At 46.0% G+C, this 137,119-nt stretch overlaps 1 protein-coding gene across 3 annotated transcripts; it reads left to right on the plus strand.

Annotated features, from left to right (window-relative positions):
* Positions 1-21,054: 21,054 nt before the first annotated feature.
* LOC118373364 (fatty acid synthase-like) lies at positions 21,055-87,192 on the plus strand. 3 transcript variants are annotated; one of them, XM_052471458.1, is made up of 43 exons: positions 21,055-21,220; positions 40,644-40,788; positions 41,958-42,110; positions 42,345-42,518; positions 44,586-44,786; positions 44,966-45,088; positions 45,914-46,029; positions 46,159-46,293; positions 46,409-46,895; positions 47,127-47,314; positions 47,525-47,714; positions 47,805-47,899; positions 48,069-48,203; positions 48,371-48,574; positions 52,515-52,630; positions 52,920-53,095; positions 53,196-53,387; positions 53,589-53,669; positions 53,858-54,043; positions 54,216-54,395; positions 56,610-56,813; positions 58,558-58,874; positions 59,492-59,893; positions 60,089-60,253; positions 60,327-60,442; positions 60,635-60,789; positions 61,000-61,203; positions 61,309-61,459; positions 61,891-62,069; positions 62,173-62,292; positions 66,033-66,155; positions 66,257-66,480; positions 66,729-66,933; positions 67,278-67,429; positions 67,544-67,635; positions 67,872-68,266; positions 68,415-68,603; positions 68,680-68,907; positions 69,653-69,711; positions 69,815-69,967; positions 82,850-82,948; positions 84,800-85,051; positions 85,161-87,192. In XM_052471458.1, exons 2-43 carry the CDS (start codon positions 40,662-40,664, stop codon positions 85,296-85,298), a joined length of 7,581 nt encoding a protein of 2,526 aa, XP_052327418.1. In that variant the 5' UTR covers positions 21,055-21,220; positions 40,644-40,661; the 3' UTR covers positions 85,299-87,192. The 3 variants fall into 3 exon arrangements, with proteins under 3 accessions (XP_052327418.1, XP_052327412.1, XP_052327419.1); XM_052471452.1 differs by lacking the exon at positions 21,055-21,220 and adding an exon at positions 27,186-27,502; XM_052471459.1 differs by lacking the exon at positions 21,055-21,220 and adding an exon at positions 39,357-39,511.
* The last annotated feature ends 49,927 nt before the right edge of the window (positions 87,193-137,119 follow it).

Genomic DNA, 137,119 nt, shown 5'->3' on the forward strand with positions numbered 1-137,119 from the left:
AGACTGTTGACATCTAGTGGAAGCCATAGGAATTGCAAGCATATTTCTATTAAAACGGGCTTGCCATAGAAACCTAATGGAAAACAGCTTGACCTCAAAAGAAAATTCCCTGGATGGATTGTGCTCGGGGTTTCGCCTGCCAAATAAGTTTTGTTATACTCACAGACATTATTCAAACGGTTTTAGAAACTTCAGAGTGTTTTCAATCAAAATCTACTAATAATATGCATATCCTAGCTTCCGGGCCTGAGTAGCAGGCAGTTTACTTTGGGCACGCTTTTCATCCGGACGTGAAAATACTGGCCCCTATCCCAGAGAGGTTTTAAAGCTGAGTCTTTCTGGGTTAGTCTCTAATAGCTTTGCAAACATGGATTGTACAATATTTGCCCATTATTCTTTAAAATGTTATTCAAGCTCTGTCGAGTTGGTTGTTGATCATCGCTAGACAGCCATTTTCAAGTCTTGCCAAAGATTATAAAGCCAATTTAAGTCAAACCTTTAACTACTCAGGAACATTCAATGTCGTCTTGGAAAGCCACTCCAGTGTAGATGTGTTCTAGGTTATTTTCCTGCTGAAATATTGTATTTTCAGCTGTTTGATGCTGGTGTACAAAACCGAAAGTAAAAGAGGCAAGAATGTCACTTAAGAACAGGAAGCATAGAAATTGCGCACATAGAACAGATATACAGCTTTAGACTTGCTTTCAACGCTAATGACAGATCTACAACTTACCCTTCTATATGAACTTGGTCGGGTCGGCCAAAAAGTGACATATTGCAGCTTTAAATGGTTGAGCATTTTGCCATGTGCTTTTGGTCTGTTTTGCCCTGTATTTGCTGACCGTTTGGAAGCTTTTTTTAATACCTCTGTACGTGTAGATGATATAAAACAGCAAATATTCATTAATATGCTGTAATGTGTAGACACTTAACCTATTAGCCTGCCTGCTTGCACCAATGGCTTGTAATTACAATAAAATCATGTGAAATACAAACCCCTCCCCTCAATTAATTTAATTAATCCATTCATCCATTACACTCATCCATTACATTCATTCATCCATTACATTCATTTATTCATCCATTACATTCGTCCATTCCATTCATCCATTATATGAATGCATTCATCCATTACATTCATCCATTATATTAATTAATTCATCCATTACATTCATCCATTACATTAATTAATTAATTCATCCATTACATTCAATCATTTACTTTTTTACAGTATCCCACAGTCAATTTTACGGTATTGTACTGTGTGTCATGACACAGTACTTGCTTTGATACCATATTTATATTACAGTAGGTGTACTGTAATATGAAAAACAGAATTTTACTTCCCACCGAGCTGCCTGTAAGTTACTGTCAAATTCATGGCAATCCCTTTGCAGTGTAACCTTAAACATCAACATTCTGAAACAGTATCTTACCGATTCCTACCGACGGTGTATATGGAGGGTCTGAAACTGGACACCCTATTGTCCTAGGGCCTAAGGTCAGGTGTCTATGGCTTCCTGAAAAGGTCGCTACCCCAAGTTGAATTTAGAACAGGCAAAAACTCAGTATCGGTTTTCACTCAGCCGGTCATATCGTTTGTCAAAGTGATGTACTTTGTTTGGGTGTTTTCTAAAGGGCACTTTCCCTTTTAGAAAGAATACTTACAACAATCAACGATAATATACAGCAGTGGTTCCCAAACGGGCACGCAAGGGACCGCCCCACCCAAAAATAATACTAAATAATAATTATATATATATATATATATTAGTACCAGTCAAAAGTTTGGACACACCTACACATTCAAGGGTTTTTCTTTATTTTGACTATTTTCTACATTATAGAATAATAGTGAAGACATCAAACTATGAAATAACACATATGGAATCATGCAGTAACCAAAAAAGTGTTTAAAAATCATATATATATTATATATTTCAGATTCTTCAAAAATGCAACCCTTTGCCTTGATGACAGCTTTGCACACTCTTGGAATTCTCTCAACCAGTTTCATGAGGAATGCTTTTCCACCAGTCTGTAATGCTCCGGGTGTCGTGGGTGTGGAGTCAGACGCAGGAGACAGAGAGTGCAAGGCTGTGCTCTTCAATGCACCAACGCACCACAGGGTGCTCACAATAATAATGGCCCCAAACACGGGGAATGTGAAAGGTACAACTGAAATTTCACGACCAGGAACAAACACGTTCCTCTACATTAGAGCAGAAGGTTACAATCATTAATCCAGCACAACAACCAGGCGGGCCGGCTGTCTAATAAAGACAAACTAATCATTCACCAACAGGTGCTACCAATAAACATACAAGGAGGGGGAGGAAAGACAATCAGTGGCAGCTAATAGGCCGGTGACGACGACCGCCGAGCGCCACCCGCCCGGGAAGGGAAACCACCCTCGGTCGGACTCGTGACACAGTCTTGAAGGAGTTCGCACATATATTACTGTGCACCCTGATCTCTCTTTTGATGAACATATCAAAAATATTTAAAGGACAGCTTTTTCTATCTTCGTAAACATTGCAAAAATCTGAAACTTTCTGTAAAAAAAATTATGCAGAAAGATTTATCCATGCTTTTGTCACTTCTAGATTAGACTACTACAATGTTCTACTTTCCGGCTACCCGGATAAAGCACCAAATAAATTTCACTTGACTAGAACCCCAAAATTGTATCGTATTACTCCAGTGCTAGCCTCTCTACACTGGCTTCATGTTAAGGCTAGGGCTGATTTCAAGGTTTTACCGCTAACCTACAAACCAGTACATGGGCTTGCTCCTAGCTATCTCTCTGATGTGGTCCTGCCGTACATACCAACACGTACGCTACAGTCACAAGACGCAGGCCTCCTTACTGTCCCTAGAATTTCTAAGCAAACAGCTGGAGGCAGGGCTTTCTCCTATAGAGCAAATGCCAAACGTCCTGCATAGTGTTGGGCTGTAAGCACAACCCCCACCTGTGGACGTCGGGCCCTCATACTACCACCCTCATGGAGTCTGTTTCTGACCGTTTGAGCAGACACATGCACATTTGTGGCTTGCTGGAGGTCATTTTGCAGGGCTCTAGCAGTGCCCCTCCTGCTCCTCCTTGCACAAAGGCGGAGGTAGCGGTCCTGCTGCTGGGTTGTTGCCCTCCTACGGCCTCCTCCACGTCTTCTGATGTACTGGCCTGTCTCCTGTTAGCGCCTCCATGCTCTGGACACTGACAGACACAGCAAACCTTCTTGCCACAGCTCGCATTGATGTTACATCCTGGATGAGCTGCACTACCTGAGCCACTTGTGTGGGTTGTAGACTCCGTCTCATGCTACCACTAGAGTGAAAGCACCGCCAGCATTCAAAAGTGACCAAAACATCAGCCAGGAAGCATAGGAACTGAGAAGTGGTCTGTGGTCACCACCTGCAGAACCACTCCTTTATTGGGGGTGTCTTGCTAATTGCCTATAATTTTCACCTGTTGTCAATTCCATTTGCACAACAGCAAAGTGGACAGTTTGATTTCACAGAAGTGTGATTGACTTGGAGTTACATTGTGTTGTTTAAGAGTTCCCTTAATTTTTTTGAGCAGTGTATAAAATATATTTGGATTTGTTTAACACTTTTTCGGTTACTACATGATTCCATATGTGTTATTTCATAGTTTGGAAGTCTTCCCTATTGGAAAATTGTGCAAATAAAGAAAAACCCTTGAATGACTAGGTGTGTCCAAACATTTGACTGGTACTGTATATACAGTGAATTTTGAAATTATTCAGACCCCTTCCCATTTTCCACATTTTGTTATGTTACAGCCTTATTGTAATAATAATATATATACGCGTCTGTGAGCAGTTTCAACCAATGACCACTTGATGGGGGTAAGGAACTGATTGTAGTCGATGAGTGATGGCTGCCATGTTTTTGATGAGTGATGGCTGGCAAACATTTTATATAAATATACATAGTCCAAAGTTTGGACACACCTTCTCATTCCAGGGTTTTTCTTTATTTTACTATTTTATACATTACAGAATAATAGTGAAGACATCAAAACTATAAAATAACACATATGGAATCATGTTTTAACCAAAAAAGTGTTAACAAATCAAAATATATTTTAGATTTGAGATTCCTCAAAGTAGCCATGCTTTTCCTTGATGACAGCTTTGCACACTCTTGGCATAAAGGACCTCTACCCTAACCTCCAGCACAGAGCTCAGCCAAGCCCACTGACAGCGCTGCACAGCCTTGCCCACTGACAGCGCTGCACACCTAAGCCCAATGACAGTGCTGCACAGCCTAGCCCACTGACAGTGCTGCACAGCCTAGCCCACTGACAGTGCTGCACAGCCTAGCTCACTGACAGTGCTGCACAGCCTAGCCCACTGACAGTGCTGCACAGCCTAGCCCACTGACAGTGCTGCACAGCCTAGCCCACTGACAGTGCTGCACAGCCTAGCCCACTGACAGTGCTGCACAGCCTAGCTCACTGACAGTGCTGCACAGCCTAGCCCACTGACAGCGCTGCACAGCCAAGTCCACTGACAGCGCTGCACAGCCAGGTATAAACACTGTTTACTCACAACCCCTCAAAGTTCCACACAGTCTTGGATCAACCCACACCTCAACACCAACCTGTTGACAGATCCCTAAAGCAACAGCCCAAAAAATGTCATCACCATGTCATCACCAGCATGTCTCACTGCTTACTCTGTGTTCGCTCACACCGACAACCCCAACAATCTCCTCCCCTCCTGCATCACAAACAAATCTACCATGCATGCTGTATCCCTAACCTCATCCATCACCAGGCCTCATTCCAATCACCTCCCACCACAAGAACCACGCGCACCCTACCAGAACCCTTAAAAAGCATCACTATCACATGCCTCCGCTACCACCCTATCATTCTGCTGATAGACCCTAACTAGCCTAAAGCCCAGGCCAACAGGTGTCAACACTAACCCTTCACACAGCTGAGTGCCGACCTGTAAGGAGGGTATTAATGTACACAGACAGACAGTTAAAATGTAATATGAGTATTTATGGTTACAGCTAGCTAGTAATGGACTGGCTGTGGAGGCATAACCCTCAACCTCTAGCATATAGAGAAGGGTAGTAATATAATGCCTGAGTAACCTGTGTGTGTGTGTGTGTGTGTGTGTGTGTGTGTTCTCTCTGTGTTTATCAGCAGCAGGTACGCCAGAGTACACCCAGGTTCTAGAAGAGGAGGTAGCAGGGCTGAAGGCCCGGTACTGGCGCATAGAGGACCACTAGAGGGCTCCACCAGACCACTCAACACTGCTTTCGTTATCCCGGCAACCACACTCACCCCCATCGACTCCACCAGACCACTCAACACTGCTTTCATTATCCCGGCAACCACACTCACCCCCATCGGCTCCACCAGACCACTCAACACTGCTTTCATTATCCCGGCAACCACACTCACCCCCATCGACTCCACCAGTCCACTCAACACTGCTTCCGTTATCCCGGCAACCACACTCACCCCCATCGACTCCACCAGACCACTTAACACTGCTTCCGTTATCCCGGCAACCACACTCACCCCCATCGGCTCCACCAGACCACTCAACACTGCTTCCGTTATCCCGGCAACCACACTCACCCCCATCGACTCCACCAGACCACTCAACACTGCTTTCGTTATCCCGGAAACCACACTCACCCCCATCGACTCCACCAGACCACTCAACACTGCTTTCTTTATCCCGGCAACCACACTCACCCCCATCGGCTCCACCAGACCACTCAACACTGCTTTCGTTATCCCGGCAACCACACTCACCCCCATCGACTCCACCAGACCACTCAACACTGCTTCCGTTATCCCGGCAACCACACTCACCCCCATCGACTCCACCAGACCACTCAACACTGCTTCCGTTATCCCGGCAACCACACTCACCCCCATCGACTCCACCAGACCACTCAACACTGCTTCCGTTATCCCGGCAACCACACTCACCCCCATCGGCTCCACCAGACCACTCAACACTGCTTCCGTTATCCCGGCAACCACACTCACCCCCATCGGCTCCACCAGACCACTCAACACTGCTTCCGTTATCCCGGCAACCACACTCACCCCCATCGGCTCCACCAGACCACTCAACACTGCTTCCGTTATCCCGGCAACCACACTCACCCCCATCGGCTCCACCAGACCACTCAACACTGCTTCCGTTATCCCGGCAACCACACTCACCCCCATCGGCTCCACCAGACCACTCAACACTGCTTCCGTTATCCCGGCAACCACACTCACCCCCATCGGCTCCACCAGACCACTCAACACTGCTTCCGTTATCCCGGCAACCACACTCACCCCCATCGGCACCACCAGACCACTCAACACTGCTTCCGTTATCCCGGCAACCACACTCACCCCCATCGGCACCACCAGACCACTCAACACTGCTTCCGTTATCCCGGCAACCACACTCACCCCCATCGACTCCACCAGACCACTCAACACTGCTTTCGTTATCCCGGCAACCACACTCACCCCCATCGACACCACCAGACCACTCAACATTGCTTTCTTTATCCCGGCAACCACACTCACCCCCATCAGCTCCACCAGACCACTCAACACTGCTTTCGTTATCCCGGCAACCACACTCACCCCCATCGACTCCACCAGACCACTCAACACTGCTTCCGTTATCCCGGCAACCACACTCACGCCCATCGACTCCATCAGACCACTCAACACTGCTTTCGTTATCCCGGCAACCACACTCACCCCCATCGGCTCCACCAGACCACTCAACACTGCTTCCGTTATCCCGTTAACCACACTCACCCCCATCGGCTCCACCAGACCACCCAACACTGCTTCCGTTATCCCGGCAACCACACTCACCCCCATCGGCTCCACCAGACCACCCAACACTGCTTCCGTTATCCCGGCAACCACACTCACCCCCATCGGCTCCACCAGACCACCCAACACTGCTTCCGTTATCCCGTTAACCACACTCACCCCCATCGGCTCTACCAGACCACTCAACACTGCTTCCGTTATCCCGGCAACCACACTCACCCCCATCGGCTCCACCAGACCACTCAACACTGCTTCCGTTATCCCGGCAACCACACTCACCCCCATCGGCTCCACCAGACCACTCAACACTGCTTCCGTTATCCCGGCAACCACACTCACCCCCATTGCCTCCACCAGACCACTCAACACTGCTTCCGTTATCCCGGCAACCACACTCACCCCCATCGACTCCACCAGACCACTCAACACTGCTTCCGTTATCCCGGCAACCACACTCACCCCCATCGACTCCACCAGACCACTCAACACTGCTTCCGTTATCCCGGCAACCACACTCACCCCCATCGGCTCCACCAGACCACTCAACACTGCTTCCGTTATCCCGGCAACCACACTCACCCCCATCGGCTCCACCAGACCACTCAACACTGCTTCCGTTATCCCGGCAACCACACTCACCCCCATCGACTCCACCAGACCACTCAACACTGCTTCCGTTATCCCGGCAACCACACTCACCCCCATCGGCTCCGTCAACGCATACCTCCAGAACCACATCCGCTCCCTCAATGAGACATTTCAATAGTATACTATATAGTGGTACTAGGACAGAGATAATGCTGTCACTTGGCACACTTTATCTAGTTCTGACGAGAGATCTGAAAATGGTGCTTACTTGTGTTTCAGTCTACTGCTATGCAAAATATGTGTTATTTCTATTCATCAATGATGATAGGAATTTGTCTTGATGTTGGAAGTATAAAAAACGACAACATAAAATTCATAGCCATTGTCTACATGATGTTTTCTGCAGGTGAGTGGAAAAGGTGGCCAACGCTATAGCTCGGGCTAGCTAATCTGGAGGCTGCCCTGGCCTCGCTCATGCAACATGTACTGATTCTCTCCAGTCAGGGTATCTCAGCTGGAGACGACCCTGGCTTCGCTCGAGCAACAGGTACTGCCTCTCTTCATCCCAAATCCAGCCCTTCTTTAAGATAAACTGCAGGCACTGGTATATGTTTAGCTATTATTGAAGGACTTCAAAACAGTATTAGTAGCCATTATCCACCCGCAAACCCTCTCTCCCCACAGTGCCACTCCAAGATGGAGGGGGAGGAGCTGCGTCTGGAGCTGGCCAATCAGAAGAGGAGCTGGCCATCTGAGGAGACAGGACTATGTTGGTGTCTGGTTGCTGTGGAGATGGAGCTGGAGGAAGTGAGGTAGGAGAAGGAGGAGTACCAGAAAGAAAGCATCCTGAACAACCTGGACTCTGTCGCCCTGGATAACCAGGTAAGGCTCAAGCATAAGACTTTAAATCAACCCTAAACAACCACATACATTTTAAACAAGAGACAATGCATGTAAATAGCAACAAAATGTTGTTGCCGTTTTAATCCTCTGCCAGAACACTTTAATAATGAGATTTGAGGTCAAGTTATTATCCGCTTGTAATAACTGACTTTACACTGCCATGACACAAACTGTTGTTGTGTACAGATGTCTGCACTGAAGATGGACATCGCCAACAGAAGGGATCCCATCATCTGTGAAGAGGTAAACCATCTCAGCCAGCAGAAGGGATCCCATCATCTGTGAAGAGGTAAACCATCTCAGCCAGCAGAAGGGATCCCATCGTCTGTGAAGAGGTAAACCATCTCAGCCAGCAGAAGGGATCCCATCATCTGTGAAGAGGTAAACCATCTCAGCCAGCAGAAGGGATCCCATCATCTGTGAAGAGGTAAACCATCTCAGCCAGCAGAAGGGATCCCATCATCTGTGAAGAGGTAAACCATCTCAGCCAGCAGAAGGGATCCCATCATCTGTGAAGAGGTAAACCATCTCAGCCAGCAGAAGGGATCCCATCATCTGTGAAGAGGTAAACCATCTCAGCCAGCAGAAGGGATCCCATCATCTGTGAAGAGGTAAACCATCTCAGCCAGCAGAAGGGATCCCATCATCTGTGAAGAGGTAAACCATCTCAGCCAGCAGAAGGGATCCCATCATCTGTGAAGAGGTAAACCATCTCAGCCAGCAGAAGGGATCCCATTGTTTGTGAAGCGGTGTTGGTGGAGAATATGTTCCATTGTGTTGCTGTGTCTGTTGCATCCACTGTCCATATTCATGTTGGTAACAATTATGTTGACCCATAATTACATTTGTTTATTTTTCAAGCTATAACAAACTATATGTTACATGAAGCAGGTTTTTAAAGGACTAAAAAGTTTGGATACAGGAGCTAGAGCCAAACTAATCAATATGAGGGATTTTCATGAGCTAAAGCTCAAACCATTCATCACGCAAAGGCTGTGGCTCTCAAAGCCAAGCAATTGAGACTTTTGTGTCCGCTAACTGTAAAGGGGAAAACAAGAAGCCACGCACTTATGTTTGTGATTGTACCAGAGGGGCATGATTCTCTTTTGGGGGACACAGCATGTGAGTTGTTGGGACTTGTTAAGTACGTGTTCCCCAATTAATGGCTGCACAGTGTTCAACGGTTGACAAGTGATCAAAATGGTGAGGAGATCAAAGATATTCAGATGTGTTCACAGGATTTGGAGCATTGTCTCTCATTCACTCTGTTGCTCTCACAGAGAATGCCAAGTCAGTGATTCATGCACCACCTAGAGTTCTGCTGCCACTACAAAAGGATCTAAAGGATGAGTGGGGAAGAATGGTGAAACTCAATGTGCTCGTGAAAACAGAGGAGCCAACAGACTGGGCCAATTCTATGGTGTGTTTGGAAAAGGAATTGAGTTCTGAGAGTCTGTATGGACCCCAAGGACCTTAATAAATGTATCAAAAGGGAGTATTTTCAGATTCCCAAGAGGGAGGAGATGGTGTGTGAAATGGCTGGTGCACACTATTTCTGCAAGTTGGATGCAGCACCAAGCTTTGTAGAGTCAATCTCCCCTTTGGAAGATATTCCTTTAAGAGGTTACCTTTTGGCATAAGTTCTGCCCCCGAGCTCTTTCCTAAGGTCATGGAAAGGGTCATTGAGGGGATAGAGTTAGTTTGAGTGTATGTGGAGAATTGTGTGGTCTGGGGGTCCACTATTCAGGAACACAATGAGCGGCTGGAAAAGACCCTGCAGAGGGTACAGAAGCATGGTTTGATGCTAAATCGGGCTAAATGTCAGTTTTGTGTGAAGGAAATCACATTTCTTGGGGATAAACTGTCCTCGGAGGGTTTGCAAGCCTGATCATGCCAACGTCAAAGCGGTGAGGGAGATTGCTAATCCCACAGATAGGAAATGCATTCAGCGGGGTTTGGGTATGGTCAATTATTTGGGGAAGTTTGTATCAAACCTGTCAGCTAAAACAGTGAACTTAAGGACACTCCTTCAGGACAAGACAGAGTTCTCAAGGAACAGAGAACATAAAAGAGAGTGGAACAATGTGAAGAACATTTTGGCTGAAGAGCCAGTGCTAACTCTTTTAGAACCTGACAGGCCTACTGTCCACGGACCCCTCCAACGATGGCATTGGAGCCGTGCTGTTTCAGGAGCATCAAGGTGTGTGGAAGCCTGTGGATTATGCAGCCCTCCCTTTGACTGATGCTGAGAAGCGTTATGCTCAAATAGAAAAGGAGTGTCTAGGGTTGGTCGTTGGTTGTGAGAAGTTTGACTGTTACATTTATGGCTTTCCAAAGGTGATTCTAGAAACAGACCATGAACCCCGTATTCCAATCTCTCTAACAAATCTCAATGACATTCCTCCTCGTCTCCAAAGGATGATGATGAGGTTGCAACGCTGTGATTTTGTTCTAACTTATGTGCCTGGGTCAATTTTAGTGGAAGCAGATGCCCTCTCAAGGGCTCCACCAGTGGTGTCACAAATCTGCCTCAGTCAGGAGTCTATGGAGGAGGTTGTCTTGCATGTGAATATGGTCAGGGAGTCACTCCCTGTTTCTGAGCAGCAGCTAAGGAGAATAGCTTAAGAGACCACAACAGATCCCATTCTTTGCAAAGTGATCCATAATCTGGAAAATGGTTGGCAAAAGGCTCTTGTAAGCAGTACTTCCCACTAAGGGCAGAGCTGTCAGTGGTCAATGGAGTGATGTTGAAGAACAATAGAAGGTTGATACCTACTTCAAAGCACCAGGAGATGCTACAGAGTGTGCATGAAGGACATCTGGGAGCTGATTGACCAAATATAAATTCTGACATTGAGAAAATGGTGAGAAATTGTGATGCATGTCTCAAATTTCATTATAGACAGCCCAAGGAGCCCATTGCTATTGGAGAGGTACCCACCACAGCCTGGAAGAAGGTTGGAGTCTTCTTGTTTCACTGCAACGGTAAGGACTATTTGTTGACTATCGACTACTTGTCAAATTACAATGAAATTGCACTCTTGTCCAGCACAACAGCAAAGACTGTCCTTTTGCACTTGAAATCATGTTTTGCTTGGCATGAGATTCCCCTAGTGGTGGTTTCTGATAATGCTCCTCAGTTTGCTTGGCATGAGATTCCCCTAGTGGTGGTTTCTGATAATGCTCCTCAGTTTGCTTGGCATGAGATTCCCCTAGTGGTGGTTTCTGATAATGCTCCTCAGTTTGCTTGGCATGAGATTCCCCTAGTGGTGGTTTCTGATAATGCTCCTCAGTTTGCTTGGCATGAGATTTCCCTAGTGGTGGTTTCTGATAATGCTCCTCAGTTTGCTTGGCATGAGATTCCCCTAGTGGTGGTTTCTGATAATGCTCCTCAGTTTGCTTGGCATGAGATTTCCCTAGTGGTGGTTTCTGATAATGCTCCTCAGTTTGCTTGGCATGAGATTCCCCTAGTGGTGGTTTCTGATAATGCTCCTCAGTTTGCTTGGCATGAGATTCCCCTAGTGGTGGTTTCTGATAATGCTCCTCAGTTTGCTTGGCATGAGATCCCCCTAGTAGTGGTTTCTGATAATGCTCCTCAGTTTGCTTGGCATGAGATTCCCCTAGTGGTGGTTTCTGATAATGCTCCTCAGTTTGCTTGGCATGAGATTCCCCTAGTAGTGGTTTCTGATAATGCTCCTCAGTTTGCTTGGCATGAGATTCCCCTAGTGGTGGTTTCTGATAATGCTCCTCAGTTTGCGTGGCATGAGATTCCCCTAGTAGTGGTTTCTGATAATGCTCCTCAGTTTGCTTGGCATGAGATTCCCCTAGTAGTGGTTTCTGATAATGCTCCTCAGTTTGCTTGGCATGAGATTCCCCTAGTAGTGGTTTCTGATAATGCTCCTCAGTTTGCTTGGCATGAGATTCCCCTAGTGGTGGTTTCTGATAATGCTCCTCAGTTTGCTTGGCATGAGATTTCCCTAGTGGTGGTTTCTGATAATGCTCCTCAGTTTGCGTGGCATGAGATTCCCCTAGTGGTGGTTTCTGATAATGCTCCTCAGTTTGCTTGGCATGAGATTCCCCTAGTGGTGGTTTCTGATAATGCTCCTCAGTTTGCTTGGCATGAGATTCCCCTAGTGGTGGTTTCTGATAATGCTCCTCAGTTTGCTTGGCATGAGATTCCCCTAGTAGTGGTTTCTGATAATGCTCCTCAGTTTGCTTGGCATGAGATTCCCCTAGTGGTGGTTTCTGATAATGCTCCTCAGTTTGCGTGGCATGAGATTCCCCTAGTAGTGGTTTCTGATAATGCTCCTCAGTTTGCTTGGCATGAGATTCCCCTAGTAGTGGTTTCTGATAATGCTCCTCAGTTTGCTTGGCATGAGATTCCCCTAGTGGTGGTTTCTGATAATGCTCCTCAGTTTGCTTGGCATGAGATTTCCCTAGTGGTGGTTTCTGATAATGCTCCTCAGTTTGCGTGGCATGAGATTCCCCTAGTGGTGGTTTCTGATAATGCTCCTCAGTTTGCTTGGCATGAGATTCCCCTAGTGGTGGTTTCTGATAATGCTCCTCAGTTTTTGCTTGGCATGAGATTCCCCTAGTGGTGGTTTCTGATAATGCTCCTCAGTTTGCTTGCAGTGAGTTTGAGACGTTTGCAGAGCGTTATGAGTTCAGACATATAACCTCTAGTCCTCTATATCCTAAATGTAACGCAAAGACTGAAAAAGGTGTGCAAATCGTGAAGAGACTCTTAAAAAAGGCAATTTCATGGCACATGGTTTATGAACTGGTACAAAAAACTACACTTCACTCAACAGAGTTTTTCAATTGAATTATTCTATAACATTCTTGCCCCCAACAGAATGATATATGGGCCATACAACAATCTCAGCTCTGTAGATTTAGTTGTGAAGAGACAGAATCACTAGATCATTTATTCTGGTATTGCCCCCATGTAGCTTGTTTCTGGTCACTGGTTCAGGAATCACAACAGGCACTTAAAATGAACCTTACAAATAGCAGTGTTGGGCGATTTGGAAAGCCATAGTCAGTCAATAAATAATACAATAATACTCATAGGAAAGGTTTTGAGGGTTGGTCTATGGTGATAGGTGGGATGGTCTGAGAGTGGCTGAGGGTTGGTCTATGGTGATAGGTGGGATGGTCTGAGAGTGGCTGAGGGTTGAGATTAAAGAGCTGAGATCTATGGTGATAGGTGGGATTGGTCTGAGAGTGGCTGAGGGTTGGTCTATGGTGATAGGTGGGATGGTCTGAGAGTGGCTGAGGGTTGAGATTAAAGAGCTGAGATCTATGGTGATAGGTGGGATTGGTCTGAGAGTGGCTGAGGGTTGGTCTATGGTGATAGGTGGGATGGTCTGAGAGTGGCTGAGGGTTGAGATTAAAGAGCTGAGATCTATGGTGATAGGTGGGATTGGTCTGAGAGTGGCTGAGGGTTGGTCTATGGTGATAGGTGGGATGGTCTGAGAGTGGCTGAGGGTTGAGATTAAAGAGCTGAGATCTATGGTGATAGGTGGGATTGGTCTGAGAGTGGCTGAGGGTTGGTCTATGGTGATAGGTTGGATGGTCTGAGAGTGGCTGAGGGTTGGTCTATGGTGATAGGTTGGATGGTCTGAGAGTGGCTGAGGGTTGGTCTATGGTGATAGGTGGGATGGTCTGAGAGTGGCTGAGGGTTGAGATTAAAGAGCTGAGGTCTATGGTGATAGGTGGGATTGGTCTGAGAGTGGCTGAGGGTTGGTCTATGGTGATAGGTGGGATGGTCTGAGAGTGGCTGAGGGTTGGTCTATGGTGATAGGTGGGATGGTCTGAGAGTGGCTGAGGGTTGAGATTAAAGAGCTGAGGTCTATGGTGATAGGTTGGATGGTCTGAGAGTGGCTGAGGGTTGGTCTATGGTGATAGGTTGGATGGTCTGAGAGTGGCTGAGGGTTGGTCTATGGTGATAGGTTGGGTGGTCTGAGAGTGGCTGAGGGTTGGTCTATGGTGATAGGTTGGAAGGTCTGAGAGTGGCTGAGGGTTGGTCTATGGTGATAGGTGGGATGGTCTGAGAGTGGCTGAGGGTTGGTCTATGGTGATAGGTTGGATGGTCTGAGAGTGGCTGAGGGTTGGTCTATGGTGATAGGTTGGAAGGTCTGAGAGTGGCTGAGGGTTGGTCTATGGTGATAGGTGGGATGGGCTGAGAGTGGCTGAGGGTTGGTCTATGGTGATAGGTTGGATGGTCTGAGAGTGGCTGAGGGTTGGTCTATGGTGATAGGTTGGATGGTCTGAGAGTGGCTGAGGGTTGGTCTATGGTGATAGGTTGGATGGTCTGAGAGTGGCTGAGGGTTGGTCTATGGTGATAGGTTGGATGGTCTGATAGTGGCTGAGGGTTGAGATTAAAGAGCTGGTGTTTGGTAATGTATTATTGTTATGAGACAGCTTTATATAAAAGTACCATATATGTAAAATGTATGTATATGTAGCAAAAAAGCTGTAAAAAATACTACGATATTTGTCCTCTGAAGAGTGTTAATAAACAGGTTAATAAAAAAGGCAACACACAGTGGGGCTTATCCACACTTGGCTTTATTGTCGTACAGAGCAGCGCCCTTGGAATGTGGCCGGTCACCTGCAGAAATCTTAATGGGACGCAAGTTACATTCCAGGTTGCCCAGTTTCTGCCTGAATCACTGCTCATTAGCTGTGAAGGACAGGGCCCTACTGCTGAAGGCAAGACAAAAACTCTATGACAAAACTGCTAGAGTGTTGTCACCTTTAGCAACTCAGGATGTGGTTTGAATTCGTGGTCTGGATTCATGGGATAGAAAGGCGAGTATGGGAGGAGGGTCCGCCTCGGTCATATACATTCAGGACAGAAGATGGGGCTGTGTATCAATGCTATAGGCAAAACGTTTTGAGAACACAGGAGACGTTTGAGGACGCTCAGGACAGAGGCGAGTATGGGAGGAGGGTCCGCCTCGGTCATATGCATTCAGGACAGAGGCATACCTCCACTGGACACACAGAAAAAAGAAACAAGAACAAGTTGTCATGTGGCAGAAGGTACTGGGAGTGGGACAGAGGCTTCGGACACAGTGCCTCAGACCCTGCGCAGGTCTGAGAGGGCCAGCAGGCCTCCAGAAAGATTGAATATTCACTGGTGATGTTTAATGGACCAAGGACTCAATCAGCTTTTGGGGTTTGTTTTGATATTTTCACTATTGACTATTTTGAAACAGGGATGAATTGGTATTTGTGAATTGACATTGCTTGTTGATGAAATGTGTATGTTTGTAAAATATATATATATATATACAGTTGAAGTCGGAAGTTTATGTACACTTAGGGTGGAGTCATTATAGCTCGTTTTTCAACCACTCTACGCATTTATTGTTAACAAACTATAGTTTTGGCAAGTCAGTTAGGACATCTACTTTGTGCATGACACAAGTCATTTTTCCAACAATTGTTTACAGACAGATTATTTCACTTATAATTCACTGTATCACAATTCCAGTGGGTAAGAAGTTTACTTACACTAAGTCGACTGTGCCTTTAAACAGCTTGGAAAATTCCAGAAAATGATGTCATGGCTTTAGAAGCTTCTGATAGGCTAATTAACATAATTTTAGTCAATTGAACCTGTGGATGTATTTCAAGGCCCACCTTCAAACTCAGTGCCTCTTTGCTTGACAACATGGGAAAATCAAAAGAAATCAGCCAAGACCTCAGAAAATGTTTTGTGGACCTCCAAAAGTCTGGTTCATCCTTGGGAGCAATTTCCAAATGCCTGAAGGTACCACGTTCATCTGTACAAACAATAGTACACAAGTTTAAACACCATGGGACCACGCATCCATCATACCGTTCAGGAAGGAGACGCGTTCTGTCTCCTAGAGATGAACGTACTTTAATGCAAAAAGTGCAAATCAATCCCAGAACAACAGCAAAGGACCTTGTGGAGATGCTGGAGGAAACAAGTACAAAAGTATCTATATTTCCAGTAAAAACAAGTCCTATATCGACATAATCTGAAAGGCCGCTCAGCAAGGAAGAAGCCACTGCTCCAAAACTGCCATAAAAATGCCAGACTACGGTTTGCAACTGCACATTGGGACAAAGATCGTACTTTTTTGAGAATTGTCCTCTGGTCCGTTGAAATAAAAATAGAACTGTTGGGCCATAATGACCATCATTATGTTTGGAGCAAAAAGGTGGAGGCTTGCAAGCCGAAGAACACCATCCCAACCGTGAAGCACGGGGTTGGCAGCATCATGTTGTGGGGGTGCTTTGCTGCAGGAGGGACTGGTGCACTTCACAAAATAGATGGCATCATGAGGAATTAAAATTATGTGGATATATTGAAGCAACATTTTAAGACATCAGTCAGGAAGTTGCTTGGTCGCAAATGGGTCTTCCAAATGGACAATGACCCCACGCATACCTCCAAAGTTGTGGAAAAATGGCTTAAGGACAAGAAAGTCAAGGTATTGGAGTGGCCATCACAAAGCCCTGACCTCAATCCTGTAGAAAATTTGTGGGCAGAACTAAAAAAGCGTGTGCGAGCAAGGAGGCCTACAAACCTGACTCCGTTACACCAGCTCTGTAATGGGCCAAAATTCACCCCACTTATTGTGGGAAGCTTGTGGAAGGCTACCCGAAACATTTGACCCAAGTTAAAAAATTTATAGGCAATGCTACCGAATACTAATTGAGTGTATGTAAACTTCTGACCCACTGGGAATGTGATAGAATGATTTATTTCAGCTTTCATTTATTTTATCTACTATTATTCTGACATTTCACATTCTTAAAATAAAGTGATGATCCTAACTGACCTGAAACAGGATTTTTTACTAGGATTAAATGTCAGGAATTGAGCTTAATGTCACGCCTTGGTCATTGTATTTTGTGTTTTCGTTATATATTTGGTCAGGCCAGGGTGTGACATGGGTTTATATGTTGTGGTTCGTATAGTTTTTTTTTGTAGTTATTGGGATTACGGCTGAGTAGGGGTGTTGCATAGGCTTGGCTGCCTGAGGTGGTTCTCAATCAGAGTCAGGTGATTCTCGTTGTCTCTGATTGGGAACCGTATTTAGGTAGCCTGGGTTTCGCTTTGTATTTCGTGGGTGATTTTTCCTGTCTCTGTGTAGTGTTCACCAGATAGGCTGTAATAGGTTTCACATTCCGTTTGTTGTTTTTGTATTTATTAGTTATTTCATGTATCGTTCCGTTTTTCTTCATTAAAGACATGAGTAACCACCACGCTGCATTTCGGTCCGACTCTCTTTCTACAAACGAAGAACGCCGTTACACTTAAATGTAGTTGGCTAATGTAACAGTATAACTTTAGACCGTCCCCTCGCCCATACCCGGGCGCGAACCAGGGACCTTCTGCACACATCAACAAGTCACCCACGAAGCATCGTTACCCATCGCTCCACAAAAGCCGCGGCCCTTGCAGAGCAAGGGGAACTACTACTTCAAGGTCTCAGAGCAAGTGACGTAACCGATTGAAACGCTATTTAGCGCGCACCGCTAACTAAGTTTCACATCCGTTACACTAAGGTGTATGTAAACTTCCAACTTCAACTGTATATTACAAACATACATATAACCTCTAGTCCGCTATATCTTAAAAGTAACGGAACAGCTGAAAAAGGTACGAAAATCGTGAAGAGGCAATTGTGGATTGACATTGCTTGTTAATGAAATGTGTGTTTGTAAAAAATAATATATATATATATATATATCACACATTTCACCAACAATCAATGTCAATTCACAAATACCAATTCATCCCTGTTTCAAAATAGTCAATCGTGAAAATATCAAAACAAACCCCAAAAGCTGAATGAGTCTTGGGTCCGTTAAACATCACCAGTGAATATTCAATCTTTCTGGAGGCCTGCTGGCCCTCTCAGACCTGCACAGGATCTGAGGCACTGTGTCCGAAGTTTCTTTCCCATTCCCAATATACACTACCGTTCAAAAGTTTGGGCTCACTTAGAAATGTCCTTTTTTTTTAAAGAAAATAAGAAACAAATTGTCCATTTAAAATATCATCAATTGATCAGAAATGCAATACAGACATTTTTAATGTTGTAGATGACTATTATAGCTGGAAACGGCAGATTTTTTATGGAATATCTACATAGGCATATAGAGGCCCATTTTTAGCAACTATCACTCCTGTGTTCCAATGGCACGTTGTGTTTGGTAATTTTAAAAAGATGTGTTGTGATTTGTCTGGTGGTGTGGTCCAGTTGTGATTGGTTGGGTGGTGTGGTCAAGCTGTGTTGGGATTGGTCGGGTGGGGTGGTCCAGCTGTGTTTTGATTGATGGGGTAGTGTGGTAGTGTTGACAGTTAGGACAGGAAGTATTCTCCCCTGTGTTGTTCTACCACCCCGCCGGGCACCCTGATCCCCCTGCTCTGCGGGATTATGGGGGATTCAGCAAAGATCACACGCAGCGCCAGGGGCCGGGGAAAAAATACAAACACCCTGGATGCCTCCTCTCACACATGCGCACACACCCCGACACACACACACCTCTCCATTCTATTTTCTCACACCTTATCTCTCTCTCTGTTCTCCAGTCTGCTCCCAAACCCTCCCTGGCCCCAGTGTCTATGGAGCCAGAGAGACACCCATCCAGAGACACCCAGCACCAGCAAGGTCGACTCTCTGCCCTGGAACAACTGCAGTACTAGCTCAACACACAAGTCTGACCTCTCACCTCTGACCCCTAATCGTTGACCTCTTACCCCTTGATGTCAACAAGACAGCAGTGAGAAAGTGACATTGTCATATCTCAGGTTAGGACTCATATGCACCCAGTGCTCTGTATGCCCATCAGAGGGATCGTTTCTCTCCACGAACTGCAGTAAGCCACTTTTCTCTCCAGGAACTGCAGTAAGCCACGTTTCTCTCCACGAACTGCAGTAAGCCACGTTTCTCTCCAGGAACTGCAGTAAGCCACATTTCTCTCCAGGAACTGCAGTAAGCCACGTTTCTCTCCAGGAACTGCAGTAAGCCACGTTTCTCTCCAGGAACTGCAGTAAGCCACGTTTCTCTCCAGGAACTGCAGTATGCCACGTTTCTCTCCAGGAACTGCAGTAAGCCACGTTTCTCTCCAGGAACTGCAGTAAGCCACGTTTCTCTCCAGGAACTGCAGTATGCCCACAAAAAGCAGAGAAAGAGAGGCCCTAAATTGGTGAGGCCTCTCTTCTCAGACAGCGACAGCGGAGACAGAGACCGGGTCACCAACCCCTGGGGCCAGCTGCACAAGGACAAAGACAGATGAGGTAACAACAGTAATATCTGTCTACACAGTCTGATACCACCTGACTTGAGGACCAATGATGCAAAAGCTAGGCCTCTCAACTCACTTGATAAATATACAGAGTTGATGTCTGGGCTATAAAGGATTATTAACTTTAGCAATAGAGGAAACATGGCTCTGAAATCATACTCCGCTTCAACATGCTGGGCAAAATGTTTTCACAACACTTTATCGTCACTTCTTTCTCTCCTCTCTTCCTCAGCATCCTAGCACTAAGGAGAACACCCATCCTCCTCCTCTCAGCCAATCACAGAGTTCCCTGCGGCTGGACCTCGGGTCATGACCCCCTTTCAGCCCATCGGGTCCTCTGCTGCTGTTGTCAGTGGCAATGGAGAGGTTACTGAGGGAGATGTGGCAGATACTGGACCGAGGCCTCAGCCCCTCCATACTCACACCCTGGGAGAGCTGCTCTGAGAGAGGTGAGATCTCTCTCACTTCCTTTCTTTCTTTCTTTCATGGATTGACATTAAAGTCTGAAAATAATTTGCCCATTGGGCAAGTCAGGAGTATTTTTTTGTTTCCCCAAAGATTATTATCACTTGCCCAAAAATCTTAATTAGCTATTTACAGGCAGAAGTGCCTGCACATAGGGGTGGAATCAGAAAGATCACTACTGGAATTCTTAGTATATTGGTTGTTATCAGTAAAATACATTCCCAGAGCAGGCTCAACTTGCCCGACAACCATGAATGCCATTAATTGTCTGTCTGTCACTTATACAATGGGGAGGAACCAGAAAGATCAGAACCAGAAAGATATGATTTAGGCTCCTGGAATTCTTGACTTTAGGGGCAATCTCACTTGGCCCAGGCAATAGAGTAAGTAACCCTTTATATCAATCCCTGCCCTCTCTCTCTTTCTTTCTTTCTTTCTTTCTTTCCATCTCTATCTCTCTCCTTTTCTCTCTCTGGGTGTACTCTGTGAGTCACACCATTATAAAACAACTTGTGTGTCTGCATTCTATTGGGCATTTAGCACATAGCAGATTATCTGGCACAGGAAGTCTAGTATTACTCTGTCACAACACACACACACACCCATACACACACCAATGTTAGTGACATCTGCCATGTACATCAGTATGTGTTAACTAGATCACAGACCGTAAGGCTCTTTGTATGAGATAATAATAGTGTTTAGAATTTCACATAGCTGAGGTTTCAGTAAAGACAGCGTGGCAGTCTGGCAACAGAGGAGGAGGCAGGTTGCCCAACTGGTGGCCTTGTATCTGTCCAAAATGGCACCCTTTTCCCTACATAGTGCACTACTTTTGACCAGAGACATATGGGCCCTGGACAAAATGAGTGCAATACATGGGGAATAGGGTGCCATGTGTAACAGAACTGTAGAAAAGGCCCATGGAGTTGGTGGAATAATCCTTTAATTCATTGCCATTTACTCAGCTGGGCCAGGGGCGCTTTAATTAGGTCAGGTGGAAATGTCCGACAGATCTCAACTCCATAAAAGGAGGAAATTGCCATCGCCTGATCTCGCTGCTTTCTCTTCCTTAACTCCATCTCATCCAGAAGTTCTGTGCGTCCATGAATCCACGTAAGTCCACCGACTCTGTTACCTTTCATCTGAACTATCTGTTGCGATCCGGAGATGGGCCATCAGTTATTGTTTATAGTTATCACCGCCGAGCGCGGCTTGGAGCGCAGCTTCACACATATTGTGTAATGTGAATTGTCAATGATCACGGCCCTACGGATCCTCATAGGCCAATTATACAATCGATATGGTTAATGTGTATTGAAATTAATTATATGTACACATGAAGACAATTGAAAGAGTGAAATGAGAAACGTCATTGTTTGCTAACTGATTGACTTTGACCATGGGGATTATAGATTGTATAGCCATTCACTGTTTGTATTCTTTCATAATTTATGATAAATAGTTACGAGCCTAAAAGACTCACGGATGATTACTATTGACTTCTTAATGAACTGGACTGTTGAACTCCCTAAATTATGTTAATAATGAATGATATGATTTGATCTTTGATTATGAATTTGATTGTATACATGTTATTTGTTTCCTTTGTGATGCAGCACAGACTACTCAGTAAATATACCACTTTATGGTTAAAGGAATTCCTGCCTCAGTCTCATCCATCCCTCTGTCACCTGACACATGACTACCTGTTCACCTTCACTGTCAGTCATCCTATCTGTCCAGCTACCCACACAGATTCCACTAATCTTTCAATAACCTTGTGTCTGGTGCCAGATCACAGAGGTGACAGGGTGAAGGCTCTGACCAGGGACTGTTCTGCACTTGGAAAAGTTTCTCAATCAGTGGACAGTGGAGCCACTCATGGTTTAGGTCTGGCTCTGTTGACACTGGTGTTGTTTGCAGAGCCCAGGGCACTGGCCAGGCCTGGCTGGCACACACAGCCACTGCCTGCTGGAAGAAGTGCCGACTGATAGCCTGGCTCTAATGCCTCAGCAACAGACACTGCAACAGTTCACAGACAGTAGTGAAGGTCATCCAACACAGTGTGTCTATCTTTCAGATTAGATTCAGATCAGAGACATTGCTTCACAGTTAGCTCAGCAGTAGACTGCCAAGAGTTTCCACATTATGCTGAGTAAACGTTGAAAAGAAGATACTCTGGGGCTGGGGAGGATTGAGCTAGGAGGGGATGTGGCTAGGAGGGGATGGGGCTAGACAGAATTGGGGTTGGGGGAGGCATGCAACACACAAGTATACCATCAGAGACTTCAACTAATCTTTAGAAGTGTTGTTATAGATTCATCAAATCAAACTTTGTCACATGCGCCGAATACAACAAGTGTAGACCTTACCGCGTAATGCTTACTTACAAGCCCTTAACTAACAGTGCAGTTCAAGAAGAGTTAAGAAAATATTTACCAAATAAACCAAAATAAAAAAAGAACAAGAAGTAACACAATATCATAACAATAACGAGCTATATACAGGGGGTACAGGTTAGAGGTAATTTGTACATGTAGTTAGGGGTGAAGTGACTATGCATAGATAAAAAAAAACAGCGAGTAGCAGCAGTGTACAAAACAAATGGGGGTCAATGTAATAGTCCGGTGGCCATTTGATCAATTGTTCAGCAGTCTTATGGCTTGGGGGTAGAAGCTGTTAAGGAGACTTTTGGTCCTAGACTTGGTGCTCTGGTACTGCTTGCCGTGCGGTAGCAGAGAAAACAGTCAATGACTTTGGTGACTGGAGTCTCTGACAATTTTATGGGCTTTCATTTGACACTGCCTATTATATAGGTCCTGGATTGCAGGAAGCTTGGCCCCAGTGATGTGCTGGGCCATACGCAGTACCATACCAGGTGGTGACGCAACCGGTCAAGATGCTCTCGATGGTGCAGCTGTAGAACTTTTTGAGGATCTTGGAACCCATGCCAAATCTTTTCAGTCTCCTGAGAGGGAAAATGTTTTGTTGTGCCCTCTTCACAACTCTCTTGGTGTGTTTGGACCATGATAGATCACTGGTGATGTGGACACCAATGAACTTGAAACTCTCGACTCACTCCACTACAGTCCCATTAATGGGGGCCTGTTCGGCCCGGCCTTTTCCTGTAGTCCACGATCAGCTCCTTTTTCTTGCTCACATTGAGGGAGAGGTTGTTGTCCTGCCACCACACTGCCAGTTCTCTGATCTCCTCCCTATAGGCTGTCTCATCGCTGTCAGTAATCAGGCCTACCATTGTTGTGTTATCTGCAAACTTAATGATGGCGTTGGAGTCGTGTTTGGCCACGCATTCATGGGTGAACAGGGAGTACAGGAGGGGACTAAGTACACACCCCTGAGGGGCCCCAGTGTTGAGGATCAGCATGGCAGGTGTGTTGTTGCCTACCTTTACCACCTGGGGGCATCCCAACAGGAAGTCCAGGATCCAGAGGGAGGTGTTTTGTCCCAGGGTTCTTAGCTTATTGATGAGCTTCATGGGCACTATGGCATTGAACGATGAGCTGTAGTCAATGAACAGCATTCTCACATAGGTGTTCCTTTTGTCCAGGTGGAAAAGGGCAGTGTGGATTGAGATTGCGTCATCTATGGATCTGTTGGGGCGGTATGCGAATTGGAATGGGTCTAGGGTATTCGGGAGGATGCTGTTGATGTGAGCCATGACCAGCCTTTCCAAGCACTTCATGGCTACCGACGTGAGTGCTACGGGCGGTAATCATTTAGGCAGGTTACCTTCTCTTCCTTGTGCACAGTCAGGGAGAGGTTGAACATGTCAGTGCAGACACTTGCCAGTTGGTCCACACATGCTTTGAGTACACATCTTGGTAATCCATCTGGCCTGTGACTTTGTGAATGTTGATCTGTTTAAAGGTCTTGCTCACATCGGCTACCGAGAGCGTTATCACACAGTCATCTATAAAAGCTGGTACTCTCGTGCATGCTTCAGTGTTGCTTGCCTCAAAGCGAGCATAAAAGGCATTTAGCTCTTCTGGTAGTCTCACAGTGAGTTTCCCAGAGTTTCCCAGCCACATCCAACGAACATCAGAGCCGGTGTAGTAGGATTCAATCTTAATCCTGTATTGACGCTTTGCTTGTTTGCTGGATCGTCAAAGCGTCAATATAGATAAGCAACGTTCATAAAGTTGAGAATTTAATGAGATTGTTACTAACACTTACTTACTAATGAATATGTGCCATATAGCAGACGCTTGTATCCAAAGCAACTTACAGTCATGCGTGCATACATTTTACGTATGGGTGGCCCTGGAAAGTATGTAGTACTCTGTCAGGAGGAGAGATTTCTAACAAAGGTGTTGTACAGTAGTATAAAGATAATTGAGACGGTGGTGTGATAAGCCTCTGCCTCTCTGTGCTGTTGAGAGACATTCAGACAGGCACAATGTCAGCGCTGTCTCTACCCAGCCATGTAGGCTCTCTGCACTGTGGCCATTGTCAGTGGCAGTCACTTAGGCCTCATCCCCACAGATGCTTTCAGTCCTGCCCGGTACAATATAAAAGACTGATGGATCCATTCTGGTAGGCTAACAGAATTCAACACAATCGGTAACTGTTGGTACCTGTTACCAAATTATGCCTAGTGGTGCTTGATTGAATGAATACCAAAGTACTTAGTTGGTAGAAATGACATGTAAATACCTAGTGATTTCTGTACTGTAAGAGAGTGCTAAAGTAATATCAGAGGCTGGTGCAGAAGGTAATGTCTTGGCAAGGCCACCAGGGGAGTGTTTCTGACAGCAGAACCAGTCTGTCACCCAGGTTAGGTACATACAGTTACTACCTGCTCACTGCTTAGACCAGGCGTCCACCTGGCCTACAACTCAGGAAGTAGAGGATTCATTGACGTTTATATTGTATTTCCTGTCCCAGATGCTCACATTGAAAAGTACTATTTTGTGTGCCTTTTTCATGTTATTCTCCCATTATGACAAATCTAGTGTTTTGTGGTCTTGTTGTACAGGTCCTGAACAGGCATTGATATCATAGCAAATCATGCAATAGTGATGTTTTTTTTCTCCCAATAAAACAATAACGTTTTGACATTTTCTGAAATGTTTCCTTTATTGAGAAGGTGTGACACAACCAGAATTGATACAAATTTGACCTAAAAAGGTACCTTATGAAATATGAATATGTTAACACATTAGGTGCGTTTTTCTACATGTTGTCTTCAGGTTATCTTGGTTAGTATTTAGGTCAATAAATACGTTTTAAAAAGACTAAAGTTTTCCTCGACATCATGCCATCCTTCACATGCCATTTTCACCATTGAACTCTAGTAACCCCACCAGTCAGGCAGCGTTTCTGATTACATCACCATCCTTGCTGCCCTGGCAACAAGCTCCTCCCCTCATTGTCATCACATCACCCTATCTCTTAGCAATACCCTCACACCCACACACCCCTGCTCTGTGATTGGTTCATTTTCACATCTATAAAATATCACAACTAGCTATGTGTGTATTCGTAATTTTTACTCTGGAGTGCAAGAGGGATTTCGTAAATTCAGAGCGTTCCGCTCTCGGAGAGTTCAGAGGGCACAGTGGCCGCTCTGGCTGAGGAGTAGGGTTGATCCGAGCTTTCTGACCTCACAACAGCAGTCAAGCACACAAGCTAACTGGCTAACGTTGGCAAGCTTGCAAGCTACTTCCAGACACAAATGAAAGAACACCTCACTCTGACCATTACTCGCCCTAGCAGAGCTGATTAGGCTGTTTTAATGTTATCCAGCGCGTTGGTGCCTGTAACTGTGCTGCTGGCAACAATTAAATTAAGCTTTTTATTGCCGACGTTTACTGACACCGGCCATATTCAACGGGTGTTGAGCGTTTCAGTTATTCTGCGATCTGGCACACCCAGACGAGAGTGTTTGGAAATCAGAGTACATAGCCAGAGTGAATTTACAAACATACCCTTATGATCACAGCTGTCAGGATTTGGGTGTGTACTGACTACCACGTTTGTCAGCGCTAACTGTATATTCACCACAATAACCCGTTTCAGGTGTGATGATGTGGTTGCTCCACAAGTTCAACCTAAAGAATGTCAGTGGCCTACTGACTTTGGTTAAAACTTCCAGTAACACTATAAGAAAACGTACATGAATAAGCATTAATAAACTATTTTATAACCTATAAAATAAATACGTATTCAGTTATTCATTACAATTTTTACTCATTTTATAAGCATTACAATTCATGAACATTTTAATTTGAATGTATAAAGCATTATAAGCAATTATAAACATTTTATAATGGATTATTCATGAACGCCATTATAAATAGTTAACAAACCTCTTGTTAAACAATACAAAAGCCTCTGGATACTTCGCTGCAATAAAAATAAATGATCTCTATACACGAGAAACAATGGGAATACAATGTTTCAATGATTAAAAAGTGAAATGTTATATATATATATATATATCTCCCTAAATTCGACCAGGTGATCAAACACATGCGTTGATATATACTTTCTTACTAATGATATTAGATTAATCTGCGCTAGTAGATTTCCAAATACATTACATATACTGTAAAAAAAACAAAAAAAACATTCGTTTATTCATTCATGATTAATAGTTTAGGGGAACAATATTTACCTGGTCTAGGCTAAATCCACCATTTTTTAATGGTATATCCATCTCCAATAAATTGCATTGCAAAAAAATCATACACATTCTGAATAAAAAGGGGGAAAAATCTAATTGATCAAGATAGTCAAATATGTGTTTCCCAAAGTCCATGGACTATTGCAACCGCATGTGTCCTCCTTTCTGCAAGATTTCGAAATGAATTATTGTTCAATCAGAGTGAAATCTGAACACAGCTCAGGTAAGTGACGGTTCTACGCTTTGAATTTGAGTGATACACTTGAACTTGGCTTTGGGTTTGACCAATATAAAAGGGCGGGGGAAACGGAGATAGGTTACTGGTGTACTCAGATGATCCATCCAGTGCTACCCGAATGAACTACAGTAACCTTGCCATCCTGTTTCTTCCGTTTTTTTTCTCCTCCCGAATCCACAGCCGCGTTCAGCGAATCACCCCATCACTGGCTGAGACTGGGAGTCCTGCCTCTTTTCTCATTGGACTGAACAGCCCAGAGAAGCTGTCAGCCCATGTGGCGTGGCCGGGGAGAGCATGTCAGACATTTAAATGAAATAGAGAAAGGGATTCATAGAAGCGAGAGAAATTAGAAGGGCTTGGCAGGGAACGGAAGCAGGGACACACACAGGCAAGCGCACTCTCACCGACGGAAGATAAGGGATTTTCCAGGAACATTTTGCTAACCGTTTCCTCACTAACATTTCGCAATCCCTTTGGTGTTTTCCACTGATATTAAAACACCTAACTACAGGTAAGTTGTTCTGATATTGCGAGAATATCAATGCTTTACCGATGTTAGCTTGCTCTAGCTTCTTCATCAAGTTAGCGGATGAGATGCCCATGATGACCGGTATAGTATAAACATCAACGAACTAGAACTGGATTTCCTCGATTTCACTTAGCTGGCTATTATCAGCTACACACTTCCTCGTTACGATGTTTATACATTTTAGAGTTATAATAATAGCTAGCTGACTAATTCCCAGAAATAGCGACATTTTAGCGAGGGTAACTATCAAGTTAAAGCCAATATGACTCCAAGTGATGCGACAACCTCTGCTAGGGCTAGGCTAGCAGTTGTCAGTCTTGCTCAATAATAAAATATGTAGTCATCACTTCCTGGATGCCAAGTTAGCACGTTGTAATCAATTACTATGCATTGATGCCCTTGTTCTTCTGCTTGCTAGAGGGTTGTTTGCGTGTCTGGCCCTTGTCTAAATTTGGTAGCAGCGTAAGATACAGTAACAGGCTGCGTAGTTTACACTACAGATCTTGTCTGAGTAGTTGTGGAGGCCCAGTGATTATCTAGGCCTACTGTACATAAAAGGGTAATTCATCATTCAAGAAAATGTATTTCGTTTTTTTCTCCAGCTGTGGTGCTGCCTGGGATGGTATTGAGTTGGATGCCTATTGCCTACCTTGTGAAAGCCTTTTTGCTGATGCTAGCCTTTCTGATCCAATTTTTTTTTTTTTTTTGCACGTTTGACATCTAAACTCGTGAGAGCTGAGGATGATAGTGTTCTCAATCTCTTACTGTAATCACACGATGAGTCATATTGTAAAACTCAGTGTGGCTATCCTTGTCTCTGAACACAATCACTTTCACTGTCAAGTTCCACCCCTGTCACCTCCTGAAGTCCCCAAGGGTCTAGTATGAATCTGAGTTTTGTGCCTAAGCCATTGAAAAGAGATGGCCTAATCTAACTGCAGACTAATATAGAGCAATACACGGACCAATATCATCAATTAATACCAATGTTTGTTGAGCCTACCTATCCCAGTACCCTAGCTCTCTATACACTCCCTGAGTGAAGGAGCTGGACTGGTGAGAGGCAAGAGAAGGCCCATTCTAAAGCCGAGGTGTGGAATTTACCATGTTGCAAGTGTGTGTCAAGCAACCTTTCCACATGTGACCTAGCTGGACAAATCACCAACAGAGCTCTTTCCTACCAGCCAATATGTTGGGTGTTTCTCAAGATGTTCATGTTCCATTACCTGGCATTTGCAGACCGATGACATGCAGTGCTCTTTAGCCCTCCCGTAGAGAGCGGTATTCTAGGCACGGGATGAAATGTCCTGGCTTTGAGAGATGTAGTCTATAACTAGTGGAATTAGTCATGTTGCTCTGTATTACTATCCAGGTGTTCTAATATATAACCTAAGTGACGAGTTTAGTCAAGTCGTGTACCTCTATTTTTATTTCACCTATTTAACTAGGGAAGTCAGTTAAGAACACATTCTTATTTATAATGATGGCCTACCAAAAGGTAAAAGACCTCCTGCGGGGACGGGGTCTGGGATTTAAAAAATGTAAATAACATATATAAATATAGGACAAAACACACATCACGACAAGGGACAACATTACATAAAGAGAGACCTAAGACAACAACATAGCAAGGCAGCAACACAACATCACGACAACAACATGGTAGCAACACAACATGGAAGAAACATTGGGCACAGACAACAGCACAAAGGGCAAGAAGGTAGAGACCACAATACATCATGCAAAGCAGCCTATTTGAGGCAGGTGAAACTATTACACAAGGAATATGGCCTAGATTGGAACACAATGATAGATTGTCATCCATACAGATTCATTGTCACCCGTACAAGAATACGGATATTATTTTCCTGTACAGATGTTGGTCTGTAGCATGTCACTCCCTCATCAATTGAGTTATTAAATTAAACAACATGGCTGTGGAGGACTGAGTGCGACTGTGGCAGACAGAAAACACGAGAGAGAGGGAAAAGAAGGGAGACCGAGACTGTGGGGGAGAAAGAGCCAGAAGCACCAAGGGATAGGGAGAGAGGGAAAAGAAGGGAGACAGAGACTGGGGGGAGAAAGAGCCAGAAGCACCAAGGGACAGGGAGAGAGGGAAAAGAAGGGAGACGGAGACTGGGGGGAGAAAGAGCCAGAAGCACCAAGGGACAGGGAGAGAGAGAGAAACACCCACAAGGGAAAGCTGTGTGCGGTGTTCTCTATGGCATGGTGCCACTGTAGTTGTCATTGTGTTGCCTCAGCTAGGCCTATATCCAACACATGTAATCAATCAAGGCCCTGCCTCAGTGATGTGATCCAGGTCAGGTAGATGATAATCCACCTTAATCTCTGTAAGATATTTACAAACCTGCTCCTACCCATCCCTCTGTTGGGAATGGTCATCAGGAGAAGGTGTTTATACTCTATTGTGACTGCTGTTTAGAGTGTAGCCTATTATTAGTGAGACGGTTGGTTCTCTGAACTAAATGAGAAAGACATGTTCAACAGGCCTCTCTTCTTCAAGCAACCGTTCACCTACAGCTTCTTGTTTAGCCTTCTCTCGTCCAATGGATCTTGATTGACCTATTTGTCTGTATCGATAGGTAATCTGCTAATACAGCAGTGGTCTTTACTGAGCTGTTCGCATGGAGCTAAGGGACACACACACACACACACACACACACAGAGAGCCTATACATCAGGGATCATCAACTAGATTCACTTGCAGGCCAACTTCTTTCTTGAGGGAATGGTTGGGGGGCTGGAACATAATTACAAATCATTTCGGCTTCTTACGGTCAATTTGCAGTTTACAAACAGATAATGTTTGACTAAAACAATCATTTCAAACCTTGCTTACATTTAGTATACGATTTGTGTCTCTCTGTTAGTGTAACGGATGTGAAACGGCTAGCTAGTCAGCGGTGGTGCGCGCTAAATAGTGTTTCAATCGGTGATGTCACTTGCTCTGAGACCTTGAAGTAGTGGTTCCCCTTGCTCTGCAAGGGCCGTGGCTTTTGTGGAGCGATGGGTAACGATGCTTCGTGGGTGACTGTTGTTGATGTGTGCAGAGGGTCCCTGGTTCGCGCCCGGGTATGGGCGAGGGGACGGTCTAAAGTTATACTCTTACATTATGCGTGGGAATAATTCCAAAATTAAAATCACCTGGAGCTGGCTTCCTGCTGTTTTTAGTCCTTTATGTCCAATAATAAAATGTATTTTTTTGGGGGAACCCTGCTATACATAGTAACAAAAGATTGGGAAAAACCATTCCATCTTTCACTCATCCTTTTCTAATTATCCCCTATTTTCTCTTGCTTGCTCGCCTCTCTGTCTCGTTCTCTCTGAGGTGTGAGAGTAAGGGGACCCAGTGCCTTGGCAAGAGTTGAATAGGTTCCCATGCAATGCAGATCTCAGACCTGTGTGTTGGAATGTGTGTCCATATTGACTGCTAACTATTTTCTAAAGAGACAAGCTTAGGCCTAGTTATTTTCATTTTAATCCTCCTAAACAAGTTATTTTTCAAATTTAATTTCACCTTTTAATTTTTACAGATAAATCAGTTAAGAACAAATTCTTATTTACATTGACGACCTGTCCAACATTAAACAACATATTGATAAACAACAATTACACTATACACAGAGTCTACACACAACTTTCTATGGCAGACGGACCAGATGATCCCTTATTGATGTCACTTAAATCCACATAGATGAGAGGTTGTTAACCCTTATTTTACCTTTATTTTACCAGGCAAGTCAGTTTAAGAACAAATTCTTGTTTTCAATGACTGCCTTGTTCAGGGGCAGAACGACAGATTTTTACCTTGTCAGCTCGGGGATTTGATCTTGCAACCATTCCAGTTACTAGTCCAACGCTCTAACCACGAGGCTACCTGCCTCCCCAAATGATCAGTTTTTAAGCCTTGAGACAATTGAGACATGGATTGTGTATGTGTGTCATTCAGAGGGTGACTGGGCAAGACAAAATATTAAAGTGCCTTTGAACGGGGTATGGTAGTAGGTACCAGGAGCACCGTTATTTGCCAAGAACTGCTTGGTTTTTCTCATGCTCAACAGTTTCCTGTGCCCTAGGCTTCTAGCAGAATGTAGGCCACACACATTTGAATGACAGGACCGCTTTGTACTGTCGGCCGTTTCCACGCCAGTTGGAGTGGAAAATACTTTTAGTCATGTAGTGTTTGAAAGGGTGTCCACATACTTTTGTGTGTGAGAAGAAATGTCCTCTCACTGTCAACTGCATTTATTTTCAGCAAACTTAACATGTGTAAATATTTGTATGAACATAACAAGGTTCAACAACTGAGACAAACTGAACAGGTTCCACAGACATGTATGTCCTGCAGGAAATCACGCACAGAACAAGCAGTATGGCTGGTGGCATTGTCATGCTGGAGGGTCATGTCAAGATGAGCCTGCAGGAAGGGTACCACATGAGGGAGGAGGATGTCTTCCCTGTAACGCACTGCATTGAGATTGCCTGCAATGACAACAAGCTCAGTCCGATGATGCTGTGACACACCGCCCCAGACCATGACGGAACCCCCACCTCCAAATCGATCCTGCTCCAGAGCACAGGCCTCGGTGTAACGCTCATTCCTTCAACGATAAACGCGAATCCGACCATCACCCCTGGTGAGACAAAACTGCGACTCGTCAGTGAAGAGCACTTTTTGCCAGTCCTGTCTGGTCCAGCGACGGTGGGTTTGTGCCCATAGGTGGCTTTGTTGTCGGTGATGTCCGGTGAGGACCTGCCTTACAACAGGCCTACAAGCCCTCAGTCCTGCCTCTCTCAGCCTATTGTGGACAGGCTGAGCACTGATAATATAATATATAATAATATATGCCATTTAGCAGACGCTTTTATCCAAAGCGACTTACAGTCATGTGTGCATACATTCTACGTATGGGTGGTCCCGGGAATCGAACCCACTACCCTGGCGTTACAAGCGCCATGCTCTACCAACTGTGCTACAGATGGAGGGATTGTGCGTTCCTGGGGTTACCCAGGCAGTTGTTGCCTTCCTGTACCTGTCCCGCAGGTGTGATGTACCAATCCTGTCCTTTTGTTGTTACACGTGGTCGGCCACTGCGAGGACGATCAGCTGTCCGTCTCGTCTCCCTGTAACACTGTCTTAGGCGTCTCACAGTACGGATATTGCAATTTATTGCCCTGGCCACATCTGCAGTCCTCATGCCTCCTTGCAGCATGCCAAAGGCATGTTCACGCAAATGAGCAGGGACCCTGGACATCTTTCTTTTGGTGTTTTTCAGAGTCAGTAGAAAGGTCTCTTTCGTGTCCGAAGTTTTCATAACCTTGACCTTAATTGCCTGCCGTCTGTAAGTGTCTTAACGACTGTTCCACAGGTGCATGTTCATTAATTGTTTGTGTCATTGAACAAGCATGGGAAACAGTGTTTAAACCCTTTACAATGAAGATCTGTGAAGTTATTTGGATTTGACTAATTATCTTTGAAAGACAGGTCCTGAGAAAGTGATGTTTCTTTTTTTTTGTTGCTGAGTTTATATAGTTCCTCTGTCCAGTGTCTGTTCTTTTGCCCATCTTAATCTTTTCTTTTTATTGGCCAGTCTGAGATGCAAAGAAAAATACAACTCTGCCTAGAAGGCCAGCATCCCGGAGTTGCCTCTTCACTGTTGATGTTGAGACTGTTTTTTTGCGGGTACTATCTAGTACTAGCTGCCAGTTGAGGACTTGAGGCATCTGTTTCTCAAACTAGACACTCTAATGTACTTGTCCTCTTGCTCGGTTGTGCACCGGGGCCTCCCAAATCCTCTTTCTATTTTGGTTAGAGCCAGTTTGCTCTGTTCTATGAAGGGAGTAGTACACGTCATTGTACAAGATCTTCAGTTTCTTGGCAATTTCTCGCATGGAATAGCCTTAATTTCTCAGAACAAGAATAGACTTACGAGTTTCAGAAGAAAGTTCTTTGCTTCTGGCCATTTTGAGCCTGTTATTGAACCCACAAATGCTGATGCTCAACTAGTCTAAAGGCCAGTTTTATTGCTTCTTTAAGCAGAACGACAGTTTTTGTCGTAATTGCAAACAGGTTTTCTAATGATCAGTTAGCCTTTTAAAATTAAAAACTTAGATTAGCTAACACAACGTGCCATTGGAACACAGGAGTGATGGTTGCTGTTAATGGGCCTTTGTTCGCCTATGTAGATATTCCATTAAAAATCTGCCGTTTCCAGCTACAATACACATTTAGAACATTAACAATGGCTACACAGTATTTCTGATAAATGTAATGTTATTTTAATGGACAAAATATGTATATAAAAAACAGCAAGCAATGCAGTTGTAGAAGCATGGTGGCTAGGAAAAACTCTTTAGATAGCCTGGTTCCTCTCTAGGATTTAGCCTATGAGGGGTGGCCAGTCCTCTTCTGGCTATGCCAGGTGGAGATTATAACAGAACATGGCCAAGATGTTCAAATGTTAATAAATGACCAGCATGGTCAAATAATAGTAATCACAGCGAACAGGTCAGGGTTCCATAGCTGCAGGCAGAACAGTTGAAACTGGAGCAGCAGCACGGCCAGGTGGACTGGGGACAAACGAGTCATCATGCCAGGTAGTCCTGAGGCATGGTCCTAGGGCTCAGGTTCTCCGAGAGAGAGAAAGAGAGAATTCGAGAGAGTATACTTAAATTCACACAGGACACCTGATAAGACAGGAGAAATACTCCAGATATAACAGACTGACCCTAGCCCCCCGACACATAAACTACTGCAGCATAAGTACTGGAGGCTGAGACAGGAGGGGTCATTATCATTATTGTCATACTTCCTACTGTGCTTTCAAATATGCAGTATCTGTAGATTCTTAAATAAAGTCACATTTATTTAATATTACTAAAATTAATGTTTCAAAAGTGCCCTTTTTAGATTTAGCTTATTTTTAGACAATGTTTAATGATATACTCTCTAAACACGTCAAATTTCCAGAGTGTCTCTGTGGTACTTTTAATGATATGACCCATTTTTATATATAGAAATGTACAGTATGGTTCATTAACCAATCACAGTCCTCCTTTAGGATTGTACATTCAGCAAATCACCAGTAGAGGAAGTTTGCTTTGAATCAATAATCCATTCAATGTGTTGGTGCTCGTAAAATGTATCATACCTTCAGAATTAGCAGAGTGCCCACTTGTAGAGTATGTCTTTAATAGGAACAAAATCAAACACTCTAGTTTAGAGATATTAATATCCCATTATTTTAGAGTGGGGAAAGAAGTACGTGAGGATGGGGGGGGGCACCCTCTGGAAGTAGGAGAATTTAGCATTTTTTAACACCTGAAACAGCTTTTTTTCTACAATCTAGAGCTTTAACTGTTCAATTGTCATTTTAATGAGGGTATCATCATCACGCAGCAATATGCCTAGGATATTACATCAAAATTACAACCCAGTACATGGAATCATATCTCGACAGGCACATATCAATGGAGCAGCAGGGTAGCCTAGTGGTTAGAGCGTTGGACCAGTAACCGGAAGGTTGCAAGTTCAAATCCCTGAGTTGACAATGTACAAATCTGCCCCTGAACAGGCAGTTAACCATTGTTCCTAGGCCATCATTGAAAATAAGAATTTGTTCTTAACTGACTTTCCTAGTTAAATAAAAAAGTATCATAATTAATACATATATTGTGATGTTATCATAAGGTGCCAGATAACTCAAACCAAGTCTGTGTCTTAAGCACCTTTTGATCTGTCTGTGTCCTCCTGACTGGTGGTTATTTTTCTCAACAAACTAAATCTGCTTCTCTGCATCTCTGTGTAAAATCTTGAAAGGATGTGAGTGTTATTCAGTATGTTTAGTCACTTCGTTCGGAAGTGTAGCAACCTTGCCAGCAGGCAGGCCAGCTAAGATAGTTAGACAAGCTAATCTAACTTGATTGACAGCCTGAAATAGTTTGGTAGTTAGTTGAGGTTGGGAGATGGGAACCTATCTAGCTGGCCAGCCAAAGCCAACTTCATAAAATTGCAATAGTGGCTAGTATTACAGACACATTTATTTATCAAAAAGGAATCAATAGGTTACATAGATCAAATTAGTCCTGTCCATCACCAGCAGCTAAAATCAAATCAAACTCTGTGTGTCACTTTACACTCTCTCTCTCTCCACTGATGATACTGTCTGCACACACTAGAATATCTGGTGTCCTGCCAAGCATACCTTTGGTCCATGGAGCACCTTGGAAGGAACCACTTACTGGGGGGGACTCTTTGCCTGGTCCAGTCATTGTGCCCCTTCTGCAAAATACTGCTGACAGATCATTTTATAAATGATTATGATCAAATGTGGGCTTACAAAATGAAGTTTAGTAAAATTGAAACCGGACAAATCTGAGGAGCTTGTGCCCCCTATGAGCGTGACACCTCTGTTAATATCTTTTAATATTGTTGAACAAATTCATGTTAAATTGTATTTCAGAATCAAGGCTTACTCCATATTTTAGAGCACACTATAAGGAGTATAATGATACCAAGATGTTGTCTGTGCCATGTACGGCTCATAGGGTCTTACAGGACACATGTATAGGTCTAAAATGACCACTTTCGTCATGGATTTTGTCAAAGGGTTTGTGATACAAATGTAGAAAGCATGTTAAACATCCTTCCTCCCAAATGAAGTTTGTGTGTTTGTATGTGAGAATTGCCGGAACAATCTGCGATACCAAAAGTATTTTCGGTTCCCGCTGGCGTGGATTCGGCCGTGAAATGGGACGCTGTGGAAGGAAGGGGACTCTCTGTTCCATTCTCATTTAATTTTGTAGAGTTATCAGGGGAAGGTAGATATGAGTCAGTGGACTGACACAGACACACTGGCTAGCGAACTCACTGGGCTCTTTGTATTCAGATGTTACACACACACATAGCAGCCAATCATCTGGTGTTATGATAAGATGCTGCATTCACAGGAGCCAATTTTTATTTATTTAACCTCCTATTTAACTAGGCAAGTCAGTTAAGAACAAATGGTTATTTTACAATGACGGCCTACCAAATGGCCTCCTGCTGGGACGGGGGCTGGGATTTAAAATAACTAAATAAATCAAATAGAAATATTGGACCAAACACACAACAAGAGACAACACAACATAGAGAACTAAGAAGACAACGACACAGCATGGCAGCAACGCATGACGACACAGCATGGCAGCAACGCATGACGACACAGCATGGCAGCAACGCATGACGACACAGCATGGCATCAACGCATGACGACACAGCATGGCATCAACGCATGACGACACAGCATGGCATCAACGCATGATGACACAGCATGGCATCAACGCATGACGACACAGCATGGCATCAACGCATGACGACACAGCATGGCATCAACGCATGACGACACAGCATGGCATCAACGCATGACGACACAGCATGGCATCAACGCATGACGACACAGCATGGCATCAACGCATGACGACACAGCATGGCATCAACGCATGACGACACAGCATGGCATCAACGCATGACGACACAGCATGGCATCAACGCATGACGACACAGCATGGCATCAACGCATGGCATCAACGCATGACGACACAGCATGGCATCAACGCATGACTACACAGCATGGCATCAACGCATGACTACACAGCATGGCAGCAACGCATGACGACACAGCATGGCAGCAACGCATGACGACACAGCATGGCATCAACGCATGACTACACAGCATGGCATCAACGCATGACTACACAGCATGGCATCAACGCATGACTACACAGCATGGCAGCAACGCATGACGACACAGCATGGCAGCAACGCATGACGACACAGCATGGCATCAACGCATGACGACACAGCATGGCAGCAACGCATGACGACACAGCATGGCATCAACGCATGACGACACAGCATGGCATCAACGCATGACGACACAGCATGGCATCAACGCATGACGACACAGCATGGCATCAACGCATGACGACACAGCATGGCATCAACGCATGACGACACAGCATGGCATCAACGCATGACGACACAGCATGGCATCAACGCATGACGACACAGCATGGCATCAACGCATGACGACACAGCATGGCAGCAACGCATGACGACACAGCATGGCAGCAACGCATGACGACACAGCATGGCAGCAACGCATGACGACACAGCATGGCAGCAACGCATGACGACACAGCATGGCAGCAACGCATGACGACACAGCATGGCAGCAACGCATGACGACACAGCATGGCAGCAACGCATGACGACACAGCATGGCATCAACGCATGACGACACAGCATGGCATCAACGCATGACGACACAGCATGGCATCAACGCATGACGACACAGCATGGCATCAACGCATGACGACACAGCATGGCAGCAACGCATGACGACACAGCATGGCAGCAACGCATGACGACACAGCATGGCAGCAACGCATGACGACACAGCATGGCAGCAACGCATGACGACACAGCATGGCAGCAACGCATGACGACACAGCATGGCATCAACGCATGACGACACAGCATGGCATCAACGCATGACGACACAGCATGGCATCAACGCATGACGACACAGCATGGCATCAACGCATGACGACACAGCATGGCACCAACGCATGACGACACAGCATGGCAGCAACGCATGACGACACAGCATGGCATCAACACTCGACAACAACATGGTAGCAGCGCAAAACATGATACAAACATTATTGGGCACAGACAACAGCACAAAGGGCAAGAAGGTAGAGACAGCAATACATCACACAAAGCAGCCACAACTGTCAGTAAGAGTGTCCCTGATTGGTGTTTGAATGAAGAGATTGAGATAAAACTGCCCAGTTTGAGTGTTTGTTGCACCTCTTTGCAGTCACTAGCTGCAGCGAACTGAAAAGAGGAGCGACCCAGGGATGTGTGTGCTTTGGGGACCTTTAACAGAATGTGACTGGTAGAACGGGTGTTGTATGTGGAGGATGAGGGCTGCTGTATGTATCTCAGATGAGGATTGGGGGGGGGGGGGCTGACAGGGTTTTATAAATAAGCATTAACCAGTGGGTCTTGTGATGGGGAATACAGAGATGACCAGTTTATAGAGGAGTATAGAGGGCAGTGATGTGTCCTATAAGGAGCACTGTTATAAGAGTGCTGCATTCACAGCAGCCAATCATCTGGTGTTATTAATAAAGAGAAACCGAGCGTGCTGTCCTTGCCTCCGTGTCTCTGTATGGTACATCATCGCCACTCTTGATTGGTTAACCAGGTTAACTCTCACTGTCCGACGGGCTAACTAGGTTAACTGCGTAAAGCAGTGTTTTTCAATTCTGGTGCTGGGGACCATCAGGGTGTGCACTGTGCAGGCTTTTGTTCTAGCCCAGTAACTCACCTGTAGCCTACATGAAGATCTTGATAAGTTGAATGAGCTGGGTGGGCTGGAACAAAAGCCTGCACTTCCTATACCGTAGCTCTTTAGGATTAAAGAGCACTGCTGTAAAACTCATCCAAAAGAGTTCAGGGGTACTGTAGGGGCTGAGTTCTACTAGCTGTGTGGGGGGCTCCGGTTGGTGCCCCTGCCTTGTGTGAGAGGGCCAACAGTAGTCTACTGTGTGTTGGACTAGGGAACAGCTAGCTACAGCTAGGAGCAGAGCGCTTCTCAGTCAACTGGGATTCACTGGTTGGCCCCTCCCCTGCTGTCTCATTGGTTGGCAGGCCTGCATGGAATTGCCTGTCCCAGAAACCAGGAACAAAATTTGAGCTGGATGATGAGTTGACTCTACTGTTCACTTGCTTCCGACTGCTCACACAGAGTATCCTACCATCTCTACTTCTCTTCTTAAACAGATGCAGATATTGACCCCTCCCTCTGTCTGTGTTTCCCAGCCCGGTGCTGTCGCCTGCGGTGAACTAGCTGGTTTATAATGCTGGGCTGAACATGACCTTGTGTTATAGAGGCTTTCATGGCTGGTTCCCACAAGGTAATGCAGACCCTCCTTGCTGCCTGGTCAAGCAGTTACAGAGAATCTATTGTCAGTCTAATAAGATGCCTTGCAGGGGGTGAGGGAGTTTATAGCCGCCAGCTACTGTCTGTCCGTGAGGCTGCAAGCACTGAAATGTTTGTGTGGAGAATGGGAACACCCCGATAGGGTTGTTTTTTTTCTTTTGTTTAGACTTTTATGTCTCCTCTCTTCATTTCTTTAAATTCTCTCGTCTCCTCTTCCCTACTCCTCGTTGACCATTTTCTCATGCTGTAGTTTTCTGATTATCTGTGGTGCTGCTGCCATCCTGCACCAGTTCTTGTGTACTAGATTGTGTGTCAATGAAACAACAGTAATGTGGAGAAATACAGGTTAAATGAAATGACCCTCTAACGTGGATGGTGATGATACTAGTATACCTGATCTTTCATGGCAAACAAAGGAAAGAAGCAGACAACTCTGGTCCTTTTGTCAAATAGACTATTGTGTGTTTATAGCTTAAATACATGTTCATTCATCCACTTCATGTTTCTCAGCTGTGATTTACATGTTGTTATTTAACTAGGCAAGTCAGTTAAGAACAAATTCTTGTTTACGAATGTCCAAACCCTAACCCGGACGATGCTGGGCCAATTGTGTGCCGCTCCTTGGGACTCGAATCGGACCAGGGTTCTGTAGTGACGCCTCTACGACTGAGATGCCTTAGACTGTAGCGCCACTCGGGAGCCCCACAATACAGACTGAAAAGCACTTTCCCATCGGGCAAGTCAGGGGCATTTCTTTGTTTTTGGTTGCCTTAGTGTTAATTAGCTATTCACCTGCAGAAGTAGCATGTATTGCCTGCGTTTCACATAGACAAGGAATCAGAAAGATCACTATTGGAATTCTTTTAGATTTTGGTTGTCATCAGTAAAATACATTCTCAGAGCAGGCTCAACTTGTGTGTCTCCACTTTAAACGGGAGGAACCCAAAAGATCAGTTTTAGGCTACTGGAGGTAGGCTCAACTTGTTCGACAGCTCCATTCACTTGCCCCAGGCAATAAGGCAACTCTTAATGTCAATCCCTGCTTCTGAGTATCGGGATACTGGTACCTTGTCAACCCTACTTCTAACGCTCTCTCTCTCCCACAGTAACCCTTCCTTCCCAGGATGGAGGAGATTGTTGTAGCAGGGATATCGGGCCGGCTTCCTGAGTCGGACAACCTGGAGGAATTCTGGGAGAACCTCTTCAATGGGGTTGACATGGTAACAGAAGATGACCGACGGTGGAAGCCAGGTGAGCCCCTGTGACCTTTCCATGACCCGGACTATTTTGACCCACAAACATCAGACTTGTTGCTGTTGTTTATTTCAAAATCATTTGATCTCTGAAAGGACTCTGAAAACCTCAGACTGACACACAGGCTACCTTGCATCCCAGCGTTCTGCTCTGTAAACTGATGAGTAGGTTGTTGTATCCTGATGTGCGTGTACTGCTTAGTCATGGATGTTGCATCAACCCCATGACAGGAAATACTTCCCTTCCCGAGAAGAACATTCTGGTCACAGACCTGGTTAGCTGTACTTTGCATCACCATCAATGTCGGCAGTTCAATGAGTAGAATGCTGAATGCTTCCTCCACAGGCTTTACTGGCCCATTCAGTCAGTGCCCAGCACCCACTACCCACATGAAGTAACCCACATGAACACAAATGAACCCTGGCTAGTGCTGGTGGCCATTCGCTGTAAGATGAGCCTTTGATGTGTGAGACTGTGAGAGAGTTGCTCTGTCTCTGAAGGAGTTTTGTGTCTGTCTGCTCTGTTGCCGTTGCTGTTCACCACCTGGCTGGGGTGCTGGGCTGTTGGCACGGCTTCTCCTTCGTGGCTTGGCTTGCTTAGATTCTCTCTCCTCTATCTCTCTCTCTCTCTCTCTCCTCTCTCTCTCTCTCTCTATTTCTCCTCTGCCTAATTCACTCCCTCTTTATTTCCTCTCTCTTGTTCTGCCTTTCTCTCCATCTTTTTCTTCTTAGCCCCGTCTCACCTCAGTAGCCGTCTCTCTCTCTCTCTCGCTCCCTCGCTTGCTTGATCTCTGTCTCTCTCTCTCTTTCCTCTCTGTGAATAGCACCTCTCATCAGTCAGTGCCTGGCAACCAGCTAAAGCTCGCATTCATGTGCAAAAAGGCCCTGGGCTGATGGCACCTCAGCCCTAAGACCACACACCACAGGAGAGGAGGGAAAGAAGGGAGGAGAGGGCCTTGTATGCTACATAGAAACACAGAGGAATGAACAGTCCTGCTTTAGATGTGTGTGTGAAACTATGACATTCATTCACTATTACATTCATGTCCCATGAATCTGTTCAGATGATCCAGTCAGTGACTACAGGTAGAACATGCTGACTGGGACACCCGGTGACACGGTTATTTATCCCTTAATGATCCATGTGCCATTGCCATTCATTCCTAGGTCTGTACGGTCTTCCCAAGAGGAACGGCAAGCTGAAGGATATCAGCCGGTTCGATGCTGCGTTCTTCGGGGTCCATCCCAAACAGGCCCACACCATGGACCCTCAGCTTCGCCTCATGTTGGAGATTGCCTACGAAGCCATTGTAGACGGAGGTGAGGAGTAGAGCGGGATGAGTAGATGTGTATAGATACATTTTACTGTGTCTCTTTTACAAAGCTTTCCAAATAAAATGTATTGGTTTATTTGGATCCCTGTTAGTCAACAGCTATCCACAACAGCTGCTCTTCCTGTCATCCATAGATGACATTATCCACATGTCAAAAAGGGAATGTTTCAACGCTCATAGACCTGTGTGTGAGATTAGTTTGTTTAATGTGTGTGTACAGGTCTGAACCCGACAGAGCTGCGTGGCAGCAGGACAGGTGTTTACATTGGGGTGAGCGGCTCGGAGGCGGGCGAGGCCTTCAGCAGAGACCCCGAGGAGTTGCTAGGATACAGCATGACGGGCTGCCAGCGTGCCATGTTTGCCAACCGTCTGTCCTACTTCTTTGACTTCAACGGTATGACCTCATCTAGCACGGCTGTGGCTTCTCTTAAGCTCTTATGGTATCAGCTGTCATCAAAAAGATAATAAATCCTTAACTGAACATTCTCCTGTGTTTGTCTCATCTCTCTCTGTCCCCCTCTCTCACCATCTCTCTCACCATCTCTGTCCCTCTCTCTCTCACCATCTCTGTCTCTCTCACCATCTCTCTCACCATCTCTGTCCCTCTCTCTCGCTCTCTCACCATCTCTCTGTCTCTCTCACCATCTCTCTCACCATCTCTGTCCCTCTCTCTCTCACCATCTCTGTCTCTCTCACCATCTCTCTGTCTCTCTCACCATCTCTGTCTCTCTCACCATCTCTCTGTCTCTCTCACCATCTCTCTGTCTCTCTCACCATCTCTCTGTCTCTCTCACCATCTCTCTGTCTCTCTCACCATCTCTCTGTCTCTCTCACCATCTCTCTGTCTCTCTCACCATCTCTCTGTCTCTCTCACCATCTCTCTGTCTCTCTCACCATCTCTCTGTCTCTCTCACCATCTCTCTGTCTCTCTCACCATCTCTCTGTCTCTCTCACCATCTCTCTGTCTCTCTCACCATCTCTCTGTCTCTCTCTCTCGCTCTCTCACCATCTCTCTGTCTCTCTCTCTCGCTCTCTCACCATCTCTCTGTCTCTCTCGCTCTCTCACCATCTCTCTGTCTCGCTCTCTCACCATCTCTCTGTCTCGCTCTCTCACCATCTCTCTGTCTCTCTCTCTCACCATCTCACCATCTCTCTGTCTCGCTCTCTCACCATCTCTCTGTCTCGCTCTCTCACCATCTCTCTGTCTCGCTCTCTCACCATCTCTCTGTCTCGCTCTCTCGCTCTCTCACCATCTCTCTGTCTCGCTCTCTCGCTCTCTCACCATCTCTCTGTCTCTCTCTCTCGCTCTCTCACCATCTCTCTGTCTCTCTCTCTCGCTCTCTCACCATCTCTCTGTCTCTCTCTCTCGCTCTCTCACCATCTCTCTGTCTCGCTCTCTCTCTCACCATCTCTCTTTCTCGCTCTCTCGCCATCTCTCTCTCTCGCTCTCTCGCTCTCTCACCATCTCTCTCTCTCGCTCTCTCGCTCTCTCACCATCTCTCTGTCTCGCTCTCTCGCTCTCTCACCATCTCTCTGTCTCGCTCTCTCGCTCTCTCACCATCTCTCTGTCTCTCTCTCTCGCTCTCTCACCATCTCTCTGTCTCGCTCTCTCACCATCTCTCTGTCTCGCTCTCTCACCATCTCTCTCTCTCGCTCTCTCGCTCTCTCACCATCTCTCTGTCTCGCTCTCTCGCTCTCTCACCATCTCTCTGTCTCGCTCTCTCGCTCTCTCACCATCTCTCTGTCTCTCTCTCTCGCTCTCTCACCATCTCTCTGTCTCTCTCTCTCGCTCTCTCACCATCTCTCTGTCTCGCTCTCTCGCTCTCTCACCATCTCTCTGTCTCGCTCTCTCACCATCTCTCTGTCTCGCTCTCTCACCATCTCTCTCTCTCGCTCTCTCGCTCTCTCACCATCTCGCTCTCTCGCTCTCTCACCATCTCTCTGTCTCTCTCTCTCGCTCTCTCACCATCTCTCTGTCTCTCTCTCTCGCTCTCTCACCATCTCTCTGTCTCGCTCTCTCGCTCTCTCACCATCTCTCTGTCTCTCTCTCTCGCTCTCTCACCATCTCTCTGTCTCTCTCTCTCGCTCTCTCACCATCTCTCTGTCTCTCTCTCTCGCTCTCTCACCATCTCTCTGTCTCTCTCTCTCGCTCTCTCACCATCTCTCTGTCTCTCTCTCTCGCTCTCTCACCATCTCTCTGTCTCTCTCTCTCGCTCTCTCACCATCTCTCTCTCTCGCTCTCTCACCATCTCTCTGTCTCTCTCTCTCGCTCTCTCACCATCTCTCTGTCTCTCTCTCTCGCTCTCTCACCATCTCTCTGTCTCTCTCTCTCGCTCTCTCACCATCTCTCTGTCTCTCTCTCTCGCTCTCTCACCATCTCTCTGTCCCTCTCTCTCTCTGTCCCTCTCTCTCTCTGTCCCTCTCTCTCTCTGTCTCTCTCACCATCTCTCTGTCCCTCCAGGGCCTAGCACAGCAATCGACACTGCCTGCTCCTCCAGCCTATTGGCTTTGGAGAACGCCTTCAATGCCATTCGCCACGGACACTGTGACTCCGCCCTGGTGGGAGGGGTCAACCTGCTGCTCAAGCCAAACACCTCGGTGCAGTTCATGAAGCTTGGCATGCTCAGTCCGGACGGAACCTGCAAGTCCTTCGACTCCTCAGGTAAGAGGGTGAGAGACCTGGGTTGTGTTCAGAATGAGGCAGTGTGCAGCATTAAATGTTGGAGATAAAATGCTTCTCATGCTGAAAGCACACCCGCATACAGCAGAACTATTATCTGGTTTGGCCCTGAAAGCACACTAACATTACTTTCTGGTGCGGTCCTCTATGTGTTCCCCCAGGAAACGGGTACTGTCGTTCAGAGGCTGCAGTGGCGGTGCTTTTGACCAGACGCTCCATGGCTAAGAGGGTATACGCCACGGTACTCAACGCTGGTAATAACACTGACGGATACAAGGAGCAGGGTGAGAGAACGCCTCATTACAACACACCACTGAGAGTACCTGGACCTAGTCACTATCCCCAAGGTACTGAGAGGAAGAACTCTCAAACCTAGCATGGTTTCTGTCTTATATACACCTCCAGCACCTCTCCTTAACTTCTTCCACATCTAAAAGGGTTTTAATATTGTAAGTAACATTGTCATATTTCTGCCTAACTCTCTGGTAGGTTGCATATAGTTTTCACAGCAATTTTCACCCCAACGTGTGGCCTGCCTTACGTATGTGCCCTGTACTGTAAATGCCAAGCAGTAACCCAGTAGAGGGTCAGTGAGGCCTCACTGACCCACTGTTTTCCTGATGCCCCAGTGTAACTCTCCTGTTATCTGTGGTGTACTCAGGAAGTGCCAGGTCCAACTCTTGAAGTACAGATGTGGGGAGTGTAATAGAGATTCCCAGTCATTCCATACCACACTTCGCCCCCTCCCTCTGCTCTGCCAAGTCTTGTCTGCCTGTCACACACAACAGTAAACACACTCCCAGACTGGTGATCCAGTCACAACGTACTGGCCTGCCGTATTTTGAAGATCAGGCCGGCCCCATGACGTGCCACAGTTCTTAGCTCCTCCGGGGTGATGTTTCCCCCAGGTACAGATCTAGGATCAGCTTCCCCTTACTCAAACCTTTACCATTAGTGCGGAAAATTCCAAACTGACCCGCGATCAGGGGCAACCTTACCCTACACCGCTCTTAGCCATGTGGGTGACATTTATTATACAACATTACATAACAGTTCTCTATGAATGGCTACAGAAAATACTAATTAATTGATTGACGTGTTTGTCCCAGGTGTGACGTTCCCTTCAGGTGAGATGCAGCAGAGGCTGGTACGTTCTCTCTACCAGGAGGTCAACATCACCCCTGACCAGGTGGAGTACATCGAGGCCCACGGCACCGGGACCAAGGTGAACACACACACTTGATTCATTGTTGTTTGATCATGTTCCAGAATGTTCTGTGGACGGTGTTCTGTCACATTCCTCCCCCCTGATACATCTGGTTCCCCTGGTGACCTCAGCCCATTCTCCTTCCAGGTCGGCGACCCACAGGAAGTGAATGGGATTGTCAGTGTGTTCTGTCAATCAAAGCGTGACCCGCTGCTCATTGGGTCCACCAAGTCCAACATGGGCCACCCAGAGCCCGCGTCTGGCCTGTCTGCACTGGCCAAGGTGAGAACTGGTCTGGGTTAACTTCTAGAACACCCGTTGTCATGTACAAAATCACAATATGTGCAGGCTTTTGGCCAAGCCCAGCACTAAGACTTGTCTCTCTCTCTCCCTCCAGGTCGTGTTGTCTCTGGAGCGAGGTGTGTGGGCTCCCAACATCCACTACAACAGCCCCAACACCGACATCCCTGCCCTTAGTGACGGCCGCCTCCGTGTCGTCAACGAGCCCATACCAGTCCGCGGCGGCATCGTTGGGATCAACTCCTTCGGATTTGGAGGCTCCAACGTTCATGTGATCCTCCGCCCCCCTGGTTTTGACACCCCAAAAAACATCAAAGCGCCCCCCAAGATCCCCTCTGAGTCCTCTCCAGTACCTAGGCTCCTCCAGGCCTGCGGGCGCACAGAGGAGGCTGTCTCCACCCTCCTCAGCAAGGGGAAGGAACACTCGGGCAATGACAACTTCCTGTGTCTGCTGAACGAGGTGTCTGGGATGCCCACAGCGGGGATGCCCTACAGGGGCTACGCTCTGATTGGCTCCAAGGATGATGTCACAGAGGTGCAGAAGACTGAGGCCACGCCCAGACCACTGTGGTACGTCTGCTCAGGTAAGAGAGAGGACTGGGTAGGAGAGGAAATGAGAACTTACCTCTAACCACTGCTACAGGGTCAGATGTAGCATTTATTCAATCCCTAGCCTAATGGTTGGTGTTAGTGTTAGGGTTGGGGCCGGGGGCAGGATAATGTGTTCCTGGATCTGTGGTTAAGGGCAACTTCTACCTCGAGTGATGACAGCAAAGAGGTTTAAGAGAGAGGTGTGTGTGTTGTGTATATCTCAGGTATGGGCACCCAGTGGGGTGGGATGGGGCGCAGTCTGATGCAGCTGCCAGACTTTCGGGAGTCCATCTTGCGTTCGGACATAGCATTGAAGGACACAGGGATGTGTGTGTCCAGTCTGCTCATGGAGGCTGATGAGAGCACCTTCGAGGACACCGTCCAAGCCTTCGTAGGCCTCGCTGCCATACAGGTACGCTGGTGCAGTCATCTTAACTAAGAGCAGACCACCATTTTTACAGAAGGAGGGGCACCATTTTAACTAGGAGGAAGGGGGAAATGGCACTGAAACCAAAAGGCTATGGACTGTATTGTCCTCCAAAGGCCACACGATGCCTCTAACATATCAAGGTGTTGTACTAGGTTCCTAAAGATAACCCCTGTCTGCCCCCCCCCCCCCAAGATCGCCCAGATTGACCTGCTCCAGAAGCTGGGACTGCAGCCAGACGGCATTGTGGGCCACAGTGTGGGAGAGCTGGCCTGTGGCTATGCAGACGGATCCCTCAGTCACAGTGAGGCTATCCTGGCGGCATACTGGAGAGGGAGGTCCATTAACGAGGCTAACCTGCCCCCTGGTGGCATGGCTGCAGTCGGTAAGAGTGTGTGTGCGTGCATGCGTGCATGCATGTGTGTTTTGAATTGGGATCAGTTGGTTTGCCTCTAACTCGCTCTCTCTTCTTCAGGTCTGACCTGGGCAGAGTGTAAGGCACAATGTCCCCAGGGTGTGGTTCCAGCCTGTCACAACGCTGAAGACACTGTCACCATCTCTGGCCCTGCGGTAACACATTTTGGTCCAAATCCTTGCAGTTGTATCTATCATTAGCGTTATACATTGTCAAAGATCCTTTTATACTGTTGAGACCAATTGTGTCTGTAACCTACATTTTTTTTGTCTATGAAAACCATCTTCCTGAAACTGGCACTGTGTACCTGTTTTCTGTCTGCAGGAGGCAGTGAGGAGGTTTGTATCAGAGCTGAAGGAGAGTGGTGTGTTTGCCAAGGAGGTTCGTAGTGCTGGTGTAGCCTTCCATTCTTACTACATGGCCTCCATCGCTCCCGCCCTGCTGGCTGCTCTCAAGAGGGTAAGACGACGTGTGTCAAACGGTTTGGGGTTTTAACTGTTATTTCAGGAGGAGAATCTAAACTACCTTCATGAACTGAAAAATTCCTATTCACTAGAAAATCGTTTAATTTCAAGTCATCTGCCAAATGTACTTAATTTTTATCTCTCCCTCCTCCCCCTTTGTAGGTGATCAAGGAGCCTAAGCAGAGGTCTGCCAGGTGGATCAGTACATCTATCCCCCAGAAGGACTGGAACAGCCCGCTGGCTCTGTACTCCTCAGCAGAGTACCATTGTAATAACCTGGTCAGCCCTGTCCTCTTCCAGGAGGGCCTGAGCCTGGTGCCTGATAACGCTGTGGTTGTGGAGATAGCACCCCACGCTCTGCTGCAGGTTAGACTACACCCTATATAGACAGCACCCCACGCTCTGCTGCAGGTTAGACTACACGCTATATAGACAGCACCCCACGCTCTGCTGCAGGTTAGACTACACGCTATATAGACAGCACCCCACGCTCTGCTGCAGGTTAGACTACACGCTATATAGACAGCACCCCACGCTCTGCTGCAGGTTAGACTGCACGCTCTTCTGCAGGTTAGACTACACGCTATATAGACAGCACCCCACGCTCTGCTGCAGGTTAGACTACACGCTATATAGACAGCACCCCACGCTCTGCTGCAGGTTAGACTACACACTAGATAGACAGCACCCCACGCTCTGCTGCAGGTTAGACTGCACGCTCTTCTGCAGGTTAGACTACATGCTATATAGACAGCACCACACGCTCTGCTGCAGGTTAGACTACACACTATATAGACAGCACCACACGCTCTGCTGTAGGTTAGACCGCACGCTATATAGACAGCACCACACGCTCTGCTGCAGGTTAGACCGCACGCTATATAGACAGCACCCCACGCTCTGCTGCAGGTTAGACCGCACGCTATATAGACAGCACCACACGCTCTGCTGTAGGTTAGACCGCACGCTATATAGACAGCACCACACGCTCTGCTGTAGGTTAGACCGCACGCTATATAGACAGCACCACACGCTCTGCTGCAGGTTAGACCACACGCTATATAGACAGCACCACACGCTCTGCTGCAGGTTAGACCACACGCTATATAGACAGCACCACACGCTCTGCTGTAGGTTAGACCGCACGCTATATAGACAGCACCACACGCTCTGCTGCAGGTTAGACCACACGCTATATAGACAGCACCACACGCTCTGCTGCAGGTTAGACTACACGTTATATAGACCGGACCCCACGCTCTGCTGCAGGTTAGACTGCACGCTATATAGACAGCACCACACGCTCTGCTGCAGGTTAGACCACACGCTATATAGACAGCACCACACGCTCTGCTGCAGGTTAGACTACACGTTATATAGACCGGACCCCACGCTCTGCTGCAGGTTAGACTGCACGCTATATAGACAGCACCACACGCTCTGCTGCAGGTTAGACCACACGCTATATAGACAGCACCCCACGCTCTGCTGCAGGTTAGACTGCACGCTATATAGACAGCACCCCACGCTCTGCTGCAGGTTAGACTACACCCTATATAGACAGCACCACACGCTCTGCTGTAGGTTAGACTGCACGCTATATAGACAGCACCCCACGCTCTGCTGCAGGTTAGACTGCACGCTATATAGACAGCACCACACGCTCTGCTGTAGGTTAGACTGCACGCTATATAGACAGCACCCCACGCTCTGCTGCAGGTTAGACTGCACGCTATATAGACAGCACCACACGCTCTGCTGTAGGTTAGACTGCACGCTATATAGACAGCACCCCACGCTCTGCTGCAGGTTAGACTGCACGCTATATAGACAGCACCACACGCTCTGCTGTAGGTTAGACTGCACGCTATATAGACAGCACCCCACGCTCTGCTGCAGGTTAGACTGCACGCTATATAGACAGCACCCCACGCTCTGCTGCAGGTTAGACCACACGCTATATAGACAGCACCCCACGCTCTGCTGTAGGTTAGACTGCACGCTATATAGACACACACAGGAGGTGGCTCCACTCATTCACTACTGCTGTGAATACACAGTGTCACAATGTGACTGTTTTCTCCTCTCAGAAACACACACACCTGACATGTATACACATACCTACAGTTGAAGTGGGAAGTTTACATACACTTAGGTTGGAGTCATTAAAACTCATTATTCAACCACTTCACAAGTTTCTTGTTAACAAACTATAGTTTTGGCAAGTCAGTTAGGACATCTACTTTGTGCATGACATAAGTAGTTTTTCCAACAATTATTTACAGACCGATTATTTCACTTATAATTCACTGCATCACAATTCCAGTGGGTCAGAAGTTTACATACACTAAGTTGACTGTTCTTTAAAACAGCTTGGAAAATTCCAGAAAATGTCATGGCTTTAGAAGCTTCTGATGGGCTAATTGACATCATTTGAGTCAATTGGAGGTGTACTTGTGGATGTATTTCAAGGCCTACCTTCAAACTCTTTGCTTGACATCAAACTCTTTGCCTCTTTGCTTGACATCATGGGAAAATCAAAAGAAATCAGCCAAGACCTCAGAAAGAAAATTGTAGACCTCCACAAGTCATCCTTGGTAGCAATTTTCAAATGCCTGAAGGTACCACGTTCATCATTACAAACAATAGTATGCAAGTATAAACACCATGGGACCACGCATCCGTCATACTGCTCAGGAAGGAGACGCGTTCAGTCTCCTAGGACGTACTTTGCTGTTGTTCTGGGATTGATTTGCACTTTTCACACCAAAGGACCTTGTGAAGATGCTGGAGGAAACCGGTACAAAAGTATCTATATCCACAGTGAAACGAGTCCTATATTGACATAACCTGAAAGGCCGCTCAGCAAGGAAGAAGCCACTGCTCCAAAACTGCCATAAAAAAGCCAGACTACGGTTTGCAACTGCACATGGGGGACAAAGATCGTACTTTTTGGAGAAATGTCTTCTGGTCTGATGAAACAAAAATAGAACTGTTTGGCCATAATGACCATCGTTATGTTTGGAGGGAAAAGGGGGAGACTTCCAAGCTGAAGAACACCATCCCAACCGTGAAGCACAGGGTTGGCAGCATCTTATTGTGGGAGTGCTTTGCTGCAGGAGGGACTGGTTGCTTCAATATACACTGCTCAAAAAAATAAAGGGAACACTAAAATACATCTGAGATCTGAATGAATGAAATATTCTTATTAAATCTTTTTTCTTTACATAGTTGAATGTTCTGGCAACAAAATCACACAAATTATCAATGGAAATCAAATGTATCAACCCATGGAGGTCTGGATTTGGAGTCACACTCAAAATGAAAGTGGAAAACCACACTACGGGCTGATCCAACTTTGATGTACTTGGGTGGGTTGTAGACTCCGTCTCATGCTACCACTAGAGAGAAAGCACCGCCAGCATTCAAAAGTGACCAAAACATCAGCCAGGAAGCATAGGAACTGAGAAGTGGTCTGTGGTCACCACCTGCAGAACCACTCCTTTATTGGGGGTGTCTTGCTAATTGCCTATAATTTCCACCTGTTGTCTATTCCATTTGCACAACTGCATGTGAAATTTATTGTCAATCAGTGTTGCTTCCTAAGTGGACAGTTTGATTTCACAGAAGTGTGATTGACTTGGAGTTACATTGTGTTGTTTAAGTGTTCCCTTTATTTTTTTGAGCAGTGTATCTACCATCTATTTTGAAGTGCACATCTCAAGACATCAGTCAGGAAGTTAAAGCTTGGTCACAAATGCGTCTTCCAAATGGACAATGACCCCAAGCATACTTCCGAAGTTATGGCTTAAGGACAACAAGGTCCAGGTATTGGAGTAGCCATCACAAAGCCCTGACTTCAAACCTATAGAAAATTTGTGGGCAGAACTGAAAAAGCGTGTGCGAGCAAGGAGGCCTACAGACTTGACTCAGTTACACCAGCTCTGTCAGAAGGAATGTATTGTGGGAAGCTTGTGGAAGGCTACCTGAAACGTTTGACCCAAGTTCAACAATTTAAAGGCAATGCTACCAAATACTAATTGAGTGTATGTAAACTTCTGACCCACTGGGCATGTGATGAAATAAATAAAAGCTGAAATAAATCATTATCTCTATTATTTTTCTGACATTCTTAAAATAAGGTGGTGATCCTAACTGACCTAAGACAGGTCATTTTTACTAGGATTAAATGTCAGGAATTGTGAAAAACTGAGTTTAAATGTATTTGGCTAAGGTGTATGTACACTTCCAACTTCAACTGAAGCTGTTGTGGTCATTACTCTGTGTGAAACTGCTCCCCCTGCAGGCGATCCTGAAGCGCAGCCTGAAGCCCACGTGTTCCATCCTGCCCTTGATGAGGAGAGGCCATGCCAACAACCTGGAGTTCTTCCTCTCTCACATCGGCAAGGTCTACATGAACGGGTCCGTCTGCTGACATGCCATGCCTCTAATGTCATCATTATGCAACTGATGCTGTTCTATTCTGAACCCAATTCAGCTTTATCTGGTGTTGTTTTAATAAAGACACCAGCTATGTTCCAATACTGCAAGATGGTATTCTGACCTTGCTTTGACATAATGTTCATCTCATAAACTCTGATGGTCCATAGTACAAGCCAAAACATGCATGTAAAATGTTTAGTTTTGAGTCCTAGAAAAGCTATACTTGCGTCAGATGCCTCAATACCAAGCATCTCTCCTTTGTGTCCAGGATCAACGTGGCCAGTAAGCAGCTGTACCCGCCTGTGGAGTACCCGGTGCCCGCGGGCACCCCTCTGATCTCCCCCCTGGTGCAGTGGGACCACGCCCAGACCTGGGATGTACCCAAGGCTGAGGACTTCCCTGCTGGTTCTGGAGGGTCCACCTCAGCTACCATCTATAACATTGGTGAGAGACATGCATACACCGACACAGAACACACACATACAAAATTGTACGTCCACACACACTCTATCGGACAATAAGAGTTGATCTCCTCTCCCCCTAGACATGAACCCAGAGTCTCCAGACTACTATATGATTGGCCACTGCATCGATGGGCGTGTCTTGTACCCGGCCACGGGTTACCTGGTGCTAGCCTGGAGGACCCTGGTGAGGAGCCTGGGAGTTGTCATGGAAACCACCCCTGTCAACTTTGAGGATGTCACCATCCACAGGGCCACCATCTTACCCAAGACTGGTGAGAGAGGGATGGAGAAGGGATGGATGAAGGCAGGGGAGGTATTCGATCATGGGTTGTCTGTTTGGGTTGTCAGTATTTTGCTGTGGTTCATTGCTGACCTTCAATGTGCACTCACCCGCTCCCTCTCTCTCTCCCTCTCCCCCACCCCCCCTCTCTCTCTCCCTTCTCGTCGCTCTTACTCCGTCTTCTCTCTGTCAGGTTCAGTCCAGTTGGAGGTGCGTGTCATGCCCGCCACCAGTCGGTTTGAGGTGTCTGAGAACGGCAACCTGGCTGTCAGTGGTATGTATACTCTACTCTCCTATACGCATCCAAGATAGATGTTTGATTTGTCAGGATGGTTTCTACATGCTCTGTTACATGGTAATAACTACTGTATACAAAGTCACTATGAACTCTACATGCATGCCTTCTCCTTGGTCCTCCACACGGTCTCTCACCTTATCCCATGCTCCTCGCTGTCTGTGCAGGCAAGGTGAGCATTCTGGAGGTCTCTGCTCTGGACTCATTTTGCTCTCAGATCGGTAAGCCTGTCGCCGGGGACGATGGTGACCCCGAACTGCGCCTGACGGCCCATGACATCTACAAGGAGCTCCGTCTCCGCGGTTACGACTATGGCAAGACCTTCCAGGGCATCCTGGAGTCCAACAATGCAGGTGTGTGTCTGTCAGAGAGAAAGACTCTGTGAACCTCTTTATGAAGTCTTATTTCCTATTGGGTGGCTACTAAGATGGGTCGTTTGTTGTAGTAAGTACTAGAAGTTGTTTTCCTCAGTCATTGGTTGATTCCCTCTGATCTTGCTCTATCCCTGTCTGTGATTGGATGTAGGTGACAGTGGGAAGCTGCAGTGGACCGGTAACTGGGTGACCTTCCTGGACACCATGCTGCAGATGATCGTGGTTGGCCTATCAGGACGCAGCCTTCGCCTACCCACGCGGATCCGCTCTGTGTGTGTGGACCCCAACATCCACCAGGAGAGGGTCACTGACTACGCAGAGGGGAAGAAAGGTGTGTAACAGCACACACTCCACTCAATATGAAGTATGTTTATTATTTCCTCTGACTGTTCCCTCTCCATCATCCCAATATGAAGTATGTTTATTATTTCCTCTGACTGTTCCCTCTCCATCATCCCAATATGAAGTATGTTTATTATTTCCTCTGACTGTTCCCTCTCCATCATCCCAATATGAAGTATGTTTATTATTTCCTGTGACTGTTCCCTCCATCATCCCAATATGAAGTATGTTTATTATTTCCTCTGACTGTTCCCTCTCCATCATCCCAATATGAAGTATGTTTATTATTTCCTCTGACTGTTCCCTCTCTCATCCCAATATGAAGTATGTTTATTATTTCCTCTGACTGTTCCCTCCATCATCCCAATATGAAGTATGTTTATTATTTCCTCAGACTGTTCCCTCTCCATCATCCCAATATGAAGTATGTTTATTATTTCCTCTGACTGTTCCCAATATGAAGTATGTTTATTATTTCCTCTGACTGTTCCCTCTCTCATCCCAATATGAAGTATGTTTATTATTTCCTCTGACTGTTCCCTCTCCATCATCCCAATATGAAGTATGTTTATTATTTCCTCTGACTGTTCCCTCTCCATCATCCCAATATGAAGTATGTTTATTATTTCCTCTGACTGTTCCCTCTCCATCATCCCAATATGAAGTATGTTTATTATTTCCTCTGACTGTTCCCTCTCCATCATCCCAATATGAAGTATGTTTATTATTTCCTCTGACTGTTCCCTCTCTCATCCCAATATGAAGTATGTTTATTATTTCCTCAGACTGTTCCCTCTCCATCATCCCAATATGAAGTATGTTTATTATTTCCTCTGACTGTTCCCTCTCCATCATCCCAATATGAAGTATGTTTATTATTTCCTCAGACTGTTCCCTCTCCATCATCCCAATATGAAGTATGTTTATTATTTCCTCTGACTGTTCCCTCTCTCATCCCAATATGAAGTATGTTTATTATTTCCTCTGACTGTTCCCTCTCTCATCCCAATATGAAGTATGTTTATTATTTCCTCTGACTGTTCCCTCTCCATCATCCCAATATGAAGTATGTTTATTATTTCCTCTGACTGTTCCCTCTCTCATCCCAATATGAAGTATGTTTATTATTTCCTCTGACTGTTCCCTCTCCATCATCCCAATATGAAGTATGTTTATTATTTCCTCTGACTGTTCCCTCTCTCATCCCAATATGAAGTATGTTTATTATTTCCTCTGACTGTTCCCTCTCCATCATCCCAATATGAAGTATGTTTATTATTTCCTCTGACTGTTCCCTCTCTCATCCCAATATGAAGTATGTTTATTATTTCCTCTGACTGTTCCCTCTCTCATCCCAATATGAAGTATGTTTATTATTTCCTCTGACTGTTCCCTCTCTCATCCCAATATGAAGTATGTTTATTATTTCCTCTGACTGTTCCCTCTCCATCATCCCAATATGAAGTATGTTTATTATTTCCTCTGACTGTTCCCTCTCTCATCCCAATATGAAGTATGTTTATTATTTCCTCTGACTGTTCCCTCTCCATCATCCCAATATGAAGTATGTTTATTATTTCCTCTGACTGTTCCCTCTCTCATCCCAATATGAAGTATGTTTATTATTTCCTCTGACTGTTCCCTCTCTCATCCCAATATGAAGTATGTTTATTATTTCCTCTGACTGTTCCCTCTCTCATCCCAATATGAAGTATGTTTATTATTTCCTCTGACTGTTCCCTCTCCATCATCCCAATATGAAGTATGTTTATTATTTCCTCTGACTGTTCCCTCTCTCATCCCAATATGAAGTATGTTTATTATTTCCTCTGACTGTTCCCTCTCCATCATCCCAATATGAAGTATGTTTATTATTTCCTCTGACTGTTCCCTCTCTCATCCCAATATGAAGTATGTTTATTATTTCCTCTGACTGTTCCCTCTCTCATCCCAATATGAAGTATGTTTATTATTTCCTCTGACTGTTCCCTCTCCATCATCCCAATATGAAGTATGTTTATTATTTCCTCTGACTGTTCCCTCTCTCATCCCAATATGAAGTATGTTTATTATTTCCTCTGACTGTTCCCTCTCTCATCCCAATATGAAGTATGTTTATTATTTCCTCTGACTGTTCCCTCTCCATCATCCCAATATGAAGTATGTTTATTATTTCCCCTGACTGTTCCCTCTCTCATCCCAGCGGTGGACGTCCACGTCAGCCGTTGCCTTGACAACATTGTGGCGGGCGGAGTCCAGATCTGCGGCCTGCACGCCACGGTAGCGCCACGTCGTCAGCAGCAACAGAGCCCGCCCACCCTGGAGGAATTTGTGTTTGTCCCCTACCTGGAGACAGAATGCCTGTCAGCCAATGACAAACTAGGAGACCAACTAAAGAACTGTAAAGGTTAGATGTCTACTTCCTGTTGCCTTTATCATCCCAACAGTGAGAAAATAATTTGACTTTCAGCTTCACTGTTTTAAAATATGTATTGCAACCCCTACCTATACAGCCCCTACCTATACAGCCCCTACCTATACAGCCCCTACCTATACAGCCCCTACCTATACAGCCCCTACCTATACAGCCCCTACCTATACAGCCCCTACCTATACAGCCCTTAGCTATACAGCCCCTACCTATACAGCCCCTACCTATACAGCCCCTACCTATACAGCCCTTAGCTATACAGCCCCTACCTATACAGCCCTTAGCTATACAGGTCCTGTCTATACAGCCCTTAGCTATACAGGTCCTGTCTATACAGCCCTTAGCTATACAGCCCCTACCTATACAGCCCCTACCTATACAGCCCCTACCTATACAGGTCCTGTCTATACAGCCCTTAGCTATACAGGTCCTGTCTATACAGCCCTTAGCTATACAGGTCCTGTCTATACAGCCCTTAGCTATACAGCCCTTAGCTATACAGCCCTTAGCTATACAGCCCTTAGCTATACAGCCCCTACCTATACAGCCCTTAGCTATACAGCCCTTAGCTATACAGCCCTTAGCTATACAGCCCCTACCTATACAGCCCTTAGCTATACAGCCCCTAGCTATACAGCCCCTACCTATACAGCCCCTACCTATACAGCCCCTACCTATACAGCCCCTACCTATACAGCCCCTACCTATACAGCCCCTACCTATACAGCCCCTACCTATACAGGTCCTGTCTATACAGGTCCTGTCTATACAGGTCCTGTCTATACAGGTCCTGTCTATACAGGTCCTGTCTATACAGGTCCTGTCTATACAGGTCCTGTCTATACAGGTCCTGTCTATACAGGTCCTGTCTATACAGGTCCTGTCTATACAGGTCCTGTCTATACAGGTCCTGTCTATACAGGTCCTGTCTATACAGGTCCTGTCTATACAGGTCCTGTCTATACAGCCCCTAGCTATACAGGTCCTGTCTATACAGCCCCTACCTATACAGGTCCTGTCTATACAGCCCCTGTCTATACAGCCCCTACCTATACAGGTCCTGTCTATACAGCCCCTACCTATACAGCCCTTAGCTATACAGGTCCTGTCTATACAGCCCCTACCTATACAGCCCTTAGCTATACAGGTCCTGTCTATACAGCCCTTAGCTATACAGGTCCTGTCTATACAGCCCTTAGCTATACAGGTCCTGTCTATACAGCCCTTAGCTATACAGGTCCTGTCTATACAGCCCTTAGCTATACAGGTCCTGTCTATACAGCCCTTAGCTATACAGGTCCTGTCTATACAGCCCTTAGCTATACAGGTCCTGTCTATACAGCCCTTAGCTATACAGGTCCTGTCTATACAGCCCTTAGCTATACAGGTCCTGTCTATACAGCCCTTAGCTATACAGGTCCTGTCTATACAGCCCTTAGCTATACAGGTCCTGTCTATACAGCCCTTAGCTATACAGGTCCTGTCTATACAGCCCTTAGCTATACAGGTCCTGTCTATACAGCCCTTAGCTATACAGGTCCTGTCTATACAGCCCGTAGCTATACAGGTCCTGTCTATACAGCCCGTAGCTATACAGGTCCTGTCTATACAGCCCGTAGCTATACAAATAATACAAAAAATAATCACAAAGGTTAAATACTGTCAATCTAAGTGGATTCCTTTTTAAAATGCATGTTCTGTGTTTCATGCATCTCTCCAGGTCTGATCCACAAGCTGCAGAAGAAGCTGGCTCCTCAGGGCGTCAAGCTCTCCATCCCTGGTCTAGAGGGGGTGTCTGGCCCTGCTGTACCCAGCCCAGAGCCCTCTGAGCCTGGCTTGCTGCGGCTGCTGTCTCTACTGTGCGGTCTGGAGCTGAACGGTAACCTGCGGTCAGAGCTGGAGCAGACTGTTGAGAAGGAGAGGGCTTGTCTCCTCCAGGACACCCTGCTACATGGCCTGCTGGACGGCCCAGCCCTCAGACACTGCCTGGACACAGCCCTGGAGAACTCTACCCCCGGGAAGATCAAAGTCCTGGAGGTGAGCTAGACTCGTGATACTCCAAAGCCTTTGTCTGGGGACGCGATAAAGAGATTTAACAAAAAGAAAGTGACAAAGAAAACATATTTGAATGAATCTTTAGTTCTTCTCCTAGGCCATCAGGCTCTCCTCTCTAACCCGGCTCTGTCTCTCCCCGTCAGGATCTCCTCTCTAACCCGGCTCTGTCTCTCCCTGTCAGGCTCTCCTCTCTAACCCGGCTCTGTCTCTCCCTGTCAGGCTCTCCTCTCTAACCCGGCTCTGTCTCTCCCCGTCAGGCTCTCCTCTCTAACCCGGCTCTGTCTCTCCCCGTCAGGCTCTCCTCTCTAACCCGGCTCTGTCTCTCCCCGTCAGGCTCTCCTCTCTAACCCGGCTCTGTCTCTCCCCGTCAGGCTCTCCTCTCTAACCCGGCTCTGTCTCTCCCCGTCAGGCTCTCCTCTCTAACCCGGCTCTGTCTCTCCCCGTCAGGCTCTCCTCTCTAACCCGGCTCTGTCTCTCCCCGTCAGGCTCTCCTCTCTAACCCGGCTCTGTCTCTGCCCGTCAGGCTCTCCTCTCTAACCCGGCTCTGTCTCTCCCCGTCAGGCTCTTCTCTCTAACCCGGCTCTGTCTCTCCCCGTCAGGCTCTCTCCAGCGACGGTCGTCTCTTCTCCCGCGCCGTGCCCCTCCTCAACATCCAGCCAATGCTCCGCCTTGACTATGTTGCCACGGCAATGACCCTCGACCTACTGACCCCCCATCAGACCACCCTGGACTCCCTGGGAGTCACAGCGGCACAGTGGGACCCCCACCAGGGCCCCGTGCCCGGGGGAGAAGTCGGAGGGGCTGACCTGGTGGTGTGTAATCACGCCTGGGGGCCCCTGGGTGTCAGGGCAGAGGTGGTGGTAGAGAACCTGGCCTCTGGGGCAAAAGAAGGGGGCTTTGTGATGCTCCACACCCTATTGAAGGGAGAAACTCTGGCGGAGACGGTGGCCTTCCTCACCTCCAAGGACAGCAAGACCAAACGTCAGAGACTGTTCTCGCAGGTCAGTCACACTGCAATGGACAACCGAAGTTCAGAACTATTCTTAGCCCTTAGCTACTCTTCAAGTATTATAGCAGGGCTCTCAGTTTCAGGCAGTATTTAGTGAGGATCCATAAACTGACCTGTGACTGTTCTCTCAGTGATGACCTGTTGTGATGTCTAATCCTGCAGCTGTTTTTCTCCTCCTATTCTCTAGGCTGAGTGGGAGAAGTTCTTCTCTGATGCGTCTCTCAAATTGGTGGCTGTTAGGAAGTCCTTCTATGGCTCTGCCCTATTCCTGTGTCGCCGTCGGTTACCCAGCAAACAGCCCATCTTCCTGCCTGTGGACAGCATGGACTACCAGTGGGTGGACACACTCAAGGTGAGGGAGTGTGTGTCTGTGTTAACTCCTTTTTAAGTGCTTATAAGCCTTTATAACTGTCTCTCCTCCCCAGGCGATGCTGGCTGAGCCCTCGGACTCTCCGGTCTGGCTGACTGCTACCCAGACCCACTCTGGGGTGGTGGGCATGGTCAACTGTCTACGCCAGGAGCCTGGTGGCAACCGCATACGGTGAGATAAAGCCTGGTTTGAAACAAGCCCTCACCCCTTCCCCTAGACTGTTGATCTGAAAGGATCGAATTGGTATTAGCAGCACAGTTGTGTACGCCTTAAAATCGTGTGTGTGTGTGTGTGTGTGAAAGGTAGTAGCTTGGCTGTGAATCACAGACTAAAGCTGTACCTCTCCTCTCTTTCCCCCCACAGGTGTGCATTTGTGTCCAACCTGCGTGAGTCCACTGTGGCGCCCACCCTGCAGCCTACCCATAGTTCCATGAGGTCTGTGCTGGAGGGAGACCTGTGTATGAACGTGTTCAGGGATGGACACTGGGGAATGTTCAGACACCAGCTCATCTCTCAGGGTACGACAACCACCCTGCCATGTCTCTTCTCTCTTGCTCTAGCAAGATCTCAAAAGTTGCACCCGTTGAGATATCTTGAGAGAATTCACACATTCAGTCATTACATAGGAGCTTGATGATATAATTATTCCCTAATGATAAATAGTAGAAGAGTTGATGTCAGACTAGCCCTAGGCTCAAGAATAGCAATCTTAACATCTCTCCTTTCAGATCTGAGTGAGGAGTTGACAGAGCAGGCGTACGTAAACGTGTTGACCCGCGGTGACCTCTCCTCCCTGCGTTGGATCGCCTCGCCCCTCCGTCATTTTGTGGCGAGCAGCCCCCACGTGCAGCTGTGTCGGGTCTACTACAGCTCCCTCAACTTCAGAGACATCATGCTGGCCACCGGGAAACTGCCACCGGACGCCATCCCAGGTACACACATCACTTTGGAGACAAACGCACAGGGACACTCCCGCACAGCCAGATTTACTCACACACAGACACCCACAACAACCTGACTACCCTCTCCCTCTGTAGGTGACCTGGCCCTGCAGCAGTGCATGTTGGGTATGGAGTTCTCAGGTCGTGACCCCAGTGGTAGGCGTGTGATGGGACTGTTGCCTGCTAAAGGCCTGGCCACTTGCGTCGACGCTGACACACGCTTCCTCTGGGACGTCCCAGACAGCTGGTGAGGCACTGGGATGATCCCAAAGGACACCCTATTCCCTATGCAGTGCACTTGAGTGGGAGTGGCAGGTAGCCTAGTGGTTAGAGCGTTGGCCTAGTAAACAAAAGTTTGCAAGATCGAATCCATGAGCTGACAAGGTAAAAATCTGTTGTTCTGCCCTGAACAGCCAGTTAACCCACTGTTCCAAGGCAGTCATTGAAAATAAGTTTTTTTCTTAACTTAACTGACTTGCCTAGTTAAATAAAGGTTAAAAAAGGAGCATTTTAAATCCTAATAAATAAGAGGGAACCTAATCCTAGATCAGCACTCCTATAATTTGGGAATACAGAGCCATAGAAAATCTGTGGTGTTCTGGGAACGGACTACCTATTTACTTGTGATGTCTAGCCTTATGACTAAGTTATCGTTAGTAACTTAAGGTTTCTCTCTAGGACCCTGGAGCAGGCTGCATCTGTGCCAGTGGTCTATTCTACAGCCTACTACTCGCTGGTGGTGCGTGGCAGGCTCCGCCCAGGCGAGAGTGTTCTCATCCACTCAGGGTCAGGGGGCGTTGGCCAGGCTGCCATCGCCATCGCACTCAGTCAGCACTGTAGGGTTTTCACTACTGTTGGTGAGTACCGGAGACCACACACACTCAGCCTGTTAGTGTCAGGATTGTCAGTGCATTTAGCCATAGATGTGTGTCTGTAACCTGTGCTTGTGTTCTGTCTCAGGTTCAGCAGAGAAGCGTGCCTACCTACAGGAGCGTTTCCCCCAGCTCACCACGGAGTCCTTCGCCAACTCTAGAGACGCCACCTTCGAACAGCACGTCCTGCTACACACACAGGGAAAAGGTCAGACACACGTTAGATATCAGCTCCTTTCCAAACTTGCCTCACACAAAACACTTCAACGATACACACCCAACATCACACTGAACTATTAAAATATGCAGTCATACCTTACACACTATGTTAAGCCATCAAATCCCTCCCTTCATCACAATCCTCACAATTACAATCCTCACAATCACTCATGCCCCATTTAGCAGACGCTTTTATCCAAAGTGCATACGTTTTACATATTGGTGGCCCTAGCGGGAATTGAACCCACAACCCTTGGCATTGCATACTCCATGCTCTACCGACTGAGCCACAAAGGACCACTTATTGGTCTTATTTATCCTGGATGTCTCTGTGTTTAGGAGTGAACATGGTATTGTGTATCCTGGATGTCTCTGTGTTTAGGAGTGAACATGGTGTTGTGTATCCTGGATGTCTCTGTGTTTAGTAGTGAACATGGTATTGTGTATCCTGGATGTCTCTGTGTTTAGGAGTGAACATGGTATTGTGTATCCTGGATGTCTCTGTGTTTAGTAGTGAACATGGTATTGTGTATCCTGGATGTCTCTGTTTAGTAGTGAACATGGTATTGTGTATCCTGGATGTCTCTGTGTTTAGGAGTGAACATGGTATTGTGTATCCTGGATGTCTCTGTGTTTAGTAGTGAACATGGTATTGTGTATCCTGGATGTCTCTGTGTTTAGTAGTGAACATGGTATTGTGTATCCTGGATGTCTCTGTGTTTAGGAGTGAACAGGGTATTGTGTATCCTGGATGTCTCTGTGTTTAGTAGTGAACATGGTATTGTGTATCCTGGATGTCTCTGTGTTTAGAAGTGAACATGGTATTGTGTATCCTGGATGTCTCTGTGTTTAGGAGTGAACATGGTATTGTGTATCCTGGATGTCTCTGTGTTTAGGAGTGAACATGGTATTGTGTATCCTGGATGTCTCTGTGTTTAGGAGTGAACATGGTATTGTGTATCCTGGATGTCTCTGTGTTTAGGAGTGAACAGGGTATTGTGTATCCTGGATGTCTCTGTGTTTAGGAGTGAACATGGTATTGTGTATCCTGGATGTCTCTGTGTTTAGGAGTGAACATGGTATTGTGTATCCTGGATGTCTCTGTGTTTAGGAGTGAACATGGTATTGTGTATCCTGGATGTCTCTGTGTTTAGAAGTGAACATGGTATTGTGTATCCTGGATGTCTCTGTGTTTAGGAGTGAACATGGTATTGTGTATCCTGGATGTCTCTGTGTTTAGGAGTGAACATGGTATTGTGTATCCTGGATGTCTCTGTGTTTAGGAGTGAACATGGTATTGTGTATCCTGGATGTCTCTGTTTAGAAGTGAACATGGTATTGTGTATCCTGGATGTCTCTGTTTAGGAGTGAACATGGTATTGTGTATCCTGGATGTCTCTGTGTTTAGGAGTGAACATGGTATTGTGTATCTTGGATGTCTCTGTGTTTAGGAGTGAACATGGTATTGTGTATCCTGGATGTATCTGTGTTTAGTAGTGAACATGGTATTGTGTATCCTGGATGTCTCTGTTTAGGAGTGAACAGGGTATTGTGTATCCTGGATGTCTCTGTGTTTAGTAGTGAACATGGTATTGTGTATCCTGGATGTCTCTGTGTTTAGAAGTGAACATGGTATTGTGTATCCTGGATGTCTCTGTGTTTAGGAGTGAACATGGTATTGTGTATCCTGGATGTCTCTGTGTTTAGGAGTGAACATGGTATTGTGTATCCTGGATGTCTCTGTGTTTAGTAGTGAACATGGTATTGTGTATCCTGGATGTCTCTGTGTTTAGGAGTGAACAGGGTATTGTGTATCCTGGATGTCTCTGTGTTTAGGAGTGAACATGGTATTGTGTATCCTGGATGTCTCTGTGTTTAGGAGTGAACATGGTATTGTGTATCCTGGATGTCTCTGTGTTTAGTAGTGAACATGGTATTGTGTATCCTGGATGTCTCTGTGTTTAGGAGTGAACATGGTATTGTGTATCCTGGATGTCTCTGTGTTTAGTAGTGAACATGGTATTGTGTATCCTGGATGTCTCTGTGTTTAGGAGTGAACATGGTATTGTGTATCCTGGATGTCTCTGTGTTTAGGAGTGAACATGGTATTGTGTATGCTGGATGTCTCTGTGTTTAGGAGTGAACATGGTATTGTGTATCCTGGATGTCTCTGTGTTTAGTAGTGAACATGGTATTGTGTATCCTGGATGTCTCTGTGTTTTAGTAGTGAACATGGTATTGTGTATCCTGGATGTCTCTGTGTTTAGGAGTGAACATGGTGTTGTGTATCCTGGATGTCTCTGTGTTTAGGAGTGAACATGGTGTTGTGTATCCTGGATGTCTCTGTGTTTAGGAGTGAACATGGTATTGTGTATCCTGGATGTCTCTGTGTTTAGGAGTGAACATGGTGTTGTGTATCCTGGATGTCTCTGTGTTTAGGAGTGAACATGGTATTGTGTATCCTGGATGTCTCTGTGTTTAGTAGTGAACATGGTATTGTGTATCCTGGATGTCTCTGTGTTTAGGAGTGAACATGGTATTGTGTATCCTGGATGTCTCTGTGTTTAGGAGTGAACATGGTATTGTGTATCCTGGATGTCTCTGTGTTTAGGAGTGAACATGGTATTGTGTATGCTGGATGTCTCTGTGTTTAGGAGTGAACATGGTATTGTGTATCCTGGATGTCTCTGTGTTTAGTAGTGAACATGGTATTGTGTATCCTGGATGTCTCTGTGTTTAGTAGTGAACATGGTGTTGTGTATCCTGGATGTCTCTGTGTTTAGGAGTGAACATGGTGTTGTGTATCCTGGATGTCTCTGTGTTTAGGAGTGAACATGGTGTTGTGTATCCTGGATGTCTCTGTGTTTAGGAGTGAACATGGTATTGTGTATCCTGGATGTCTCTGTGTTTAGGAGTGAACATGGTGTTGTGTATCCTGGATGTCTCTGTGTTTAGGAGTGAACATGGTATTGTGTATCCTGGATGTCTCTGTGTTTAGGAGTGAACATGGTATTGTGTATCCTGGATGTCTCTGTGTTTAGTAGTGAACATGGTATTGTGTATCCTGGATGTCTCTGTGTTTAGAAGTGAACATGGTATTGTGTATCCTGGATGTCTCTGTGTTTAGGAGTGAACATGGTATTGTGTATCCTGGATGTCTCTGTGTTTAGGAGTGAACATGGTATTGTGTATCCTGGATGTCTCTGTGTTTAGTAGTGAACATGGTATTGTGTATCCTGGATGTCTCTGTGTTTAGGAGTGAACATGGTGTTGTGTATCCTGGATGTCTCTGTGTTTAGGAGTGAACATGGTATTGTGTATCCTGGATGTCTCTGTGTTTAGTAGTGAACATGGTATTGTGTATCCTGGATGTCTCTGTGTTTAGGAGTGAACATGGTGTTGTGTATCCTGGATGTCTCTGTGTTTAGGAGTGAACATGGTATTGTGTATCCTGGATGTCTCTGTGTTTAGTAGTGAACATGGTGTTGTGTATCCTGGATGTCTCTGTGTTTAGGAGTGAACATGGTGTTGTGTATCCTGGATGTCTCTGTGTTTAGGAGTGAACATGGTATTGTGTATCCTGGATGTCTCTGTGTTTAGGAGTGAACATGGTATTGTGTATCCTGGATGTCTCTGTGTTTAGTAGTGAACATGGTATTGTGTATCCTGGATGTCTCTGTGTTTAGTAGTGAACATGGTGTTGTGTATCCTGGATGTCTCTGTGTTTAGGAGTGAACATGGTGTTAAACTCCCTGGCTGAGGAGAAACTGCAGGCCAGTCTTCGCTGTCTGGCCCGACACGGACGCTTCCTGGAGATCGGCAAATACGACCTGTCCAACAACTCCCCTCTGGGTCAGTACACTGCAACTGCTCTCTACATGGCAGCTGTTTTGTCCCCGACTCACTGTGCAACTGCATCTGATCTATCTGACATGCGTTCCTGTTTCCCTCAGGAATGGCTCTCTTCCTGAAGAACGTGGCGTTCCACGGAATCCTACTGGACGCCCTGTTTGAGGAAGGGAACCGGGAGTGGGAGGAGGTGTCCCAGCTGCTGAAGGAGGGCATTGTGGGAGGTGTAGTCAAGCCCCTGAGGACTACAGTGTTTGAGAGAGACCAGGTGGAGGAGGCCTTCAGATACATGGCCCAGGGAAAACACATCGGCAAAGTACAGCTGCAAGTCAGTGACTGAACTCGTTCCTTAGCTGCTTTTTCTTGTTCACAAAAAAGCTTTTTCCATTTCCTCACTTTCTCTTGTTTTTAAACATATTTTTCCTCTCCACACTACTTTGCTTACAACACTACTTTACAGACATATTACACGTTTATGATGCTGTTGTAACACAGTTATTTCCACTAATCACACTTGTCACTGTTTTTAATTCTAGTCTGATATATATTTGTGTTGTATCTGATGTCTTTCTCTAGGTGCGTTCTGAGGAGATGGGTAATGGTACCCAGGCGGTGGGCTCACCCCTCTCCCTCCCCGCCATCTGCCGTACCTTCTGCCCCGCCTCCCACTCTTACATCATCACCGGGGGACTGGGTGGCTTCGGGCTGGAGCTCGCCCATTGGCTGACGGAGAGGGGCGCCCGCAAACTGGTGCTCACCTCCAGATCGGGCATCCGCAACGGTAAGAGAGAGACAGGTTGTGTGTTGTTCTGTAAAGCCAAGCCACTGTGCTAGGCAAGTCCGTTAAGAACAAATTCTTATTTTACAATGACGGCCTACCAGAGAACAGTGGGTTAACTGCCTTGTTCAGGGGCAGAACAACAGATTTTTACCTTGTCAGCTCAGGGATTCGATACAGTAACCTTTTGGTTACTGGCCCAACGCTCTAACTACTAGGCTACCTAGTCGGCACCCTCCACTTGTCTAGGTGGAGGGGCCGTTAGCTACACGCAGAAGTTAGCTACACGCTGCTGATTTGTTAGTGACAGTTCAGTCACCTTTGTCATTGTCGGTTCATGTTGCTAGGTTACCAGGCCAAGCGTGTGCGTGAGTGGCAGGGGATGGGCGTGCAGGTGCTGGTGTCCACCAGTGACGTCAGCACCCAGGAGGGGGCAGAGCAACTCATTAACGAGGCCTACAGGTTGGGGCCTGTGGGAGGAGTCTTTCACCTTGCCATGGTAACGACCCCCTCCTACCTGTACACTGTTCTCACCTGTCTTAACCTGTCTCCTTCACCTGTTCCTGTTTCACCTGTCTCATCTCTCTCTCTAACCTGTCTGTGTGTGTACCAGGTGTTGAAGGATGGTATGCTAGAGAATCTGACTCCTCAGCTGTTCCTGGATGTCAACAAACCCAAATACAACGGCACCCTCCACCTAGACAAGTGAGATGACATTCTCCAGCCTAATATAGTGCTATCCTCAACCTTGGCTCTGCCTCGCTTCCCTCAGAAGAGAGTCAAATTAGTTTGTTTTGGATTTCACCTTAAATTCAAACCAATGGTTGAAAAACAAAAATAATATATATTTTAGAGCAAGAAATATTTGAGACTCAAGAACCCACGTTATCAAATTGTGGAGACAAAAATGAATATCTCATATTCTTATTTTTTCTCCTCAGTGTGACCAGAAAGATGTGTCCAGACCTCAGTTACTTCGTAGCCTTCTCCTCTGTGAGCTGCGGCCGCGGCAACGCCGGCCAGAGTAACTATGGTTACGCTAACTCCGCCATGGAGCGCGTGTGTGAGCAGCGGCTCCACGACGGCCTGCCTGGATTGGCTGTCCAGTGGGGCGCCATTGGTGACGTGGGCGTTGTCCTGGAGACCATGGGCGGTAATGACGTGGTAGTGGGTGGAACTCTCCCGCAGCGCATCACTTCCTGTTTGGAGGTGCTGGACCGCTTCCTGTGCGAGAGTCGTCCGGTGATGTCGAGCTTCGTGCTGGCAGAGAGGAGCGTGGTGAAGAGCGAAGGAACCGGACAGAGAGACCTGGTGGAGGCTGTTGCTCATATACTGGGTAAGAGAGGTTCCATTCTGGTTCCATTCAGGTATTCCAGAAGTCATGCTGGCGCCCCATTGGTGGCCAGTATTTTGCATCCCTAATTTGGTATGTATTCGTGATGTGTGTTTGATGTGTAACTTCTCACCCTCCCTCCCTCTCTCAGGTGTACGTGATGTCAGCAGCCTGAACGCTGACGCCTCATTGGCTGATCTGGGTCTGGACTCTCTTATGGGCGTGGAAGTGCGTCAGACACTGGAGCGCGACTACGACATTGTCATGGCAATGAGGGAGATCCGACAGCTCACCATCAACAAGCTCAGAGAGCTGTCTAGCCAACCGGCAGGAACAGCAGGTGTGTGTGTGTTGTGTGTTTGTGTGTGTTTCTTGGGCTCATGTCTCTCGCTCTCTTTCTCTCTCTCTCACTCTAGAGTCTCGTCAGTCTCCAGTGAAGAAGGGAGGAGTGCGTTCTCTGTTGGAGTCAGACCTCAGTTTGATGCTGGTCAACCCAGACAGCCCCACGGTCTCACGTCTCAACGAGGTGCAGAGTGTTGAGCGCCCGCTGTTCCTGGTCCACCCTATAGAGGGCTCCATCGTTGCCTTCCGAACGCTCACCGCCAAGCTCAGTGTTCCCTGCTACGGCCTGCAGTGCACTAAAGGTACACATGAAGACATATACAGACACGCGCACACAAGTGCCTTGCAAAAGTATTCATTCCCTTGGTGTGTTTCCTAAGGCTAATAGGAGTTGGTGTGATCCATCGACAAAATGTTTTTTTTAAAGGACAGAAAATGTCTTGCAACCTGTAATTTAAATGGATTTGATTTGGATTTCATGTAATGGACATACACAAAATATTCCAAATTGGTGAAGTGAAATGAAAAAATAACTTGTTTCAAAATATTAAAAAGGGAAAAGTGGTGCGTGCATAATTATTCACCCCTTTGCTGTGAAGCTCCTAAATAAGATCTGGTGCAGCCAATTACCTTCAGAAGTCACATAATTAGTTGGATTGCACACAGGTGGACTTTATTTAAGTGTCATATGATCTCAGTATATACAGTGGGGTAAAAAAGTATTTAGTCAGCCACCAATTGTGCAAGTTCTCCCACTTAAAAATATGAGAGGTCTGTAATTTTCATCATAGGTACACTTCAACTATGACAGACAAAATGAGAAAAAAAATCAAGAAAATCACATTGTAGGATTTTGAATGAATTTATTTGCAAATTATGGTGGAAAATAAGTAAAAAATCTTAACTCTATTTCTTGAATTGTATTGTTGGTTAAGGGCTTGTAATTAAGCATTTCACGGTAATGTTCACCTGTTGTTTTCGACGCATGGGACAAATGAACTTTGATTTAAAGTTGATCTAAATGACTCAACCCATCCATCTCTGTAGCTGCTCCGTTGGACAGTATCCAGTCTCTGGCTGCATACTATGTGGAGTGTATATGTCAGGTACGTAATATACTAACCACAACTGTGTTTGTAATGTACATTTAGGCCAATGATAGATAATTAGTGATTTATAAATAACTGTCTCTGTTTTTTTTGTGTAAAGGTGCAATCAGAGGGTCCGTACCGGATCGCCGGATACTCCTTTGGAGCCTGCGTGGCGTTTGAGATGTGTTCTCAGCTGCAGGCACAGGGTAGGATCGTAGAGTACCTCTTCCTCTTCGACGGATCACACTCCTACGTCGCCGCTTACACACAGGTGAGACCTTAAGGGCACATGGATACACAGACGGACACGTGGATACACAGACGGACACGTGGATACACAGACGGACACATGGATACACAGACGGACACAGATAGACAGGTGGATACACAGACGGACACATGGATACACAGACGGACACAGATAGACAGGTGGATACACAGACGGACACATGGATACACAGACGGACACAGATAGACAGGTGGATACACAGACGGACACATGGATACACAGACGGACACAGATAGACAGGTGGATACACAGACGGACACGTGGATACACAGACGGACACGTGGATACACAGACGGACACGTGGATACACAGACGGACACGTGGATACACAGACGGACACGTGGATACACAGACGGACACGTGGATACACAGACGGACACGTGGATACACAGACGGACACGTGGATACACAGACGGACACGTGGATACACAGACGGACACGTGGATACACAGACGGACACGTGGATACACAGACGGACACGTGGATACACAGACGGACACGTGGATACACAGACGGACACGTGGATACACAGACGGACACGTGGATACACAGACGGACACGTGGATACACAGACGGACACGTGGATACACAGACGGACACGTGGATACACAGACGGACACGTGGATACACAGACGGACACGTGGATACACAGACGGACACGTGGATACACAGACGGACACGTGGATACACAGACGGACACGTGGATACACAGACGGGCACGTGGATACACAGACGGGCACGTGGATACACAGACGGGCACGTGGATACACAGACGGGCACGTGGATACACAGACGGGCACGTGGATACACAGACGGGCACGTGGATACACAGACGGGCACGTGGATACACAGACGGGCACGTGGATACACAGACGGGCACGTGGATACACAGACGGGCACGTGGATACACAGACGGGCACGTGGATACACAGACGGGCACGTGGATACACAGACGGACACAGATAGACACGTGGATACACAGACGGACACAGACACGTGGATACACAGACGGACACAGACACGTGGATACACAGACGGACACGTGGATACACAGACGGACACAGACAGACACGTGGATACACAGACGGACACAGATAGACACGTGGATACACAGACGGACACGTGGATACACAGACGGACACAGACAGACACGTGGATACACAGACGGACACGTGGATACACAGACGGACACAGATAGACACGTGGATACACAGACGGACACAGACACGTGGATACACAGACGGACACGTGGATACACAGACGGACACAGATAGACACGTGGATACACAGACGGACACAGACACGTGGATACACAGACGGACACAGATAGACACGTGGATACACAGACGGACACAGATAGACACGTGGATACACAGACGGACACGTGGATACACAGACGGACACAGACAGACACGTGGATACACAGACGGACACGTGGATACACAGACGGACACAGACGGACACGTGGATACACAGACGGACACAGACAGACACGTGGATACACAGACGGACACAGATAGACACGTGGATACACAGACGGACACGTGGATACACAGACGGACACAGACGGACACGTGGATACACAGACGGACACAGACGGACACGTGGATACACAGACGGACACAGACGGACACGTGGATACACAGACGGACACAGATAGACACGTGGATACACAGACGGACACGTGGATACACAGACGGACACGTGGATACACAGACGGACACAGACGGACACGTGGATACACAGACGGACACAGATAGACACGTGGATACACAGACGGACACGTGGATACACAGACGGACACAGACAGACACGTGGATACACAGACGGACACGTGGATACACAGACGGACACAGATAGACACGTGGATACACAGACGGACACAGATAGACACGTGGATACACAGACGGACACGTGGATACACAGACGGACACAGATAGACACGTGGATACACAGACGGACACAGACACGTGGATACACAGACTGACACAGACACGTGGATACACAGACGGACACAGATAGACACGTGGATACACAGACGGACACAGATAGACACGTGGATACACAGACAGACACGTGGATACACAGACGGACACAGACAGACACGTGGATACACAGACAGACACGTGGATACACAGACAGACACGTGGATACACAGACCGACACGTGGATACACAGACGGACACAGATAGACACGTGGATACACAGACGGACACAGATAGACACGTGGATACACAGACGGACACAGATAGACACGTGGATACACAGACGGACACGTGGATACACAGACGGACACAGACGGACACGTGGATACACAGACGGACACAGACAGACACGTGGATACACAGACGGACACAGATAGACACGTGGATACACAGACGGACACGTGGATACACAGACGGACACAGATAGACACGTGTATACACAGACGGACACAGATAGACACGTGGATACACAGACGGACACAGACACGTGGATACACAGACGGACACAGACACGTGGATACACAGACGGACACAGACACGTGGATACACAGACGGACACAGACACGTGGATACACAGACGGACACAGACACGTGGATACACAGACGGACACAGATAGACACGTGGATACACAGACGGACACGTGGATACACAGACGGACACAGACAGACACGTGGATACACAGACGGACACGTGGATACACAGACGGACACAGATAGACACGTGGATACACAGACGGACACAGATAGACACGTGGATACACAGACGGACACGTGGATACACAGACGGACACAGACAGACACGTGGATACACAGACGGACACAGATAGACACGTGGATACACAGACGGACACAGATAGACACGTGGATACACAGACGGACACAGATAGACACGTGGATACACAGACGGACACAGATAGACACGTGGATACACAGACGGACACAGACACGTGGATACACAGACGGACACAGATAGACACGTGGATACACAGACGGACACGTGGATACACAGACGGACACAGATGGACACGTGGATACACAGACGGACACAGATGGACACGTGGATACACAGACGGACACAGATAGACACGTGGATACACAGACGGACACAGATAGACACGTGGATACACAGACGGACACGTGGATACACAGACGGACACAGACAGACACGTGGATACACAGACGGACACGTGGATACACAGACGGACACGTGGATACACAGACGGACACAGATAGACACGTGGATACACAGACGGACACGTGGATACACAGACGGACACAGACGGACACGTGGATACACAGACGGACACAGACAGACACGTGGATACACAGACGGACACAGATAGACACGTGGATACACAGACGGACACAGATAGACACGTGGATACACAGACGGACACGTGGATACACAGACGGACACAGATAGACACGTGGATACACAGAAAGACACGTGGATACACAGACGGACACGTGGATACACAGACGGACACAGATAGACACGTGGATACACAGACGGACACAGATAGACACGTGGATACACAGACGGACACGTGGATACACAGACGGACACAGACGGACACGTGGATACACAGACGGACACAGACGGACACGTGGATACACAGACGGACACAGATAGACACGTGGATACACAGACGGACACGTGGATACACAGACGGACACAGATAGACACGTGGATACACAGACAGACACGTGGATACACAGACAGACACGTGGATACACAGACAGACACGTGGATACACAGACGGACACGTGGATACACAGACGGACACGTGGATACACAGACGGACACGTGGATACACAGACGGACACGGGGATACACAGACGTACACGGGGATACACAGACGGACACGGGATACACAGACGGACACGGGGATACACAGACGGACACGGGGATACACAGACGGACACGTGGATACACAGGCGGACACGTGGATACACAGGCGGACACGTGGATACACAGGCGGACACGTGGATACACAGGCGGACACGTGGATACACAGGCGGACACGTGGAGACACAGGCGGACACGTGGAGACACAGGCGGACACGTGGAGACACAGGCGGACACGTGGAGACACAGGCGGACACGTGGAGACACAGGCGGACACGTGGAGACACAGGCGGACACAGGCGGACACGTGGATACAGGCGGACACGTGGATACACAGACTGACACAGGCGGACACGTGGATACACAGACTGACACAGACGGACACGTGGATACACAGACGGACACGTGGATACACAGACGGACACGTGGATACACAGACGGACACGTGGATACAGACGGACACGTGGCTACACAGACGGACACGTGGCTACACAGACGGACACGTGGATACACAGACGGACACAGACGGACACGTGGATACACAGACGGACACGTGGATACACAGACGGACACAGACGGACACGTGCATACACAGACGGACACGTGGATACACAGACGGACACAGACGGACACGTGGATACACAGACGGACACGTGGATACACAGACTGACACAGACGGACACGTGGATACACAGATGGACACGTGGATACACAGACGGACACGTGGATACACAGACGGACACGTGGATACACAGACGGACACGTGGATACACAGACGGACACGTGGATACACAGACGGACACGTGGATACACAGACGGACACAGACGGACACGTGGATACACAGACGGACACGTGGATACACAGACGGACACGTGGATACACAGACGGACACGTGGATACACAGACGGACACAGACGGACACGTGGATACACAGACGGACACAGACGGACACGTGGATACACAGACGGACACGTGGATACACAGACGGGCACAGGCGGACACGTGGGTACACAGACGGACACGTGGATACACAGACGGACACGGACGGACACGTGGATACACAGACGGACACAGACGGACACGTGGATACACAGACGGACACAGACGGACACGTGGATACACAGGCGGACACAGGCGGACACGTGGATACACAGACGGACACGTGGATACACAGACGGACACAGACAGACACGTGGATACACAGACGGACACAGATAGACACGTGGATACACAGACGGACACGTGGATACACAGACGGACACAGATAGACACGTGGATACACAGACGGACACGTGGATACACAGACGGACACAGATAGACACGTGGATACACAGACAGACACGTGGATACACAGACGGACACGTGGATACACAGACGGACACAGATAGACACGTGGATACACAGACGGACACAGATAGACACGTGGATACACAGACGGACACGTGGATACACAGACGGACACAGATAGACACGTGGATACACAGACGGACACAGATAGACACGTGGATACACAGACGGACACGTGGATACACAGACGGACACAGATAGACACGTGGATACACAGACGGACACGTGGATACACAGACGGACACAGATAGACACGTGGATACACAGACGGACACGTGGATACACAGACGGACACAGATAGACACGTGGATACACAGACGGACACAGATAGACACGTGGATACACAGACGGACACAGATAGACACGTGGATACACAGACGGACACAGATAGACACGTGGATACACAGACGGACACGTGGATACACAGACGGACACAGACGGACACGTGGATACACAGACGGACACAGACGGACACGTGGATACACAGACGGACACAGACGGACACGTGGATACACAGACGGACACAGACGGACACGTGGATACACAGACGGACACAGACGGACACGTGGATACACAGACGGACACAGATGGACACGTGGATACACAGACGGACACAGATGGACACGTGGATACACAGACGGACACGTGGATACACAGACGGACACAGACGGACACGTGGATACACAGACGGACACAGACGGACACGTGGATACACAGACGGACACGTGGATACACAGACGGACACGTGGATACACAGACGGACACAGACGGACACGTGGATACACAGACGGACACAGACGGACACGTGGATACACAGACGGACACAGACAGACACGTGGATACACAGACGGACACAGACGGACACGTGGATACACAGACGGACACGTGGATACACAGACGGACACAGACGGACACAGACGGACACGTGGATACACAGACGGACACGTGGATACACAGACGGACACAGATGGACACGTGGATACACAGACGGACACGTGGATACACAGACGGACACAGACGGACACGTGGATACACAGACGGACACAGACGGACACGTGGATACACAGACGGACACAGACGGACACGTGGATACACAGACGGACACAGATGGACACGTGGATACACAGACGGACACGTGGATACACAGACGGACACAGATAGACACGTGGATACACAGACGGACACGTGGATACACAGACGGACACGTGGATACACAGACGGACACGTGGATACACAGACGGACACGTGGATACACAGACGGACACGTGGATACACAGACGGACACGTGGATACACAGGCGGACACGGGGATACACAGGCGGACACGGGGATACACAGGCGGACACGGGGATACACAGGCGGACACGTGGATACACAGGCGGACACGTGGATACACAGGCGGACACGTGGATACACAGGCGGACACGTGGAGACACAGGCGGACACGTGGAGACACAGGCGGACACGTGGAGACACAGGCGGACACGTGGAGACACAGGCGGACACGTGGAGACACAGGCGGACACGTGGAGACACAGGCGGACACGTGGATACACAGGCGGACACGGGGATACACAGGCGGACACGGGGATACACAGGCGGACACGTGGATACACAGGCGGACACGTGGATACACAGGCGGACACGTGGATACACAGGCGGACACGTGGATACACAGGCGGACACGTGGAGACACAGGCGGACACGTGGAGACACAGGCGGACACGTGGAGACACAGGCGGACACGTGGAGACACAGGCGGACACGTGGAGACACAGGCGGACACGTGGAGACACAGGCGGACACGTGGAGACACAGGCGGACACGTGGAGACACAGGCGGACACGTGGAGACACAGGCGGACACGTGGAGACACAGGCGGACACGTGGAGACACAGGCGGACACGTGGAGACACAGGCGGACACGTGGAGACACAGGCGGACACGTGGAGACACAGGCGGACACGTGGAGACACAGGCGGACACAGACGGACACGTGGAGACACAGGCGGACACAGACGGACACGTGGAGACACAGACTGACACAGACGGACACGTGGATACACAGACGGACAAGTGGATACACAGACTGACACAGACGGACACGTGGATACACAGACGGACACGTGGATACACAGACGGACACGTGGATACACAGACGGACACGTGGATACACAGACGGACACGTGGATACACAGACGGACACGTGGATACACAGACGGACACGTGGATACACAGACGGACACGTGGATACACAGACGGACACAGGCGGACACGTGGATACACAGACGGACACGTGGATACACAGACGGACACAGGCGGACACGTGGATACACAGACGGACACGTGGATACACAGACGGACACGTGGATACACAGACGGACACGTGGATACACAGACGGACACGTGGATACACAGACGGACACGTGGATACACAGACGGACACAGACGGACACGTGGATACACAGACGGACACAGACGGACACGTGGATACACAGACGGACACGTGGATACACAGACGGGCACAGGCGGACACGTGGATACACAGACGGACACGTGGATACACAGACGGACACGTGGATACACAGACGGACACGGACGGACACGTGGATACACAGACGGACACGGACGGACACGTGGATACACAGACGGACACAGACGGACACGTGGATACACAGACGGACACAGACGGACACGTGGATACACAGGCGGACACGTGGATACACAGACGGACACGTGGATACACAGACGGACACGTGGATACACAGACGGACACAGATGGACACGTGGATACACAGACGGACACAGATGGACACGTGGATACACAGACGGACACAGATGGACACGTGGATACACAGACGGACACAGATGGACACGTGGATACACAGACGGACACGTGGATACACAGACGGACACAGATGGACACGTGGATACACAGACGGACACAGACGGACACGTGGATACACAGACGGACACAGACGGACACGTGGATACACAGACGGACACGTGGATACACAGACGGACACGTGGATACACAGACGGACACAGACGGACACGTGGATACACAGACGGACACAGACGGACACGTGGATACACAGACGGACACAGGCGGACACGTGGATACACAGACGGACACAGGCGGACACGTGGATACACAGACGGACACAGGCGGACACGTGGATACACAGACGGACACAGGCGGACACGTGGATACACAGGCGGACACAGGCGGACACGTGGATACACAGACGGACACAGGCGGACACGTGGATACACAGACGGACACAGGCGGACACGTGGATACACAGACGGACACGTGGATACACAGACGGACACGTGGATACACAGACGGACACGTGGATACACAGACGGACACGTGGATACACAGACGGACACGTGGATACACAGACGGACACGTGGATACACAGATGGACACGTGGATACACAGACGGACACAGATGGACACGTGGATACACAGACGGACACGTGGATACACAGACGGACACAGACGGACACGTGGATACACAGACGGACACGTGGATACACAGACGGACACGTGGATACACAGACGGACACGTGTATACACAGATGGACACGTGGATACACAGACGGACACAGATGGACACGTGGATACACAGACGGACACGTGGATACACAGACGGACACAGACGGACACGTGGATACACAGATGGACACGTGGATACACAGATGGACACGTGGATACACAGACGGACACAGATGGACACGTGGATACACAGACGGACACAGATGGACACGTGGATACACAGACGGACACAGATGGACACGTGGATACACAGACGGACACAGATGGACACGTGGATACACAGACGGACACGTGGATACACAGACGGACACGTGGATACACAGACGGACACAGATGGACACGTGGATACACAGACGGACACAGATGGACACGTGGATACACAGACGGACACAGATGGACACGTGGATACACAGACGGACACAGATGGACACGTGGATACACAGACGGACACGTGGATACACAGACGGACACAGACAGACACGTGGATACACAGACGGACACAGACGGACACGTGGATACACAGACGGACACAGACGGACACAGATGGACACATGGATACACAGATGGACACGTGGATACACAGACGGACACAGATGGACACGTGGATACACAGACGGACACAGATGGACACACAGACGGACACGTGGATACACAGACGGACACAGATGGCCACGTGGATACACAGACGGACACAGACAGACACGTGGATACACAGATGGACACGTGGATACACAGATGGACACAGATGGACACGTGGATACACAGACTGACACAGACAGACACGTGGATACACAGACGGACACAGACAGACACGTGGATACACAGACGGACACAGACGGACACGTGGATACACAGACGGACACGTGGATACACAGACGGGCACAGACAGACACGTGGATACACAGACGGACACAGACTGACACGTGGATACACAGATGGACACGTGGATACACAGACGGACACAGATGGACACGTGGATACACAGACGGACACAGACGGACACGTGGATACACAGATGGACACGTGGATACACAGACGGACACAGACAGACACGTGGATACACAGACGGACACAGACAGACACGTGGGGACACAGACAGACACGTGGATACACAGATGGACACGTGGATACACAGACGGACACAGATGGACACGTGGATACACAGACGGACACAGATGGACACACAGACGGACACAGATGGACACACAGACGGACACAGATGGACACACAGACGGACACAGATGGACACACAGACGGACACGTGGATACACAGACGGACACGTGGATACACAGACGGACACGTGGATACACAGACGGACACAGATAGACACGTGGATACACAGACGGACACAGACACGTGGATACACAGACGGACACAGATAGACACGTGGATACACAGACGGACACAGACACGTGGATACACAGACTGACACAGACAGACACGTGGATACACGGATACACGCACATACAGACACACACATCGGTGACACATGTGTCTACATACTGACCCACAGATGACATGTTAACAGGATGTACATGTAAACAGAGGCCCTCAGGCACATGCATACTCAGTTACCTCAAAGTGAACTCTACTGCAACACTCCTAACCTCATGATTAACCACAGTGTAGAGTTAGAATACCAACACGAACCACAGTGTAGAGTTAGAATACCAACACGAACCACAGTGCAAAGTTAGAATACCAACACGAACCACTGTGTAGAGTTAGAATACCAACACGAACCACAGTGTAGAGGTAGAATACCAACGCGAACCACAGTGTAGTGTAGAGTTAGAATACCAACACGAACCACAGTGCAGAGTTAGAATATCAACACGAACCACAGTGTAGTGCAGAGTTAGAATACCAACACGAACCACAGTGCAGAGTTAGAATATCAACACGAACCACAGTGTAGTGTAGAGTTAGAATACCAACACGAACCACAGTGTAGTGTAGAGTTAGAATATCAACACGAACCACAGTGTAGTGTAGCGTTAGAATACCAACACGAACCACAGTGCAGAGTTAGAATACCAACACGAACCACAGTGTAGAGTTAGAATACCAACACGAACCACAGTGCAGAGTTAGAATACCAACACGAACCACAGTGCAGAGTTAGAATACCAACACGAACCACAGTGCAGAGTTAGAATACCAACACGAACCACAGTGTAGAGTTAGAATACCAACACGAACCACAGTGTAGTGCAGAGTTAGAATACCAACACGAACCACAGTGCAGAGTTAGAATACCAACACGAACCACAGTGTAGTGCAGAGTTAGAATACCAACACGAACCACAGTGCAGAGTTAGAATACCAACACGAACCACAGTGTAGTGTAGAGTTAGAATACCAACGCGAACCACAGTGCAGAGTTAGAATACCAACACGAACCACAGTGTAGAGTTAGAATACCAACACGAACCACAGTGTAGAGTTAGAATACCAACACGAACCACAGTGTAGAGTTAGAATACCAACACGAACCACAGTGCAGAGTTAGAATACCAACACGAACCACAGTGCAGAGTTAGAATACCAACACGAACCACAGTGTAGTGCAGAGTTAGAATACCAACACGAACCACAGTGTAGTGCAGAGTTAGAATACCAACACGAACCACAGTGCAGAGTTAGAATACCAACACGAACCACAGTGCAGAGTTAGAATACCAACACGAACCACAGTGCAGAGTTAGAATACCAACACGAACCACAGTGTAGTGTAGAGTTAGAATACCAACACGAACCACAGTGTAGTGTAGAGTTACAATACCAACACGAACCACAGTGTAGTGTAGTTAGAATACCAACACGAACCACAGTGTAGTGCAGAGTTAGAATACCAACACGAACCACAGTGTAGTGTAGAGTTAGAATACCAACACGAACCACAGTGTAGTGTAGAGTTAGAATACCAACACGAACCACAGTACAGAGTTAGAATACCAACGCGAACCACAGTGCAGAGTTAGAATACCAACACGAACCGTAGTGTAGAGTTAGAATACCAACACGAACCGTAGAGTTAGAATAACAACACGAACCACAGTGTAGTTAGAATACCAACACGAACCACAGTGTAGTGCAGAGTTAGAATACCAACGCGAACCACAGTGTAGAGTCAGAATACCAACGCGAACCACAGTGCAGAGTTAGAATACCAACACGAACCACAGTGCAGAGTTAGAATACCAACGCGAACCACAGTGTAGTGTAGAGTTAGAATACCAACACGAACCACAGTGTAGTGTAGAGTTAGAATACCAACACGAACCGTAGTGTAGAGTTAGAATACCAACCGTAGTGTAGAGTTAGAATACCAACACGAACCGTAGTTAGAATAACAACACGAACCACAGTGTAGTTAGAATACCAACACGAACCACAGTGCAGAGTTAGAATACCAACACGAACCACAGTGCAGAGTTAGAATACCAACGCGAACCACAGTGTAGTGTAGAGTTAGAATACCAACGCGAACCAGTGTAGTTAGAATACCAACACGAACCACAGTGTAGTGTAGTTAGAATACCAACACGAACCACAGTGTAGTTAGAATACCAACACGAACCACAGTGTAGTTAGAATACCAACACGAACCACAGTGTAGTTAGAATACCAACACGAACCACAGTGTAGTTAGAATACCAACACGAACCACAGTGTAGTGTAGAGTTAGAATACCAACACAAACCACAGTGTAGTTAGAATACCAACACGAACCACAGTGTAGTGTAGAGTTAGAATACCAACACGAACCACAGTGTAGTTAGAACACCAACACGAACCACAGTGTAGTTAGAACACCAACACGAACCACAGTGTAGTTAGAATACCAACACGAACCACAGTGTAGTTAGAACACCAACACGAACCACAGTGTAGTTAGAACACCAACACGAACCACAGTGTAGTTAGAACACCAACACGAACCACAGTGTAGTTAGAACACCAACACGAACCACAGTGTAGTTAGAACACCAACACGAACCACAGTGTAGTTAGAACACCAACACGAACCACAGTGTAGTTAGAACACCAACACGAACCACAGTGTAGAGTTATGTGGAGTTTGAATACCAACATTAGGTTATTTTCCTTTCAGAGCTACAAATCCAAGCTGACCCCTGGTAATGAGTCAGAGGCAGAGACTGAAGCTATGTGTGCCTTCATCCAGCAGTTTACTGGCATCGAGTACAGCAAGGTACCCATCTCTCTCTCTCTGTGTACCTCTCTCTGTGTACCGCTCTCTCGCTCTGTACCCCCCTCTCCTTGTACCCCCCTTCTCTCAATTCAATTTAAGGGCTTTATTGGCATGTGAAACATATGTTTACTTTGCCAAAGCAAGTTAAATGGATAATAAACAAAAGGGAAATAAATAATATAAAATTAACAGTAACTTTACATTCAAATGTTCCAAAAGCATAAAGACATTTCAAATATCTATGTGCAAATAGTTCAAATGGAAAATAAATAAACATAAATATGGGTTGTATTTTTCAATGGTGTTTGTTCTTCACTGGTTGCCCTTTTCTTGTGGCAACAGGTCACACATCATGCTGCTGTGATGGCACACTGTGGTATTTCGCCCAATAGATTCATCAAAATTAGATTTGTTTTCAAATTCGTAGTGGGTCTGTGTAATCTGAGGGAAATATGTGTCTTTAATATTGTCATACATTCTAGTTTGTTCTGTTTCTTTGTTAATTCTTTATAATGTATCAGGGTAGCCTAGTGGTTAGAGTGTTGGACTAGTAACCGAAAGGTTACCGAGCTGACAAGGTACCAATCTGTCCTTCTGCCCATGAACAGGCAGTTAACCCACTGTACCTAGGCCGTCATTGAAAATAAGAATTAGTGTTTAACTGACTTGCCTAGTTAAATAAAGATAAAAAATATATATTTTTGTTTTCTCATGTTTTGGTTGGGTCTAATTGTGTTGCTGTGCTGGAGCTGTGGGGTGTGTTTGACCAGAGCCCCAGGACCAGCTTGCTTAGAGTACTCATCTCTAGGTTCATCTCTCTGTAGGGGATGGCTTTGTTATGGAAGGTTTGAGATTCACTTCCTTTTAGGTGGTTGTAGAATTTAACGTCTCTTCTGGATTTTGATTAGATGGTTATCGGCCTGAATTGTTTAGTGTTTTACATTGTTTTTGCAAACTTCTGCATTCAGAGTCTCAATTTGGTGTTTGTCACATGTTATCATTTTTTATTCTTGGTTGGTGACCAGACCCCAGACCTCCCAACCATAAACGGCAATGGGTTCTATAACTGATTCAAGTATTTTTAGCCAGATTGTAATTGGTATGTCAAATTTTATGTTCTTTTGATGGCATAGAAGGACCTTCTTGCCTTGTCTCTCAGATCGTACACAGCTTTGTGGAAGTTACCTGTGGTGTTGATGTTTAGGCCGAGGTAGGTATAGTTTGTGTGCTCCAGGGTAACGGTGTCTAGATGCAATTTGTATTTGTGGTCCTGGCAACTGGACCTTTTTTGGAACACCATTATTTTGGTCTTACTGAGATTTGCTGTCAGGGCCCAGGTCTGACAGAATCTGTGCAGAAGATGTAGGTGCTGCTGTAGGCCCTCCTTGGTTGGTGACAGAAGCACCAGGTCATCAGTAGTAATTTGACTTCAGATTCTAGTGGGGTGAGGCTGGGTGCTGCAGACTGTTCTAGTGCCGTTGCCAATTCGTTGATATATATGTTTAAGAGGACGGGGCTTAAGCTGCATCCCTGTCTCACCCCATGGTCCTGTGGAAAGAAATGTGTTTTGACACTTGTTTACATGGAGGAAAAACATACAACATTATAAAATCCAACACCACTTTCCATCAATTTATATACCAGACCCTCATGCCAAATTGAGTCAACAAAGCCTTTGTTTCGGGTTGTTTGTTTGTCACAGGGTGTGCATGGTAAATACTTGGTCTGTCTGGTAATTTTGTAAAAATCCAATTTGATATTTGCTCAGTACATTGTTTTCACTGAGTAAATGTATGTCTGCTATTAATGATAACTCTCTCCCCTTCTACCACCCTCCCCCTCTCTGTCTAGTTGTTGGAGACCCTCCTCCCTCTGTCTGATCTGAAAGCCCGTGTCAACATGGCGGTGGACCTCATCACCTCCAGCCATAAGAATGTCAGTAAAGACTCCCTGCGATTCGCCGCCGCCACATTCTACTACAAACTCAAGGCTGCCGACGGTTACGTCCCGACAACCAAATACCATGGCAACGTCACCCTGCTCCGCGCCAAGGCCAGCAGCGACTACGGAGACAACTTGGGGGCTGACTACAAACTGAACGAGGTGATTGCACACACACACACACACACACACACACACACACACACACACACACACACACACACACACACACACACACACAGCTATAATAACTGGTTTTGTTTCTCCCCAGGTGTGTGATGGTAAGGTGTCTGTTCACGTCATCGAGGGAGACCACCGCAGCTTCCTGGAAGGAGAGGGGGTTGAGTCTATCAGCAGCATCATCCACAGCTCATTGGCCGAGCCACGCATTAGTGCCCGAGAGGGTTAGACCCGTCCCGCCCATTCCCAGCCCTCTCCCCTAATAGCATCAACTTCTCCTATCATCAAATCTAAACCCCATTGATTAATACATATAATGGACGCAATCCCCCACCAATTAAAGCTCGTCTCGCTGCACAGGGTATGTTCCCATGGGAACAAATCGTGCTGTATGTTACGCTACCAATAAGCTCCTCTCTTTATTTATTTTTTACCCTGTCTCTTTATCATGTTTGGAACGGTAGAATAAATGTCCATACTGATAATCCTGCTACAACTGGAAACAAGCTGGCTCAACCCAATAGCTAGCCTAGCATGTGAGCCTGGCTGTGTTACCAACTGACCAATGACTAGATAACCTAGCTGCTGTGTTATGATACTGCTAAACGGTGTGTCGTTACCTTGATGATAAAGCTGTGTGGGTGGACCCTTTTTATCTATTCATGGTGTGTTTGTGCGTGTATTTGCATGTTTTATCTTATGCCAAACCCTAGCAGTGTCCTAATGATGCAGACATAGGTCTGTTCCACCTGGACGTAGCCTCCTGTCTCTTTCACATGTCTAACACCTGTTCAAGCACTGTACCTGTTACCAAGTGTGACATTGTTACATGGTTGTCTTGTGTTTGGGTAGGTTTTACTCTGTTTGTTTTGCATCAGGGTTTGTTTACCAGATTTGGTCAGAAGTTAAGTTATGATCCCTATTTTAGTAGATTTTGATGTGTTTTGTTGCCTTGCAGAGATGGTGACTGTAGTATTGTTACACTGGTCTACTTAAGGTAGGTTCACACAGTGACATGCATAAGACTCCTCGTCTTGAGAACTAAAGGTGTTACGGTCACTACAAGGAAATGGATCAAGTGTTTGACTGATGCCATATTTGATCAAGTTAATGACTTTATTACCTATTCAGCTGTTTCCTAGACTCCATGTCTTCCCAGTTAAGAACTGAACCTTTTGAAAACAACAGTATTCTTCTGGGTTGAGATCTGTGTTTTCTTTCCTGTGTGAGGACACCTTTTTAAGAGGACTGATTAGATATCTACAGTTCACGTTTCTATGATGTCGGGTTCTTTGACAGAAAAAAAAGTCATTTAAATTGCTGCTGTTTAAAAATGTATGATGTTCTATGTGACTACAATGGATTACTGAATTAACATTGTTGTCTTTTCCTTAAATGGGAAGACATTTTCCAACATTCCTGAAATATTGTTACACAAGACTCATTTTAAATATTTGAAAATTACTGCTGTCAACCTGCAATGCTTCAAAACTCTTTGGCACTTATTTGAAAAGAAATTGAGCAATAGTCCAGTATTTGGGTAGTGCCATACAAGTAATGTCCTGCTAAACCTATGGTCGTGTTCACTAGGTCACAACGTAGCAAAATGCTTTGCAACTGAAGATGAGCGGTCATTTTTGGTGCCCACTGAACATGACCAGATTTGACTGTCTCACTGAAAGAGTAGTAGTTTGTCCGAGCTTCCAATTTGTTTGTAATGTGGAGTCATTGATCTGAAGAACGGGCCTTGTTGAGGAGTAGGTAGAATTGACCCCTAACCACTAGTCCAGAAACAGGTATTTTACTGTCCTCCCGTTAGGACTGTTGGGAGAGTAATCTGATCCTATTGTACATCTGTGGTTACGAGGCAACTTTAGACCTCAATCTTGTTTTTGACTCCCATGATCTTTGCTGTCCCCTAAAGGTCCTCTAAGATCTTGGGTCCAATCCCAGAATGCAACAGACTGACCTGACTTCTGAGACTTCTAATCAGGTCTATGAAGAGTCAGGTGACTGTAATTTGAACCCTGTGATTGGCTGCAGTAAAAAGGAGGAGGAAATTGACGGTGTGCTCCTCTAGTTGTATTTATTGTATTAGTCCAAATAAAGAACTCTCACTAACATCCTGCCTCACTGTCTGTTCTATGTAAACTTAACAAGGACATTCTAGTTCTCAGCAGGTAGTGTATTCAACAGATTTGAGAGTTTGGCACGGAATATAATGAGAGAACTTGTTATGCACTAAATACGTATTAGGGGTTACTTTATTGCCCTGGGCAAGTTCAGGCTGATCTGTGGTTGCCCCATTAGGCAGGTGACATTTTTCTTGTTCTTCCCAATTGTCAGTCTTTCACTTAAACAAGTTATGATGTTTGTGTGTAAACAGCTTTTTTCACAAGTGTCTATAATCTTTGGGCATTCATGACATACTCCTGGCCTTTCACACCTTAATGTCAATCCCTGCATATAACTGACCATACATCCCCACACATTCCTTATGCAATCAGATGTCCTGTGTCTCTAAATGGGTGTTATTCTTTTGCTGGTCATGTGTTCGTGTCATATAGAAGTTACCACTAAAAAGTCACACAGCATTCAGTTATGAGGGCCATCTGCTACTACGTTCACTACAGGTCTGCCTCTGCCTTTAAAGTTAGTGTGTTCCTTTTGAGGTTGAGTACAGATCATGTGAGAGTGATAAGATGTATGCACACATGACTGTTAGTCACGTTGGTTAAAAGCATCTGCTAAATGGAATATTATGTATTATAAGAAACAAGACCACTGGATTTCTTTTCAGTCCAACAGGGGGCTATCTAGTGCTCACACAAGGGAAGCTTCCCAAATGAAACTATTCTCTACATAGTGCACTACATTGACCAGAGCAGTGCACTACATTGACCAGAGCAGTGCACTATGTAGGGAATAGGGTGTCATTTGGGACGAAGGTAGGGCTGGGACACTCATAGAGGAGCAACAGATTGTTTTTCAGAAAAGGACCACCCTGTGAGGCAGACTGATTAAACCACAGCCTTGGATGTTCAAAGGCTGTTATGATACAGAGAGGGAGAGATATACATCTAAATGCATATACACTCACTGTCCTCTCTCTGTTGATGTTCATCATCTGAATAAAGGCAATGAACTGCTGTCTATCTGTCCTATCCTGTGACAAGTGGAATTTAAAAGGAGGCGTGTGTTAATCACCTCAAATTTATTTCCCTGGAAATCAGAGGTTGAGAAGAAAAGGTTTGCAGAGGAGCATAGTAATTATTTCTATCCACGGCCACAAAGTTGAAGTGAGGACAAGTTTACAACAGGCCTGCATGTTAGGATTGCTCTTCCTCAATGATGATAAATGATAGATATTGGTTTAATGATGCTATCTGTGTTGGGTGGATGAATGCCTGCTGGTCTAGGACTAGGTAATGATGTTATACTGAATGGTTATTATAGACTACAGCAGCAGAAGTCATCTCACAGAGGATCAGTCAAAGATCCATCTCTTTTTCATCTCAATTTCTGTAACACACTATCTAGTCTAACTCTCACTCTCTCTCTCTCTCTGCCTCTTTCCCTCTCTTGCTTTCTCAAACTTCTTTCCTTCTCTGTCTCTCTCTCTCTCTCTCTCTCTCTCTCTTTCCTGTGTCAATTCATCTCACTTATTAAATTAGAGATCTTCAGCACAGGTCAATGAGCTAATTAGTATCTGGGGTTGAACCAGAGCAGACTGTTGGATGGCAGGCTTGTTCTATTCTCTCATGAACACCCCCTCATGCATCAACATTCCTTTGTTTTGAAAGGGCATATGTACTGATTGAATCAACGTTGTTTCTACGTCGGTTTAATTAAATTACGATGAACAACGTTGAATAGACGTTGACGTCTGTGCCCTGTGGGTAGGTTGGTCTGATTCTCTTAATGGAGATTCATTAACAAAGGTGATCTTCAACTAAGACCCTGGTCTTTCCCCAGGGTTGTGCTCAATTTACAATTTCTGAATTTTTGCTCAACAAAAATATAAAAGCAACATGTAAAGTGCTGGTCCCATGTTTCATGAGCTGAACTACTCGCACAAAAAAACGTATTTCTCTCAAATTTTGTGTACACATTTGTTTACATCCCTGGTGTCATTTCTCCTTTGTTAAGGAGAGGTGTGGCATGTCAGAAAGCTGATTAAACAGTATGATCATTATATAGGTGCACCTTGTGCTGGGGACAATAACAGGCCACTCTAAAATGAGCAGTCTTGTCACACAACACAATACCACAGATGTCTCACGTTTTGATGGTGTCAGGATTTGGCCAGGGTCGTTCCGGTTTTTGGTCACTAGATGCCCCCATTGTGCCTTTTGACCTTTTGTTTTCCCTTGATCCCCATTATTATTTGCACCTGTGCCTTGTTTCCCCTGATTGTATTTAAACCCTTTGTTTTCCTCAGTTCTGTGCTCTGTGTTTGTATGTTAGCACCCAGCCCTAGTACTCTGAGAACTCTTGGTGATCCCGGTGGACTCTCTTGTGGAATTCTGTTTTTTGTTCTTGTTTGTTTGTTTTTTGAGTATCTTTTGAGGCTTTTTGTGCTTTACCTTCCACCTTGTGGATTTACCTTTTTGTCTTGGAGGATTACCTTTGTTCTTGTGGAATTCCTTTTGAGGTTGTGGAGTTACATGTTTTCCTGAAGAACTTCACTTTTTACTTCATTAAATACACCGTCTCATCTTCTGGGTTCTGCTGCCTATTCGTGGCTCAGTTGGTTAAGTGACTGTTTCTCACTCCGGAGACCCGGGTTCGTAACTGGGTCCTGACAGATGGAGTGTGCAATTGGCATGATTACTGCAGAAATGTCCACCAGAGCTGTTGCCAGAGAATTGAATGTTAATGATCTGACCCTTTTTTCACCTAAAATGACCTAACCAGATCTAACTGCCTGTAGCTCAGGACCTGAAGCAAGGATATTTTTTAAAACATTTTTTCTTTATTTAACTAGGCAAGTCAGTTAAGGACAAATTCTTATTTTCAATGATGGCCTAGGAACTGCCTTGTTCAGGGCCAGAACAATAGATTTTTACCTTGTTAGCTCAGGGATTTGATCTCGCAAACTTTTGGTTACTAGTCCAGTGCTCTAACCACTAGGGTACCTACCACCCCAGGTAGCCTATTCTTGCTAACATTTGAAGGAAACACTTTAAAGTTTGTGGAAATGTGAAATTAATGTAGGAAAATATAACACATTAGAACTGGTAAAGGATAATACAAAGACAACATGAGTTTTCATTTTTTTTTCTCTCCATTTTTGAAATGCAAGAGAAAGACCATTATATGACCTAGGACTCTAGGCGCAATTTAGATTTTAGCCACTAGATGGAGGCAAGGTTTTAGACTGATCCAATTAACCATTGCATTACTGTTCAAAATGTTGTATCAAGTCTGCCCAAATGTGCCGAATTGGTCAATCGATACATTTTCAAGTACATAACTATAGAGAACATACAAAAATTATATGGTAATAAAATAATATAGTTTACACACTTCCAGGAATGTCAAAATGATGGATAATTAGCTTCCTTACAGAAAAGACACTAACCTTCAGGATCAAGGGAAGGATGAAGGAGCAAAGAGATCCTCATTGAAAACCTGCTTCAGAGCACTCAGGTCCTCAGACTGGGGCAAAGTTTCACCTTCAAACAGGACAATGACCCCAAGCACACAGCCAAGAACAAGTCTGGAAAAAGTTTCTGAATTTCCTTGAGTAGCCCAGCCAGAGCCCGGACTTGAACCCGATTGAACATAGCTGAAGATACCTGAAAATAGCTGTGCAGCAACGCTCCCAATCCAGCCTGACAGAGCTTAAGAGGATGTATAGAGAAGAATGGGAGAAACTCCCCAAATACAGGTGTGCCAAGCTTGTAGCGTCATACCCAAGAAGACTCGAGGCTGTAATCACTGCCAAAGGTGCTTCAACAAAGTACTGAGTAAAGGGTCTGAATACATAGGTAAATGTGATATTTCCGTTTTTAATTTTTAATACATTTGCTAAAATTTCTAAAAACCTGTTTTTCCTTTGACGTTATGCGGTATTGTGTGTAGATTGATGAGGGGGTGAAAAAACAATTTAATCAATTTTAGAATAAGTCTGTAAGCTAAAAAAATGTGGGAAAAGTCAAGGGTTCTGAATATTTTCCGAAGGCACCGTACCATATGTGTCAAAGTAATGAGAAGTTCATGTTTTATGTCCGAGTTGAAAATCTTTGGATTGGTTTGTTAATTAAATTCTACTTCCTGTCATACAGATATGACGTGGAGGGACATGGATCAAAAAATCAGTCAGTATCTGGTGTGACCATCATTTGCCTCATGCAGCTCATCTCCTTTGCATAGAGTTGATCAGTCTGTTGATTGTGGCCTGTGGAATGTTGTTCAATGGCTGTGCGAAGTTGCTGGATATTGGCAGGAACTGGAACACGCTGTCGTACATGTCGATCCAGAGCATCCCAAACATGCTCAATGGGTGACATGTCTGGTGAGGATGCAGGACGTGGAAGAACTGGGACATTTTCAGCTTCCAGGAATTGTGTACAGATCCTTGCGACATGGTGCTGAGCATTGTCATGCTGAAACATGGGGTGATGGTGGCTGATGAATGGCCAGACAATGGGCCTCAGGATCTTGTTGCGGTATTGCTGTGCATTAAAATTGCCATCGATAAAATACCATAACACGTGATCTGTGGTTGTGTGGCTGGTTGGATCTACTGCCGAATTCTCTAAAACGACTTTGGAGGCGGCTATTCGTAGAGATATTATGAATGATGGAGGCTACTGTGTTCTTGGGGACCTTCAATGCTGCAGAAAAGTTTTGGTACCCTTCCTCAGATCTGTGCCTCGACACAATCTTGTCTTGGAGCCCTATGGGAAATTCCTTTGACCTCATGGCTTGGTTTTTACTCTGACATGCACTGTCAACTGTGAGACCGTATATAGACAGGGGTGTGCCTTTCCAAATCATGTCCAATCAATTGAATTTACCACAGGTGGACTCCATTCAAATTGTAGAACCATCACATGGATGATCAATGGAAAGAGGATGCACCTGAGCCCAATTTTGAGTCTCAAAGCAAAGGGTCTGAATACTTATGGAAATAAGGTATTTATTTTTTATGTTGATTTTGTTTTGCAAAGATTTCTACAAACCAGTTTTCACTTTGTCATTATGGGGTATTGTGTGTAGATTACAGATTTTTTTTTTTTTATCCGTTTAAGAATAAAGCTGTATCGTAAAAACAATGTGGGAAAAGTCAAGGGGTCTGAATACTTTCCAAAGGCACTTTATTTACCAGAGCCATCTTCCACTTCTCACTGCAAACATGTCATGAGAAGGAAGGTTATTCCAACGATATTTTAACAAAGCCAGAACAGTATGAAGATAGGCAAAAACTGTTTAGAAATCCCCAATTACACTTGTAGGCGATGTCATGGAGATAGGACCATGCCTCAGGACAACCTGGGCTTATGACTCCTTGCTGTCCCCAGTCCACCTGGCCGTGCTGCTGCTCCAGTTTCAACTGTTCCGCCTGTGGCTATGGAACCCTAACCTGTTCACCGGATGTGCTACCTGTCCCAGACCTGCTGTTTTCAACTCTCTAGAGACAGCAGGAGAGGTAGAGATACTCTGAATGATCAGCTATGAAAAGCCAACTGACATTTACTCCTGAGGTGCTGACCTGTTGCACCCTCGACAACCACTGTGACTATTATTATTTGACCCTGCCGGGCATCTATGAACATTTGAACATCTTGGCCATGTTCTGTTATAATCTCCACCCGGCACAGCCATAAGAGGACTGGCCACCCCTCATAGCTAGGTTTCTTCCTAGGTTCTGGCCTTTCTAGGGAGTTTTTCCTAGCCACAGTGCTTCTACATCTGCATTGCTTGCTGTTTGAGGTTTTAGGCTGGGTTTCTGTACAGAACTTTGAGACATGAGCTGATGTAAGAAGGGCTTTATAAATAAATTTGATTTGATTTGACATTAGCTAGCAAAACTCAGGTGTAGAAAACACGTCTAACGGTCTAACTGTCATCTTGAGTCGAGCTGTGCATGTGCAGGCCATCAAATCAAAGGCACTCCTTCAATATAATGTTGTTTTTTATGAAAACAGAAAGGTGTCAGTTTGTCACTTTTATGAGGTTGGAGTAATAACATGTTCAACTACTTAAGGCATTGGCTCGAGGTTGTGCTTTTAGATTTTGAGAAAGTGAACAACTGAGGAAGAATTTTCCTCGGCCTGCCGGAGCTCACTTCTTTCCTTGACTTCTCAATCTCCAAACCCTGGCTGGCCTGGTCTGTATGTTCTGTTTCACAAGCGTTCCCGGAAGTCTCGCAATGTTGTGCCTCTGGGTTTAGAAACTTTGGGATTATAGTCTGTTCCCTTCAACTCTGGAATGCTTGATGTAAATGCATTCTGGTAAAATGTATTCTTCTAATACTTAATAGCATGGGTAGTGAATTACAGACAGCCCACAAAATGTTAGTGCTACTTTCATTCTTTAAAACACATTTCAAGAGAATGAGTTTCAAAATTAAATGTTTCAGACATTTTTCAACCATATGTTATACAGCAGGGATCATCAACTAGATTCAGCTGCGGGACAATTTTTTTTTTCTTGAGCAGATGGTCAGCACCAGCCCAGAGCTGGGTCTGGAGATGGACCCAGGTCAACGCTGGACTGGTCCTCGAGGACGGCAGTGGACACTGGGACCAGGAAGATGGTCAAGTCTGGAGACAACATGTCAACAAGGAGAAACAGGCTGTGTCGGTTAGGTAGCCAGCTCAGGCACCTGCTGTAGTTGCAGGCTTGGCTGGCTGTCTGCAGGCTGAGCAAGCTGGAATGCTGGCTGTTGCTGGTGTGGCTGCTGCTCTGTTGACGTCTCAGCCTGCCGGAGCTCTGTTGGTCGCAGGGCAGGCTTGTCTGTTGGCAATAGCTTGTCTGGCTCAAGTGCTGCTCATGGGGTGTGGAGTGGAGCTCTGCTGTCTACTGGAATGGCTTGGGCCTTGGTAGCTGTTTCTGGACAGACTTGAGCACTGGCAGTCACTGGTCTTGCTGCACTATCGTCGTTGGGTTGGCTGTGTCATGACCCTCCTGGGCGAGGATCCAAGGCTTCAGATCAGCTTGGCAAATGGCTGACAGATCCCTTTCTCTCCCACAGGAGAGGAGAAGGGGAGGGGGTCTTACCAGTTTTATGACACCATCACACCCTGTCATAAACGAAGGGAGAGAGAACTCTCCCTCTGGCTCTCTAGTAGCAAGATTGGTATGATTTTGTTACAGAGACATTTTGCCTCCCAAAATCTTTTTGTCCAAAAAGTGAATATGGGAACAATATTTATAAGATAGCAATGTTAAGAATTTTCTGTGGGATCTAAAGAATAATCCTGCCATATTGCTTTTCATTTTGTGATGTCATTATGCTCTAGTCGGCTGGCCCTCACTACATATCCGTCGCCAGACCCACTGGCTCCAGGTCATCTACAAGTCCATGCTAGGTAAAGCTCCGCCTTATCTCAGTTCACTGGTCACGATAGCAACACTCATCCGTAGCACGCGCTCCAGCAGGTGTATCTCACTGATCATCCCTAAAGCCAACACCTCATTTGGCCGCCTTTCGTTCCAGTACTCTGCTGCCTGTGACTGGAACGAATTGCAAAAATCGCTGAAGTTGGAGACTTTTATCTCCCTCACCAACTTCAAACATCAGCTATCCGAGCAGCTAACCGATCGCTGCAGCTGTACATAGTCTATAGGTAAATAGCTCACCCATTTTCACCTACCTCATTCCCATACTGTTTTTATACTGTTTTTATTTATTTACTTTCCTGCTCTTTTGCACACCAATATCTCTACCTGTACATGACCATCTGATCATTTATCACTCCAGTGTTAATCTGCAAAATTGTATTATTTGCCTACCTCATGCCTTTTGCACACATTGTATATAGACTGCCCATTTTTTTCTACTGTGTTATTGACTTGCTAATTGTTTACTCCATGTGTAACTCTGTGTTGTCTGTTCACACTGCTATGCTTTATCTTGGCCAGGTCGCAGTTGCAAATGAGAACTTGTTCTCAACTAGCCTACCTGGTTAAATAAAGGTGAAATAAAAAAAATAAAAAAATTAAGGAAACACATTCTAGCTGTAAAGTTTCCATCCAGTATGATGCTATTACAATATGAAGAACTAGGAAACTTTTTTTAAGATAGGAATGTGATTTTGGTTGTCTAATGAGATAATGGTTTTTCATGTCCTGGCACATTAACTAAGCCACGCCCCTAATGAGGTCAGAAGTTTGTGTCAGTGTGATGGAAGCGCCTTTCCAACTAGAGTGCTTAAAAGAACTCGCTAAGAATTAACATATCAGACCAACAGAAGAACAACATGGTTGGAAACTCTGAAACGTGGAAAAAACACGAGGTGAGGAGATAACCTCACCTAACAGACCAGCAGACAGACAGCGTGAGCTGAACATTACGAATGGTTGAAACTCTAAGACTCAATACGAGGTGAGAAGATAACCGCACCTATCAGACCAGAGAAGTGTGAAGCGTTGACCACACCTTGAAATGGTTAGAAACTCTGAAACTCTCAACACGAGTGAAGAAGATAAAGACTAGACCAGAACATTTGACAGTCTGCAGCTGTGCATGTCAGTCCACCAGGGACCTTTGTCTCATGTAAATGTGTATTCTGTGTTATTATTTAGTTCATTAGTAAATAAAAAAATTTGTATTGTACTGAATAATCATAAAAGGTAGGGGTTCTTGCGGATTCAAGAAGTCTGCAACATTCAGAATGAGACTGATATGAGGTAATGATTAATAAGTGACTGTTATCAATATATTACATATGTTTATATATCTTTAGAGTTTATTTGGGAGATGGTAACTCTTTAAACAACTTCTTCCGTGGTGCCCCATATTCCTAATGAGTTAATTGTCACATGATTAATTTAATCGGGTAACAATTAAATATAGTTAGTTGATTTGATAAATAACAGTCATCACATTAATTCAAGTCACGTCACAACATTTGCCTGGAGAGCTTTGGACGACGTGGTTAAAACCTCTTAAGCATAAGCCCCTTTTAAACATTTTTTTTCCTAAAATGACATACCCAAATCAAACTGCCTGTAGCGCAGGCTCCGAAGCAAGGATATGCATATTATTGGTACCATTTGAAAGGAAACACGTTGAAGTTTATGGAAATGTGAAAGGAATGTAGTAGAATATAACACAATAGATCTAGTAAAAGATAATACAAAGAAGGAAAAAAAACATTATTTTGTATTTTTTGTACCATCATCTTTGAAATGCAAGAGAGAGGCCATAATGTATTATTCCAGCCCAGGTGCAATTTAGATTTTGGCCACTAGATGGCATCAGTATATGTACAAAGTGTTAGACTGATCCAATGAACCATTGTATTTCTGTTCAAAATGTTGTATCACGACTGCACAAATGTGCCTAATTTGTTTATGAATAACTTTTCATGTTCAAAATTGTGCTCTTTCAAACAATAGCATGGTATTATTTCACTGTAATAGCTACTGTAAATTGGGCAGTGCAGTTAGATTAACAAGAATTTAAGATTTCTCCCAATATCAGATATGTCTATTTCCTGGGAAATGTTCATGTTACTTACAGCGCTACTGGTCATAGTCCAGGACAATTGCACGTATCCGGCTCGAAGGACCATGGAAAAAAGTGGCACCAAATGGTGGTGGTCTTGAAAGAGGTGCCGGTTTAAATTCTAGGTACAACTTGCCCAGCATCCTGGTTAAAGAACATAGAATGACCAGTGGGAGACAGAGATACTATTCAGGCTTTTAATAACACACTCACGACAGACACACACACAAAGCAAACAGGAAGGATTAATGGTGAAAGATAATAATGTAAGTGGTTTATGGTCAAAGACACACTAAACACTGATAAGGAAGTGAGGAGGCAGGTTTGTCCAAATAAAATAAAATAAAATAATATTTATCACATATCGTGAAATGCTTATTTACAAGCCCTTAACCAACAATGCAGTTTTACGATAAATACGTGTTTAGTAAAAAAAATAGATAAATAAAAAATAATAAATAAAAGTAACAAATAACCTAAGAGCAGCAGTAAAATAACAATAGCGGGCTATATACAGGGGTTACCCGTACAAAGTCAATGTGCGGGGGCACTGGTTTGTTGAGGTAATTGAGGCAACATATAAATGTAGGTAGAGTTATTAAGGGGACTATGCATAGATAATAAAAAGAGAGTAGCAGGGGGGGGTAATGCAAATAGTCTGGGTAGCCGTTTGACTAGCTGTTCAGGAGTCATATACAGTATATAGAGGTCCTGGATGGCAGGAAGCTTGGACCCAGTGAAGTACTGGGCCGTACGCAGTACTGTCTGTAGGGCCTTGTGTTTGGAGTGCCTTGAGGTTGCCATACCAGGCAGTGATGCAACCAGTCAAGATGCTCTCGATGGCGCAGCTGTTAGACTTACTGAGGATCTGAGGACCCATGCCAAATCGTTTCTGTCCTCTGAGAGGGAATATTGTAGGTTTTGTCATGCTCTCTTCACGACTGTCTTGGTGTGCTTGGACCATGATAGTTTGTTTGTGATGTGGACACCAAGAAACTTAAAACTCTCAACCTGCTCCACTACAGCCCCAGCGATGATAATGCTCGGTCCTCCTTTTCCTGTAGTCCACAATCATCTCCTGTGTCTTGATCACGTTGTGGGAGAGGTTGTTGTCCTGGCACCACACGGCTAGGTCTCTGACCTCCTCCCTATTGGCTGTCTCATCGTTGTCAGTGATCAGGCCTACCACTGTTGTGTCATCTGCAAACTTAATGATGGTGTTGGAGTCAGAGGGGACTGAACACGCACCACTGAGGGGCCCCCGTGTTGAGGATCAGCATGGCTGATCTATTGTTACCTACCCTTACCACCTGGAGACGGCCCGTCAGGAAGTCCAGGATCCAGTTGCAGAGGAAGGTGTTTAGTCCCAGGGTCCTTAGCTTAGTGTTGCGCTTTCAGGGCACTATGGTGTTGAACACTGAGCTGTAGTCAATGAACAGCATTCTCACATAGGTGTTCATTTTGTCCAGGTGTGAAAGGGTAGTGTGGAGTGCAATAGAGACTGAATCATCTGATGATCTGTTGGGGCGGTATGCAAATTGGAGTGGGTCTAGGTTTTCTACAGTAATGGTGTTGATGTGAGCCATGACCAGCCTTCAAAAGCACTTCATGGCTACAGGCGTGAGTGCTACAGGTCGGTAGTCATCTAGGCAGGTTACCTTAGTGTTCTTGGGAACAGGGACTATGGTGGTCTTCTTGAAACATGTTGGTAATACAGACTCAGACAGGGAGAGGTTGAAAATGTCAGTGAAGACACTTGCCAGTTGGTCAGCGAGTACACATCCTGTTAATCTGTCTGGCCCTGCAGCCTTGTGAATGTTAACCTGTTTAAATGTCTTACTCACATTGGCTGCAGAGAGCGTGATCACACAGTCTTCCAGAACAGCTAATGCTCTCATGCATGTATCAGTGTTACCACCTGTACATAGCATATCTGTAAACAACCCATCCAATTACCTCATCCCCATACTGTATTTATTTACCTTGCTCCTTTGCACCCCAGTATCTCTACTTGCACATTCATCTTCTGCACATCTACCATTCCATTTAATTGCGATATTGTAATTACTTCGCCACCATGGTCTATTTTTTGCCTTATCTTATCTCATTTGCACTCACTGTATATAGATTTTTCCTTTTTCTACTGTATTATTGACTGTATGTTTATTCCATGGTAGCTCTGTGTTGTTGTATGTGTCGAACTGCTTTGCTTTATCTTGGCCAGAGAGGGTAAGAGAGGACACTGAGAAGTACTCATGGGCAGCCCGAAGGGTTTTCTACAATATTTCTGTCCGTCATTCTGTCTTCCTGGCAATATGGAGACATTACCTTCTGTAGCCGTACCTTCAGGCTTTGTGATGCATGGATCAGTATCAAACCGCTAAATAATGTAGCCATAATGATTACTCCCCTCTGCCTGTTCCTGTTCAGTCCTCAGTTAATAAAGACTTTGTGATGATGCAAACTTTGACTCTATACTTGCCTGCTAAATCAGTGACACCCTCAGAATTTCCTCTTAGCCTAATGGTTAAGATGTTGGTTTCTCCCATGGGAGGCTGGGATTCAGATCAAAACTGTGACATTACTTAGGTCCTATTACTTACAGTATAGATGTTTGCTTGACTCTCAGAGATTGTAAGTGTTGTGTGGGGTGGGGGGATTCATTTTTTTTATACAGGTCTGATACTGGTCTGGTACTGATCTAATATTGGTCTGGTACTGGTACTGGTCTGATACTGGTGTAGTACTGGTCTGATACTGGTGTAGTACTGGTCTGCTACTCGTCTGCTACTGGTCTGACACTGGTGTAGTACTGGTCTGGTACTGGTCTGGTACTGATCTGATACTGGTCTGGTACTGGTGTAGTACTGGTCTAATACCGGTCTGTTACTGGTCTGGTGCTGGTCTGATACTGGTGCAGTACAAGTCTGCTACTGGTCTGCCACTGGTCAGATACTGGTGTAGTACTGGTCTGGTACTGGTCTGATACTGGTCTGGTACAGGTCTGATTCTGGTCTGATACTGGTCTGACACTGGTCTGATACTGGTTTGATACTGGTCTGGTACTGGTCTAATACTTGTCTGGTCTGATACTGTTGTAGTACTGGTCTAATATTGGTCTGATACTGGTGTTGTACTGGTCTGATAATGGTCTGATACTGGTATAGTACTGGTCTAATACTGGTGTAGTACTGGTCTGATACTGGTTTGGTATTGGTCTGATACTGATCTGATACTGGTCTTGTACTGATCTGTAATGGTCTGGTCTGATACTGGTCTGATACTGGTGTAGTACTGGTCTAATTCTGGTCTGATACAGGTGTATTACTTGTCTAATACTGGTGTAGTACTGGTCTGATACTGGTATGGTATTGGTCTGATACTGGTCTAATACCAGTGTAGTACTAGTCTGATACTGGTCTGTAGTACTGGTCTGATACTGGTCTGATGCTGGTGTAGTACTAGTCTGATACTGGTCTGATATTGGATTAGTACTGGTCTGATACTGGTCTAATACCAGTGTAGTACTAGTCTGATACTGGTCTGTAGTACTGGTCTGATACTGGTCTGATGCTGGTGTAGTACTAGTCTGATACTGGTCTGATATTGGATTAGTACTGGTCTGATACTGGTGTAGTACTGGTCTGATACTGGTGTAGTATGGGCTGATAAAGGTCTGATACTGGTGTAATACTGGTCTGATAAAGGTCTGATACTGGTGTAATACTGGTCTGATACTGGTGTGGTAGTGGTCTGATACTGGTCTAATAATGGTGTAGTACTGGTCTGATACTTGTGTAGTACTGGTTTGATACTGGTCTGGTACTGGTGTAGTACTGGTCTGATAAAGGTCTGATACTGGTCTAATACTGGTCTGATAATGATGTAATACTGGTCTCATACTGGTGTAATACTGGTCTGATACTGGTCTGATACCGGTCTGATACTGGTATAATACTGGTCTGATACTGGTCTAATACTGGTGTAGTACTGGTCTGATACTGGTGTAATACTGGTCTGATACTGGTGTAATACTGGTCTGATACTGGTGTAATACTGGTCTGATACTGGTCTAATACTGGTGTAGTACTGGTCTGATACTGGTGTAATACTGGTCTGATACTGGTGTAATACTGGTCTGATATTGGTGTAGTACTGGTCTGATACTGGTCTGATATTATTTTTTGTATAATTTCTACAGTTCTTCTTTGCAAAACCAGAATTGATTAAAAATTGAACCGGGTGACTGGTGAGAGCACTAGCAGTATGATGAAGGAATTTGAGATGTGCTTTGGTGGTTTGCAGAACCGTCTGCCCCTCTTACAGTGGCGAATCTAATGTAAAAGTCATCAAATATTGTTGGGTAAACATATTTACCAAATCAGTAAGGTATTCAGGTATCACCCAGCCATTATCCTCTGAAGTTAGATATCAATATGCACAGGAGAGTGAACAGGAGAGTACACAGGAGAGCATGTGTGGATTATATTGATGGCATTACTGAGTCAGTCAGTACCTGTGTCCTTGCTCCTGGCACTAACATCCAACAAAGATTTTAACCTTGCAAAGAAATCCCTGTTTCCAATCCCTCTCATCCCCAATCAGTCTACTACTCCAACCTCATCAATAAAACCCAAGGCAACCCTAGAGCCCTTTTCTAGACCATCAACAGACTACTCCGGCCCCTGGATTCCTCCCCCTCATTGGCTCTCTTCTCTTGGTATTATTATTATTATTATCTCGCTCTCTCCTCTCCTCTCTCTCTCTCTCTCTCTCTCTCTCTCTCTCTCTCTCTCTCTCTCTCTCTCTCTCTCTCTCTCTCCTCTCTCTCTCTCCCCCTCTCTCTCTCTCTCTCTCTCTCTCTCTCTCTCTCTCTCTCTCTCTCTCTCTCTCTCTCTCTCTCTCTCCCTCTCTTGTCTAGCTTTCTCTGGCTCCCACCTTTCAAGTGTATCTGTTTCTCCAACCACTATCCTCTCCCTCTCCTTCCCCTCCTATCCTGTCTTTCATCCTCTCACTCTCCTTCCAGAATCCTCTGTCCCTTCATCACTTCTCTCATTCCTTCCATCTATCCTTGTTGTCACAGTCATGGCTTAAGGGCTCTGTGGTAATATCTTCCTCAATGCCAAGACACAGGTTGTCCTCTATAGCCACAAAGCCTTGGATTTAACAAGAGCCACATCTCAGAGGACGGCGAGAGAGAAATTACTTTTCCCCTTAAGTGGAAATGAAGCGCCAGTCAACTCCTCAGAGCCTCGTCCTTTCTCCTGAAAAACGACCCTTCTCTCTCGTCCTCCTTCCTTCCCCTCTTCCTCTCTTCCCTCCCCGAAGACAGGTTTCCATCTGTGAGTGGTAAATTACCCCTCCAAGTGGCTGTGTCGAGACAGTGGAAAATGAATTAAGGTTGGTCTGCATGCATGGTGTGATTCTAACTCATCTGCTCCTGTCAAAGTGGAAGTCTCTCTAAATCTGAGAGTTCTGGTTCAGGGTTCTGGGCCAATGGGGCAACAGACTGGCGTCACAGGAAGAGTGGGATGGGATGGAGTTTGGGGGTTTGAGAGGGGCATCACTCAACACTGATAGAGTGTGTGTGTAGGGGAGGCTTGTGTGTGTGTTTGTGTGAGAGCTAAAGTGAGTGAGAGAAAGAGAGCACAGAGAGTGAGATAAACTTTCACTTGAGTCAGTGTGTCTGTGTATCTTCAGGAAGTAGAGGTACAGTGTAAGCCCCAATGTGCTGTCATTACTCAAAACTTTGAAAGAAACCTGTTGCACTTAAAATATCAGAGTACAGTTACTAAAGTGATGTTGTAGTCATTACTCAAACAGATAATCACTGTGACCCTGTAGGGGGTCCAAGTTTGAGTTGTATCAGCTTGAACATTTTTAGGAAGCCTCGCCTCCAATACAATTTCCCAGTGTGCCTTGCCTTTTCGAGTGAATTGTAGAATTACCACCCATGACTGTGTTTGTTAGTGACATAGACATGGTTGTTGAATTCGTTCATTCCAGTCCTGTGGCCTTCACCAAGTGAGTTCCTAGGTAAATATTATAATTACATTTATGACAATACATTACATACCTAATGAGACCTTATTTTGAGGCCTAGCTTTACCCTAACACAGTGGCCTGAAACTCATGGTGAGGGTTGCAAAATTCCAGTAAGTTTCCCAGAAATATTCCGACCTAGATTTCTGGAAAACATGGGATTTTTACCAGAATTTTGCAACCCTACCTGCAAGTCATATTATGCTGGCTGTGATGTGTAATTCCTATGGGAAGCCAGCATTAGAATGTCCAACAGTTGGAATTTTTATTCCCCCACAACCTGTATTCATAATGACTGTTAGGGTTAGGAACATTGTCAGAATTAAGAATGTTGTCAGGAGACGACCTAGCCATTTAAACTGGAACAACCATTTCAGTAACGGGCTAAAAAGAATCTAACTAAATGATTGGATTAGTTTAGAAAAATTCATATTATTTATCTTTGTGTAGCATAAGATGAATGAATTAATCAATCAATGTACTTGAAAAAACACAGATATTAAAAACGATTTGTTTCACCTGTCTTTGTGCTTGTCTGCACCCCCTCCAGGTGTTGCCCCTCTTCCCCATCATCCCCAGTGTACATATACCTGTGGTCTCTGTTTTGTTTCGTCAAGCCTATCAGTGGTTTTTCCCATGCTCCTGGCTGTCTCTAGTTCCTTTTTTTTTTTTTTTTTTTTTGCTTTCCTGGTTTTGACCATTCTACCTGTCCTGACCCTGAGCCGGCCTGTCGTTCTGTACCTTGACATACTACCCTGGATTACTGACCTCTGCCTGCCGTTCTGTACCTTGCCATACTACCCTAGATTACTGACATCTGCCTGCCGTTCTGTACCTTGCCATACTACCCTGGATTACTGACCTCTGCCTGCCGTTCTGTACCTTGCCATACTACCCTGGATTACTGACCTCTGCCTGCCGTTCTGTACCTTGCCATACTACCCTGGATTACTGACCTCTGCCTGCCGTTCTGTACCTTGCCATACTACCCTAGATTACTGACCTCTGCCTGCCGTTCTGTACCTTGCCATACTACCCTAGATTACTGACATCTGCCTGCCGTTCTGTACCTTGCCATACTACCCTGGATTACTGACCTCTGCCTGCCGTTCTGTACCTTGCCATACTACCCTGGATTACTGACCTCTGCCTGCCGTTCTGTACCTTGCCATACTACCCTGGATTACTGACCTCTGCCTGCCGTTCTGTACCTTGCCATACTACCCTGGATTACTGACCTCTGCCTGCCGTTCTGTACCTTGCCATACTACCCTGGATTACTGACCTCTGCCTGCCGTTCTGTACCTTGCCATACTACCCTGGATTACTGACCTCTGCCTGCCGTTCTGTACCTTGCCATACTACCCTGGATTACTGACCTCTGCCTGCTGTTCTGTACCTTGCCATACTACCCTGGATTACTGACCTCTGCCTGCTGTTCTGTACCTTGCCATACTACCCTAGATTACTGACCTCTGCCTGCTGTTCTGTACCTTGCTATACTACCCTGGATTACTGACCTCTGCCTGCTGTTCTGTACCTTGCCATACTACCCTGGATTACTGACCTCTGCCTGCTGTTCTGTACCTTGCCATACTACCCTGGATTACTGACCTCTGCCTGCTGTTCTGTACCTTGAGATACTACCCTGGATTACTGACCTCTGCCTGCTGTTCTGTACCTTGCCATACTACCCTGGATTACTGACCTCTGCCTGCTGTTCTGTACCTTGCCATACTACCCTGGATTACTGACCTCTGCCTGCTGTTCTGTACCTTGCCATACTACCCTGGATTACTGACCTCTGCCTGCCGTTCTGTACCTTGCCATACTACCCTAGATTACTGACCTCTGCCTGCCGTTCTGTACCGTTCAGATTCTGCTCTGGACTACTGACCTCTGCGTGCCCTTGACCTGTCGTTTGCCTGCCCTCCTGTTTAAGTAATACATGTTTGTTACTTTGAAACTGTCTGCATCTGGGTCTTTTCCTGAGCCTTGACATTGAGTTCAATTTACTAGAATTATTTGAGTAAGAAATGCCTTGGGGTTAACAGTTTACCAGTAAAGATTTATGAAGTAGGAAATGAAGATACCACACTTCCTGGAATATGTTGGATTCCCAGTAATCCCTATCCTGTCCCTGGTCTACCTTCTGACAGTTAATAATGTGTGCTGAAGTTGCCTCTGTAGATACACACCTGTTTCTCTTCAAATCCCTTACGTTCGTTGAAATTTAGAACAAATCCTGCAGGGGAGACAACAAATGCAGAAGCACTTATTAAAGTTCTTGTGGATGCTTATTTTTTAGTGCCACTGAAGCCCTGTTTACACGTGGTTCTAACATGCGGCCTTCGTCCTGATCTTGTTCACATGCTGATTGTGCCCAGATTTTTAGACAACTGTGGATGACTAAAAGACGCATTGTGATCTGATTGTGATTGTGACACTTATAAGTGTAAACAGACAACATCAGGTTAAGATCAGGACAAGTTCAGGACGAAGGACGTGTGTAAATGGCAGGTATAAACAGGGCTAGAGAGAAACTCAAGGGAAACCTGTATTTTCTCTAATAGTGGCAGAAGACTACGTATGGTTATTTCTGCTGGCCATGATGCACGGTTCCAATTTCATATGATGACCCTTGCATTATAACACAAGGACGATATCACACCTTTTGTGTGCAATAAGGGAGAAGCTGGGCAGATCAACACACACCTAAATGCACCACGCACACACACACACCAGGCACGTCCATAGATAGGAGTCTACCTGTGCTAAGCACATGTCCCTTTGTGTTCTCACTAGCCAAGTGAAGTGTAATTGTGGGTGGTATATAACAAAAAAATAGTATTGTTGTTCTGAACGCCCGGTATCCAAACATGCATGGCTTGAGAGGCTTGAGATGTGGTCACCAGTAGAGTGTGTGAAGCTTGCTACCTAGTTTAAATATCAACAGTAGTGCCACAGCTACATAACATTTTATTAACACTTGATAACACTTGATTTTTATCATTATAGAGCTGCTGCTTCAAGGAGCGGGACTCTAACCCAGAAGAAATCCTGCTATGCACTCCGACAAACCATCAAACAGGCAAAACTTCAGTACAGTCTTCACTGACATTTTCAACCTCTCCCTGTCTGTAATACCAACATGTTTTAAGCAGACCACCATAGTCCCTGTGCCCAAGAACACTAACGTAACCTGCCTAAATGACTACCGACCCGTAGCACTCACTTCTGTAGCCATGAAGTGCTTTGAAGGCTGGTCAGGGCTCACATGAACACCATTATCCCGGAAAACCTAGACCCACTCCAATTTACATACCATCCCAACAGATCCACAGATGATGCAATCTCTATGGCACTCCACACTGCCCTTTCACACCTGGACAAAATGAACACCTATGTGAGAATGCTATTCATTGAGAACAGCTCAGCGTTCAACATCATAGTGCCCTCAAAGCTCATCACTACGTTAAGGACCCTGAGACTAAACACCTCCCTCTGCACATATACTAACATATCCACACATGCCACCAGCCAGTCATATATCGTGGGTTATTAATATTATATTAAGAACTTATTATTTAAGAACTTATTAAGAGCTTTGAAGATAAACCCAAATCAGTAAAACATTTTTTTACATCAATCATCAATGGTCAGCTGATAGCCCACCCTCTTTTCCAGATGTCAATCATCCTGATGTCAATCATCCTGATGTCAATCATGTCTTTAGGAGGAACTGTAGCTTAACTAGCTTGCTTACAATTTGTGATGTGTGTGTTGTTTCAGAAAGTCTTTTTTTTAAGCAGGGGGGTTAATCTTGATCACCTGCCCCCTGAAAGGTCTGTGCATGGCCCTGACACACACACACACCACATAACCATTCAATTCAATTCAATCATTTCATTGTTATTCATATTGTTATTCACATATTTCATGAACTCAACGGATTTCTTTGAGCATATGTAGGTGAGGTGTTTTCTGGAGAGCTCTCCTGAAACTGATTCATTCTGATTCTGCCTTTCTCCACTTCTCCATCTACTTACTCCTTACAGGAGATGAGACCCAGGAGTGGCTGTGCCTGTGGGTTAACACAGTGATTTCTGTAGTCATCATGTTGACTTGGGATGAATTTCTGGCTCCTCAAGTTTTGAGGTTGTAGCCCAAGCCAACATCTGTGACATCTGTGCTATTTTACTCATTTCAGTATTCATGGCTTAGTTGTTATTGTGTTGTTGTTTTAAAGTGTTATTTTTGTCTAAAAACACACATGTCTTGTGCCATTGTTAGAAATGTCTTAGATCCACTCGAGGAGGGGTATTCAACTCTTACCCTACAATGTCCGGAGCCTGCTGGTTTTCTGTTCTACCTGATCATTACTTGCACCCACCAAGTGTCCCAGGTCTAACTCAGTCCCTGGTTAGAGGGGAACTACCCACATGGTGTCCCAGGTCTAACTCAGTCCCTGGTTAGAGGGGAAACACCCACATGGTGTCCCAGGTCTAACTCAGTCCCTGGTTAGAGGGGAACCACCCACATGGTGTCCCAGGTCTAACTCAGTCCCTGGTTAGAGGGGAACCACCCACATGGTGTCCCAGGTCTAACTCAGTCCCTGGTTAGAGGGGAACCACCCACATGGTGTCCCAGGTCTAACTCAGTCCCTGGTTAGAGGGGAACCACCCACATGGTGTCCCAGGTCTAACTCAGTCCCTGGTTAGAGGGGAACCACCCACATGGTGTCCCAGGTCTAACTCAGTCCCTGGTTGGAGGGGAAACACCCACATGGTGTCCCAGGTCTAACTCAGTCCCTGGTTAGAGGGGAAACACCCACATGGTGTCCCAGGTCTAACTCAGTCCCTGGATGGAGGGGAAACACCCACATGGTGTCCCAGGTCTAACTCAGTCCCTGGTTAGAGGGGAACCACCCACATGGTGTCCCAGGTCTAACTCAGTCCCTGGTTAGAGGGGAAACATCCACATGGTGTCCCAGGTCTAACTCAGTCCCTGGTTAGAGGGGAACCACACACATGGTGTCCCAGGTCTAACTCAGTCCCTGGTTGGAGGGGAAACACCCACATGGTGTCCCAGGTCTAACTCAGTCCCTGGTTAGAGAGGAAACACCCACATGGTGTCCCAGGTCTAACTCAGTCCCTGGTTAGAGGGGAACCACCCACATGGTGTCCCAGGTCTAACTCAGTCCCTGGTTAGAGGGGAAACACCCACATGGTGTCCCAGGTCTAACTCAGTCCCTGGTTAGAGGGGAACCACCCACATGGTGTCCCAGGTCTAACTCAGTCCCTGGTTAGAGGGGAACCACACACATGGTGTCCCAGGTCTAACTCAGTCCCTGGTTGGAGGGGAAACACCCACATGGTGTCCCAGGTCTAACTCAGTCCCTGGTTAGAGAGGAAACACCCACATGGTGTCCCAGGTCTAACTCAGTCCCTGGTTAGAGGGGAACCACCCACATGGTGTCCCAGGTCTAACTCAGTCCCTGGTTAGAGGGGAAACACCCACATGGTGTCCCAGGTCTAACTCAGTCCCTGGTTAGAGGGGAACCACCCACATGGTGTCCCAGGTCTAACTCAGTCCCTGGTTAGAGGGGAACCACCCACATGGTGTCCCAGGTCTAACTCAGTCCCTGGTTAGAGGGGAACCACCCACATGGTGTCCCAGGTCTAACTCAGTCCCTGGTTAGAGGGGAACCACCCACATGGTGTCCCAGGTCTAACTCAGTCCCTGGTTAGAGGGGAACCACCCACATGGCGTCCCAGGTCTAACTCAGTCCCTGGTTAGAGGGGAACCACCCACATGGTGTCCCAGGTCTAACTCAGTCCCGGGTTAGAGGGGAACCACCCACATGGTGTCCCAGGTCTAACTCAGTCCCTGGTTAGAGGGGAACCACCCACATGGTGTCCCAGGTCTAACTCAGTCCCTGGTTAGAGGGGAACCACCCACATGGTGTCCCAGGTCTAACTCAGTCCCTGGTTAGAGGGGAACCACCCACATGGTGTCCCAGGTCTAACTCAGTCCCTGGTTAGAGGGGAACCACCCACATGGTGTCCCAGGTCTAACTCAGTCCCTGGTTAGAGGGGAACCACCCACATGGTGTCCCAGGTCTAACTCAGTCCCTGGTTAGAGGGGAAACATTTAAAAAGCAGTGGAACTGGCTTCCAGATCCAGAGTTGAGTTTGAGGGTACTAGAGCTTCAAAAGTATATGGGTTGCTGTGTAGCCTGAATATCTTTCACTCAGTTTCCCTGTATTCCAAAACATACAATGACAACAATGCCCTTTCTGTCTCTGTTTTTCTCTCTCTCTCTCTCTCTCTCTCCTCCTCATCCTCACTCCATCCTAGTCATTGTGTTAACCATGAGCACCTAGCAGTAGGTACAGTACATGAGATGTTTCTGCTTCCTGTCTCTCTCTCTCCTCCTCATCCTCACTCCATTCTAATCATTGTGTTAACCATGAGCACCTAGCAGTAGGTACAGTACATGAGATGTTTCTGCTTCCTGTCTCTCTCTCTCCTCCTCATCCTCACTCCATCCTAGTCATTGTGTTAACCATGAGCACCTAGCAGTAGGTACAGTACATGAGATGTTTCTGCTTCCTGTCTCTCTCTCTCCTCCTCATCCTCACTCCATCCTAGTCATTGTGTTAACCATGAGCACCTAGCAGTAGGTACAGTACATGAGATGTTTCTGCTTCCTCTCTCTCTCTCCTCCTCATCCTCACTCCATCCTAGTCATTGTGTTAACCATGAGCACCTAGCAGTAGGTACAGTACATGAGATGTTTCTGCTTCCTGTCTCTCTCTCTCCTCCTCATCCTCACTCCATTCTAGTCATTGTGTTAACCATGAGCACCTAGCAGTAGGTACAGTACATGAGATGTTTCTGCTTCCTGTCTCTCTCTCTCCTCCTCATCCTCACTCCATCCTAGTCATTGTGTTAACCATGAGCACCTAGCAGTAGGTACAGTACATGAGATGTTTCTGCTTCCTGTCTCTCTCTCTCCTCATCCTCACTCCATCCTAGTCATTGTGTTAACCATGAGCACCTAGCAGTAGGTACAGTACATGAGATGTTTCTGCTTCCTGTCTCTCTCTCCTCCTCATCCTCACTCCATCCTAGTCATTGTGTTAACCATGAGCACCTAGCAGTAGGTACAGTACATGAGATGTTTCTGCTTCCTCTCTCTCTCTCCTCCTCATCCTCACTCCATCCTAGTCATTGTGTTAACCATGAGCACCTAGCAGTAGGTACAGTACATGAGATGTTTCTGCTTCCTGTCTCTCTCTCTCCTCCTCATCCTCACTCCATCCTAGTCATTGTGTTAACCATGAGCACCTAGCAGTAGGTACAGTACATGAGATGTTTCTGCTTCCTGTCTCTCTCTCTCCTCCTCATCCTCACTCCATCCTAGTCATTGTGTTAACCATGAGCACCTAGCAGTAGGTACAGTACATGAGATGTTTCTGCTTCCTGTCTCTCTCTCACCTCCCTCTCTCCCTCTCCATTATCACCTGGGCTGTATGTCCACTCTAACAGAAAACAGTCATTTATATGGTAATTCTGGGTATGCCCATCAATGTAAAAATGTGAACCTTTACTAGTTGAGCATTTTGCCATGTGTCGTGGAAATTCAGTGCTGAGAGAGATTTGGTCATTTCTTCAATCATCTTTATTTAATATCGATTAATTATTACAATAATGATGCTGGTCGATCCCCCACCCTTGTGTTGGACCGACTAAACTAACCTTTACACAAATGCAGAGGACTATATATAGCTGACACTAACAATGCTCAGTCATGGTTGGTTCAACCCCCCTCATGCAGACCAAAGTGCATCATAAGCAACTCTGGGTTCGTCCTGTCGTTATCTGCATGTGGGTTGTTGTCTTAAACCCACCCTGACTTAGTTTACCAGATGCATGGATGATTGTGAGACAATGAGGAATTGTTCTACTCCTAAACTATCCCTAGTTAAACACGTGATTGTCTATGTAATGCAGTCTTTAATTTATTTGTCAGCTCAAACCATCTTTGTTGACCATACGCCCAGATGAGCTGCTGGGAACTAGAGTGCAGACCATAAAAACACAGGATTTGTTCCTTTGTAGCAATCTATTGGTCTCTATTGTCTAACCATTCGTGACGTCCAAGTTCACACCGTCCGTCTCCTTGGTTTGTAGAGATTGTAATTCCAACCATTTCAACATGCACAGTGCCTTGCAAAAGTATTCCGTGAATAGTTATGCACGCTCAAGTTTTATTTTTTTGTGTCTTATTTCTTGTTTGTTTCACAATAAAAAATATTTTGCATCTTCAAAGTGGTAGGCATGTTGTGTAAATCAAATGAAACAAACTGCCCAAAAATCTATTTTAATTCCAGGTTGTAAGGCAACAAAATAGGAAAAATGCCAAGGGGTGTGAATACTTTTGCAAGCCACTGTAGTTATCACACCTTAATCATCTAATTGTACTCTATTCTATATACGACCAAGGTCTTAGCAAAATGACCCTATCATGTCATTGCCTAATGTCACATCTAGGATGTTCCTAATTCACGGTGTGTTGCTTAGGGCACTATCCTAAGTTGATAACTACATAAAAAGTCTACAGCTGTAAGGCAGCAGTTTTGGGCAGTCTACAGGGATGACCTATGGACCTCTGTGGAGAAACTGGTGAGTACTGTAGCTGTAGAGTCAAAGGCCTCAGAGTAAATGTTAAACTTTACCCAGGCTGGTATTTTGTTCGGAACCTTAAGTGATCCGGCCATAAATCCTCATTAAATATTCCATTGTACATGTGTGTTTGTGTTTACACAACATACCAAGGGAAAGAAACAAAGTATCTGGGTAGGCTGCATCCTGTTCAGAATGAGTCTGACGTCATCAGATCATTTCCAGGTCAATGCCTGGAGGTCAGTGAGAATTGATGCCAACCTCAAGATGTGTTAAGGGGACCTGTAGTAGTTTTACTACGTGTCAATGTGTCTTACACCATTTTATTGGTGATAGGTATGAAGGTGTCTATTTCACAGCTTTGTTATCCACGGAGGAGCTAACCTCACAATGGAAGTACTCCCTTAGCACTGAACCAGTCCTATGCAGTGTGATCATGGTTCATGACATCTAATAACCTTCCTCCTGAATGAAGGGTTCTATTTATTAGTGTCATGTGTGTTGACCATCAGAAGAGTGTTCTGGAGATTCCCTTACACGTGTTGCAATCTGAGTGACTACTAACTCCTCTATTGCTATTCTTAATAGCAATTTGACCGATTGTGGCTGGACTGAATGTGCTGGCATTGTCACTGCTACTCAAGGGGACCAGTTGTCCTATCAATTTATTCTGAAATGTTATCCTACTAGAACACATAATTAGAGCATGTTACTAGTTGCATTGTAGGTGAAACTACACATGGCAAGGAATGATTATTTTTTCCATTTGTTTTGGAGGTAGAAAGTCCACTGGACTTTTACAACCAGTGTGGTACACCTCAGTAATATCTTAGATGTGTTCTAAGGTTATCCCCGTCGAGCCCCCCTAGTATTACCCCCCTTTGTGTCTCGGGACCCCCCCACCAGCGGTTGGTGTTGGTATCCGAGGCACAAACGAAAGGTTCGGACCCCATGTATGAGTTGTCAGCGTCCGTGTTGTTATGAGAATGGCTGAAACCTTTCAACCAAATCTCATAGTGTTTGTGCTTCAAAACGCTCAGTGGCTGTCGAGGCCTGTCAGTCACCACAGCGTCCGTGTATGGCAACCTCTTCAGTACCTGCGAACTGAGACAAAGATATCTGTCTGTGATATCTGTCTGTGGTTTCACCAGTGGGAGTCATCGAGTCAGTTGTGGGACTGATGCCATTAGTGTCATTGTAAGGGGTGACAGTCCCCCACAAAGCGGAAGATGTCTCATCGGAAGCAGAGTACACTGCGCATTTCTCTTGCTGAGATGGCCACAGTGCTTGCGGAAGTGTCCAAAGGGCAAGAGAAGTTAATCTCAACTACAAGCAGGAAGGATGTTGCTCATTCACAGAGACTGCCGGCTTGAAATCATGAAAAGAATGGTCAATCAGATTGGCTGATGGAATGTGTCGAGATATCATAATATCTCCTTGGATCGGATTCTGCACCAAGAGGTTTCAAAATGTCTTTTTCCCAAGAGGTGCTGTTGACAGATATCCCTTGTGAATGACTGCGTTGCAGCTAATGCTAGGGGAAGAGAGTGTGGTCAGTGGAGAAGGCACTGTGGCCTGTGACCATACGTGGTTGGTTTACCAAACCACTAGTGGGAGTAACAGATCCATCAAGTCTACACCGAGTAGCAGGGGTTCAGATTCGAGGCTGGTAACATACACAGGGTGAATGAGCGATACGTTCTGGAAGTGTAGTTTCAGCATGATTCTCAATGTGAGAGGCGAGGTAGTCTGAGTGAAACCTCGAAGTGTAGTGTCGCGTCATTCCACTTTTAACCAATGTTTAGTTTGCTTCAAAGCCCTTTTGAGATCATTGAACAATATTTGAGAGATATTGTCATGCCCGAGTCAATTAGCGCATGACAAGTTAAGCAGTCCTCCAGGACTGTTTCAGGTATGGCCGTTTAGAGTTGCGTTGGTCAGTGGATTGGTCATTCGCAACGACAGGAAGCTTTTGACCTGTTTCTTCACAACCGTTATATCAGAGTCTATAGACAAAGCCTGTGGGCTTGTTTCTTGATCGAGAGGGCCCTGGATAGGGTCTCGATTGAGAATGGGAGAAATTTGATTTTGCTACGGTCATTAATTCCTGTGGACCTGATGTCCGGCAATTCCCTGTCTAGTCCTTGTGACTTATCTTTTTACCTTATCTCAAAATGTGTTCGCTTTAGTTCTTCACTTAGTAGAACTTCTAGAAAACATTGGTCTATATTTTGATCGTCCTTTAACCCTTGTGCTCTGACAATTAGTATGGGTTGAGTGCAGGAAAGTAGCGAACAGTGGTAGCGGTAGTTGTGTCGATGACGACTTACTTTGCAGTTATTTTGACCGCGGTGGTTATTGGAGTTTTGGTTCATGGTAGAAACAGTTGTTGTGCGTCATCTCTCAATGCTCCAATACCTGATAATGCACCCTCTAACTGGAGTGAGTGGTCCTGGTCAAACTTCAAAACCGAGATGTCAAGGCTCTTAGGGTTTTGATGCCTCAAAATCTGTGCTTGCAAGCTCTCTGAGTTGTGAGATAGGCAAGCCAATGTGGGCTGTAGGGCCCAAGTAGGTAATGAAGGTGGGATACATGTTCAACAGAAACATTTGTTTGAATGGTAACAGCTCTTCCATTCCTGTTTCAGTGAGTAGGCAAAAGTATGCTGAACGAAGCCTATGATAGTAAGCTTGTGGGTGTTCATTCCGAGCTTGTTTGACAGTGTTAGCCAGTGAGCTATTGTGTTTGTGAGAATCAGCACTATACAAATTGGCTTAATTATTTATTTACTAACTAAATAACAACAGAATTACATAAACACACACAACAATAGGTCATATGTTGGTCACTAACATGATACAAAGAAAAGTCCCTGACGGACGAAATCGCTATGACGGCTTGGTAGACAAAGGAAAGGGGTGGGGGCAGCTCAAGAGCGGGAAACTCAGAGTGGACCCACGTACATGCAGATGATAACTACAATCATGGAAATGCTAATACTTTGAACATGAACAGCCGCTCATTCGAAAAGAAATGGCAATTTACATATTTACGAGAGTATGCATTTGTGTCTCTCTCTGTGATCGCCAGTCCTTCTGCTGGAGAGAGTCGACAAAGTCTATGGTTGCGTTCCTCTGGTCGCCATGAACTTTGTAGCTCTGTTATTATGGAAATGTCAGGCGTACTGATGGTTGTTGCATAGGGAAATGTTTTTGAGAATGGATCTTTCAGAGTAGCATTGTTCTTAGAGTTGATCTGTTAGAATAGATGCTTCTGCTGTAGTCGGTATCCTCGTCCTAGTCTTACGCACATTTTCAGCTGCAGACTGGTAAAGCGGTGTCTAAGATTTGCTCCTTCTGTAGAAATATATTGGTCTCTATTGTAGAACCATTCGTGACGTCTCCTTGGTTTGTAGAGATTTAAATTCCAGCAATTTCAACATGTAGCTACCAATCCATGCTCTCTGGTCTAATATAAATTTTGTCACAGGTGGTTTTATACACTTCTGGAAAAAGGGGGAATTCTATGATGCCAACGTATTGTCTGTGCTCACATTGGTGTGGTCACCGACTAGTTAAAACTTTATATGAAAAACTATTCTCTCATTTAGAAGGCTAACATCACATTTCATCTTCTCATAATTAGTTTCATATTTACACAGACGGCTTCGTCAATACACGTACACAGACGTCATTTCCAGTCACAACTTGCAGACTTGTTTTCGAGTTGCTGTGCGTTTTGTTGCCAACCTATTTTGCTACCTGACAACTCTACGGTTTTTACTTTTTAATTACCGTTTATGTTTATTTTTTATTTTTTTCCCTCAACTTTTTCACTCCGGACGCTTTATCTGGACACGATTCGTCAGGACCTCCAACAGCCGAAGCTAAGTAGTAACATTAACATGATGCCTTCTAATTGCAGTCGCTGTACTCGCCTTACAGCGAGGATAGACAACTTTCTCACGGTTTCTGGAAGGAAATGCTGTAGGAACGCTCAACCGGTGTCGCTCATTCAGCCGACAGAAACTTTCAACCGGTTTTCCCCATTAAGCAGCGAGTTGGAGTCAAGAGGCCGAGTCTTCTCTGGTCTCTACTCCTCCCGTTACGGGGTCTGAGACGCCGAAGCTTCCCACCATTAGCTCTGACAAATTGAAAACTCTAGTCATTGGCGACTCCATTACCCGCAGTATTAGACTTAAAACTAATCATCCAGCAATCATACACTGTTTACCAGGGGGCAGGGCTACCGACGTTAAGGCTAATCTGAAGATGGTGCTGGCTAAAGCTAAAACTGGCGAGTGTAGAGAGTATAGAGATATTGTTATCCACGTCGGCACCAACGATGTTCGGATGAAACAGTCAGAGATCACCAAGCGCAACATAGCTTCTGCGTGCATATCAGCTAGAAAGATGTGTCGGCATCGAGTAATTGTCTCTGGCCCCCTCCCAGTTAGGGGGTGTGATGAGCTCTACAGCAGAGTCTCACAACTCAATCGCTGGTTGAAAACTGTTTTATGCCCCTCCTAAAAGATAGAATTTGTAGATAATTGGCCCTCTTTCTGGGACTCACCCACAAACAGGACCAAGCCTGACCTGCTGAGAAGTGACGGACTCCATCCTAGCTGGAGGGGTGCTCTCATCTTATCTACCAACATAGACAGGGCTTTATCTCCTCGAGCTCCACAATGAAATAGGGTGCAGGCCAGGCAGCAGGCTGTTAGCCAGCCTGCCAGCATAGTGGAATCTGCCACTAGCACAGTCAGTGTAGTCAGCTCAGCTATCACCATTGAGACCGTGTCTGTGCCTCGACCTAGGTTGGGCAAAACTAAACATTCCTGTCATTATTGAAAGAGATCATGATACCTCACATCTCAAAATAGGGCTACTTAATGTTAGATCCCTTACTTCAAAAGCAATTATAGTCAATGAACTAATCACTGGTCATAATCTTGATGTGATTGGCCTGACTGAAACATGGCTTAAGCCTGATGAATTTACTGTGTTAAATGAGGCCTCACCTCCTGGCTACACTAGTGACCATATCCCCCGTGCATCCCGCAAAGGCGGATGTGTTGCTAACATTTACGATAGCAAATTTCAATTTACAAAAAAAAATGCCGTTTTTGTCTTTTGAGCTTCTAGTCATGAAATCTATGCAGCCTACTCAATCACTTTTTATAGCTACTGTTTACAGGCCTCCTGGGTCATATACAGCGTTCCTCACTGAGTTCCCTGAATTCCTATCGGACCTTGTAGTCATAGCAGATAATATTCTAATCTTTGGTGACTTTAATATTCACATGGAAAAGTCCACAGACCCACTCCAAAAGGCTTTCGGAGCCATCATCGACTCAGTGGGTTTTGTCCAACATGTCTCTGGACCCACTCACTGTCACAGTCATACGCTGGACCTAGTTTTGTCCCATGGAATAAATGTTGTGGATCTTAATGTTTTTCCTCATAATCCTGGACTATCGGACCACCATTTTATTACATTTGCAATTGCAACAAATAATCTGCTCAGACCCCAACCAAGGAACATCAAAAGTTGTGCTATAAATTCACAGACAACACAAAGATTCCTTGATGTCCTTCCAGATTCCCTCTGTCTACCCAAGGTCGCCAGAGGACAAAAATCAGTTAACCACCTAACTGAGGAACTCAATTTAACCTTGCGCAATACCCTAGATGCAGTTGCACCCCAAAAAACTAAAAACATTTCTCATAAGAAACTAGCTCCCTGGTACACAGAAAATACCTGAGCTCTGAAGCAAGCTTCCAGAAAATTGGAACGGAAATGGCGCCACACCAAACTGGAAGTCTTCCAACTAGCTTGGAAAGACAGTACCGTGCAGTACCGAAGAGCCCTTACTGCTGCTCGATCATCCTATTTTTCTAACTTAATTGAGGAAAATAAAAACAATCCGAAATTCCTTTTTGATACTGTCGCAAAGCTAACTAAGCATTCCCCAAGAGGATGACTTTCACTTTAGCAGTGATAAATTCATGAACAACTTTGAGGAAAAGATTATGATTATTAGAAAGCAAATTACGGACTCCTCTTTAAATCTGCGTATTCCTTCAAAGCTCAGTTGTCCTGAGTTTGCACAACTCTGCCAGGACCTAGGATCAAGAGAGACGCTCAAGTGTTTTAGTACTATATCTCTTGACACAGTGATGAAAATAATCATGGCCTCTAAACCTTCAAGCTGCATACTGGACCCTATTCTGCTTCTTGTGCTTGGCCCTCCTATGTTGAACATAATAAACGTCTCTCTATCCACCGGATGTGTACCAAACTCACTAAAAGTGGCAGTAATAAAGCCTCTCTTGAAAAAGCCAAACCTTGACCCAGAAAATATAAAAAGCTATCGGCCTATATCGAATCTTCCATTGCTCTCAAAAAATGTTGAAAAGGCTGTTGCGCAGCAACTCACTGCCTTCCTGAAGACAAACAATGTATACGAAATGCTTCAGTCTGGTTTTAGACCCCATCATAGCACTGAGACGGCACTTGTGAAGGTGGTAAATGACATTTTAATGGCATCGGACCGAGGCTCTGCATCTGTCCTCGTGCTCCTAGACCTTAGTGCTGCTTTTGATACCATCGATCACCACATTGGTCTACACGGACAAGTTCTGGCCTGGTTTAGATCTTATCTGTCGGAAAGATATCAGTTTGTCTCTGTGAATGGTTTGTCCTCTGACAAATCAACTTTAAATGTCGGTGTTCCTCAAGGTTCCGTTTTAGGACCACTATTGTTTTCACTATATATTTTACCTCTTGGGGATGTTATTCGAAAAACCATAATGTTAACTTTCACTGCTATGCGGATGACACACAGCTGTACATTTCAATGAAACATGGTGAAGCCCCAAAATTGCCCTTGCTAGAAGCATGTGTTTCAGACATAAGGAAGTGGATGGCTGCAAACTTTCTACTTTTAAACTCGGACAAAACAGAGATGCTTGTTCTAGGTCCCAAGAAACAAAGAGATCTTCTGTTGAATCTGACAATTAATCTTAATGGTTGTACAGTCGTCTCAAATAAAACTGTGAAGGACCTCTGCGTTACTCTGGACCCTGATGTCTCTTTTGAAGAACATATCAAGACCATTTCAAGGACAGCTTTTTTCCATCTACGTAACATTGCAAAAATCAGAAACTTTCTGTCCAAAAATGATGCAGAAAAATTAATCCATGCTTTCGTCACTTCTAGGTTAGACTACTGCAATGCTCTACTTTCCGGCTACCCGGATAAAGCACTAAATAAACTTCAGTTAGTGCTAAATACGGCTGCTAGAATCCTGACTAGAACCAAATAAATTGATCATATTACTCCAGTGCTAGCCTCTCTACACTGGCTTCCTGTCAAAGCAAGGGCTGATTTCAAGGTTTTACTGCAAACCTACAAAGCATTACATGGGCTTGCTCCTACCTATCTCTCTGATTTGGTCCTGCCGTACATACCTACACGTACGCTACGGTCACAAGACGCAGGCCTCCAAATTGTCCCTAGAATTTCTAAGCAAACAGCTGGAGGCAGGGCTTTCTCCTATAGAGCTCCATTTTTATGGAACGGTCTGCCTACCCATGTCAGAGACTCAAACTCGGTCTCAACCTTTAAGTCTTTACTGAAGACTCATCTCTTCAGTGGGTCATATGATTGAGTGTAGTCTGGCCCAGGAGTGGGAAGGTGAACGGAAAGGCTCTGGAGCAACGAACCACCCAGGCTATCACTGCCTGGCAGGTTCCCCTCTTTCCACTGGGATTCTCTGCCTCTAACCCTTTTACAGGGGCTGAGTCACTGGCTTACTGGGGCTCTCTCATGCCGTCCCTGGAAGGGGTGCGTCACCTGAGTGGGTTGATTCACTGATGTGGTCATCCTGTCTGGGTTGGCGCCCCCCCCTTGGGTTGTGCCGTGGCGGAAATCTTTGTGGGCTATACTCAGCCTTGTCTCAGGATGCTAAGTTGATGGTTGAAGATATCCCTCTAGTGGTGTGGGGGCTGTGCTTTGGCAAAGTGGGTGGGGTTATATCCTTCCTGTTTGGCCCTGTCCGGGGGTGTCCTCGGATGGGGCCACAGTGGCTCCTGACCCCTCCTGTCTCAGCCTCCAGTATTTATGCTGCGGTAGTTTATGTGTCGGGGGGCTAGGGTCAGTTTGTTATATCTGGAGTACTTCTCCTGTCCTATTCGGTGTCCTGTGTGAATCTAAGTGTGCATTCTCTAATTCTCTCCTTCTCTCTTTCTTTCTCTCTCTCGGAGGACCTGAGCCCTAGGACCATGCCCCAGGACTACCTGACATGATGACTCCTTGCTGTCCCCAGTCCACCTGGCCGTGCTGCTGCTCCAGTTTCAACTGTTCTGCCTTATTATTATTCGACCATGCTGGTCATTTATGAACATTTGAACATCTTGGCCATGTTCTGTTATAATCTCCACCCGGCACAGCCAGAAGAGGACTGGCCACCCCACATAGCCTGGTTCCTCTCTAGGTTTCTTCCGAGGTTTTGGCCTTTCTCGGGAGTTTTTCCTAGCCACCATGCTTCTACGCCTACATTGCTTGCTGTTTGGGGTTTTAGGCTGGGTTTCTGTACAGCACTTTGAGATATCAGCTGATGTACGAAGGGCTATATAAATCAATTTGATTTGATTTGATATTTAATCATATACGTTCCACAACATTTAGATGTCTGGTAACTAGGAAATATCCACATTCAGAGATACAGTTATGTTGTTCTGCTGTGGTAGTTACATTACAAATAAGTAAGGAATTTGACATGATTGTTCTTTATGTATCCACGGACAATTTCAACTGATTGGAATACAGAAATATTGTTACATTATTCAACCTTTTGAGGTTACCGTACTGCAAAGTCTTTCTCTGTGGTAACAAAGGGATTATCAGTCTTTCATTTTGGCTGAGTGGGGAAAGGAGTTTCGGTATTTACCACCGTCATAAACCTGATGTGGGAGAGAGAGAGGGGGGCCTATGATCCTCACCAAAAAGGGGACGTCATGACAATGTTTATCACTGACAGTATGTAGGTAGAGGTACATATTTATCACTGTCATTATGTAGGTAATGGTACATATTTATCACTGACAGTACTTAGGTAGAGGTACATATTTGTCCCCTGACAGTAGGTAGGTAGAGGTACATATTTGTCACTGACAGTATGTAGGTAGAGGAACATATTTATCACTGACAGGAGGTAGGTAGACATACATATTTGTCACTGACAGTAGGTAGGTAGACATACATATTTGTCACTGACAGTAGGTAGGTAGAGGTACATATTTATCAATGACAGCAGGTAGGTAGAGGTACATTTTCATCACTGACAGTAGGTAGGCAGAGTACATATCACTGACAGTAAGTAGGTAGAGGTACATTTTATCAATGACAGTAGGTAGGCAGAGTACATATCACTGACAGTAGGTAGAGCTACGTATTTATCACTGACAGTAGGTAGGCAGAGTACATATCACTGACAGTAGGTAGAGCTACGTATGTATCAATGACAGTAGGTTGGCAGAGTACATATCACTGACAGTAGGTAGAGGTACATATTTATCACTGACAGTAGGTAGGCAGAGTACATATCACTGACAGTAGGTAGGTAGAGATACATATTTATCACTGACAGTAGGTAGGTAGAGGTACATATTATATCACTGACAGTAGGTAGGCAGAGTACATATCACTGACAGTAGGTAGAGGTACATATTTATCAATTACATTAGGTAGGTAGAGATACATATCACTGACAGTAGGTAGAGGTACATATTTATCACTGACAGTCGGTAGGTAGAGGTACATATTATATCACTGACAGTAGGTAGGCAAAGTACATATCACTGACAGTAAGTAGGGAGAGGTACATATTTATCACTGACAGTAGGTAGGCAGAGGTACATATTATATCACTGACAGTAGGTAGGCAGAGTACATATCACTGACAGTAGGTAAAGCTACATATTTATCAATGACAGTAGGTAGGTAGAGGTCCATATTCATCACTGACAGTAGGTAGGTAGAGGTCCATATTCATCACTGACAGTAGGTAGGTAGAGGTACATATTCATCATTGACAGTAGGTAGGTAGAGGTACATATTCATCACTGACAGTAGGTAGGTAGAGGTCCATATTCATCACTGACAGTAGGTAGGTAGAGGTCCATATTCATCACTGACAGTAGGCAGGTAGAGGTCCATATTCATCACTGACAGTAGGTAGGTAGAGGTCCATATTCATCACTGACAGTAGGTAGGTAGAGGTCCATATTCATCACTGACAGTAGGCAGGTAGAGGTCCATATTCATCACTGACAGTAGGCAGGTAGAGGTCCATATTCATCACTGACAGTAGGTAGGTAGAGGTCCATATTCATCACTGACAGTAGGCAGGTAGAGGTCCATATTCATCACTGACAGTAGGTAGGTAGAGGTCCATATTTATCACTGACAGTAGGCAGGTAGAGGTCCATATTCATCACTGACAGTAGGTAGGTAGAGGTCCATATTTATCACTGACAGTAGGCAGGTAGAGGTCCATATTCATCACTGACAGTAGGTAGGTAGAGGTCCATATTCATCACTGATAGTAGGTAGGTAGAGGTCCATATTTATCACTGACAGTAGGTAGGTAGAGGTCCATATTCATCACTGACAGTAGGCAGGTAGAGGTACATATTTATCACTGACAGTAGGTAGGTAGAGGTCCATATTCATCACTGACAGTAGGTAGGTAGAGGTCCATATTCATCACTGACAGTAGGTAGGTAGAGGTCCATATTCATCACTGACAGTAGGTAGGTAGAGGTACATATTCATCACTGACAGTAGGTAGGTAGAGGTACATATTCATCACTGACAGTAGGTAGGTAGAGGTCCATATTCATCACTGACAGTAGGCAGGTAGAGGTCCATATTCATCACTGACAGTAGGTAGGTAGAGGTCCATATTTATCACTGACAGTAGGCAGGTAGAGGTCCATATTCATCACTGAGAGTAGGTCGGTGGAGGTCCATATTTATCACTGACAGTAGGCAGGTAGAGGTCCATATTCATCACTGACAGTAGGTCGGTGGAGGTCCATATTCATCACTGACAGTAGGTAGGTAGAGGTCCATATTCATCACTGACAGTAGGCAGGTAGAGGTCCATATTCATCACTGACAGTAGGTAGGTAGTGGTACATATTCATCACTGACAGTAGGCAGGGAGAGGTACATATTCATCACTGACAGTAGGTAGGTAGAGGTACATATTTATCACTGACAGTAGGTAGGCAGAGTAAATATCACTGACAGTAGGTCGAGATACATATTTATCACTGACAGTTGGTAGGCAGAGTACATATCACTGACAGTAGGTAGAGATACATATTTATCACTGACAGTAGGTAGGCAGAGTACATATCACTGACAGTAGGTAGGTAGAGGTACATATGTATCACTGACAGTAGGTAGGTAGAGGTACATATTTATCACTGACAGTAGGTAGAGTACATATCACTGACAGTAGGTGGTGGTACATATTCATCACTGACAGTAGGCAGGTCGAGGTCCATATTCATCACTGACAGTAGGTAGGTAAGTTGTCCATATTCATCACTGACAGTAGGCAGGTAGAGGTCCATATTCATCACTGACAGTAGGTAGGTAGAGGTCCATATTCATCACTGACAGTAGGTAGGTAGAGGTCCATATTCATCACTGACAGTAGGTAGGTAGAGGTACATATTTATCACTGACAGTAGGTAGGTAGAGTACATATCACTGACAGTAGGTGGTGGTACATATTCATCACTGACAGTAGGTAGGTAGAGGTACATATTTATCACTGACAGTAGGTAGAGTACATATCACTGACAGTAGGTGGTGGTACATATTCATCACTGACAGTAGGCAGGTCGAGGTCCATATTCATCACTGACAGTAGGTAGGTAAGTTGTCCATATTCATCACTGACAGTAGGCAGGTAGAGGTCCATATTCATCACTGACAGTAGGTAGGTAGAGGTCCATATTCATCACTGACAGTAGGTAGGTAGAGGTCCATATTCATCACTGACAGTAGGTAGGTAGAGGTACATATTTATCACTGACAGTAGTTAGGTAGAGTACATATCAATGACAGTAGGTGGTGTTACATTTTCATCACTGACAGTAGGCAGGTCGAGTTCCATATTCATCACTGACAGTAGGTAGGTAAGTTGTCCATATTCATCACTGACAGTAGGTAGGTAGAGGTCCATATTCATCACTGACAGTAGGTAGGTAGAGGTCCATATTCATCACTGACAGTAGGCAGGTAGAGGTCCATATTCATCACTGACAGTAGGTAGTTAGAGGTCCATATTCATCACTGACAGTAGGTAGGTAGAGGTCCATATTCATCACTGACAGTAGGCAGGTAGAGGTCCATATTCATCACTGACAGTAGGTAGTTAGAGGTCCATATTCATCAATGACAGTAGGTAGTTAGAGGTCCATATTCATCACTGACAGTAGGTAGGTAGAGGTCCATATTCATCACTGACAGTAGGTAGGTAGAGGTCCATATTCATCACTGACAGTAGGCAGGTAGAGGTCCATATTCATCACTGACAGTAGGCAGGTAGAGGTCCATATTCATCACTGACAGTAGGTAGGTAGAGGTCCATATTCATCACTGACAGTAGACAGGTAGAGGTCCATATTCATCACTGACAGTAGGTAGGTAGAGGTCCATATTCATCACTGACAGTAGGTAGGTAGAGGTCCATATTCATCACTGACAGTAGGTAGGTAGAGGTCCATATTCATCACTGACAGTAGGCAGGTAGAGGTCCATATTCATCACTGACAGTAGGTAGGTAGAGGTCCATATTCATCACTGACAGTAGGTAGGTAGAGGTCCATATTCATCACTGACAGTAGGTAGGTAGAGGTCCATATTCATCACTGACAGTAGGTAGGTAGAGGTCCATATTCATCACTGACAGTAGGTAGGTAGAGGTCCATATTCATCACTGACAGTAGGTAGGTAGAGGTACATATTCATCACTGACAGTAGGTAGGTAGAGGTACATATTCATCACTGACAGTAGGTAGGTAGAGGTCCATATTCATCACTGACAGTAGGTAGTTAGAGGTCCATATTCATCAATGACAGTAGGTAGTTAGAGGTCCATATTCATCACTGACAGTAGGTAGGTAGAGGTCCATATTCATCACTGACAGTAGGTAGGTAGAGGTCCATATTCATCACTGACAGTAGGCAGGTAGAGGTCCATATTCATCACTGACAGTAGGCAGGTAGAGGTCCATATTCATCACTGACAGTAGGTAGGTAGAGGTCCATATTCATCACTGACAGTAGACAGGTAGAGGTCCATATTCATCACTGACAGTAGGTAGGTAGAGGTCCATATTCATCACTGACAGTAGGTAGGTAGAGGTCCATATTCATCACTGACAGTAGGTAGGTAGAGGTACATATTCATCACTGACAGTAGGTAGGTAGAGGTACATATTCATCACTGACAGTAGGTAGGTAGAGGTCCATATTCATCACTGACAGTAGGCAGGTAGAGGTCCATATTCATCACTGACAGTAGGTAGGTAGAGGTCCATATTTATCACTGACAGTAGGCAGGTAGAGGTCCATATTCATCACTGAGAGTAGGTCGGTGGAGGTCCATATTTATCACTGACAGTAGGCAGGTAGAGGTCCATATTCATCACTGACAGTAGGTCGGTGGAGGTCCATATTCATCACTGACAGTAGGTAGGTAGAGGTCCATATTCATCACTGACAGTAGGCAGGTAGAGGTCCATATTCATCACTGACAGTAGGTAGGTAGTGGTACATATTCATCACTGACAGTAGGCAGGGAGAGGTACATATTCATCACTGACAGTAGGTAGGTAGAGGTACATATTTATCACTGACAGTAGGTAGGCAGAGTAAATATCACTGACAGTAGGTCGAGATACATATTTATCACTGACAGTTGGTAGGCAGAGTACATATCACTGACAGTAGGTAGAGATACATATTTATCACTGACAGTAGGTAGGCAGAGTACATATCACTGACAGTAGGTAGGTAGAGGTACATATGTATCACTGACAGTAGGTAGGTAGAGGTACATATTTATCACTGACAGTAGGTAGAGTACATATCACTGACAGTAGGTGGTGGTACATATTCATCACTGACAGTAGGCAGGTCGAGGTCCATATTCATCACTGACAGTAGGTAGGTAAGTTGTCCATATTCATCACTGACAGTAGGCAGGTAGAGGTCCATATTCATCACTGACAGTAGGTAGGTAGAGGTCCATATTCATCACTGACAGTAGGTAGGTAGAGGTACATATTTATCACTGACAGTAGGTAGGTAGAGTACATATCACTGACAGTAGGTGGTGGTACATATTCATCACTGACAGTAGGCAGGTCGAGGTCCATATTCATCACTGACAGTAGGTAGGTAAGTTGTCCATATTCATCACTGACAGTAGGTAGGTAGAGGTCCATATTCATCACTGACAGTAGGTAGGTAGAGGTCCATATTCATCACTGACAGTAGGCAGGTAGAGGTCCATATTCATCACTGACAGTAGGTAGTTAGAGGTCCATATTCATCACTGACAGTAGGTAGGTAGAGGTCCATATTCATCACTGACAGTAGGCAGGTAGAGGTCCATATTCATCACTGACAGTAGGTAGTTAGAGGTCCATATTCATCAATGACAGTAGGTAGTTAGAGGTCCATATTCATCAATGACAGTAGGTAGTTAGAGGTCCATATTCATCACTGACAGTAGGCAGGTAGAGGTCCAAATTCATCACTGACAGTAGGCAGGTAGAGGTCCATATTCATCACTGACAGTAGGTAGGTAGAGGTCCATATTCATCACTGACAGTAGGTAGTTAGAGGTCCATATTCATCACTGACAGTAGGTAGGTAGAGGTCCATATTCATCACTGACAGTAGGTAGTTAGAGGTCCATATTCATCACTGACAGTAGGCAGGTAGAGGTCCATATTCATCACTGACAGTAGGTAGTTAGAGGTCCATATTCATCACTGACAGTAGGCAGGTAGAGGTCCATATTCATCACTGACAGTAGGTAGGTAGAGGTCCATATTCATCACTGACAGTAGGCAGGTAGAGGTCCATATTCATCACTGACAGTAGGTAGGTAAGTTGTCCATATTCATCACTGACAGTAGGTAGGTAGAGGTCCATATTCATCACTGACAGTAGGCAGGTAGAGGTCCATATTCATCACTGACAGTAGGTAGGTAGAGGTCCATATTCATCACTGACAGTAGGCAGGTAGAGGTCCATATTCATCACTGACAGTAGGTAGTTAGAGGTCCATATTCATCACTGACAGTAGGTAGGTAGAGGTCCATATTCATCACTGACAGTAGGTAGGTAGAGGTCCATATTCATCACTGACAGTAGGTAGGTAAGTTGTCCATATTCATCACTGACAGTAGGTAGGTAGAGGTCCATATTCATCACTGACAGTAGGTAGGTAGAGGTCCATATTCATCACTGACAGTAGGTAGGTAGAGGTCCATATTCATCACTGACAGTAGGTAGGTAGAGGTCCATATTCATCACTGACAGTAGGTAGGTAGAGGTCCATATTCATCACTGACAGTAGGTAGGTAGAGGTCCATATTCATCACTGACATTAGACAGGTAGAGGTCCATATTCATCACTGACAGTAGGTAGGTAGAGGTCCATATTCATCACTGACAGTAGGCAGGTAGAGGTCCATATTCATCACTGACAGTAGGCAGGTAGAGGTACATATTCATCACTGACAGTAGGTAGGTAGAGGTCCATATTCATCACTGACAGTAGGTAGGTAGAGGTCCATATTCATCACTGACAGTAGGTAGGTAGAGGTCCATATTCATCACTGACAGTAGGTAGGTAGAGGTCCATATTCATCACTGACAGTAGGTAGGTAGAGGTCCATATTCATCATTGACAGTAGGTAGGTAGAGGTCCATATTCATCACTGACAGTAGGTAGGTAAGTTGTCCATATTCATCACTGACAGTAGGTAGGTAGAGGTCCATATTCATCACTGACAGTAGGTAGGTAGAGGTATATATTCATCACTGACAGTAGGCAGGTAGAGGTCCATATTTATCACTGACAGTAGGTAGGTAGAGGTATATATTCATCACTGACAGTAGGCAGGTAGAGGTCCATATTCATCACTGACAGTATGTCACGTAGAGTAGGCCAGAAGGCTAAACTGGATAACCTAACCTCTATCAAAATAAAAAGATGGCGGAACCGCAAAAGTTCTTCTGTGCAAAGGTGTTTATTTACAAGTGAATTCCGGAACAAAAAAACAACAGTACTGCCATCAACGTCTACCTTATGGGACAGCTTAAAAACAATGCTGCCCCATCCACAGCTCAATCCAAAATAACCTTTTCATGACTGAAAGAGAGGCTCCTTTTGTAGGGCTAGCCCCTCCCCTCAGAACAATTAACCCTAATTAATTAATCAATTAACAATACCAACCTACATTTTCCATGAACTAAACATACTAAAGGATATACATTGCAACACGGTTTTAAACAATATCACAACATAACATTTACAACATTACATCACTACTGACAATATCTTTCAATATGCCCATGTGCATTAATGAGCCATTTGGGACAGGCACTATAAAGCCAACCCAATTCCCTGAGCTCGGGTCCTTTTCCAGCATACCCGGAAGCTACAGAGATGGAGAGAGAGAAACAGAACAAACAAACAATGCGCTCATCCACAACATTGATAAGTATAAAATGCATGCACCAAGACAGAAGTTAATTTGTGTGTCGACCCACATTGTTAACTTATCTTATAATGGCGCAGGGAGGAGTGATGAATATGTGTGTGTGTTAAAGAACCAAATGCTGCCCGCGGCCAGTGACGGACTTCTACGTCACATTACCTTCCTCCTCTCCTGAAGCGACCATGTACGGGAGCCTTGATAGGTAGTCCGCAGTGACGTTCTCTTTTCCTGCCTTGTGACGGACACAGAACCTGAAGGGCTGGAGCTCCAGATACCACCTGGTCACACGAGAATTCCGGTCCTTCATGGTCTGGATCCAGGTCAGTGCTCTGTGGTCCGTGTGCAGGTCAAATTCCCTCCCAAGAAGGTAGTAACGGAGGCTATCTAGGGCCCACTTTATAGCCAGGCACTCCTTTTCGATTGTAGAATACCTGGTTTCCCTGGGCAACAGCTTCCGACTCAGGTACAGCACAGGAAGCTCTTCTCTTGGCTCCCCTTGGGCCAGTACAGCTCCAATTCCTACAGCCGAAGCGTCCACCTGCACGAGAAATCTCTTCTGAAAATCAGGGGTCTGGAGAACAGGGAATGAGCACAGTCGTTTTTTCAGTGTCATGAAGGCTTCCTCACACTCCTCAGTCCACTTCACAGCGTTGCTGGCCCCCTTCGAAGTGAGGTTGGTCAGAGGGACAGCGATGGTCGAAAACTGTGGAATGAATCTCCGGTACCACCCTGCCAGACCTAGGAAGGACTTCACCTGTGTCTTGGTTCTGGGTTGAGGGCTATTCCTGATGGACTCCACTTTCTCCACCTGAGGCCGAACTTCACCCGTACCCAGCTGGTAACCCAGGTACTTTGTCTCCTGTTTCGCCCACTCACACTTCAGGAGGTTAAGCGTGAGGCCTGCTTCATGGATCTTCCCCAGGACTCTGCTAAGATGCTGTATGTGCTCCTCCCAGGAGTGGCTGTAGATCACCACGTCGTCCAAGTAAGCAGCACAGTAATCGTCACAGTCCTGGAGGACCTTGTCCATCAGCCTCTGGAAAGTCGCAGGGGCCCCATGAAGGCCAAACGGCATGACCTTGAACTGGAACAGGCCCATTGGCGTCCGGAATGCAGTGTAGGCCTTGGATTGTTCATCCAGGGGCACCTGCCAGTACCCTTTGCAGAGATCCAATGTGGTGATGTAATGAGCTCTACCTATTCTCTCCAGTAAGTCGTCAATGCGGGGCATGGGATAGGCATCAAACTGGGAGATGGCATTCACCTTACGGAAGTCCATGCAGACGCGCAAAGAGCCATCCTTCTTTGGGACAATGACAATAGGGCTGCTCCATTCACTTGAAGATGGCTCGACAACATCCATCTCTATCATGGTGTGGACCTCTACCTTGAGGGCTACCACCAGCCTCTCAGGCACACGGTAAGGATGCTGGCGGACAGGGTTCTGGCCAGGTTTCAAACGAATGACGTGTTCTAGGACTTTGGTTCTTCCTGGTCTCTGACTGAAGAGGGCCGGATACTTGCCAAACAGCTGCTTCAGCTCATCTTGCTTGTCTTCTTCCAGGTGAGCCAGTATGACTTCTGCTCGTTCTTTCCATGCCTCTGTGACCCCATCCGACTCATCCTCTTCTACTCTGCCGACCAGAAAGGACTTTCCTTTGGAGAGTTCCTCTCTCTCCTCCCAGGCCTTGAGGAGGTTCACATGGTAGGTTTGCTTCTTCTTACCCTTGTCCGGGTGCAGCACCTCGTAGGTCACTGGGCCCATCTTCCTCCCGATTAGGTACGGTCCTTGCCATTGCGCAAGGAGCTTGCTGGTAGATGAGGGAAGGAGGAGCAGGACTTTCTGTCCTGGCTCAAACTCTCTGTGGCGAGCATGCTGGTCATAGCCTCTCTTCTGGGCCATCTGGGCTTGCTGAAGGTTTGCTCTAGCTTCCTCTCTGTACCGTTCCAACCTGTCTCGCATCTGGAGGACATACTGGACAATCCCCTGTCCTGAGGTAGCTACTGGGGAACCTTCCCAGCACTTCTTCAGCAGGTCCAGTGGTCCTTGCACTGGCCATCCATAGAGGAGTTTGAATGGCGAGAAACCTGTCGATGCCTGAGGCACCTCCCTGTAAGCAAAAAGCAGAAAGGGTAACCACTTATCCCAGTCTTTACCAGTGTCAGCCACAAACTTCCTCAACATGTTCTTGAGCGTTTGATTGAATCTCTCTACGAGCCCATCCGTCTGGGGATGGTAGGGAGTAGTCCTCAAGCCTTTAATGCCCAGCTGTCGGTGGAGTTGAACCATCAGTCGCGAGGTGAAGTTTGTCCCTTGGTCCGTCAGGATTTCATCTGGGATTCCTACACGAGAGAAGAGCTGAATAAGAGCACTGATTATTTTTGGAGTGGTTATGGAACGGAGTGGGAAGGCTTCTGGGAACCGGGTGGCATAGTCACAGATCACCAATATATACTTGTAACCTGCACTACTCTTCTCCAAGGGTCCAACAATGTCCATTGCAATTCTCTTGAATGGGGTAGAGATAACTGGCAGTGAACATAGAGGAGCCCGTTCAGACCTACGGACAGCACTGGTTTTCTGGCACGTGGGGCATGATTTGCAGTATTTTTGTACATCAGTATACATGGAGGGCCAAAAGAAACGGGAGCCTAGCCTAAGATAGGTCTTATGTTGCCCTAGATGGCCTGCCCATGGAACTGTATGTGCAAGGTTGAGAACAAGTGGTCTACAGGTAGATGGCACCACCAACTTCCTGCTATCTGCCTCTGACCCAAGGTAGAGTATGTGGTTGTCTACTGTGTAAATCCCCCACATGAAGATTGACTGTCCCCAGCTAAGGCCTTGTCAAACAAACATTTCAAGGTTGCGTCAGACTTCTGCAGTGTAGCAAAATTTTGTGGAACATCCCATTGCACCTCTAACCCAGACACATCAGCAACAGGTACAGGGGTTCCCACATACTTCTCAAGACGCCGCTGGCGGCGTGACTTTCTGGGCCCTTTGGTTCCCCCCTCGCACAGACTATCACACAAGTCAGGCAGAGGTTGTAAACCAGCTTTGGCCTGGGCACGAGTGACAACTGAACATGCCATCTGAACATCAGACTGGCAAACTGACTGCTCATATAGCTGACCCCCCACACTTCCCAACAGATCAGAGAGTACAGGCACATCCCTCCCCAAAATCATCTCAAAAGGTAGCTTCTCCATTACCCCAACTTTGAGGAGGTATTTCTGACCCTGAATCTCAACTGTGAGCTCAGCTGTGGGCTGCTGTGACTGGTCACCATGGACACATTGGATCAGTGTCTGATGACCATAATCAATGTCATTAACAGGTACATTACCTTTTCTGATCAATGACAGGGAACTGCCGGTGTCAATCATTGCAGTAAGACTTTTACCATTCACTTTTACAGGTACCAAGCATGACCCTTCCCGAGTCTGTCTATTCTGAACACCATCCCCTCTCTGGGTACATAACAGTAACCTGAGAGCTTGGATTTACGTAGCGGACACATTGAAGCTTTGTGCCCCTGCTGCCGGCAGTAAAAACAGGTCAGACCCCTCCCATCAGAGCGAACTGCATGATCCCTTACCTCCCTCCCAGACACATAACCCCCAGAGTTACCTCCACCATCTCTGGCGTTTCTGATGTCCCTTGTGTCTCTGAGACTCCTTGGAGCGGGTGCTGCAGGTTGTGGTGGGCCCCCTTTACGTGCATTAAGATACTGCAGGGCAAGCTTGGCCGCCATAAGCCCGTCCTTGGGCTCGTGCTCTCGGACCCAGGTTCGAATGTCGTGTGGTAGAACTTGTAGAAGTTGCTCGAGGATGATGACCTCCCGATTTCGTCCTGTGTCTTCTCCCCGGTCGAACCCATCGTCGGTAGAGACCCTTGAGGCGGTGGTACGTCTCTGTCGGCGACTCACCCGATGGCGTTGATGCAGCTCTGAAGCGTTGACGGTAGGTTTCCGGTGAGATGTCAAACTTCACCAGCAGCGCTTCCTTCAAGCCCTTGTAGACATTGGACAGCCCCTCATCCATTGCTGTGTAAGCCTCTAAGGCCTTGCCCGTGAGCAATGGGACAAGCCTGCAGGCCCACTCTACCTCAGGCCACTGCCACGTCTTAGCCATGCGCTCAAACCTCAGCAGGTAGTTTTCAATGTCCTCCCCCTGCTGGTATGAGGGCATCTTTGGCTCCTTCCTCAGGAATGCTGGAAGATGGACGTTAACACTGCTGGACTGGTCTCTTGGTGCTGGCCTCATTACTGCTTGGGGTGCCTGCTGTGGAGTTGAAGTCCCTGCTGCATCGAGCCTTTGTCGTCCTGGTGTTGGAAGACCCAATCTTGGGCTCTCACTGACGAGTTCCGCCTGGTGGGGAGCTGTGAGGATAGATTGGCGTAGGCCACGTAACTCCTGTTTGAGGTCTTCGTCCCTCCTCTCAAGGCAGGTGAAAAGTTGCTGAAAAAGGGTTACCATGGTTGGGTGTGGTTCTGGTCCCCCAACTGCTCCTTCAGTCAGCAGCTCACCCAGTTCTGGTTGTCTTTGGCCCCGCGGTCGGGCTCCTAGTTTCTCATACTTGACCTCTTCTTCACCAGACGATTCCATGGTATTCCACCCCGGTTCAACTTCAGGTACCTTTTCTGACAGTTGATGCTGTTGCTGAGAACGCAATCCTGTACACATTCCTTTACCTCTTCTTGTTGGAATTCACTGATTTGCGGTACGCCATCCCACCACTGCCACCATATGTCACGTAGAGTAGGCCAGAAGGCTAAACTGGATAACCTAACCTCTATCAAAATAAAAAGATGGCGGAACCGCAAAAGTTCTTCTGTGCAAAGGTGTTTATTTACAAGTGAATTCCGGAACAAAAAAACAACAGTACTGCCATCAACGTCTACCTTATGGGACAGCTTAAAAACAATGCTGCCCCATCCACAGCTCAATCCAAAATAACCTTTTCATGACTGAAAGAGAGGCTCCTTTTGTAGGGCTAGCCCCTCCCCTCAGAACAATTAACCCTAATTAATTAATCAATTAACAATACCAACCTACATTTTCCATGAACTAAACATACTAAAGGATATACATTGCAACACGGTTTTAAACAATATCACAACATAACATTTACAACATTACATCACTACTGACAATATCTTTCAATATGCCCATGTGCATTAATGAGCCATTTGGGACAGGCACTATAAAGCCAACCCAATTCCCTGAGCTCGGGTCCTTTTCCAGCATACCCGGAAGCTACAGAGATGGAGAGAGAGAAACAGAACAAACAAACAATGCGCTCATCCACAACATTGATAAGTATAAAATGCATGCACCAAGACAGAAGTTAATTTGTGTGTCGACCCACATTGTTAACTTATCTTATAATGGCGCAGGGAGGAGTGATGAATATGTGTGTGTGTTAAAGAACCAAATGCTGCCCGCGGCCAGTGACGGACTTCTACGTCACACAGTAGGTAGGTAGAGGTATATATTCATCACTGACAGTAGGTAGGTACAGGTCCATATTCATCACTGACAGTTGGTAGGTAGAGGTCCATATTCATCACTGACAGTAGGTAGGTAGAGGTATATATTCATCACTGACAGTAGGCAGGTAGAGGTCCATATTTATCACTGACAGTAGGTAGGTAGAGGTCCATATTCATCACTGACAGTAGGTAGGTAGAGGTATATGTTCATCACTGACAGTAGGCAGGTAGAGGTCCATATTCATCACTGACAGTAGGTAGTTAGAGGTCCATATTCATCACTGACAGTAGGTAGGTAGAGGTCCATATTTATCACTGACAGTAGGCAGGTAGAGGTCCATATTCATCACTGACAGTAGGCAGGTAGAGGTCCATATTCATCACTGACAGTAGGTAGTTAGAGGTCCATATTCATCACTGACAGTAGGCAGGTAGAGGTCCATATTCATCACTGACAGTAGGTAGGTAGAGGTCCATATTCATCACTGACAGTAGGCAGGTAGAGGTCCATATTCATCACTGACAGTAGGTAGGTAGAGGTCCATATTTATCACTGACAGTAGGTAGGTAGAGGTCCATATTCATCACTGACAGTAGGTAGGTAGAGGTCCATATTCATCACTGACAGTAGGCAGGTAGAGGTCCATATTCATCACTGACAGTAGGTAGTTAGAGGTCCATATTCATCACTGACAGTAGGTAGGTAGAGGTCCATATTTATCACTGACAGTAGGTAGGTAGAGGTATATATTCATTACTGACAGTAGGCAGGTAGAGGTCCATATTTATCACTGACAGTAGGTAGGTAGAGGTCCATATTCATCACTGACAGTAGGTAGGTAGAGGTCCATATTCATCACTGACAGTAGGTAGGTAGAGGTCCATATTCATCACTGACAGTAGGTAGGTACTGTAGGCCTGCCCATGAATGGGGACATATGGTCTCTTGAGCATTACAATTGGCGGCTCTCAATATTGTGAACTAGATTTCTCAGCCTAATCAATGAGAACATGAACGATGAATCTTCCGCTCATCACTGAGATGACAGCGCTGATATCGCCCAGGCCCATTTCCCTCGGAAAGGTCCAATCTTCCAAATGGAAGTAATAAAATATGGTTGAACCACTGATTTGGAACTGCTGTTATTGCAATGAATCCTCAAACTGCTGAGGTCTGAGTCTTAACTAGGGCCAGGATTGTTTTTTCTGACCATGTCCAAGAAACAGGAAAAACTCCAGGTCTTGGTAATGAGGACAGACGGAGAATCTCAATTGCATAGTCATCGTGTCCTCACTTCTTGCCTCCTTCTCAAAACCCATTCGACGAAGATATCCAGAGGTCCCACCCCTCTGACCTTCTCCTCCAATTTGTTTTGAGAAGGAGGTGAAGAGTATTCAATTTCTCTCTCTCCCTCTTTCTTTCTCTCTCTCCACTCTCTCCTCTTTCTCATTTTCTCTCCCATTCTCTCGCTCCTTCTTTCTCTCTCCTTCTCTCTCTCTCTCAGACATCAAGTACATTCAGTCTCTGATTGACAGTCCCTGAGTGGTATGGTAGATAAATAAATAGCACCAGGCTTCCCATTGGGTTTCTTAACTTTAACTGCTCTCTGTAAAAAACCTGCTTTATTGAGGAAAACTACAGAAGAGAATTGCTTATAACTGAAGACTTCATTTTGCTTCTAATCTCTAGAAAGTATTTGTTGTTCCTGTTAAGTTGTATCGTGTCCAAATTGACTTTTAAGATTAGACTACCTCAGAGAACGTATCCCAAGTCTGACTGGTGTTTCACTTAACAGCAGGTGTTTGGCTATATTGAGCCCAATGGCGTTTGAAATTGAGATTTGCACTACAGGTTGTGCTTACAGAAAAAGTTAAGACCGACTTGAACAAAGCTCTCAGTCTAGGGCTGTTCGAATGGACATTTGATTTGATTGAATAGGTTCCCATGATTATCCGGGATAAAAGGACAGAGAAACTCTGGTAAACCATAATCTATTATTATTCGGAATTCTCTAAATATGAATCCACATTTCCATTAGTGCAATTAAGAAAGCATTTAAAAATCGGACACCAAAAACACAAAACATGTCATGCCGTGACCGTAGAGATCTTTTTATTCTCTTTGTTTGGTTGGTCAGGGTGTGACTCGGGTGGGAAACTCTATGTTCTTTGTTTCTATGTTTTGGCCGGGTATGGTTCTCAATCAGGGACAGCTGTCTATCGTTGTCTCTGATTGGGAATCATACTTAAGCAGCCTCTTTTGCCACCTTAGTTTTGTGGGATGTTGTTTTTGTACAGCTCTTGTAGCCTACCGAATGTTACGTTCGTTTTCCTTTTTGTTGTTTTTAGGTGTTCGTCTTTAATAAAGACAAAATCTACGCCTACCACGCTGCACCTTGGTCCGATCATTTCAACGAGCATAACAAAACATGCTACATGAAAAGATAAATCTGTGAGCTGCCAGTAGTGACCTGGCCTTAAGAAAAAAACACAAAAAAACAAGCATCTTTGCCTTTCTTGCACTGACACTTGACTGCTAAATGACTCAAATGTAAATGTCAACCCAGTCACTGTGACATCATCAGTCTGTTCTGGTGACGTGTGCGTCTGTGTTATTAGAAACACCTCACCAGAACAGGCTGGTGATGTCACGGTGATTGGTTTGACATTAAGTACACCCAGGGATAAGGCCAGGTCTCTAATGGTGAGTTCTACTTTGTGTTAACCTGACCCTCTCACTCCGGCTATCTCATGTTTCAACTTTTGTGTTGACTCTGAGAGAGAAAGGAGCTCAGGTCCTTTATCATGCTAGAGTGGCATATTTATTAACCATTCACCTGCTGAACCTGTTTTTCACCAGACAGGAAAAGCAATTCCAACAGTTCAAACAGAGGTTAACTCCACACCCTCCAAATGAACCAAACGTTTCATTCCAATTACATTCCAATTTGAACCATAGAATAAGATCTGTCAATTCATCGAATTCCCTCAAATACATAGACCAGGATTCAGACTGATCCGCATTAGGTCCGGGTTAATCTCAAACTGAGTTTGCCAAACGGTGTAAATCTGTGAGTCTGTAGTATGTCTGTACTTCAGTTAATTAGGCCTTGGTGACAGCTTGGAATGGGGTTACACAGTGTAGCCTACAGCAGGTGGGTTATGATAGGCAGGGAGGTCACGGGTCGAATCAAATTAGAATGTAATGTGTAATTTCTTCAGGAGCACAGCATGTTCCAGGATCCAGTCAGGAGCACTGCATGGTCCATGATTCAGTCAGGAGCACTGCATGGTCCAGGATCCAGTCAGGAGC

This window comes from Oncorhynchus keta, chromosome 2 (genome assembly GCF_023373465.1).
Source record: "Oncorhynchus keta strain PuntledgeMale-10-30-2019 chromosome 2, Oket_V2, whole genome shotgun sequence".
Classification (NCBI taxonomy): domain Eukaryota; kingdom Metazoa; phylum Chordata; class Actinopteri; order Salmoniformes; family Salmonidae; genus Oncorhynchus; species Oncorhynchus keta.

Bases quoted from the DNA above. Each gene is read 5' to 3' on its own strand.
- LOC118373364 (XM_052471458.1), top strand. From the start codon at position 40,662: ATGGAGGAGATTGTTGTAGCAGGGATATCGGGCCGGCTTCCTGAGTCG. The intron at 61,204-61,308 runs GTACACACATCA...CTCCCTCTGTAG, and splicing joins GCCACCGGACGCCATCCCAG to GTGACCTGGCCCTGCAGCAG. The intron at 61,460-61,890 runs GTGAGGCACTGG...GTTTCTCTCTAG, and splicing joins TGGGACGTCCCAGACAGCTG to GACCCTGGAGCAGGCTGCAT.